The 121,896-nt window shown below is 34.4% G+C and overlaps 3 protein-coding genes across 3 annotated transcripts; 2 read left to right on the forward strand and 1 right to left on the reverse strand.

Annotated features, from left to right (window-relative positions):
* Nucleotides 1-14,495: 14,495 nt before the first annotated feature.
* LOC128680864 (uncharacterized) lies at nt 14,496-24,037 on the reverse strand. The gene is made up of 2 exons (XM_053764330.1): nt 23,962-24,037; nt 14,496-15,540 (listed from the first exon to the last, which is right to left on the reverse strand). The coding sequence occupies exons 1-2, from the start codon at nt 23,971-23,973 to the stop codon at nt 14,638-14,640; spliced, it is 915 nt and encodes a 304-aa protein (XP_053620305.1). The 5' UTR covers nt 23,974-24,037; the 3' UTR covers nt 14,496-14,637.
* Nucleotides 24,038-44,409: 20,372 nt separating this feature from the next.
* On the forward strand, nt 44,410-46,747 carry LOC128680871 (uncharacterized). Its single transcript, XM_053764338.2, has one exon. The coding sequence runs from the start codon at nt 44,490-44,492 to the stop codon at nt 45,780-45,782; it is 1,293 nt and encodes a 430-aa protein (XP_053620313.1). The 5' UTR covers nt 44,410-44,489; the 3' UTR covers nt 45,783-46,747.
* Nucleotides 46,748-64,967: 18,220 nt separating this feature from the next.
* LOC128680840 (cell adhesion molecule Dscam2-like) lies at nt 64,968-120,495 on the forward strand. The gene is made up of 32 exons (XM_053764282.1): nt 64,968-65,211; nt 74,371-74,422; nt 78,686-78,735; nt 80,527-80,615; nt 81,403-81,494; nt 86,034-86,185; nt 86,486-86,576; nt 87,177-87,594; nt 88,616-88,751; nt 91,594-91,713; nt 91,986-92,162; nt 92,501-92,645; nt 93,061-93,209; nt 93,693-93,858; nt 94,801-94,937; nt 96,068-96,220; nt 97,149-97,239; nt 98,067-98,149; nt 100,955-101,089; nt 103,961-104,113; nt 104,735-104,864; nt 105,903-106,087; nt 107,185-107,364; nt 108,071-108,268; nt 108,608-108,808; nt 109,342-109,502; nt 110,646-110,838; nt 112,258-112,375; nt 115,018-115,172; nt 115,543-115,656; nt 117,765-117,842; nt 119,825-120,495. Exons 1-32 carry the CDS (start codon nt 65,160-65,162, stop codon nt 119,851-119,853), a joined length of 4,383 nt encoding a protein of 1,460 aa, XP_053620257.1. The 5' UTR covers nt 64,968-65,159; the 3' UTR covers nt 119,854-120,495.
* The last annotated feature ends 1,401 nt before the right edge of the window (nt 120,496-121,896 follow it).

Consider the following 121,896-nt stretch of genomic DNA (forward strand, 5'->3'; position numbering starts at 1 on the left):
GTTTGTTTGTTACGTCTTCACGCATTATCTACTGGATCGACTGTTATGAAATTTGGTACACGGGTAAAAAATAACCTGGAATAATACATAGGGTACGTTTTATCCCAAAATTCCCCTAGAAGCGAAGCCGCGGGGCGCAGTTAGTTAATTTATAAAATGGTTAAAAGTGTAAATCTCAAATTAGATCAACAGGGTTCCACGCTTTACATGCTTTAAATTTCTTGAAAAACACGCTACTTTTTTTCAAAAATTAACCCCCAAATGACTATAATGGGGGTGAAATTGCGTATGAAAATAATGTCTGTTTCGCTTTTGCAGAGAAATACACGCGAGCGAAGCTGTGGGCAAAAGCTAGTTGTTAAGTGTATAGCAATATTCAAAATCACTTGTGAAACACTTCCATTTCCAATAACCATTTGAAAAAGTTAATTTTTTGTTCATAAAACCTTATAAAATTTAAACAAACAAGTAATGTAAAAGCTTTAGTGCTGCTGCGACCGGCCACTAAATCATAAAATGCAAATTATGCTTAGAACTGCGACCTTATAGAATTATCTTTAGAGTTCAGTTTTGCATTGTGTTAGGATTGTTTGCTTCAAAATGACCCCGTAGTCTCCGTTAGGATTGCGGGAGTAGGGTGGCCACGCAATTGTTTCTTTCATGGACTGAAATTGATTTAAAAAAATTAATAATAAAAATTAAAGGTATAATTTACGTTCTGTCTAATATTATCTCGGTTACGAAAATGAACTAACTATATCTAGAGTTTCTAACCACATAGTGACTTCTAACGCAATTTTACGTCGGCAAGATAACACGAGACACAGTCAAAATCAGATTTCCTATGAAAAATCTGTAACAATAAAATAAATAAATATATTGGGACAAATCACACAGATTGAGATAGCCCCAAAGTAAGTTCGAGACTTGTGTTATGGGATACTAACTCAACAATACTATATTTTATAACAAACACATAATATAGATAAACATCCAAGACCCGGGCCAATCATAAAAAGATCATTTTCCATCATGACCCGACCGGGGATCGAACCCGGGACCTCTCGGTTCAGTGGCAAGAACTTCACTGCTGCGCCACCGAGGTCGTCAACAATGCCAGAATGACAATCATTTGAATGCTCTAGACGAAATGGTAATGATGATAATTCAATATATCAATACCTGACGTAACAATCTCTAACAATACCGCCGGTACATATAGTTACATAGTACAGGTAGTTATGTTTTATTTGTTTCTTGATAAACATATTGTGTTTAATGGTAAATCTTTGATATTAATGGTTTATATCTTAGGTTAATATTATATCATAGATATGTTTTTTTTTTCTTTTTGAGATTCTATTATTTGTACTTATAGGATACTAATGTTCTTAGAACATCACTGTATTAAATTATTATTAGGATGTGATAATTTAGATCATATTTATTGTTAACACGCATGCATTTATAAATTACTACACCATATACATAATCGGCACTGTTTGGTCTATTATATGGTTCACTGTTTTTGTAATACTATTTGTATCTATGACTGTTTGTGTCATAATAAATGAAAAAAAAAAAAATATAGTCCTGGCAGAAATGGCAAACCCAAGAAATGTTGGCAAAATATCGTGAAGAATGATATATGCGTGCCAGTCTGGCAAAAAGGAAGGAAAATAAAGATCGACGGATCTTTAATCCCCGAAGTCCTATAGCTGAGAAAGTAGAATATAAACGCTCAGACGAGAGAGATGTAAAGAACATCAACTACAAAAGAAAAATACAATTAAAACTTTACAAAACGACTCTTAGAACCTTAATGATAATAAAGCGAACTGAAGATTGTGATTCGTCCAGCAGTATATTACTGATAAAAAATTATACATAAATTTATATTTAAAAAATGGTAAGCCCTTCTGGCATAATAGGGACCAACACTGTTTGGATAAGTTTCTTTCGGCATTTCTTCTCAGCAGTGGTCGTTCCGAAATGCTAGTAGTTTGTAGCTTTGGTAAACATCATTTAACTTAGAATATGACGTGAAAAAGTGCCTGTGAAGGCCTAATTTCTGAATAAATGATTTGATTTTTTGTATTAATTGTGACCTGATTTTCCATCATCATGGTCATCCCACTAAGAGATTACAGTTGTGCATTGTGTGAGAATTATGTTCGTGTGCTTAGTGTTATCCTATGGGCGATATTTTTGATGTCATCCTCAAGTTACGGTAAAGGGGAAATTAACAAATAACTTTTAAACTGATGATCATTTTTATTGCTATGTTTCAATCAATAGGGCGCCTGTCTCACGTCAGCCCTCCTTGGGAATAGTATCAGCCGCTAAGGCTGCGTTTGATCGCCTTGTACGACATCCACGAGAGGATACGGAGTGGCCTTATTTTAAGACGAAACCCAATGCCAGAATTGGGTACATTAAATGGCCGCTTTTTAATACCTTTTTAAAGAAGGAAAGTTATAAGTATCTGTGTGTCTGTTCGTGGCATTGTAAAAGTCAAACGGCTTAACCAATTTCGATATATATTTTTTTTTAGTTTTACGTACCTAAATATCATCTATCTAAAAGTCTTTGTTCTTATCTCATATTTTGGTCTTTTCACCAAACTGTACGTACATGCCGAAACTCAGTGTCCGCCATTCAATCTCCAGCACATTGCAAGCTCGGAACAAGCTGTTGCCAGCAAACTTTATCTTGTGTAACCTTAGCCAAGTGATAATTTTGAGCTACGATATTCGTGTACTTGCATATAAATGTGTCAGACACTACATTCATTTACTGGAAATATTGTATCATATCATTCAGTTTTATTTCAGCTTTAGAGGTCCCGGACTCCATATTCTTCCGTGGAGATTAAGTGAAACGTAGCTTTGGTACTTTGTAGGCAACATTAACATTCCCAAGGACGTCAGACAGGCAGCCCGTTGTAAAATTACAGGAGAATCTTACAAATTTCCTGGATTCAGAGCTTCGTGGTCGCGAATGAAGACAGGAGTACGCTACGCTCAGATGACAGAAAAAGCACAATTTTAATAGATAACAACACACTCAATCTTTGGAAGGAAGGAGCGGACACTGGGCTCCGTGGCTCAATGTTTTCAATCAGATGCTTTATACGACTTGAATAAAATGAATCTGACAACAAACTGACATAAGTGTGTGTTAGCAATAACACACACGATATGAATGAATGTAAGAAATACCAAGATATGTGACGCGACTTTAAAACCTTTATACCTCTATACACATATTACTATTGTACGTGTCTAATAAGGCCGCACACAGCCTGCGTTCCGTGTTACGGAATAATAATCAGATGCGTTCCGTTACTCATATTTTCCGAGTCTTAAACAGACTATTTGAAGCCTTATTTCAGACTAAACGAAGGAATGTGAAAAATAATAAGAAGAAATCTTCTCTAATCTAAGAAGATTAGAGAAGATTTCTAAGTTTATAATTTTGAGAGAGAGTGCCACTCCTTCTTATTTCTATCTCTTTCGTAATGTTATGTAGTGTTGATAGTGATATCAATGATATTGGACAAAGAATTTGAAACAGAAGATTAGACAGAGAACAGAGAGTTAGGCGATCAATCTGTCTCATTTACTTACGGTTACATTCACCTACCACCACCTATTTTTTTATTGTAAAAGTCAATCACAGGAAAAGCTGTTATAAGCTGAAGATTCTTCTCATAGGCGATAGGCTAACAAAACACTTTCTACCTATCAATAAGCCCGCCACACGGCTATACCTACGTTGCCTTTGAATTAAACAAATCACGGCCCTGCCTATCCCGTAAGGAATAAAAATGAGATACTGTAACCGTTCCTATGTTGTCATATGCCTTTATGTGACTCTGAAATCGATAAGAAAAAAAGACTAGTACTTATTATAGGGCTAAAATTGGACGTTTTACGTCTAGTTTACGCCCATGTGAGAACGTGTTAGCTCACCACATTTATGATGAATGCGCACATAATATTATAACACGGAACGCGTGTTTCGAATTTATAACGTCTTAATTACTATCTCATTTTAATTTAACAAGCGCTTTTGTATTTCATCTCAATTTAGTAGATATTAACCTAGTAATCTAAATCCACATTCCGAAATATATTAATATGCGAACTAAGTTTTAATCTATCAATTCCCGCGCGGCTCGTACTGACGCAATCTTATTGTTATTCAATTGTTTTTATTCTCACTAAGACCGAAGTGTAAAGTAATTAGGTACTTAGATTACCTACCTACTTTTAGAATGAAAAGTGTTCGGGGATTATTGGAGAAAACTGTCAAACTGACAATCACTGACGATGCAATCAGTCAGTTAGTTAGGTTTTGTCACTGACGTGCGTTGAAATACGTCGAAACATACAATGTTTGCGTTGTACCTACGACGAATGTAAACGTGACGAAGGATCACGGAACGCGACGTAAGGGCATGGCTCTTAAAATTATTATGCTTCAAGACTTAATTTTTTTTTAATTTTTTGTTAGTTGTAGTATTTTTATAATGTAATATTTATTGAATTGGTTTAACAATTTCAGTGTTAACTAATACCCACAAGCAATATTCATGAATGTAAATTGATTTTAATCTTGCCACTTGTTAAATTCAATTGATATTCCCACCTAAACCCAACTAAACCAGATCGTACTCTCAACCGCCTGCCGCTTTAGTCCGAGCAATGTTGCATAAGTAACACAGTTCCACTATTATAAGATTAGGACTTCCAGTGCAGCTTGATACAAACTTTAGTTCTTGTTAGCTTATTGTTGGGATTGTCCCAAGTTTATAAGTTTCTGGTTTAGTACTGAGTTCATAATGCTATTTTTGTATCGCTTTCAGCTATCAGAAGCCACGATCTACTACTGCGGTACCTACAGTACAGTATAGTTTAAACTTCAGAACAAATCATGGATATTATATATTTTTTATTTTTTCACCATTATTTCTTGAAACATGAGTAGTTAGTTACCCATCTCTATACAAATTAGTAAATCTTATCCTTGCTAATCTCCTAATGTTCTGAAAAAAAAAACAAAAACTCTCATCCTCGCGTATAGGTACCCGACGCTAGCCGTGACGCCCCGAAGTAAAAAAAAATCAACCATTAAATTTTTAAGATTTAGCTTTGGCTGCCTGCCTGACGTCAACTCTCTTGGGGTTGCTATTGTTGCATATAATCCGATATCCGAGGGAGGATTAGGAGGATCATTTTAAGGGGGGAACCACACGCCAACAAAAAACAAAAACAACCCTGAAAAACAAATAGTTTCTCCTAACTTCGCGTTTAAAAATCTACAGAACTTTCGAAAATATCGCCATTTCATAAAATTCAACGTTGGTTTCTTCCAATCCACGGATTGGACGAAATATTATAACCGGGCGAACTTAAAACGCGGTATAACGGAGTCAATTTGTACTGGATCGGGGTATATCCTGTATGATCGGGTTATGTTATAATACATTGCCAATTTCTTGGGGAAAAACCCGAGTCTGAAGTACACTACGTTTTGAAGAGGGTTGGCGATATCGTTAAAAATATTTCAAATTTGTTACAGATTATTTATATAATACAAATTTATTTATTTGTTTCATTTTAAAACCTAGCTTTTTATGTCCCAGTAGGTGGCAAAGACCTATGACACGTACAGACAACAGCACTACAAGTTACCCTGAATGAACATCTACATATAGCGCGATAATAGCGGCGAGTGAATTTGGGTAGGTTGATGTTTTGTTAACTGAACCTGGTGTTACTGATTTAGGTAGGTAATTGAAAACAAAGTTCAGATCTACACTACATCCTGAAACTTTTTTTCCTCAGAAATTATAAGGTATATTTATGTAAGGTTAAGGATAACAACATTTCTCCTACTACTACTATTTCTCCCTCTCTCTCTCTCTGTCTCATCTGAGCGTGTTCTCGCTTTCGCTTTGCTCAAGGTCTACTTTTCTACTTTTACTGAATTGACAATATTCAAATGCTTTACTTAGACAAATCATTCAACAACAACCGAATTCGGAAGCTTCCGCCTCACATTTACTTGAGTTATCAGCTCAATCAGCATTATTATTAATAAAATGTCACGCAATGCCAAGTTTAATGTCAAGTTACATGTCAAGAATCTGACAACTAATGATGCCAAAGAAAGTGCGAAGTAACAATGGTTGAAAAGACAACGAAACAATGGTTGAAAAGCAATCTGCCTGACGTCCTACGGCATCAGGAAAAAGCTAGTCAGAAATGGCTAGGTACAGAGAAAAAAAATGTTTTGAAAACAACTGTGACAACCCTGCCCAACTAGCAGGTTCTCGATTCACAATAAATCTTTCTCCAGATTTACTTTCAGGGACTGACAATATAAAATTATGTGCAGGGACATGCCTTAGAATAAATTTTACATGTTCTGTCAGAGGGCTAACAGCCCACGGCGAGCATGGCCGCGAACTTGTTGCTTGACTAATTGAAACACTATATCCCAATGTATAAAAAGTATATTTTGTAAGTACTTGCATTTTCCAAAACGACTCTAAAGATTTCGTTGAAGTTTGATTGAAATATAAGTTCGCACGGAGGCAAAAATTTTCATATACAGTATTTAGGATAGAGAAAATTCGTTTTATTATATTATGCATTACATGTATTGTTATCTACCCAAAATGTATTTTCAGAGGATGTAATTAAGCAGGTTGTTGCCTGCCCTCCACTGTTTTGTTTAGCGAAATATTCTTTAGTAAAATAGTCTTTATACAATTATAAAGACTATTTTATTATGAGTAAGTACATAAAATTTCAAAGATATATATGGATAAAATGAATTTTCTCTAGCCTGTAAAAATCCTTTTCCATCCATAAGGAAGGCCTATATCCCAACAGGGATGACGTTTAAATGGCTGAAGACGATGATGTCTCTTATAGGGTAGATACTAGATGTAGGTAGTAAAAATCATATCAGATACGTTTAGGCGTCTTGATTAAATCTAACACTAGTGTTAGCAATAACACAGTCGATAAAGAAAGAAAAACAAAGACAGAACCAAGAAATGCGAAATTTAGCAGTATTGCGAGCAGGATGATGGAAATTCGATACAATAGTGATAGGTCGCCCATGAGAAGAATCTGAAGTTTATAGCCTTTTACCTTGATTTACTTTTATAATCTGCACGGGAAGAGCAGCTGGTACATTCTATGTTTCCTCCTCAGCATGAAATACATTAAATAATAGTGAGACATATTCAAGATACTCAACTTGAACGCAAATGCCATCTAACTCATTGTTATGTTAACGACTAATGTAATACCGAGACAAATAAGGCTTCGACGCTAATCGCACTAGCTATCCACGCAAAACCGGGAGCATTAACTAGTCATGAATAATGATGAGACATTCCGGCTATTCACTATAACTGAAATTTCCCTTTAATGTAAATTTAAGGACATTTTGCTTTACATGGAGATGAGGTTAACATGGAACTGACAAATTGGGAGTTCGCACAAATGCAGCTTCGAAAAATATGTTCGAAAAACATACAATGATAATTTTAATAGACCACCACTTGCTTGAAAATGCAGTGAAGTGTGTGCTTGTGAAGTAAATCAAACTTGCTTTCTGTGAAGAAATACATCGATAGGTAATCCATGTTTGATTTTATTTTTGTCGTATCTTTGAAAGATCATTATCACAGTTTTTTTTTTCACTGATGTTTCTAATAATAATATAAATAAAAATATAAAGGCCAAACAGTTATCAAAATAAAAAATTGTTATGTACTCTATTAAGTAGATAAAGCGAGTCATTGCCAAACTTTATTAGTTCATGGAAACGTCCTGTAAGTAAGCACGAGCATTTTTCACCCAGAGGACGTTTTTCTATCTTAAACCCCCGACGCAAAAAGAGGGATGTTATAAGTTTGACCGCTAAGCGTCTGTCTGTCTGTGTGTAGGTTTTTTTATGTGGTAGCTAAGTTTTATGCGGTAGTTTTTAGATATGTTTGATCAAAACCGGTTCAGCCGTTCAAAAGTTGTAGCGAAATGAATGTTGAAAGTCGAGGGTTTTCTGTCTAACAATAATAAATTACATTATCTTCCATGACGACATGAAGCGAACATTTTGATAGAAACGTCAATACCTTTGATACAATTCCACGTTAAAAAAATGCTAATCAATGGATGTGTTCAGAACTATTCAGTCGAATTTGCATTTGATGTAAACTCCGTTGGCAACTTGTAAAAAGGCCGCACGCGTCCGCGTCCGGTACGGCTGGTAATATACCCAAATTTGAATAAAACCCACATTTAGATCGCGCGCGGAAAACTAGTGATGTCCCACGTCTTTTGCAAGATTATCGACTAGCTACTGGGAAATGTTATTTGTGTACTTTGATTAGGATCGAGACACAATGTAGCAGATAAAGAAGTGGACTTTTATAAAAACGATATAGTGGACTGTACTGCCTGAGCTCCCACCCTTAATGGCCAAGTTTATAAAGAAAATGGCGATTCTCAAGAATTATATTTCCATTTTTTTAACTATTCACATATAACGAGAGTATGTGTTATTAAACGTAATCAAATATATATGTATTACAAGCGGCCGGTCCCGGCTTCGCTTGGGTAAAACATAATAAATTAAATATCAAAATCTTTCCCAGGAATCACACTACATATTTGTGAAAAGAGCATGAAAATTTGTGTAGTGATTTTTGAACTTATCGCGTACAGACAGACAGATGACTTTGTTTTATAACATTTAAGGAATAAGGATTATCACTTTGTAAGGCATATTATAATAAAAATAATGTGTTAATAATATTTATATTCTGTAGGAATAATAATCTATTCAGTACAGCTGTTGATGGCGCCGAATATTCAATTCAAATCATTTATTGCAATTCAAATTGTAAAACAGTTATACTAGAGGCTCTTATATAAAATATTATACCTTAGATTGTCAGTAATAGTGGTAAAATAACGATATAGGTTAATGTTTTATGGCCTTAAATAATAGGCTTACATTGTCAATAGACAAGATTATATGCTGCTATGATGTTCTTTTTACTTGTTATTTATAATATCCAAAAAAAACGTTATCTCGATAAAATTGCTACATCTAACAGGTAATTGTTCAATTAATCTGTATCAGAAGAAATTACCGACTTTATGTAAGTTTAATTAAACACTTTCTACTATCGAAATTGCAATTTGTAACTGTAACACCAGAACTGGGTGTTATTTATTGAAAAAAACTAAGCAATAAAGATATACAATAGAACATGCGCAGTCTGTGAATAGATTTGCAAAGTCATCGGTCACACTGTCAGGACTTTTTTTCTTTTTGATGTTTGAACCTTTTATTGGTAAAGTCTATTCTTATATTCGTTTATTTGGTTTTGCGGTCGTTGCGATTTATTTTGTCTACTGACAATAAATAAAAAATAATAAAAAACTTAACAGATATCACGCTACATTAAGGAGAACGTTACAGCTACCAGCTGCAATACAATTAGTTGAAGAATCCACATCTCCGCGTCTTAGCTTGCAGAGAGAAAAATGGAAGTTAAAAGTATCAGGAATAGAAAAAAATCCAAGAACAGATGGCTGGATTGATAGATAGATTCTTTAGAAATTGACAATAATACAGATTGCATCAAATAAAGTATGAACAGTGTGGCCGAAGTCCCAACTTAAAACACCGTAACTCGCTTATTTGGCTTTCACAAAGTCTAATTCCAATGTTTATTAATTCCCAAGTATATTGTCATAGAATTTCGAGAAGCAGGCCCTCAGACCACACGCACATGAATAAGGAATGTTGAGATTATGTTGAATGATGAGATGTTAAGGAATGTGACAAATTTAAATGGTAGGAGACATACCCTACCTCTCTTTTTCTGATAGGCCCAGGTCTTGGATGTTTATCTATATATGTATTTGTTATAAAATATGATATCGTTGATTTAATGTGGGGCTAGCTTAATCTGTGTGATTTGTCCTAATATTTATTTTTAAAGCTGGGTGTGTTGAAGGTCCTATTTACAGAATTTCTAATAATACAAAACCTACCTTTCAGTTCACAGTAGATCTCATGACCATCGTAACCACTAGACCACCATCGTTTCGAATCACAATTTAGAAATATAAAATATTTCTTTTGTATATCGACATCGACATTATTCCAATATATCGTTCCCATCACTTGCGCGCCATCTGTCGTACACTACACCGGGATGTTTCTGAATATTTGACTCTTTATTATGGTGTTAAATCCACCGTCGGTATTTTATATCTCAACCCACGTGATTTATTTGGGTAGAATTACGTCAAAAGAAAAATCACGGATTTGCATTTGATCGTTTTGATTTTCGACTTCCAAGGAAATATTTTTCGATTTTTCCGCCAGATTTTTCCTGATCTGTGAGTGACAGTTGACACGTCATTTCTGACAAACGGCCTCTATCCATAATCCCGTGGTAAATTGAATTGATTTTAGACTTGTACAATAAAATAAAATTTTTCTGATGAAATTTTTTCTTCTCGTGATTCTATCGGATCTGAGTAAGATGACAAAAACGATTTTCTTGTTAACCATTGAACATTGCATTAAACGATATTCTAACACATTTTATTGTGAAGAAATTAACAAGGATTACAACTCTGACTGGATAGGGTTCTAATTCAAGTAATTCCTCAAGCACTGCTAGTAGTACCACACAGTTTTATCTGTTGTATGTAAGTCACAAAAGTATGGAATCATTACATACATTGGTATTACAGAACCTAAAAAAAATATTCAGCAAAAGTGTGAATTGAACAAATGGATGGAAAATCTATATCTTCGTTTTAGCCACAAAGGTTGTAATAAGTTAGAATAGGATTTTTTGTAGATATGAAATATTTTCGTGCCTACTCAGGACATTTTCTCACTTTGACGTTTAAAAAGGTGCTGAAATGAAGGTAGAATTACCGCTCGCTCGAACTCGCGATCGTAAGCGAAAATTACAAAGCCAAGGAAATAATTTCATAGCAAATATATCTCGGATATAAACTTGATGATTACGTTCCCCAAATGACTTTCTTGAGACAGTAAAATTCATTAAATAAAATTACTTGCGAGGCTTTCCTTTTGCACCTTTATTGGGTCGTGTATTTTTTTTAGCTAGGTGATGATAGTATTATATAGATATTGATAGGTAGATATCATAAAATAAATAAATATAAATATATTAGGACAAATCACACAGATCGAGTTAGCCCCAAAGTAAGTTCGAGACTTGTGTTATGGGATACTATATTTTATAACAAATGCATATATGAAATAAACATCCGAGACCCGGGCCGATCAGTAAAAGATCATTTTCCATTTAAACCCGACCGGGGATCGAACCCGGGACCTCTCGGTTCATAGGCAAGTACTTTACCACTGCGCCACCGAGGTCGTCATTAAAGTCGCAGGTAATCCACTCTTCTTTTATAACAATTTTTCTTTAATGATTAGCACTTTTAAGGATTTTTGAATTTAGAAGATTGTCGGTAAAACTTTTCTTAATCTAGGGCATAAAATAAGTAAGGACTATTCTCAGCAGTGAGCCGAAAAAGAATAAGATAAAAAATATAACTAATTTATACAACACGAAATTAACATCTTTAAAAAAAGGCAATATATAGTCTATGATTGGGTATATATTTGATTTAAATATTAATTTTAGCTCTCTCTCTCTCTGCAGATTCAGATGAACTTTAATCAAATTAATTTAAGAAATTTATTTTTCACTCACCGAAATTAGCGATGACCTATGAAAACTACTATACATGAGTCAGATTAGTGATTCAGAATAGTGGTAGGTTCAAACTTAGAACCTTTGATCACGAGAGAGCGTCTTAACAACTAGACAACGACCGTTTCAACTATTTATTTCAACTCTTTTGCAGAGCAAAGGAGAATCAACTTTAGAATTAAATGGCTTGGGAAGACGTTATTGTGAACCTCAATGAAGATGTTTATAATGACGTACCTACCTAATGGAAAAAGTTTGCGCAAAAATTAATTAATATAAATGTATTTGGAAAGACGTTTTTCACAAATATGTGAAGTCTTATATCTAGATTCTTCATAACTGATATAAAAAAGCATAGATCCAATGAGCACCTTTTCACCTGTATCGCTCGTCTGTCTTTCGTTCTATTCTGTCTGTAATCAAAAATCTTGCAAGATAATTTTTTTTCATCTTATTCTTCTAGTTAAATTAAAACATGCCGCCTAGTTTCAGTTTCCATTATTATTATGAGAATCATAACCCGATGTTGCTTAGAGGATCGGCTCCCAATGAGGGAACTCCTCAACTATTTACTGCACGTATATGTTTTTGTTTGCAACCTTTTAATGCAAAATTAAGACTAACTACATTGGAAGACTTGACGATTCAACACCTAAAATTAGGCTTGAATCGAAACATAATATTTGACAAATTGAAACTATACCAAATGGGCTTGATAAGTAAGAACTTTTTGTAGACTTGTCCAATCTTACTGGTATATATTTTACTGGATATTTTACCGGTGAAACAAAACTTTTTTGATATGTGACTTGAAATTGAAACAAACATTGGAAAAAATCGCTTGACGTATGAAAATAACTTTCAGACTTGACCAATCATATTCTGAATCAAGCGATAGTGGTGTAATGGTTAAGACGCCCGCCTATGGATCGAAGCGTCCCAGCTTCGAATCGTGCCACAAGACTCATGTATAGTAGTTCTCATAGGATCACCACCTGTCTCTGGTGAAGGAAAACGTCGTGAGGAAACCAGCACACAGGTTGATTATTAATTTGTGTGCGAAATGGAGAAGACAATGGCAAAACACTTCATTTGTGCCAAGAAAGTTGTGTGTTTCATTTCATGTTGTGACCACGACCCACAGCCATGAGGAAATACGACTATAAAGAATAATATCCTAAAGCGGTAAAAGGGGTGAATTTGGGTAGGTTGATGTGCTGACTGTTCGAAAATATGATGATAATAGTGTTCAAACTTCTCAATTCTTACTTGTACTTACTTGTAGGCTTACGTCTTTAAAGTAAGTCTTCTTTGAGAAAGTAAGTTAGCTGCGGATCTTTTTGTTTTCTTTGTTAACGTATCGTCTACCACCATGCTATATTACAGGGCTTATATAACTTTCTCTATGAAGGATATTATGTGGGTGAAACTTTCGTTTCGACAGCCGCGGCGGCCGCGCTTTCATAACATTTTTTCAGAATTTTACAATTTAGAATCAGTTCTATTAATCTGTACTGTGGTAATGTCAGTTTTTTTTAATGCCTACGCTCGGGGGCTTCGCTGTTATTCCAAGCTTTATTCTACCCGTGGACCAAATTTCATAACAATCCGTCTCGTAAATTTTGCGTGAAAGGAAGTAACAAACATACATATACACATATATCCTCACAAACTTTTATATTAGTAGGATTAATATATATATAACTACAACACATAACTACATTATATCAGTGTTAAATAAACTTACATATACATCGTATAGTTACAACAATTTCATATGATGATATTTCATGATTACAGAAGTCTTAACTGATTCCTACACAACCAAAAGCCACGATAAAATCTTACATTTAATTATAGCACATTTCTGCACGAAAATTAATTTATTTCGACTTCCATTTGTGAGACAAACAGCCAACAGTCAACTTTCAACATTAATTATTTCATTTCGAATCTGGTTGGATGCGGAATTGCGGGGTTCTAGCACCCATTTGTAAACGGAAACTCATAAATTGTTTTTAAAGCGACAACTCTTAACTCATTGGAGAACGACGAGTCGACTTCATAACCGTGGTTATGACATGATTTCAATTTTAAATGATTTTAATTTAATACCTGAAAAAAATAAGACCAAGGAAAATGTTCTGGTCAGAGGAATGATGATGAGAGAAAATACCAAAGAAAGAAATTGCGTGGAAGAAATTAGGGGAGGCAGTCCGTAATGGGACAAAAAAATCTAGAAAAATAATATTTTGAAAGGCATAATTAATGACAACTTGGTTAACATTACATACTTCGAGTATGTTTATTTACATTTCAGAGTATTTTGATGAAGGAGTATTTTAGTTTGACCTTTTCACTTTGTCAGTTATAAACAGAAACTTAGGCTAAAGTTATTGATTATGCGATTTAATTACCAAATGTGAGTGGGTGCGAATACTTGCGGAAACATCTTGAGTTAATCATGAGAAACCCTGTGTGTAGACATCCAACTTGACAATTAAATTTATCCCACAGACGAAGACTAAGTTCAGAATTTATTTTACACGGAAAACTGCGTAAAAGATATGATGAATTTTATTGTATATGCATGTGAAAATGATAATAAAGATATTTTAGATTAATCCACAAAAGAAATCTCTGAAAAAATTACACCAAGTCATGAAAATGACATGAAAAATAAAACATCAAATAACAAAACAACAACAATGTAATCATCAACAAAACATACAATAAATAAATCAACTACAACATGACAGTTGAAAATGACTTAACAACACAACTTAAAATTAATCAACAATATTTACAAGGCACAGTTGACACGCATCCAAGCCTCAGTGGCTTTTATGATGGTGGATGGTTTTGTATACGGGAATTTTTACTGGATAAGGCTGAGGCACATGTACTGTAACGGTCTTTTCTATCTTAATGGGCACATGTTTCTCTACAGGATATGGGACATGCTTTACAACGGGATAAGGAACAACTTTCTCGATCGGGATAGAAATTTCTGTCTCAACTGGAACAGCCACGGGCTTATGTACTGGGACTTTAACTGGATACGGTTGAGGTACACCCACCAAAATAGGTTTGGGTACGTTGACGTGGATTGGCTTGTGTACAGGCACCGTAACATGTTTGTACAGCGGTACGGTGACAGGGCTTTCGACATCAGTGTGTTCGCCTACTGGGATAGCATGAGCTTCATAACCGTGTCCTTGATCACCGAAATCATGTCCGCCATCTTGTAATGTGAAGCTTTGTCCTTGATCGTGGCCGAAACCTCCGTGACCGCCAAAATCATGGCTCAACTCCGCGCCTTGACTGCCAGAATCACCGTGGCCTTGGAAGCTGTTTCCTTCGAATCCATGGTTGCCTAGATCCTGAGCCGCTTGTAAGTAAGAATCATGACCACCAAATCCATGATCTCCTTGTTGTTCAAGACCTTGGAAGCTTTGGTGACCTCCAAACGACCCTTGATGACCTCCAAACGAACCTTGTCCCAATGATTCATGGTGTCCTCCGAATGATTGGACTCCTAAATCTTGTCCGCCACCATGAGTTAGCGCTTGAGTGTAATCATGTCCACCTTGTCCCCCAGATAGATCTTGTCCCCCGCTATGTCCGAAGTCATATCCTGAAGATCCCCCGTCATCATGGCCTGAAATTCCATTGGAGCCATACCCACCCGCTTCGAAACCGGCCTTGCAAGAGGCGACTACCAACAATAGACATACCTGAAAATAGGGAGAAGAAATATTTGTAAAAATTGTCTCAAATTTAAATTCTAATGCTCGTAATAGACTTAATAATGTGTGTTTATGTAAGAGTTTATGTAAGTGTGTTAGTTTTTATATCTCGTACTAGCAACAACCCGGTGCTTCGCTCCCGTGAAAATTTCTGGTTAAAAAAGTACCCTAAATGTTATTCCAGATTATATTCTACCCCTGTACCAAATTTCATAACAATCCGCCCAGTAGATTTTGCGTGATACAGTAATAAACATACACACATACATCCTCACAAACTTTTGCATTTATAATATTAGTAGGAAGTAGGATTTATATTAATGAGCAGACAGAGTTTGTATTGGTATACACTAAGCTCAAAAAAATGTTTTTACTAATCGTAGTATACGCAATTAAGTTTGTATACGAAATTCAAGCGTGAATTAAAAGAAAAATAAAGTGTTACGGAAAACTGAGGAATTTGCTAAAAATATATTGCGACTAACAATTTCGATACTTTGTTAAATTTTTGTCGGAAAATGACATTTTCTGAATATTTTTAATATTGAAGATTAAATTCCACCGGCGTTTGTACATTTTTCTTTTGTAATTTTGGGAAATAACATTTTGAAATAAATAAATAAAATTGAGAAAAATCCGTTTATTTATATTCTTACAAGTTTATCTTATTTGAAAAGACAAGGAATTTGCTTTTCACCGTTACTTGTTAACACTTAAATATTCATTACGAAAAGGACTCTTAAATTTAATTGTTATGTTTACAACCGTTTTAAAGGGCCTTAATTCAAATAGATGCCGATTAGAATAACAGAAAGAGCCTTTTGAAATTATCTAAATTATAAGTTATACCTATATTTCGTATGGATCTAAATGTACTTTACTTTTTGAAGAGGTTTATCCAACTAATATTATAAAGACGAAAGTTTGTGAATATCTTTCTTACTTCTTCACCCTCAAACGATTGTGACTTTTATGAACATCTGGTTCAAATGGCTCTGCCAAATTTTATGAAGATCTGTAATAAGTTAGCTGATTACTTCAATTAAGATATAGGGTATTTTTTATCCCGAATATACGCGATATACGTAGGATTTGGTAAAAATGTCTGAACGTCAAAGGCGCTTTATAAAGTAGATGGCGCTACTGTGCATACAATTAAAAACGTAAGTATATTTTTTAAAATAATTACCACGTTTAAATAATTACAAAAAATTGTGTATTTAGTGAATGATACAATTACTTTCTTGGCAATATTAATGGAAGAATGGCAAACCGCCTATATCTATCTACCTTTTCTATTTCACACACTATGATAAATTATCGAGTAGAGTGCAGGTTTCCTCACGATGTTTGCCTTCACCGGAAGCAGGTGGTGATCTATGAAAACTACTATACATGAGTCAGATTGGTATAAAAACTCATGTGGCACGAGTAGAATTAGAATCTGGGACCTTTCGGTTCCCAGACAGACGTCTTACTTCACCATTACCACACTGCTTCAAATCATACAAAGGCACAAAATTACGGCCCAATTGATAGTAATTCTTGTCGTAAGTCAGTTATTAAACCTGTGACATAATAGAAATAAAGTATTTCACGAACCGTTATAGTTAGTCTTATCACACTTTGTCACGCTCCGATTCCAATGACACAATGTGAAAAAAAACTCAAAATACAATATGACTCCCTACTCTTGCATTCATTATATCAATTGAATACCGGTTTTTCAAGATTGTAACATTATATTTAGTATTGGTTCCGTATTATTTAAATCATAAATAAATTGTTAATAAAAACTAATATTTTTTAGCGTGTGTTTAATTTTTGGCGTGTGATTCCGGCCTAGAAAAGGACCATTCCATATCCTCCCGTGGATGTCGTATGATGTGAATAAGGGACACAGTCCAGGCAGCTGATAGGCAATAATAGCATTCCCAAGGAGGGAAGACAACAGCCAGGCGGCCAGTTGTAGAATCACAGCCTAATCTACTAAATTTTAAGATAATTTTTACGCTGATTCCGGGCTTCGCAACCCCGAACTCCATGTAGAGATGAGACTTATAATTCCTCGGCTATCTATTGATGAAAACTGCATTGAATTTATCGTGAACAGACAGACGCGGCAAAGGTTTCTGTCAAGCTAAGAATTATTATAATTACAAAAAATTATAATAATTCTTGGTAATATCTAAGTCGCCAAAATACGTTGTCTAGACAACTCATCTCCATAAACAAATTAAAGCAGTCATGTCTTCGTTTACTTACCAAGCGAATAAGATTACATACAAAGAGATAAATAAATAAATATATAAGGACAAATCACACAGATTGACCTAGCCCCAAAGCAAGTTCGAGACTTGTTTTATGGGATACTAACTCAATGATACTATGTTTTATAACAAATACATAATATAGATAAACATCGCAAACCCGGGCCAATCAGAAAAATATCATTTTCCATCATGACCTGATCGGGGATCGAACCCGGGACCTCTCGGTTTAGAGACAAGCACTTTACCACTGCGCCACCGAGGGCGTCATAAAAATCACTCCAATTGGAATCTGGGTAGGTACCCAACTACCGGATATTGTATTTATTTTTAGAAGAGTAGAGAAAACTTGAAACGTATGATATACTTACATAAATTATTTATGGTTGGCACAGACAGTATAGACTGATAAATGGTAAAACCACAAACGTGAAATGGTATTAAAAAAGATGATTTTGTTGGTGATATTTTCAATTTGTGGTAAATTTATTTACGTAAATAAATAGGCGTGATTTATTTTTAGGGTTCCGTACGTTTAATCAATGAAACCATTTTTACTATAAGTTTATTATTATTTATTCGGTTGTTTTTTCTAGATTACCGGAGATTCTTTTCATATAAAATGCGACAAAATATTGTCGCATTTTAGTGGAAATGAAATAAAAATTGTGGAGGAAAAAATGTGTGGAAAAAAGGGGAGTGAAAATGATAATGAAAAAAAATGTTTTTGTGGAGATTTTGGTTATACAAATCCCAACTAATATTATAATGTGTAAGCACTTAATTTTGTTTGTTACCTCTTCACGCTTTATCTACTCAACCAATCTTCAATAGTTTGAAGTATAGGGAAAGACATAGAGCCAATGAAAGGTATTTCATCCCAGAAAAATAAATGCTCCCGTGGGAATAAACTATACAAATACAATACAAGCACGTAAAGAGATAAAACTGATTTTTTTCTACATGAGTTAATAATAATTACCAAATTACAAAACATTATACTCGTGCTTTCATAACTTTTTGCTTACATCACTTGTACTACAATTGGTAGATGAATATACCTATTTTTATATAAACTGATCGAGTTCCAATTGAAAATTACATCAGCAATGCCGTTATTTTGTCTAGACTCACAATTACATCACCTCGACTTGCTCTTGAAGTCGGTTAATAAAAAAAAAACATGGCGTCTTTCGCTCATTTTGTTTGACATTAGGTTTTAGACAAATGCTATGAAAAAATAGGTTTTATGTAATGCTATGGGACCATATCGAGCTGACCGTATGGTCAAATGTTTACACTGAAAAGAAAAAAAAAACTTTTTAATGTGGTCATTTTTTTTAATGTCGCGTAAACATGATGTGACTTTTCTCTCATACTCATAGATTAACCATTCGAGCCAGGAGGTAATAAAGACAAACCTAACTAATAATATATTACAAACAAACTTATTTTCACATTTATAAATGGGAAAGTAAGTTTGTTTTTTACTTCTTGACGTTATATCTACTCGACCAATCTTTATGAATTTTTTTACATGTAGTTTTGTGTTATTCATTTCAACCCAGATATTTACGTGGGCGAAGCCGCGGGAAAAGAATAGTGAACATTAAAAGGATCGCAGTCCGGACGACCCGTGCAAGAACGAGTTTTTTTATGGAACATTCGTTTCTATAGTTGGCCACTGTACTAATAAATAATGGTGTGGTCAAACAGTAAATGTAATTTTTTTTTCAAAGTTTGGACACATTCGCTTTTGCTTTCAAATGGTCTCAACTCAATAAACCGTTTATTCACGTATATAAAAAAAAAACAATTTATACTACCTATATCAATAAAATGTTCTTACGTGATAAAATATCAAAGTTTCACATATCCGTCTTCACAAACTTCATTTATGTATTTATTTATATTATTTTGAAAGTACAATTCAGCATTTAATGAAAGTATTATAGTACTCAAAGATTTACGATACCTGTCACCGATACATGAGTGGGGTTACCATAACTTCTAATCAATACGGGACAAATAAAATGCCAGTGTTTTTATATATATTTTACCTTTTTTTTAGACCACACAATATCGCCACACAACATCGAATCACACAAAATCGAATCTTGTTGTCTACAAGATCCTAACTAAGTCAGAGAGAAACTAAGTCAATCTAATTTTGCGAATTAGCTGTTTTTTTAAGTCGCTTACAAGAACAAATTTAACCAGACTCGTTCGTGTGTAGGCGTCGCTACTGTTGAATAAAATGATGACTTTTGTGATTGACTTTTAAAAGTTTCCTATTTTGATCATCTGGTCAAGTATAAACACGCAGATTGCTTACAAATGACAAACATAGTATACTAACCTATAACATGTATTATTGTTGTATTGCCAATACGGTACCTACTGGTCGGAATACGGGATGGAGTTGACATATTGACAGTCCCGTGCGTACGGGACGTAAGACAACCCTATTTTAGTAACGTCGAAAGTATTATTATGTAATACACAGACGATCCAAACTGAGTGAACGTCCCTTTTACTCTTCAACCGGTCTAATGGTAACAGGAAAACGGAAACTTATTACATATAATAACGATTTAACAGAACTATCACTATTCATTATACTTCCGTGAAGTATTTTTACAAGCTTGTAATGTATGTTCGGGTAAAATCTTGTAACTAAATTTTGAAGCAGATATGTTCAAGCGATTGAGCTGAAATTTTTACCCACGTTTAGTTTGGATGACATTAGCGAAGTAACCTTCTCCAGGAAACTCCTCAACGGTATACTGCGCGAACATGATTTGTTTGTCACGCGTTGAATGTAAACATTATTACGTTGAAAACTTATTTAAACAACGCATGATCAAATGAAACGGAAAACGAAATCGGAATTCTGTACTATTTTTATTCTATTCTGAGACATTTTTTTTTATTCTAGTGATAGTGTCGCGTGTCATGTCATGAGTGATATTTTCGTATTACCGGTTTAATTAATTCATATTGTGAATTTATTGGCTTTAGAATAAGAATTTTCAAAAACGAAACATTTATTTTTTGATAGATAATTTTAGACCAACGTAGCCACAGTAATTTTTTTAATTGTTTAATGTTAATTTATCTAATCCCTCTCTCTCTCTCATCTGAATGATTACCCCGTTAATTTATCAACCATAGTGCATTGGAGCCTAGGAGCCGCTAGTACAATGATTTTCTATGATATTTTCTTCAATTTTCAAACCTGGCTATAGCCAGGGTATACCCTAATAGAACAATAGCTAATTAATTTGCAAATTGATTGAATCAATTGACGGGTCTGCAAATTGTTAGTAATATGATTAGTTTCATGTAAATCCATCGTGTACAGGCTTATCAGTCTAGCCATTCATTTTGAATAATAATTAACTTGTAATTGTATATATCATACTGATTTGAGAGATATTGTATTTGCCTTTATTTAATTTTGGAAGCAGTGGCGGTTGTGTGATTATGATTCCCACATATGATAGATGAGTCATGCCATATGAGATTAATACGATGCTGAACATTATCGAGAAACACTTTGCCAGATTTGCTATACATTGCTGGATTTTCGTTGCGATAAATAAAAGCTCTTATAAAAACTACGCAATGGTCATGCACTCGTGTTGCTATCTGAATTTGGAGATCATGGGTTATGAGATTATTGCCTTACTAAACACGAAACAGTCGCCAGCGTTAATAATGCAGTCAGGGTTGGCTCAAAATATGAAAGACGATATTCTACATTCTATACGTAATTCAATTAACTTCAAAAGTTACAGTCCGCCAATTAGCTCCCTACACATCATATAGAACATTAGTAGAGATCCACTCTCCCCGCACCTCTCAGCCCGCCGCGATGCGTTGAGGCGTTAGAAATTCGACTGTAAAAACTAAATATAATAGCTTGGTCGGTTGTAATATTACCATGTAATATTTTGCGTAATATAATAGGCATTTGTGTTCTAGTAGCAAAGGCTTCTTCCACAAAGGTCGTCATCCGGGTCGTAAACGGATGCGCTGGAGTGACGAACTGAATAGGTATGTTCAACAAAGGTGGAGCGATAGTACTGGACTATTTTCATAAACGAAAAAAAAACCAAATACCGTGAAACTTCGAGCAAGTGTGTTGAAAGACTGATGGTTTTATAATTGACGAATATATAATACCGATCTAATTTCGAGGCTTATATAAAAGTGTCGTTAGTCATTAAATGAAACCTACATTACCTGTATTTTACATAACTTGAAGCCACTGTTACGTCTATTATTACTGTCTGTCGTCATTATGAGTGCGTAGAGCCTGATTGGTTTTGTACACGGAAACTTTAATTAGTGAGTTGCGCATGCGCATCACGTTGCCAATTTATTGAGGAGTCCTAAAATCTTTGTAATTATACAGTAAATAAGAGCTACAAGACCGCCTTTTAAGTTTTTTTATTTAAAAAAAAAATCTGTTTTTCTTATACAAAAATTACTTTTTTTATAACTTTCGTATGATAAAAATGTACAAAAATATATTTTTCTTTAGGGTAAAAATGGAACCCTAGTATCACTTCATTGTCCATCTGCTCATTTTAAAAGTTCTTGGTCACCCTAATCACGTCAAATATTTTATTTCGTTTGTAAAGTTTTTAAAAGTTTTAATTACTTTCTATAATCTTTTGCTCAATTAATGTCACTTTTAGCTATACTTTGTAAGTCATTACTTATAAGAATATAGTTGTATATAAAATAACTTAATAGTTTTTAAATATATTTTTTTTAACAAAATAAAATGTAATCCACACGAATCTCTGTACACTTATATATAAAGAGGAAGTGTTTGTAATTTTGTGTGTAGGGTAGAGGGTAAATTGAATTGACGTTTAGTCGCATTATATCTAATTCTCAAATTGGCACTGAAATCTCAAATGAACTAACTAATTTGACTAATTCACAAAATATGTAATACTCAAAAAGTCTAATTAGCTGAATTCTTTCTTTTTAAAACCCACGCCCGAGGAAGACACAAAAAAAAACACAAAAAAACAGAACAGGATTTAAGACTTATCGAAATAAAATACCCAGATATATTTTTTTTTTCAAACAGAAAAAAAAAAATTGTGTTTCATAGTAAGTAGGTATGTATATGAAATGATAACATAACCTCAAAACTCAAAACGAACTTTTCATTTATAAAGGCACAGTGGTTGGGTTGTTAGCTATTTTGCGGACTAAATTGGTCGAATAAAGGACCCTTTGAATTAGTTATTTCGCGAACTAGTCCTTTAGACACAATAAGCCATTTCGTGATTTAGTCTATATTTTGATTATGCCATTTCGCGAATTAATTCATTTTACGAATCAGTCCATTTGACACTCACGCTGGGTTAAACCTCTTATATATTTCTAAAAGACCAATTTACTTTTAGACAATTAAGATCGTTATCAAACGCAAGCTAAACTATCATTTAAGATAATAGTCTTCTTTGTCTGTAGAGTATCTAGCTCAATATCTTTTATTAATTATCTTTTATGGATCCTTTGCATAATTATATTGGCAATGGAAATAAACAGCTACAATACAACAAAGCGTTGTTAATTAAAATTGGAAATATTACCTATATTGCAATTAAAATTTCAAGCCTGTATACTTTTTGTATTATAACTGTTAATATATATATATATATATATATTAATAGTTATAATACAATATATATATATATATATATATATATATATATATATATATATATATTAAATTAGGTATAGTAAATTATTTTGCATTTTAGAATAAAATTAAAAGTCGGTCAAAACTTGGTATAAAGTTATAAACCATCCAACAAAACAACGACTGTTCAAAGTATTTATATACCTAGATGCTAAAATACTAGGTTATACGTATTAATACTAAGTGCAAAACTACTGCGTTTAAAACACCATCACAATTTTTAAAATAACACACTTTGAATTTCACACAAAACTTTAGATTTATTAATATTCCAATGAAATATTTTTGAAATCAAATTTTAAAACACGAATCACAAGCACTGTCCAGTGTCCACGTCACGTCACACATCCTGGCAGAGAAAAATGCATTTTTTGTTTTGAAAAAATAAAAATTCCAAATTCAACTTACAAAGATCCTCATGTTGTTACGTTTGGGTTGCGGGTGCGTCGTGCCCGCGGTGTGATTCGTTGCAATGTTGTCTTTGAAGAAATGCACAAACATTTTTATACCGACCGGAAGTGATTGTCCACGTGTACGGCCAAATGCAACTTGAACTGCACAAATTTGTTCCAAATTGTTCTCTATTACTGTCACTTAGAGGTCAATGACGTTTGTAGATGTGCGGTTGGATGTACGAGAAAGGTAGCTCGGGATTTTGTTGAGATCAGACGGCGAAAGGCTAGGGTAGGGTCCAATTTGTTTATTTTCGTTTTTGGTCCAGATATTTTTGCACGGATATGTAATTGTTCGTATGTTTAATTAATTGACAATTTGACATCATTAAAACTTTTCTATACAATCATATTTGACATTTTTTTGTAAAACTTAGCAATCAAATTATAACTAGCATATATACCTATAGTCTGCTGTATTTAATTTCGGAAACTAAGAAAAAATATTTAAATGTCACATGAAAAGCCTCTCCTAGTTACTTTCTAATTTAAATGTACTTTACAGTAATAATTAATATATTTTAATTTAAAATATGATTTAATATAATATTATTATTTGAAATCATATGGAGATTCGACTTACTTCAACGCATACCAGTGTCAAACGGAGCTCAAGGGAGCCACAACGTACTTACCTCTACGCCGTAAATTAATCGCCTTAGACGGCTACACATTATAATGAATTCATGATCATAGCTTAGTTTGTATGAGAGCTTTTATTTGCCCCAATGAAAACTCAACTTTGTATGCTGAATCCCCCAACTTCGTTCGGATAACTGTTAAGCAATAATATAGGTATTGCCGGCAAAAATAATAAATGGTATGAATTTGTGATGCAGATCAGTTTACTTCCTAAACTGGATCGCATTAAGCTTCCAGGCCCCGGGCATAACAACTCGTCCCTCTCTCTCTCTATCTCTCTCTTTCTCTCCCAGTTGCTTTACTACTTTTTCGTCTCCACTTTGCACGTTCGTCGGCATCCCTAGTTGTCAGACCATTGGCACGCGTATCCCCCTTGACGACATCATCGAGACAGAGCAACTCGTATTCAAATCTATAAACAAAATTTTCTTGAATTTCAAACCAAGGTCAAATATAATCAAAATGAGAATAACAAGAAAGATAATTTATTCATTTAAAATATACAATCCAGAGTTGCTGTTTGAGTAAGAAATAGGGACAATGGCGTGAAACCAATTTTCAATTTGGACTTTATTTAATTAGGAATTGACACAAGGGCGCAAGGGGCGGCCATTTTTGTGGCTTACTTATTTCCCGCGTTTCTTTTTTAACGAAAAAAAATAAAAACCACGCCCTCGAGAGCTCTCTGCTCCATAAAATTAACTTTTTATTTCTGTTAAGTCATTAAGTAATATTTACAATTATCAGATTTAATCCTTTGTGCAAAATTTGGGCACTGTAATTGCGCAATACTAGCTCCACTGTCGCCGAACTCAGACACATGCCGACGCGAATGCGTGCACATTGCGTTGTTAGTATGAGTGCTTTTATTTACTGCAATAAAAAACGGGCAATGTATACCGAATCCGCCAGTTTGGCGAACTGTTCAACGACAGCGTCGAGCCGGCATAAAAATCCTGTTAGTACTTCTACTATATTATGTATACATTCAAGGTGAATTTGAAAGTATATCATGTACAGTTAACAGCACATCAAGTTACCCTGCGTGAACCTCTATGGCGGGCGCGGTAATAGCGGCGAGTTTGCAAATGGATATGGGTAGGTTGACGTGCTGTTGACTGTACTATCTTAGCATGGTACGATCAAAAAAATAATGAATAAATCCGGAATATTCTACTATTACCTATTAAACCCATATAACTTCATGGAAATATGTCAAGTAGATTTTGCGTGGTTACGGAAAACAACGAAACTGTATCGCGCGTCGACGCAACGGAGCAAAGAGGTCGCGGCCAGCAGAGTAGATTTATATATTTTTAACTTTTAAATATGTAAGTGTTACACAATCTTAACCTGACTAAATGTTTAGTTAGTATATCTAAGTCATTGCTATATATGTAGCTAGCACATATATCTATGAGAGCGTATCGTCGGAGCCATTGGAAAATGTTTAATGAACAAGTTTATTAGTTATACAAATTATAAACTTTGAATATTCATTTCACTACAAGTTTTGAACCGATTTTGGTAGAACATATCTAAGAACCACCGCATGACAATTAGCTATCAAATAAAAAATCCGCATCCAAATCGGTTCACCCGTCGATTAGCTACGGTGCCAAGTATAGACAGACACTTAGCGGTCTAACTTATAACACCCCTCGTTTTGCGTCGGGGGTTAAAAATTAACTTCTGGTCTAACGCACGCAAAAGGAACTAAAATTCCCAAACAAATCTTAACAATGTCTTTACGAATATGTTCTAGCAAACATTCGTGCTAACCGCACTGACAACATATGTATCAATACGGTCAATCGAGTTAAGAATGAACGTGTAATAGACAAATCTATTCTTAACAATATGTTACGCCATACAAGTTATTTTTAGAAAGATTGATTCGACGAGGTGGGTAAATAACATGCAAGTAAGTAGCGGATGTTAACGGGTAGTACAACTTTGATGGCATTGATAAGTACCTATGAAACTTATATGGTAATTATAACCTCGCGAACACAAAAATTACAAAATTGTGAATTTGACTTTAGTAAAAACGATTTTGATGCCCCATGAACTTAAAAATTCTATTGACAGATCTTACATACCTTTTAAATTTCATCAAAATCAGACTAACTGCCAACATAGGTACAAACTTAGATACAAAAAATGTATTTTTGCCAAAAGTTGATTTGTAGGCCTCGATCTATTCGATCTTTCGGTCAATAATTGTATTTCATTACGTGAATGTGCATTAAATCAACAATAATAATAATAATAACATCTAAAAAAATAACAATAAATGCGGACTTAAATTGTATGCCGGCTGTAGTTACATTATCGGTGGCGCAGTGGTGGAGTGGTTGCCTCTGAACCGAGAGGTCCCGAGTTCGATCCCCGGTCGGGTCATGATGATGATTCCCGGCCAATCAGAAAAAGATCATTTTAAACCACTTAATCATTTTAAAGCAATTATTTTAAAATGATCTTTTCATTTTAAATAATTGCTTTTTCTGTTGCATTGGGTTTGAACCTGTAAAAATAGAATAAGTTTGGATAATAAATAATTTTTTTTTTCTGATTGGCCTGGAACTTGGATTTTTGTCTATATGTATTTGTTATAAAATATAGTATTGTTGAGTTAGTAACCCATAACACAATTCTCGAGCTTACTTTGGGGCTAGCTCTATCGAACGACGCATTATAATATAATTCTGGCATTAAGAACCTGGGTTTTTCACATTGCTGGTTTTTCATTGCGGTAAATAAAAACTATCACACAAAGTACGCTATGTTCATTCACATCGGTCTCTGTCTGAGTTAATATTGTGTCGCCGACATACACCAATGCTGGAATTGTAAGAGCGCGTTCCCATTGCTCAGTTTCGCTGAGACGTCCTCCGTCACGTTGACATCCGTCAACCGATCAACGCAGAAGAACGTAGAAACACGACGGACCAATGGGAACGTGCCCTTAGTGAAAATAAAATTTAATCGTGAGTGGATCTAGCGACATTTGTAAACTATTCTGATGCCGGCTCCACACTGTCATCGAACAGTTGGCCAAACGGTGGCGGATTCGGTATACATTGCTGGTTTTTCATTGCGGTAAACAAAAGCACTCATGCTAACTACGCATGTGTCTGGCAGGCATGAAAGAGAAGGGCATCGCTTAATTTATTCAATTTTACTCTAGATGGCAGCAATCTGAACTTACAAATTACAGTAATATTTTCCTTAATTGTCCAGTTATTTAATAAAATTAATTACTTAAATAAAATATTTTCATTTATCAAAAGCAATTCATTAAATTTATTCTACTCCTTTTGCGATAAAAAATAACGACATCTATCCATACCTATTGTCACTTTTGCGTTTCATTTACGCTCGCCAAAGTGCTCACCAAAATATACATGTCTTTAGTACTTAGTTTCATTATTCGTGTATAGATGGCGCTGTTCATAATAATGAATTCCGATGTGAAGAATATGTGCTGTTGACTGTACTTTTTTGTACTGCGAAAGAAAATTTATATAAAAAGCAACATCTGGCACGATAGGGGACCAACTTGATGAGAGCTTTTATTTACCGCAATTAAAAACCAGCAGTTAATGCCAAATCCGCCAAATTTCTAACAAAAAACTGTACCGCGATTATGTATGTACCGTCATAAGAAATATAAACAGTTTTGTATACATATCCTATCCTAAGGGAGAAAATATTATACATATACGCTGTTCTCAGAGCGTTTCGGCCGCGCTGTCATTACAATTTTTCAAATTTCAACAAAGACAAGTGTTGGTTTTACTATCTGACTTAAAAATAATTAATTTGTACTGTGGTAATGTCAATTTTATGAATGATTGATTTTGGAAACGATTCCTTCGTCAAGCAAATTGACGGATAGTAATGACAGCGCGGCTGCAGCGGCCGAAGCGCTCCGCGGAGAAGCCCGACTCACAAGGACTCCTTGATCGTTGTTCCCGAGGGTCCCGAATACCTTCCCTACCTTCTTGGCCCAAGTGACGTCACGGGTTTGACGAGCCTTCTTCGAAAATTTGTAGTAATTCGGATATCTGTTGAATAGAAATTAAAACAAAAATAAAGTACAGGATTCTTTGTAATGCAATACGATTGCCTTTATTATCGCATTGAGAAACCACCAATGTATACCGAATTCGCCAAACTGTACGGCGACAGTGTGGAGATCATCATATTATGTTTGCCAAATGATCTTTGAACTAAAGATGCAGAAGACGTGCGAAGTGAAGAAAAAAAGTTATCTCCCCTAGGTATAACCCTAAAACAAATATAACCCTAAAACGCTGATGCGAGTAGATTCTCTTCGGTAAACAAAATAAGACCATGTTCAACTTTTATAATTAGCTGTATCAACGTGACCGAGTTTTGGTAATTTTAATCACCATAGAAGAAATCAACAAAAATTAATTTTATAAAAAAGTATGACCATTACAAAAATGTTAATACTCACTTCTCTATGTAACCAGGTGGTAGCGACACTTGAGCGATCACACAAGATGCTAGTACGTAGTGCCACAGAAATTAACACCAAGATTTTAATTTTGATCTGAAAGAAAAGGGTAAAATCCTAACTAATATTATAAATGCGAAAATAAGTTTGTTTGTTACCAATCCTCTTGAAATTTAAGAAGGACCTATAGGGTTTCTTCTATAGGGTTTAATCCCAGAAAAACAACTATTCCCGTGGGAGATTTACGCAGGCGAAACCGCGCGAAAAAAGGTTCCTCTTGAATCACTCTATCTTTTAAAAAACCCACTACAAAATCCGTTGCATAGTTTTAAATATCTATACATAGGGACAGACGGACAGCGGGAAGCGACTTTGTTTTATTCTATTCAGTTCTTAAAACTGTTGACTGGTACAGTGATACTCACAAATTAAGGAAGACAGGAAATTAACACTATGTGCAAAGACATTCTAACCTCTGGTATTTATATTCAAGTTAACTCAATAGGTTATTCCCCATTTCGAGAAAGCATAATTAAATACTCGGTATTTTTGTGACTCATAGTTTATCTCAATACCTACAATAACTTAGGGGACATTTTGTACCGGAAAATGTTTGTCAAATTTTATACCTTTATCTTTATCTTTATGCAAAGACTGGCTCTCGTAGAGACTAACGATGCTTTTATCCAGCATCATTCTACACTGTCGCCGAACTCAGGCACATGTCAACGCGAATGTGTGAACCTAGAGTAGTTATACCTCGTATATATTCTGACAGCTATGAGATTTATTTACTGCAATGAAAAACTAGCAATGTGTTGAGACAGCAGTAGATTGAAGTGTGGCAATCAGCAGTGGTCGTTTCGAAATGCTAGTAGTGTGTAGCTTTTTGAGAAACTAACTAAGTATATAAAATAAAATATAATTTGATGATGTAAAAATGTCTGGCGACTGTGAAAGTATAATTTCTGGATAATTGATTTAGTTTGATTTGAAAAGCGGACCCTGGGTTCAGGCGTTCAACGGCTGTGAAAGAAACCGTGAATCAGTCCAATAATATCGTTAGATGTGCTTCCATATAGATGCCACCAAGATACGTTATGTTAAAGGAACTCGTCAAAGGAACGTATTATGCAATAATACGTTCCTTTTGACACACGCGGCCTAAAAAAGAAGTCCAATGAAAAAAAAAAACATGCAAAGAATGCAGTAGTCTAGCAAAATCGAGTCAGAATTTTATTATAAAACGGGCCAAGTTGAAAGTAAGCAGACAGACAGTGATAGTTAAGTGCTTAATGTATCCGTAGAGGGCGCTGCGGAGCTTGGAAATTGAAATTGCTTAAGGTACAGTTCTGTAAACAAGATCAATAGAAGTATCAGTTTATTTCGTCTAACGTATTTTTGTATTTGTATAAATATGTAGGTAATTATAGGTATTGTGTAGTATTCGAACCCTGCTGTATAGTGTGTACAGTCAACATCAGCACATCATCTACTAATTTGAACATTTAAAATCGCTAAACATTATTACTTAGGCAATTCGCATGGATTTATCACTAATCGTCGATTTATCAACAAGTAAATAACAGACACTAATCAAAATATGTAAGTACATACATTAATATTATGAAGAACTTACAAACACTCCCTGTGTTTGTAAGTTTACATAATAAATTTCTAACATTTTTTCGCAACATTAAAGTCCAATATTCCCAAGGGAGTGAAGCCCAAGACGCAGCATAATAAGTCTTTATATATGCAAAAACATGAAATTAAAAACAAAACCTCACTTGGCCTGATTCTGAATACCCTTTCGCTGTAGTAATCTTACGACATACTAAGGATTTGACTTCCATTTTCTTTCCTTTCTGATGCAGACAAAAATGACAATAGTGTATCAGAATTTAGTAACTTGACTAATTAATAGCCCAGCCACCATGTCGTATTCTTTCTACCCCTAATTATTATTTCACTGAAACATTATTACCATATCTTACCTAATGTGCTAGTAAAGCTATAAAAGAAAGAAATCGCAAGAAAATAATGAATTAATCGCTACAACAGAACTTCACCTTATACAAAGTCCACTTTATGAGAGTTATTCAGTTTTAATATTTTGCAGTGAAATAAGCTCTAATGGCTAGCGTTTATGACAAAACCTTTCGTTAGATTCGATCCAGCGGTTTAATCCTGTAAGCGGAACAAACAAACATACACACAGACAGACAGACTTCCGCATTCATAATATTATTACGAATACATCACTTATTGACGTCGAGAATTTTCTTTAAACTAACTTTACTGCCGACTTCAAAACGCAAGTAAAGAAGAAGCGGCGGAGAAAACTTCACCGCAGCCTTCTCTAAAGATATGTGGTTAAACAGATTTGGGTGTCACCCTGGTAATTCCTTATTTTTAGCCGAATCCGCCAATCCACTCATCCGTAATCCTAATACTCGAAACATTGTATGTATGTATGTATGTATATCCACAAGCCGTATGTAGGTTTTGGTGGCACACTGTATCTAGCAGTAAATTTGGGTGCCGGCCAAATGCAATGCTCATCCATTATGTTGACTCGGCAGTGCACGGGAAATGACGTGTATCCATTGTAACACACGACACGATTACCTATCTATGTGATCAAAAATTTCATCGAAAAGTTCAGTGGCAATCAGCACAGTAGTCATTCTAAAATGCCAGTAGGTTGTAGCTTGTGAGTAATTACTATGTTATATAAAATTTGCCTGTGAAGGTCTAATTTCTGAATAAATTATTTCATTTGATTTGGTTTGGATAATTTCGAAAAACATATCAGATCACTCAACTTTCGAAAGCAGACTAATCAAAAAATCCAAATCATTTATTCTCTCTAAATGATCTGAATCTCTATCATTTAGTCTTAAAATGGGGTTCAGTTTGATATACAAAGCTAGGTATGTACATTTTTGTTATATATGCCTCTATCTGTCTCATCTCTGCATGTTCAGGCTTGTGAAGCCGCGAATCCCGGGGTCACCGTAAAAATACTGGCCGCCTGCCTGACGTCAACCCTTCTTGGTACTGCTATTGTTTCCTATAGGCTCTTTTATTAGTAAATTTCATCATCCAAATTAGATGGGTAGTTGACCGAGCGAGCGAGGTCTAAAATTCTACTTGGGGCAAAAATATTTTTTTGTATGTAGGTATGTATGTTTGTAACGCGATAGCTTTCGAACCGTTGGTCTGATTTTGATGAAATTTAAAAGATCTGTCATTAGAATTTTTAAGTTCGCGGGGCAATCAAGTCGGTTAAGTCGTTTTTGAGATATTCACAATTTTGTATAAATTTATTGTGTTCGCGTGGTCTAAGTTCGCGGCGAACAACTAGATTAGATCAAGTATTACGTAATCTGCAGTTAAGACGCAGACAGAACCGTGGTATATTGGAAACACGCTCCTTTACACACCCTGTAAATACAGCTTCCCAGCGCGCTCTGTGATTGAAGCATGTTACACGTCCGGTCGGCCATCTCCCGAATACACGGATTTTGTGTGGCGATATAGCATTGACTCACGTTACAATAATAGTATTGCTACAAGAATATATAGATTGCCAAGATTCCAATGCAACTCAGTTCCTAAAATGAATCGCATTTATACAACAAATTGACTCGATGGTACGAATTTGCGATGCAGATCAGAGGACGAAGTGTGGGTTTGCATTTCACTTCTCACTATCGAATCGATTCGAAATGAGACGCAGCTAATCAATCACAGTGCACCATTGTGACGCAACGACAACCACACCGCGATGTGATTGGTTCGCCGCGTCTCACTTCGAATCGATTCGATGGTGAGAATTCAAATGCAAACCCGCACTAGCCCCTCAGTATAGGTCGCAAAATGGATCGCATTAAGAGATAGTGGTAAGCACCCAGGTCTGAGATTTTTGTTCCCCTATCGTACCTACCTGCAGTCCTGGGTTTATAGCATAGCAAGCTCCACATACTAACCTCTCTGTTCTACCCGCAATATAGTTGCAATGCAATTTGGCATTTTTACCTCAAAAAAAGGGAGACAATGATGGCGAAGTGCCGTCGACGCCTTACTCCCACGTGGGGTTAGGATACAAACCAAAAACTGGCAAACAGGCGCTTAAAAATGTTTGTGCCTTTAAATTTTGTATATTCGACAAGGATTTTCTGACAGCAGCTGCCTGCCGGCAAAACTCTTTGCGAATGCTGTTGTGGCCTATCAGCCAGTATTTTTATTACTTATTTTCTTATGTTACCAATGAGGCATGTGGAGAACCACATACATAAAATTGTAAATAAATAAAACAGTTAAAACTGAAGAAAAAAAATAAAATATGAAAGTTTGTAAAAAAATAACTTAAAATCAAGCAAAATGCAGAGAGAGCTTTCGAAAAATGTTGCCTCTAAAATCGGCACTGCGTCGCTCGCTATTTGCAGACTGAGCACACGGGAATCTAGGACATATTTGGATATGTTGCTAAACAAAACGCGATGGAAGGGAATGCGATGTAAGATGTGCTTTCATGGAAACTGGAACGTTTTGGTTGTAAATTCTCTTGATACATAGTTTTTATTTTAAAAATCTAGATCTTTCTGTTCTAGTGTGTTATTGCTAACACTGCGGTGTCAGATTTCGTTCAAGTTGCCTAAAGGCATCTGACATGACTTTTACGACTATCTACCGACATCTAGTGGCAATTAGCCGCATATGATAATGATAAAATTAATAATAAAAATAATGATAAAAAATCTACACAAAGAAAATATGACTCTCATACTATGTAATAGAGGCTAAACCAAAATGGATTGTAGCCAAATTCGCTAGCTCTTAGACTAAAAATTAATTGCATTATAATGTTCAGAACGCTATTACATAAGTGCAAAATTTATTAGCTTACTAAGTACATATTGCAACCGTTTCCATAAGATATTAGTTGTACCTATGCTTTAAAAATCTCTCTCTCTCTCTCTCTCATCGCGCTTTTCCGGTTGCTTCCTTAGCTAGCTTACTCCTGTCCGTTTTCCTAAACTTTTTTTTCCTTTTCTTCTCCACTTTGCACGATATTCAGTATCATTAGTAGTTAGACCATTGGCACCCATATCCTGATTGATTACAACAAGCCAGCATTTCTTGTTAACCCCTTCTGCCAGCATTGAAACTATAACACAGCATTGAATTCTCCCTCTCTCTCATCCAAGTGTTTCTCGGTTTATTCCGCAGCCAGCGTAGGAGCCCATGTTTCGCCAAAATATTGAGCTGATACGTTAGTACATATCGATGGTTGTATGTACAATGTACAAATAAGTATTCAAATCAGAATAATTTCCTCAAAGGCCGCCGTTTTCCATTCGGAGGAACCCAGCCTTTTTTTTTTTTTTTAACGTGTGGAAAGACCCTCGTCCCGTCCATCCGGCCACGGGAAGCCGGACAGGTGTGTGGGACTTGAACCCACTAAAACCACACGATGCCAACGCCGACCGCATTTGTGCCGGGACCATGTGCTACTCTCGCTCCACAGTCCCGGCGCGGCGGCCGCTACCACGGCGGCCTCGGCTCGGCCGCTCTCCTCGGAGCGGCCAGCGGGACGGCTCGTCAGCCTTCAGTTCTACCCGCTTGGGTAAAGGCGCGCTTGGCATGGGCGCGCCTTTCTACCCGGGGGCCGTTAAGCCGGGCGACGGGAAATCCCGTTTCCGCCACCCGACCGGCCCTATTGTGGGGGCAGCAGGTGCAGGGCGTATGCCCGCCTCCTGCGCCCTGTGCGCCGACGGCGTATGGGGAGGTCGGTTGTATCCTCCCTCTCCCTTTCCGCCGCCTCTTTGCGGAGCATTACGCTCTCCGCAAAGGCCTGCACCGCTGTCCACGACGTCTCGCTGTCGGCCATCTGTCTTACGACAGCCGGTCGTCCCCCACAACCGCGCGCAGCTGCGTGCGGTCTTCGTCCCAGACTGGGCAGTCCTCCAAGGTGTGCTGGGCGTCCTCGTCAGCACATCCGTCGCAATGGTGGCAAACGGCAGACGGTTCCCGACCCGCTATGCGACACAGATACCCTCCGAAGCATCCATGCCCGGAGAGTATCTGCGTCAAGCGGAAAGTCAGTTGGCCGTGCTGGGAGGAACCCAGCCTGTCACTTCCTTGGCCAACTGATTTGGAGAAATTTTCGCTCACAAATAAGTTAAGAATTTTTGGTTAAGAACCTTCCAAGATTATATAACCTTAATATACCCTTTCCTCGCTATAAAAAGCTATAAATTTAACATCAATTTTTACGTGTTGCGCGCGTTTTAACTTTTTATTTGTTGACGTAAACATTTATTGGCAAGATAAAAGCGATGAACGAAGCGTGTGGTTCCCGCACTCTAGTAGACATCTTACAAGGCGTATAAGCATAGATAAAAGAAATATCGTATTAAGGAACATAAAGATTTGACAGGTGATAGACAACAACCATTATTGTCTAAATAATTGACATCAGCATATGAGCAGAATTTTCTTTTAGGCTTCAAGCGACACAGCCGACACGAAGACAAGAGAGAAAGGTAGAGTATTGTATTATAATTAGTACGACACTGTGGCCAAAACTTTCATTGGGGAGTTGGGCCGTCGTATTGCTGCGTCGACTAAGGAAAACCGCGGCTCAGTGTGGTAGCGGCTCATAGTATTTCTATAGCAATCCAAAGGGGAAACTCTGCAAGCATAATTATAGATCAATATAGGGTACATGTTTTTTGATTTTGTTTATTTAAGTTTGTTGACCTTTTTTAACGAAGCTTGTTGTGGATTTATTGTTATCATAATTGCATAGTAAATAAATATTGATGGTTTAAGCAATATATGAGTTATATTATGAAGTGTAAAACAACTCCAAACATTAAATTATAACAATAGAATTGATTATTTATTATTGTTTGTTACCTCTTCACGCTTCATCTACTCACGACGAATTAAATATAGCGTACTTATAGCAATCTTCGATAATGTACCTTTCTAATGGTGAAAGAATTTTTGAAATCGGTTCGGTAGTTTTGGAGATTACCCGCCACAAATTTACAAACTCACAAACGCTTACCCCTTTATAATACTAGTATTATATTACTCACTTTTCAGTGTAACGCGAAGTGAGCGAAAGAGTGGGAAAATAATACAAAACGTAACGGTATCGGGTTGACGTGAAATCGTTTTGTTTCTCGTTGGAAATCTGCTAAGCAAGCAATTTTGAGATTAAATTCTCCGAGTCGGGCCGCGAGCTCGATATAAAAACTGCCGCGTCACTCGACGGAATACGAATACCTACTAAGGGTTTGTTTAATATAGCTGTATTTAATCGATGTAGGTGTCAAATCGGCGAATTTGAAATGGAGCTGGGCTGGACACGTGTGCAGAATAACGCCGGAGCCACGTTGTGGCAACCAGACGGTTGGCTGCAGAGAGGCAAATCTAGAAGGAGGTGGCGCGACTTCTTGGCAAAATGGCGGGAAACCACTTTGGATCGAGAGTTGTGGAAGCAGAAAAGACAGGTCTTTGCCAAAAGTAATGGACACAAAATAAGCTTAAAAAATTATACTATTTTTATTTTCGGGGGTCTTATAGGAAAATATAAGATGTTATTATATGTTTCAATAGTAGGAATTAAACTATGCTAATTGCAAGACTCCGAAAAAAGGGTTTGATACTAAGATAAAAAATAATTATAGACGACAAGCTATAGATATATCAGGGCATCCATGTCATATCATAATGTGAAATAAATATCTCGATACTGAATCGTGTAGACGTAACAAACATACTGACAAACTTTCGCCTTTATAATATTAATATAGTGGGATTGTTTGAACGTCGTCTTGCCGGGTAAAAGCGGTGTCACCTATTCACTCCATATCTCGTTTTGAGCTTTATCGAAATTTGTTTCGTTCAGAAATTCCGCTCGTCTCTAGTGCCTGAGACATATAGTAGGGGCCCAGCACTGTGACATGTAATGGATGTCCTGGCATAAATGCGAAAGAAATAACTCGATACTGAATCGAAAACACTTTACTGTTTAGTTTAATACTAGCTTTTGCGCTCTGCTTCGGCCACGTGAACTTCCCACGGGACCAAGGGGCCTACCATAAAACATAAAACACGTGGCACGTCATTGCGTCATTGTCTCAGAACCTTCTGGAATTTGTGATTTATTTTTCTAAAATCTGCACTTTTCATTAATGAATACATTTTTATCAAAAATATAAGTATCCAACTAATTTTACGACCAGAAATTCGTTTTTGAAATGCTCTCAGCTCGGAAAAACTCAGGCAAAAGTATAATCCCTTGATGCTCCCGTTAATTATCTAAATTGGTCTCTGTCTGGCTACGGTTATTATTAAATTACTGCCAAGAAGTTGAAATTAAAATGAAGTTCACGCGCGCGAAATTTCAATATAAATTTCTCAACTCAGCGAAAACGCGAAAATTTCGCTTTTTGATGTGACAATACACAAGACGCTTGTTTAAGTTTTCAATTCAGTGACTAGTTTTTAAATGAGAATTCGCCTGTTCTATGCAGCTGAATAAAGCCGGGTACATTATGGACGTATACCTATCGACGGATTATGGATCGGTAAAGTAAAATATATCTCTATAGCGACCAATTTCTTTTGCTCATGGACTATTGATTCCATGCTTTTGCTGTCTTCAGTACATATTCTTATCTATGACAAATATTGCGAACTGTCGGCAAAATAGCAGTCGCCATCTATTATTATTTAACAAAATTAGTCTTTAGACTCTTGCAAAAAATACTCCATTAATACGTTTCTAGCTCCTTGATTACCACCGTGGGCACATAATTTGTGGCAGTTTCAGGAATTATTACCGCTTTCTCCATCTGTGTAAGCTTTTTGAAATATTACGATGTCACGTCTTAATAGAATTTTGAACATTTGATGAATTTACATTTTTACAAACTTTTTTTTATCTTGCAATGTAACTACGTCTCTGGTGGAATCTTGCAACTTCATTTTGAATCAGATATCTTTAACCGATTTACTGCACGCTTGGTCATTGTTCATAATATTTTGGTGACACATTGAATGCAATTATATCTCTCAAGAATAAAAACTTTTGTCATATATGACGTTTTTGTTAAAAAAAATTAGGTATTTTCTTGGAAAAATGTTTTGAAAATATTTAAATCTTTAATAAGAAAAACATAAGTAATTAAAAAAATACCTAGTGAGAGACTTTTTGCCATGTATTCCTAATACACAAGGCTAAAAGTGTCTCACTAGATATTTTTTTGTTTTTTTTTTTAACTTAAGCATGAAAAATATCCTAATATTTTTTCATGCGCTACCTATCTTTCAAGACCGATTAGTGTTGTCATCAATCTATCAAGTAAAAAATGTATCGTCCATAAATGTCGCTGTGTTTCCACTGCACAAGAAAACTTAGTCCGAACTATCTACTGACTTGTGGTACTCAAATAAAACCAATCCCATTCATATCCTCCGGCGGATGTATTATGATGTTAATGAAGGAAAGTGAGTTTAAAATATTCCTTGCAGATTCTTTTGCAGTGCATCCAGAATTAGGAGAGGAGAATTAAGGATTTCTTCGCTATAATAAGAAAGAAGACAGGCATATTGCGCAGAATTCGTGTTAGCTCCAATATATTTCTGAGAGCTCTCGTGAAAGGTAAGAATCACCGTTTTACTTGTACACCAGAGGCCAAATATGTAGTTTCATTTCACTATGGTCTTTAACAGTTTAGCCATGAAAGCACAGCCGACATGAAAGCACAGCCGACGTGATAGACAGACAATCGCATTTTTTTATTGGTACGGATTAGTATGCATATTATGGACTAGATGTTGCGCGCGGCTTCGCTCCCGTGAGAATACATTTTGAGATAAAATATAGCCTATTGCAATCTTGTATAATGTATAAACATACAAACATACAACGCCTCAAACATACAAACTCACAAACGCTTACATACATCTTTATAATAATAGTAGTATAGATTTAAAGTGCGAACTAGGATTCTCGTGTCACGTCTAACATTGGAAACGTATCAATACATTAAACCGCTTGGCATTGACAGGTCATCAGTTACTATCAGGCGTTAACTGACACGGGACTTTTTAACCTTCTTTATCCTGTTATCATCGCTTTTGGTAAAATAGTAACTTCTCTTAAAAATATACATAGCTTTCACATTTCTTTTGCCATGTTATTAAAAAAAAGCATTCATTTTTTTTATCAAAGACACGAGTTGGTAAGCGCAAAAGACAGATACCTACCTAGGTGGCAATTCTAAATTCAAATCCACAGTGATAGATTTTTTAACGGGACATGAAAAAATAGAACCGGTAAAACGGGTACTTTTTTAAAGACTGTGCAAGTTTTTGAAGACTATACGTGTGGGTCACAATGGTCGACATCATTTTAAGTTTGTATTGTAAGCTAATTTACAACGTGAAAATCTAAAATTAATTAAGTTATTATTATATCAAAACTCCGCAGTTCAATTTTCTATATTTTTTTATCGTGGCTCTAAATACTTAATTTCCTTTGTCACATTAATCCGGCCAAGCTTCTTGGCTGTATACGTTCAAATTCGGTTGTCCAAATCCTCTTCAGTAAAAATTTTAAAACTTTTCACGGGTGTTCCGCGTCGGTTGTTTCAGAATGGTATGCTAATTTAAATTTCATTTCGATTTACAGTTATGCTGGATAAAATAAAAAGATTTCTTTAATTTCCATTTTATTCAACAGCACTTCAAGTTACCCTATATGAACCTCTATGGCGCGGTAATAGCGGCGATTTTGGGTAGGTTGATGAGCTTTTGACTGTACAGTCACACAACTCATAATGCACACAACAACCAACCCAAATTCATTGCAAAATCGCCGCTATTATTGCGCCATAGAGGTTCTTGTAGGGTAACATGATTTGCTGTTGACTGTACTATAAATGACACTGGCTATTTTAACACTCTCTAGAAGACTAGGCTTTGTCAGCCAGACATAAATGACATTTTTGACACAAGCTTATATTGTTGTCAGAGTGATCCATGGATTTAGTAAGTAGTAAGTACTTATATTACTAATTCAATGGAGTGATCTGCTTTCAATGTATGACAAGAAAATTATGCCTGTGCAGTAAAACGTTGAGGATTTACCTCGTTTCTGGGTATACCATCAGGTCATGCTTATAATAATGCATTATTATCAAAACTAAACGTGTGTACAGAATTTCAGCTCCATAGGTTACAGATATCTGCTTCAAAATTGACTTACACAGGATACTACCCGAACATAAATACTGAAGTAAGTAGGTACATACATACAATGCAAGTTATATAAAAGTTTGTAAAGGTTCGCTTTGTGTGTTGTTTCATCTTTATTTAATACAAAATCTAGGAATACCTTGCAATAATATAAAAGCTTGTCTCAAATAAGGTAAGAAACTGAAAACGCAATCTTTTTCTTTTTCGAGTTTTGTGGAGGTCGCTTTATACGTACAGATTTATTATTTCTAATGAAATTTGTATTATATTTATATGTTTTTTTTGTAAAATCGTGTAGGTATCTATAGTGCTTAACTAGTTATTAATAAGTTAGATACTAATCACCAATCGTCATTTCATAATTTTAAGTTACCTTGCGCTGGAGTTTCATTTTCGTAGGAATTTTGCGATAAAATTGTTATTGTATACTAGCTTATACCCGCGACATCGTTCGCGTGAACTCTATGTATATAAAAGTGAAGTTACTTATATGCCAAACCAGTTGGACGGATTTTATCAAAAATAAATTCGTCGTCATCAAAAATTAGGCCTATAACTGAATGAACAACTTTATTAAGACGTAATTTCTATAATATTACTAGATTTTACCTAGGGCTTCGCTCCCGCGGGAATTTTGAGATAAAATATAACCTATAGAAATCTTGGATAGGTAATGTATATTTTTAATGCTGAAATTTTTAAATCGGTTCGGTAGTTTCGGAGATTTCCCTCCTCAAACATACAAACATTTATAATAATAGTATAGATTGTGTAGCTGGTCTTTTTGTGTTCCATATCAGATGACCCAGATCTGAATTTTTTATACCTCAGTGTTTGAAATTATCGCGTTCATACAGACGGACAGACTTGACAGGGGTAGGTACTAACTTTTTATAATTTTAATAATATTTGAATGTTCTTAGTCAACGCTAGTAAGTATTATTTAAGTATGTTACTTAATTAATTTATTTAAGTATTTCATTTAATTTAAGTATTTTATTTAGTTTATTTAAGTATTTTATTTAGTTTATTTAAGTATTTTATTTAATTTATTTAAGTATTTTATTTAGTTTATTTAAGTATTTTATTTTATTTATTTAAGTATTTTACTTTACTTAGGTATATACCTACGTTCTTAGTTCATCGCAAATATAATTTATTTAATTTTACTTTCTATAGGAATATAAGTTCGTAACTTGTAAGGGACATAAAATGCGTGCTATTGTGTAAAGCGCTATACGAACATAATGGTTACGACATCTAGGGAAGTGTAATGTGAATTATTTTTCCAGGACAATAAGTAACATACGATTGTATTTTTATATACTTCTTATATTTTATTCAGGGTTCTTTCATATTTATTACTATGTATTTTTTGTTATTCGCTCATTCACGGCCACTTCTGTCTTTATATATAGCCGGCTTATGACGCGGAAGCATGAACATTGAGTAGTTTGTTAGAGTGCATTTGTTTTAAACTAATGGAAAACCAGCAATGTACGCCGAATTCGCCAAGTTCGGCGAACTGGAGGCCTAGCATCAACTTTTACAAAACTATTCCTATGCAACTCAGTTCAATTTAGGAATCTAACATTAATCGCATTAATTCCCAGTAAGCATTTTGTTTAAGCATTATCGAATCACTTCATTCCCGCCCCACAATCCTTCTATTGTCCATTATTATAGATTTTATCCGTTCAATTGAGACCCCAAGGGCAATAATAGAAGTATTGTACTGTATTGTTCTCTTTTAGTATTCTTCAACGCGTATTGAGAATGCAATTAAAATAATTATCGCCTAGGGGTGTTTATTTCTAGTGTGTTTTGAAGTATTCGATGTGGTGGTCTGAAAGTGTTGCGTATGGTTCCGTCCTAAAACAGGAGCACTCCATAACCACCCGTGGATTATGTACGAGCCGACCAAAGATCACATAGCCTCAGCCATAGTCAACAATGCCATTCCCATGGAGGGCTGACGTCAGGCAAGCTTTGAAATCAGAGCGCAATCTTTAAAATTGTAAATTATTTTTTTTACGCTGAACCTCGGATTTGCGTCATCAAAACTTCTCTCGTTTCTTCTCATATTCCTCATATTTACATCTCTTTCTTGTATGGATGAAATCGAAGATACGACGGGGTCTATAGACTTCTCTGTCTACGCATTACACAGATAACACGATTTTCTCAAATAACATTTAAAGCTGATACAATAACAATGTTTAATTAAACCGGTGTTATTATAGGTAGGGTTCTGATTTCATTGCGCGATAAGTTGGTACTGGTACGAGGTATGTGGGAAAGGTCGTAACTACCGACCTAATATGAATGTGATGTGAGGCAAGTACTTAATTCCATTGTAACTTCAAATAAGTATTGTGATTCTAAGATCTTTAAATTGTATTCAATTTATTATTTTCAGGTCAGTAGCTACAATGAAATACAACTTATTATCTTCAAAGGTTTACATTTTCAAAATATAATTTTGCTATTGCATTGTAAAGATTGGCTAATAAACGGATGAACGAATAATAACGGATGGAATATAACCTGGAATTAACCATAGACCTTTTTTATCCCGAAATTCTCACGGGACCGAAGTCTCGGGGCGCAGCTAGTATACTATAAATTCAATATAAAAAAAAGTTAAGGACATCCAACAATTGCCTTTCACGAGTCGAGTTTCAGAGATACGCCCCAAGGGTCGCACAGACAGATATATTTATTGTTATTAGATGTTACTTGGATGACTCGTCTTTTTAGTATATTAGACTTTTGCGACATTGTGGGTCTCCGAAGGACTAAGGCCGGATATTTTGTTGGAAAATATTGGTTAACCCCTCGATCGAGAAAGTGAAATGTCAAAACGACTTGTAATGCCATATTACCACCTTGCGAAAAAAATTACGTCAATCAATAGAGAAATTGCTTACATCGCAAAAAATATATAACGCTTTGCATTCTAACCAAATTTTATAATTATGTAAAGAAAATTGTACTAATAGTTTAATTTCCTAAATATCAGGTAACAAAGGAAAATTATTGTAAAAGCAGTTTAATTGTTCAACTACCTAGGTGCTTAGTTCGAAGTTTGCGGCAATTTCGGCTACGACTCAATTGGACCTTAACGCCATACAATTAAAGACCAATGGGGTCACCGGATTCGCGATGATCCAGCTGCATTGTAACCGTCTGTGAATGAAATTATCCATGAATTATTGATATCATTATGAAATGATCGTAAATACTCAAAAACTTCGTTTATTCCTTCATTTAATATTAAAGCAAAAATGTAAGTAATCAAAGAAAACAATAGGTAACAAATTCCAATTTTGAAAATATAATTTCACATTTTCACACTGTGGCTAACGGGAATCGATGTGTTTACTTTGACTAAGTTATTGTATCAACTAGTGGAGGCCTCCCCGTAGTTAGAACTAAAGCATAACAAAACTTTTGCATAGGTGATTCGAAATTTGAATGGCAGAACTAATATAAAACCAGCTAGTACACATATGTATATGCAGAATAAATAAAAAGACTTAAGTATTTTATAATGACTGTCTTATTTTTAACACCCATGTCAAATTCTATAAAAGTAGTCTAAAGGCATCTGACATGACATTTATTAGTTGCGCCACCTAGAGCACTAGCCGCACACCCACTTCATTTAGTGAACATAACAGATGAAGCAAGTGATGGTCTACTAAGTACATAATGTACCTATCTAGGTATTCTTAGTTTTCATACACTTCATGAGTTAGATTGGCAGCTACAGCTTCAAAAAAATTGTTTAATCAAAATAACTTACTATTTACCATAAAAATATTGTTTAATGTCCTAAACGGACAGATTACAATAATAAGAGGAAAAAAATAAAACTACAGCGACGGCTGTATGGGCTTAGATTCATTGCCTTTCCACATGGATAAACGAAACCAAGAAAAAATGACATTGTTAAATGCACGGACTGACAGTAATGCGAATGTTTGTTTGTTTACAAATTTACTATAAGCGTTCCGAAGGCGAAAAAACAAATCAAATTAATTATGTTATAAAGAATACTTTGCAATATGGCTTCGAACTCGCAAGAAGCAGTTTACAATAGTGATACCTCACAGAATGCTGAAAGTACAGTGCTATTCGACCACGACAACCTTAAAAAGAAATTTAATTTGTTTCTCAAAAGATTATGTCCAAAAACTGTAAATCTCGCCAATCCATCCTGGGCCTGTGTGATAACATACATCATAGGCGTTATATTAGAGGGTAAGGAGAAGCAGAAAAATAATGAAAAAGTGGATAATTTGTCAGAGTGTGCGATGGAAACTTATGATGTCATGAAGAGTGACAAGAAAGATGTTCTGGTAGTCAAAGGGAACAGCCCCAAACCTATCATTGTCGTACCCAATGAAGAATGTTTCGAATTGCTTGCAAAAATTCATTTGGACAATGATCATGCTGACTATGAAACAATGTTGAAATTTGTAAGCAGCAATTACTTAATAAGCGAAGAAAACTTATCATTATTCATGAAACTGTGTAATGTTTGCACCAAAAGCGAGCCATTTGTCAATCACTGTTACTACATTTTTGTTATGGATTTAACTGACTTTGAAGATAAACCGTACAGATATATACTAACACTTGTTGAGATATCTACACACTTTGTTCATTTACGACCTCTAATTTTTGATTCATCTTCAGAAATAGCAATAGAGTTATTAAAAATATTCAGTGACTTTGGCCCCCCAATAACATTAAAAACAACTACAATCAAGTTTGATTTTTTCATATCCGTAAATGCAAAACTTATACAAATGTGTCCAGAATTTAATGTGCTCATTGAAAAAACTGAGTGGACCAATACGGAAAACTTTTATAAATCAATTAAGCACGAATTATATGAATGGATGGTAATGACTGGATGTTCAAATTGGGCGACAGGATGTCGTATGGTGCAGTGGCGAATGAATAATATATCAAACAGTGAAAACAGAACCCCTTTCAGTCTAATCTTTGGTGTTCATGCTAATTATTCACTATACACCAATCCTATCTGGCTATGTGTCAACGAAACAACAAGTGATGTTAAAAAATTCAAAAGTAAATTTTGTATATTGGAAAGAAAGTCTATTCCCGAGGTGTCAAACTTTATTGTGAAACGTGAAGCCACAGATAATAAAGATGAACTCATGGCAGATCGTCAAAATTCGACGTGTCATATTTGTCATTATCCAATTACTATGACACCTTCATATTGTACGACTTGTCAATCTACAATACATTCATTTTGCGGGTATAGGTATAGTGGTAAAATGAGTATAGTGTTAATTATGTGTGCAAAGTGTAAGAAGAAAGTCTAAATATCACATAACTACTTTTAAACGTTCACTTTGCATAATTACATACTAAACAAAAGGTATTAAACGCGCACATACCTTTTCTATTTCCCATACATTTCCAACCTTTTTACAAAGGTCCGAGAACCAAAACCTATGGGAAATAAAAAAGGTATGTGCATGTTTAATACATGTTGTTTTGTATATCTATCAAGTAATGTTCACATTTTGGAGGACACATGAGTGCTATATAGCAGTTTTGTAATTTATATTTCATTGTAATGTAGGTAGGTAGGAAATAAATTAAATTTTGTAATTAGAATATGTTTGAATGCAAAGCTAGGTACTGTCTTACCCAAATAACAGATATATAATAGTTTATTGAAATATTCACACTTAGACTTCGCCCGCCTTTATTTCATGTTCCAATGAGTTTTAGGAAATGGGTTTATATTTTCTTTTTATGCATCTGTTTAGATACGTAAACATCAGTTTAAAGATAGTTATTATATACATTTGACATTATAATGTAATTTATGATTTATGGGTCATTTTCATCTGCAGTGTAAAATGATCAAGTCTTTCTTATAAATCTTTTTGTTTCGCCTCTAATTAATTAGTTTTTATTCTTACATATTACTAATTTAGATTTCAGAGCTTAAATAAACGAGGGTAAACCACCCCCTGAAAAAAATAAGCATCCACGTGCTTGACAACTTGCTCACGTTTTTGACTTTCAAGGGAAATAGACGCCCACGTACACCACATTTTTTACTATGGCTTTCAATTTCTACGAAATATGTTAGATTTGCAACTTCTGGAATACTATATAAAAGAAAACAATGAAATTAAGAAGCATGTATTTATTATTTAGAAAAATCATTAAACAAAACCTTGTTTGTTTCTACTATAATTGGTATGTTACCTAGAACAATAATTAGTTGTTGGCATTCTTATTACCTAATATAACTCTCATTTATTCTATATTCTAACTAACACTTTTTTATATTTACATGAAATATACTACTTAATTAATTGAACATAACAAACACTATCATAATAACAAAACAACTCAAGCAATCAAACATAACATGACATCAAAAAAACATAAAACTAAATATATTTTTTATATTTCTTGTACATAATTGAATATATTTTTTTGCAAATTTGAAATTAAAGTTAAATACAATTTCACCTCTTTGCGTGGGTGTTGATTCTGGCAGCAAGCTTAAAATATAATTTTCTGCGACAATTAAATGTCCTTAGCCTCCTGCCATGCAAATACTATAATAGCTAAAGTCTTAGTCTTATTGTCTTCTTTTTTTTCCTCGTCTTTCTTTTTGCTTTTTTCTGTTCTTCAGCCTTTTTTTTCTAGCCATCTAAAAAACAAAAAACAAAGGGACTATCAAATACTTAAACAAGTGAAAAGTAATTATAAAAATAATGCAAATTCGACCTAGTTTAGGACTAAAAGAATAAATTGCTAGATGGCAATGGCAGTACTAGCGCGTTACGTTACCAATCATCTTAAGCAAAATTAATAAAAAAAGAAGTCTATGACTAAAACAAATAAAAAAGTCAGAAACATGGTTACCTGTCAAAAACGTGTCCGTTTCACGACTCAAAATTCCACGTTTTGACAAATGTATATAACCACATCTTTGACATTATTGAAACGTGCCAGAAAAAAATAACTTCAAAAGTTCACGATGGACATGCAAATAGGTTTATGCCATTTTGACTACATTTCCCACCAAATACATGAAAATTCACAGTAAAAACATTAATTGAAAAGAAAAAGTTTCGATCACAATTTTGACATGGTATGCTTTACATTTTTAACATCAAAAACTTCAAAAAATCTTACTTTGTATTTTGTAGGTTTCTGTCCTCTTGTCAATCCACGATGTAAATGGCCGACTCGTTTTTTTTTCTACCAGTGTTGCTCGCGTATGTTTTTGAAATTCCGAACAAAAGTTATTGGCGACGTTTGGCGAAATTATGTGGCTCCACGTTCATGACAGTTTTTTTTTATCACAAGACAAAGTGAGTTATAAAATCATAATTAATTCTCGGATTTGCATGAAATTATATACCATGATTGATTAAATGGTAATGTACACTTGACATGTGTTCTTATTTCATTATACTTAGGGAGAAAACATCAACAGAGCCCAGACATTCAAAAAACGGGTTTTGCACACACCATGTCTCATGACATTTTGTAACGAATTTTTTTATTATAATTATTTTATAACTTATAGTTATATAAAAAATGCTTACCTGCTTAAAGACCATAGAGACACATCTGTTAATAAAATAATAAGAATTTTTTTTTTAACCAGAGCCAGGAAAACATAGTGTCACAAAAAAACTAATGAAAATGACCCTTATACATAATAATTAATTTGCAGTGTGCAGAGATTTTATGTCATAGAAATCAAATCCATATTAATATTATAAAGAGAAAAGAGTTCTATTTTTGTTTCTTTGTTTATAACGGATAAACTCGAAAACTACTCGACCGATTTTGATGAAATGTGGCACAGAGACAGACGAAAAATTCAGGAGTGACATGACGCGGGCGAAGCCGCGGTCAAAAGCTAGTATTTCAATAAAAATACTTTCAGTCAGACAAAACAACTTTAGGTAGTAAGTAGATTATATCCCAACGAGAAGCGTCCTATTTAATCTGTGCTGTCAGTAGTAAACCTGACGTAAAGGACGGTCACGGGCAATTAAAGTTCAGAACTGAGCTCGTTCAAATTCTCCATTCTATTGGTCACCTACGAAGCAAATAGAGTTCCGGCCCGGCTTTGCTTGGGTAAAACATAATAAAGTATACATTTAAATCTATATAAGGAATCATAATTGCATGAAAATCTGTGCAGTACTTTTTGAGTTTATCGTGAACATACAAACAGACGCGGCCTTTGTTTTGGTGAATACTTTGTTTTATAATAATGTAAGGATAGTAATAATTATTATCTTGTATTGAAATGAGAATTTATATCTCAATAAGCTACAAACTACTGGCATTTCGGAACTAGCACTGTTCAGAAATGCCGAAATAAACTCATTAAAACCAGTGTTTTTCCCTATCATTCCAAAAGGGGGTCTTTATGGGCCTATTAAATGTCTATCTGTGTGCTTGTTCGCGCATCACGAAAAAACTACCAATTGAATTTAATGCTGTTTTTAGTGTTGTATAGCAGAAGGTCTAACTTAAAATCTGGTATAAGTTTAATCGCAATACGTTTCTTAGATCCCGTTAACAGCCGAGATATCGATAATAAGAAGTTGTGAGTGGACGCACGAAATAAAAAAAAGCTAGTCAAAATACATATTACTATTATATGTATATATATATTATGTGTCTTACATAATATTCAATAATTGTACCTGTCTAACGTTGAACATAGTCATGTCAGATGCCTTTAGGCGAATTGAATAAAATCCGGCTCCAATATTAGAAAGTAACACATTCGAAAAGAAAGACAGATTGATCTGAATGTTCTATTTGGTTCGTAGCTCTGCGTAATTTACAGAGGACACCAGTTTGCCGTGCCGTCTCGTCTATAAAACGGAACCAGAGTTTAAGCGTAAATTGCAACATACAATTTTATTTCAAACACAATTTTAAATGGCTATGTCTGTGTAAGTATATTTATTATTTAGATTATCGTTTCCATTGTAAGTTCATGAAGTGAACTTAGTTTTATTTTATTTTTTAGTTATTGATATAAGGGCCTGTTTCACCACTTCTTATAAAATATCGTTTTGTAATCTGTCAGATATACTAACAGCTAGATAAATCTGCCTGATGTGATTAGCCAGTTAGTCCTATCCAATACGTTCCATATATTATCATATACGGTACGGTATAAAACACGCCCTGACTATTTTTGAAAGTAAAAGTTAAATTATGGCGATGTACTTGACGTTAATACCTATTGTTGTCAATTAGTTGTTAAGGATATGTATCCCTCACCCGCCTAATACGACACGCCAGGATAACTGAACGGAATGGAACTAGGTACTTAGGTACTCGCCATTTCGCCTTCGAAGCGGTGGTGGTGAAGCCCGCCTGTGGATCGAAAGGTCCCAGGTTCGAATCCTACTCGTGCCACATGAGTTTGTATACCAATCTGACTCGTGTATAGTATTTTCATCGACCACCACTTGCTTCCGGTGAAGGAAAAACATCGTGACAACCAGTGTGTGTCCCACACTGGTTGATTATTAACTTGTGTTTGAAATTGAGAAGGCAATGGCAAACCACCCCATTAATAATGCCAAGAAAATCGTTACGTGTGATTCATTCCATGTAATGACCACGACCCTCAGTCATGAGGAATACGACTATGAAGAAGAACTCGCCATTTCTAGAATCGTCTATCGATCGATTCGCAAATCGAGACAATCGCTCAACAGCAAAATCAATCCAACTCGGAACTTCGGGCGTTCGATTCGTAGTGTTTCTATGAATAAATCGAGACAGTTTGAAATTGGAATACCCTTTGTTATGAATATTTTGATAGATCTTGAGATTGAGAGAGAGAGAGGAAGTAGATGAAATAACTGTTGGCAAATAAGAAAAATATTTTTTTTACAAAAATGTAATTTTTGATATAAGCTTTTATTATTGTCAGAGAGGCTTATATCAATTAATGTGTAACAAAAAAAATCAGGTCCGTGCAGTAAACCGTCGAGGAGTTCCCACGTCTGGAGCCGTTGAATTTAACACTAAAATTGATATCGTTCGGGTTCACACACAACGCCGGATCAACAAAAAAGAAAAATTCCTTATTTTCATCTAAACGTCTCGTATAAAAATAAATGGTCCGAGCTTATGATGACGTAAATAAAAAAGTAAACAAATAAAACGAGTGGAGTCTATGGTGGAACAACGAGAATCTGTTCTTGACGTCTATTTCATAAAGGTACACTTCAGGCCCAAGGAAAAGATTTCATAATTATTAATAGTAAAATACCTACATGTAATTAGAATTTGCAAAAATATTCATTATTTTTTTTTTTGTGTTTCAGACAGGCAAGTAATTTATAATAAGTAATTATTATAATATTTGATCTCTAAGCTTTAAGTGAGCATGTAGACAAAATTTCCCCAGTGATCAAAAAGACACCCTGTATTTTTTAACTTTGTCAGTAAATCAATATTTTTTTTATATATTTTATAGTATATAATATGAAAAAATATAACAATCTTGATATATTTCTCTATCAAGAAAAATATACTTGAAGGCAATGATTATTTTATCTTTTCCTTCAGCTAAGCATAAATATAAACTGTTGACATTGCCCTCAAGTGTACCTACCAGTCAACAACTGGTCGCACAAAACGATATAAAACTTACATTTTCCCTGTGATTTAGAAAGAAAATAGAATTTAAATTGCATTACTCTTTATGCTTTCATTATTCTCTGTTCATGAAACAACATTTTTTTTTATTTGGGATAAGAAAAAAAACTTTGACTTTAGCCTAGTTAGTGCAGGATAGTTATATTATGTGTATGACATATAATGTATATGAATGCATTCGCATCATTATGAGTTTAACAACACACGATAATCAAATGTCACTTAAATTTATCAGTTTTGTATATACTTAGTTTAATTTAGTATCTATTAACACTAAAATTGACGTCATTCCGGTTCACACACAACACCGGAAGAAAAAAACCTTATTTTCATCTAAACGTCTCGTATTTAATTTAGTATCTATTATTTTGTTCTCAAAAAAGTATAAAATTAAGACGCTTTTTGACACCAACATTTGTTATGTCACTCATGCCCTCTATCATACAAGCCACAAACCCAATAAAATTTTTCATTTTTGACACTGGCAACTACAATATTGTTCTATATTCAAACATCTTTTGAATTATGCACAAAGTGATTTATACGTTAATAATAAATAAATGTATTTTTTTACTTCTACCGATCAAGCCACTTAGCTTATAAGATTTATTTAGGTCATTTGTTAGACATATCTTATATGAAGTAATACTCTGATTCGCGTCTCAATTTGCTATTTAAGTACGAAAATATGTATAGAAGTAATATTTACTGATAAAAATTAACTAGCGCTGATTGGTCTGTGGTTAAAATATTGTAATCAGTTACCTATTATAGGATAACTGTTTTTATCTTTCTAACAGCGACTTAATTGAAATAAGGCATGTACTTACCTACAAAATGAGCGAATAAGTAATTTAACAAAAGTGTGTGCCATTTCTATGTCATTTTTGCAATAAAACTATGTAATTAACGAAGTAATTAAACTTATAGTAAGAACAAAATAAATTAAGTCTTTAGTAATTTACAACTGGGGCAATAGGATACTATTTCCAAAAACCGACGTATTCATTAATTAAGATATAATAAAATTTCGAGTCTTCCACAATTTCCATTTCCATCTGAATAAATTATTGGCGATTATGCTAAATTACGCTGATTCGGTAGGTCTGTAGTGGTCGGTGATTCAGTTAGGGACAAAATTGAAGTATAATGAAGTGCCGATCTAAAGATAATCTATTGTCAATGAACAGGAATCGATAGTTAGGGGTCCGACATGGCGGAAGACAAATAAAGGTTACCTATAATCTATACTATTATTAAAAAGAACTAAGCGTTTATATGTTTGAGGCATTAAAAATTATTTCACCATTAGAAAGTACATTATCCAAAATAGTGATAAGCTATATTTTATATCAAAATTCCCGTGCGAGCGAAGCCCCGGGCAACATCTAGTAAACACTAGTGCGAATTTAGAAACACTAAAGAACGCCTGCCCTTTGTTTTTTGTTCTAGATAGTTCATAAAACCCAATGCCAGAACGTTAAAATTTCGATTTACAGTTCGATTTTCGAATGTTAGACAGAGCGAGACCAAAGAGTAGATGGTGGGATGACTTCTTCTTCGCGTGTCGATGGCAAATCATAGCTCTATTGTGTGCTACCTAAATGTATTCTTGCCAAGGAAAGGCAGGCAAGGGAAGCTGCCATCAAGTCAGCCCGAGTACAGGTGTTTGGACACTCGGAACAGGCGAGGAGATGAGCCATCGATTGTGGGGTTCTCCCCACAATCGCTTTATAGTATACAATAATGTCGTCTCTGTGATTATATCCATTTATTTATCGCTATTTCAGATACTATAACGCATACCTTACCCGTTCAGCGACCGGTAAAACAAGAGACCCTATTGTCAAGTCTTCTATCTAGAGATAGTAGACCACAACCTTATCTCTACACGCAGCACAAAGCAGTACCAACTTTATCCCTTTACCCGTAAGGTGCAGTGGAAGATATGGCTTAAAATTGCAAGCGGATTAGACTTTGCAAAGTTAGATTTGGTATCCGATAAAGTATTTTGAACTTTATAGTCTTTGTAGTATGGTATATGTAGAATGTACTTGTAAATTTGTACATACTCAGACATGATGGTTAAGCACTCAATGTACCCTTTATCTTAGATTAAAAAGAGGGGTGCTTCGACTATAGTTAATATAGACAGGTTTAAGGTTAATACCCCTAGTTTCCTATTTTTATAATTTTAGTATAGTTTCCTATTTAACTTAGGCTATTACGATTTGTATGCGGTGGTGTTTCAGTGGTAAGGACACCCACCTGTGTCCCAGGTTCGAATCCTATTTGTGCCACGTGAGTTTGTATACTCATGTGTAGCAGTTTTTGATCGACCACCACTTACTTCCTGTGACGAAAAACATCGTGAGGAAACAAAAAAACATCGTCCTGCACTCTAGTTGGTCATTTATCATCTCGTGTATCTCCAATGCACATTGGAGAAGGCAATGGCAAACCACTACATTAATATTGCTAAGAAAGTCGTTGTATACCTATGTTTCATTCCACTATGACCATGGCCCTCACCCATGTGGAATACAACTTTAAGTAGATTCTTCTTTCTTATAGTCGTATTTTTAGCAAAACTTATTAGTTCTAAAATAAAATTTTTTTCGTTAAATTAAAAAAAAATATGAATTAAAAAAAAAATGGAATACTCTAAAGTGGCGACTCGACTAATGCTGTGCTATGCTAAGTTTCGAACAGCTAAACATTATTCGTCAAAAATTACAAAATTCTATTGCTTTAGGTCGCGCAGTGTTGAACAACCAATAGAAATAAATGATGAAATTCTATTGCTTGCTTACTTAGCTCCGCACAGCAAAGCTTCGAACGAATCGCCCGCTAATGTATCTAAATTTATCCTCAATTTCTTACAATGAAGTAGAAATGTGGGAGTTGCTAAGAGGCTTCTAAAACAATAGAAATTTACATTGCGTAGTCTGTTCTTTGTTTTAAACCAAATAATTCACGTCGGCATTCGCTTTTCAATAAGGTATGATTTATTTTGCTCGATCCGGTATTTGGAAAGTACCTAATCATTTAAAATTAATATTATTATGCTTACCTAAAAGTGGCGATGAGAAAGCACTATTTAGTTTCATTTTAAAAATTTTAGAACGTATGGGAAAAAGGGACAGCGTTACGTTAGTAACTTGCTACGTTTGTATGTTTCGTGGTAGGCCTTCTGTATTGGTGAACATCCAATCAGCAGCGGGAACAGAATAATTCAGCCATATTAAACTTTAGTAGAGTTCCCGTTGCTTATAACTTGTTAGACACGGGAATATCTACCCAGTTCATACTTTTATGCTTTGTAAATTTCAAGTTGGCCATTTTTATACTTAATAATTTTTCCTACTTAGTTAGCTTTTTAATAATGCCAGCTAACTTTGATTGTAGACATTACGATACGCCATCATTTTTCTTTTTAAGAGTTTCCGTTGTGTTTATCATGTTATGGACCAAGTGATTAATTGGACGCTATCAAAAATGCGAAGCCGTGGTGGTGTAATGGTTAAGACGCCTGTGGTTCGAAAGGTCTTAGGTTCGAATCCTACCGTATACAAGAGGCAGATTGGTATACATACGAATTTGGTTTGAGTAGGATTCGAACCCTGACCCTTTCCATCCACAGGCGTCTTAACCATTGCACCACCACCGCTAAACTATTACGCTATTAGACTTATTACATGGAAATACCTAATATGATAAAAATTCAATAAAACAAAACAGAAAATACAACATTTTTGTAAACATTTTGTGAATATCATAGACTCGAAATTTTTATAAAGTTGAAAATAGTTTTTATTACTGGAAGTATTGTACCTACAGTCAACTGCATTTCAAGTTACTTTGCATAGAAGTGCTGTTGACAGTATAATCTGTGATATTTTTCATGTTGAAAATTTTGTATCAAATCTACTGTCCATACTTGTAGTCTCTCAGTATTCGAAATAAAAAAGGAAGCACAAAAAAACTCGGCAAAACAGAAGGAAACAAGGTAAACACCGATTCGTATTTTATATCGGATTTATTGGGAGCTAGCCGCGTTTGCTAGCTGGGGTTGCCAGTTAAAATGGCAACGATTTTTTATGGTAGGTATATTTTTTACATGCCTTTTTGTATTTTTTTATTACTATCGAGTGTTTTGATGATTATCTGTAATATGGATTGCATTACGCACAGCATGCATGACATTTGCCAGGGCGTTTAATTTAAACAATACCGCCTGTTATAATCTGCAAAGTTATAAACACCATCTCCATCCATTACCAGTGACAGATGCTACCCTACATGACTCTTAATTATGGCGGGTTTAGGGACGAATTTGCAATGAATTGAGGTAGGTTAATGTGCTTTTGAGTATACTACAAAAGGTCGACGATATTCTTAATTGTTCTTGTTTGGAAACCAGATATTATATTTGATATTCTTGTATAAAATTTATTTCATCGGAATCTTAAGTACTTTTAATCTTATGTACTTTTTTGCATAGGTATTTTTTGCACAAAACATGAACTAAAAAAAGACTATATCAAAATCGGATCATCCGTTCGCAAACTCGACGACAATCGCAATTGGTCCACATAGAAACAGATACACAGACACGTCAAATTTACAATTTACCTGTGTTAAATCTAACTCTTTGAAACTTCGCATTTCAAATATCGAACTAGCATCTATTTTTTACTTTCCCGGGAAACTATTTATTACTGGCATTAATTCCTACTGCAGCGGGCAACACTGAGGTAAATTGAAATGAATAAAAGATAAGATTGTGAGGATCGCCCTGGGACGCAAAGATACCACTCCAGGGAGCCGTGTTTGGTTGAAGGTCCTGTAACAAGCAGAGATATTTTATTTTTATACCATTCTTATTTGTTCTGTGTGGGTATCTATACATTTTAGATTTGATTTTAGTGAAAGACAAAAACAATCCGGCCTGTGGTTCCGCCCTAGAATAAGACCACTCCATATCCTCTCTTGGATGTTGTATGAGTGACACATATATGAGTTTTCCCGGTTACTTCACAGCCGTTGAGCGTCGGAGCCCAGAGTCGGCTTTCCTTCTTTGTTGTCTCCACTTCGCACGGCCGCCGGCTTTATTTGCATCTGGTAGGTAACAATACCATTCCTAAAGTGGGTTGACGTCAAGCAGCCGGCCGGTTGTAAAATCATAGCCGAAACTTCAAAATTTTAAGGTTATTTAACGCTGACACCGGACTTCACGGCGTCCCAGCCCCAAAGAAGCCAATCAACAGAACACTTTGAGATGAGATAGATATGAATAACAAATGAGATTTTTTTCAGCGATTCGTCGCATTTCTGGTTTTTCTTTGCATTGATACAAAGCTGTTGTTAACAGCTAGCATTGTACGTTGATTCACATGTGAATTATTGTAGCTGTTACCCATATAATTTAAAGTAACGGGGAATAACTTGGAAATCTCGAAAAACTTGAAAATATTTGGCGGTAAAACTTGGACAAATAAACTTTCATAACAAAAACTACGTATACAAGATGAAAATGTTTCAAAACAAATTGTCTCCTTCACTAAATACATTTTCCAAATTTCTCCAGTCTCCGTGTAATTTTTCAAGAAGTTTAACTGAGAATATAATTGAATAATCGCGAAGTTTGCCAGCATGCGAAGTGTCTTGTAGGGCCCAAGTATTAAGTGGTTCTTATTCTTATTAAATTTGATCGCTTCTTCTTCGACTCTCTTTGTCGATTCTGCGAATCATATTAAGTAACTGTCCTAAAGATCTTTCAGCGAAATATCTGAGCGCTTTATCAATTACTTCCTCAGCTGGAACAGTATTTCTTATTTATTCTTGTTTTTGGCGTCTTAAAAATTGCCATATAATTTACACGTATGTCGTGCTTGGTGACATTGTCAACATTTTTTAGGTCACTTCTTGTTTTACTACTGGCACTTCTCTGTCTCATCTGAGCGTATTCCCGGTTGCTTCCTCAGCCGTTTGAGCGTCGGAGCACAGGGTCCGTATTTACTGCTATTTACCGCTGCCGGAATTATTTGACGGTAGTGCCAGTAAGGCACTACCGTCGAGTACCTAATTCCGGCAGCGTGTGGTTACTGCTCTAAAATAAAAACACGATATATTACGAGGTGATTAAGCTGACTGACAGACAATAACAACATTCCCAAAGAGAGTATACGGCCTAAAATCGAATCTTAAAAAATCAGAGATATACTTTTTCCGTGGGCCCCGGGCTTTGGGCGTTACAACCAATAATGAAACCAGGAGCATACGAAGATAAGAGAGAGAGATAGCGAAAGCTTACATTCGTCACATGGACCATTGCACTAAGTTCTATTAAAAACAATCCTCAAGTCAGATTTATGCAGCTCTTACAATAGTCCGAAGTCCAGTGGAAGTAGGTATAAGTAGCAGGGCTAAGTCACATGGGAAAAGAGAAAATATATATATTATGAGAGAGACAAATTGGTGTCTTGCGGGAGCGGGAAAGTGTCAACCCTACTAAATATATTTTTTCATAAATTTTTGTAGGTACACAACATAATCGTGTAAATATAAAACTTACAAAAAATAGGAAACTAAGTACAAAGACTACATAAACTTTAATAAATATCATCCCAAACATGTTTTATTTTTAACATAAAAATGTTTATTGATTTGTCAACAGTACAATCGACGCCTTACTTTTCAAGAGTAATAACTTGAGCTGCACGCTGCGATAGTCACTTTGAAAATTTGCAACAGTTTTTATGACTTTCAAGTTTCAGACGAAATATTGTTGTCCGTGTAATATTTGTTACCATTTTTCGGTTTATGTTTTGTCAATTTTACGAGAAAATTGTAATGTTAAAAGTAAATATTGGATTTACACTATTTCAATATGAAACTAGGTAGAAAATTATAAGGTATATAATTAGATAAAAACCCAAGATCTTCAGGTCAATCTGAAACAAAATACATCTTAATCCAACCTGGGACATACAGAGTAGCCATACAGTACAGTACCTTCGAATCGTCAGATAAATTTGAAATACATATGTACAATTTACTTTTTTTAACAATATTTATTATTTATTTTAATTATTTTAAATAACTATGGCTGAGTCTGTTGCGCCGCTTCTTATTCTTCACCTGCCCTTTGGAAGTCGGCAATAGACTTAAGTAATATTTTTTTGACGTCAATAAGTGTGTATCATCCTGAATTAAAAAAAATAGTTTTGAAAGGAAAAAAAAACGTCCATTCGGATAGTATGACCAAATAATTTATGCCATTATAATCAAAATTCGATTTTTTAGTTTCCTATAGAGCAGTAAATAATACGAAACTGGCCTGAATTGTTTGAGAAAACGTACGGCCGTGCCGCTTTTTTGCTCGAATTCGCGGAGGCACTGCCGTGCTCCCAGATATTTTTTCGCGATTTTCGGGTTACTCTCGTACGAAACTGTTGAAATTTCATATGGTAACATTAACATCAAATAAATTGTATGTTGATATAGGTAACTGCCTATCTATTGACTTTGGCTTATATTGTGTCTCTGTGTAACGGTTTCCTGTAAAAAATGTCTTCTGAAATACACTGCAGAACTTAACGGAGCGTTGTTTAATTTATCAATAGGTTTATATGGTTGCTCAGTATCGTGGGCTGAGCGAGAATTGAAGACAGGGTGGAGCCGGCATTACACAATTTAGTTACCTATGTCATCCAGTCTGATTTTCAGTTATCATAGTATAACAATGCCTAAGGAACGTAAGTTAATGCCTTGTAGTAATCTCTCGGAGGAAATGACGGCAGGTGCGCTTCCGTCGCCGACTGCTAATAGCTTTTAGACAGCGTGGCTTAGTGCTGTGAACTATTTTATCGATAATATATTTCATAATCTGAAGTTTTTCATCGATAATATAATATCGATAAAAAAAATACCTGACAATGAACAACATTCTATTCTACGATACCACTTTCACTACATAGTATACTATGTATCGTAGAAAGAAAGTCGCATCCCGCTGTCTCTTTATTCTTTAAAACTACGCAACGGATTTTGATGCGCGTGTGATAGATAGTACGATTTCTGAGGAGGGTTCAGGTGTAGGTATAATTGTTAATTATTATAGGTTTACACGAGCAAAGTCGGGATGGGCCGCTGATTTTATGTATCATACTTAACAGTAATATTATAACATGTGAAACTGTTATGATCGTCTATTCACATATGTGTTTATTTATTCATTATTATTTGTTCATCTTTCACGTCAAAACGAAGCAGTAAAAGATCCTAGGCAATGAATCTGGGCTAACAAGACCCGATTAAACCGAGTTAGTCCTTCTTCACCTTCCAATTTCAAATATTAAAATTGCTTCATCCATTTAGGAAATATGATGAATTACCAATACACAAACGAGTGATTTAGTGTAAACAAAATTTAACACACAAGAGGCAATTCCATATCGATAAGTAAAAATATTTTATCGACACTTTCCCATCACTAGTCTAGTGAGATGACATACAGTAATGGTCTTCCAGATGCTACCATCGTAGCATCGCTGAATCGACAGAGTACTTTATATACCAAATAAGTATTTATAAAAGCATAACAAAGCATATGACTTCGCTCGCGTCGTAATTTCTACAAATTGACAACCTGGATATAGTCTAGTGCCTTGTGAACGAAAGGTCGCTGGTTCTCTACTCATGTCACATGAGTTTGTATACCAATCTTATCCAAGTATAGTTCCTTCTTCATAGTCGTATTCCTCATGACTGAGGGTCGTGGTCATTACATTGAGTGAAACACACGTAACAACTTTCTTGGCATTATTATTGGAGTGGTTTGCCATTGCCTTCTCCATTTCACACACAAGTTAATAATCAACATGTGTACCGATTTCCTCACGAACGTCTGTTTTTCCTTCACCGGAAGCAAGTGGTGATCTATGAAAACTATACTATACATGAGTCAGATTGGTATACAAACTCATGTGGCACGAGTAGGATTCGAACCTGGGACCTTTCGATCCTTAGGCGGGGGTCTTAACCATTACACCACCACCGCTTCCATTTTCCGATTCAAATATAGTTACTACTTGTTTCGAGTGATGGTGAATATCGTATTGAGAATACCTTCACACTGACTATTTAGATCACTAAAAAATAGCAAACTATTTGAGTAATTAATAAAATTGATCAAAAATAGCACTTATGTACCATATATGGACATTGGACTAATTACACAGATTAAATCAGTCCCGTAACAAGTTTCAGATTTGTGTCATGGGATACTAACTCAACGAGTTGCATTTGATTATGTTCACAGTGTTATGTAAATACTTTTATTGCTTTCTACTTGGGGCAAAAATACATTTTTTGTATGTGTGTATGTTTGTAACGCGATAACTTTCGAACCGTTGGTCTGATTTTGATGAAATTTAAAAGGTATGTAAGATCTGCCAATGGAATATTCAAGTTCGTGGGGCATCAAAATCGGTTAGGTCCTTTTTGAAATATTCACAATTTTGTAAAAACTCATCAAACATTTATTGTGTTCGCTAGGTCTAATTTCGCGGCGAACAACTAGTGTATTAGAGTTAAAACACATATGAGTAAATAAAATAAACAACAAAAGAAGTCACTTATTTTGTTGTTTGTTTCGTTTTCCGACCGGAAAGGGGCTACACCGCTTCCCCACTCGCCTGCCTCAGCCTCGCGTATATCTCACAATTTTTGTTACATATAAGTAATAAAACATGAAAACAATAAGAAATGAAACAATAAGGCGTCTATTTTTTCTTAATTTATTTAATCTACCTTTCTTCGTATTTTTGTCGATGTTTTCCCATCACTACGACAAGAGATGACATACAGTAATGGCGAGTCGCAGCAGATGGTACCAACACAGCAGAATTAGCCAACAGGCCGTCTTTGCACTAAAACTGTTATGTATGCTGTAGCTCCTAAAATCCTTTACACTTAACGACATTAATAAATTAGTGAACATGTTTATTTGTTAGACAATTTAAAAAAAAAACCCCGACTTTCAATATTCATTTCGCTACAACTTTTGAACGGTTGAACCGATTTTCATATCCAAGAACTACGGCATAAAAGCTAGCTATCAATAAAAAAAATCGCGTCTAAATCGGTTACACACACAGACAGACAAACACCCGGGGGTTAAAAGAACTTAAGGATGAGCCGTGCCAATAATGGTCTAGGGATGCTGAAGATTTACAGCTAAGCTTATAGTTATTCCGTTATTATTAAATTATTATGCACCCACACCACAGAGCATTCTCTGTATGACCCAATGGTTGACTGTTAGCTGATTTTAGCATTTAATCCACCTTTTGTACGTTTATTATTTGTTTTTTTTTGTGCAATACAGTTTAAACTAGTGGCACGTCCCGGTTTCGCTCGGGTTGACATAATAATTTATACATCTAAACTTTCCTCAGAAAACACTAACTATTGGCAAAAACCACATGAAAATCCGTGCAGTAGTTTTAGAGTTTATTGAGAACAGACAGACGCGGCTAAGGGCTTTATTTTATAATATAAGGATAAGGCTAAATAAAAAATCGTGGAGACGAAAAAGTAAGCGGCCCCTGCGATCCGACGCTCAGCGTCTGAGGAAGAAACCGAGAAAATGAGCTGAGAGAAATTAACCGCATCACGCATTCGATGTGCGGTGGCCATTGTGCATAGTTTTTAGAAGCAGAAACCTAACATCGGTAAATCTTGAGAATACAAAGAGTTAGTCTTCTAGTGTAAAGCGTCCTTTAAATTGGTACATATGAGCGTTAAGCGCGTTCAGCGGAGTAGCTTAATTAAATTCTCGATTTTGAACCTTACGACATGCGTTTAAGAGCTAAATTTAAAATTTATGTTATGCAGGAGCCATTTAGTGCTTCGGTTACCAGGTGCGTTTTACTCTGCGTAAGTAATTTTTTTTAAGTTCGCGAAGAAAAACATTCCTTTAAAAGAGAGCAATATTTTTGAAGGTTTTTAATAATAATAATAAATTTCTATCGTCAGACTAATAACTAATTTCTTTTTTACGTTTGGTTACGTATGGCCACGAACTCGCGTATCCAATAAAACTCCTCAAAATTAATTTTGCGTGAAATATATAATTCTCAATATAATAATAGGTAATATGTATTTATTGTTTCTCCGCACAAAAGGTTTGTGTGTGTAGTTATGTGAAATCTAATATGCCGTTCAGATTAATGCGCTAGTGTTGTAAATTTTTAAACTGAAACCAATTTTAATTTCTCATTCTTTCTATCTCACGTATTACTGGTTCCACTTGGGGCTACACTGTGCAGCGGGGTCAGCGTAAACAAGTTTATTTGTTAGACAAATCAAAATACCCCCGACTTTAAATATTAACGGCTGAATCGATTTTGATCAAACATATCTGAGAACCACCGCATAAAAATTAGCTAAAAAATACCGCGTCCATAATCGGTTCACCCGTTGATGAGTTACGGTACCACGTACACAGACAGACAGACACACTTAGCAGTCAAACTTCTAACATACCCCCCTTTTTGCGGGTTAAAAATGAATCAGATTCAGCTGTAATTTTACAACCGCCTGCTTGATGTCTACCCTCTTCGGGAATGCTATACTGCCTATCAGTCGCCTCATAAGACACGTCAGGGTATGGAGCGGTCCCATTTTAGGGAACCACACGCCGCAATTTTACCCTCTGCATAAAAATTAGTTCTCTAAACTCACTAATACTAACTAACTAATATATAAAAAAAGCAATAAAAATTCCAAATTAAAACCCATAATGTTTCAAAAATGCGAAGCACAAAAGAAAATTGCAAAACTTTTGATATTCTCGCGGAGATAAGTGAACAAGGAAAACAAATTCTACTATATTATTTTATAGGATGATCCCTTTACAATATACTGAAATATTATATTTTACTTGAAATCTGTTAAATATTTAACAATACTAGTAGTGGGATGTTTTAATTCAACAAATGTACATAACAATTGAAAAACAATGTCAATATGTACACATATTGACTTTGTTTTTAAATTCGAAATAATTACTTCTTCTAGTTCGACATGAGAGGATATGGAATGGGCGTATTCTAGGGCGGAACCACACGCTACAAGTTCTGAGTCTGCCGAAATTAAAATTTTTAGAGTAGGTACAAATTTCTTGATTGAGTTATACCTTCTAATATTGCATGAACACTTGCGAAAATTATGTTTCACTTCATCAAAGTTTCTAATACATTTTTAAACAAACTAAAAAACAACGGAACTCCATTATTATTTGCATAACAAATCTTCCATCTCACAATTTGAAACAGCAATAAAAATTCCAATATTTCAACAACGCGATACAGAAGAGAAAATCGCGGCACTTATAATATTCTCTGTGTAAGCGAACATTGAACAAAACGCTAGGTTTAACGATACAATGATACACTCGGGCTGGAAGTATTCTATCTGTGATTCGGATATACAGAATGGAGGGAATATTTCCGGGATTTTTTTGATTCTGCGCTGACATTCTTACATATTATAACACAAAATCCACCACCGCGTCTGTCTGTCTGTTCGCTGTATAAAGTCCAAAACTACTGCACGGATTTTCATGCGGTTTTCACCAATACATAGAATGATTCCTGAAGAAGGTTTATAATTCATTATGTTTTTACCCGAGGGAAGCCAGGACGGTTCGCTAGTTTATTATGAAACCATGGTCCTATAAATGAAACTAATAAACTGGTTTTGCAATGGGAACGTAATATACTCATGGTTCCACTTGAGCCTAGGATTAAAATTGAGCCTTAATTCTATCTATTAACTATCAAAATGTTGTCAAAATAAACAGCATTTTTTATTTGAATGAATTTCCCATTTTCTTGCAGTGATTTCAATAGTTTAATATTTCAATTTCAATTTATTTAATAATAACAATTTTACAATGTGTCTGAAATTCGGATAAATAATAATACAATGATAATTAAATTAACAAGAAATAATATCAACATACATTACAAGGACATGACATAGCATGCTCACAACGTGAACTTGTCGAAGGAAAAAAACTTGTTTTTAAACTTGTCACTTAGAGAAATCTTCTATCTCATATTCATTTCATTCCAATAGACAGTTCTTTATTTTTTTTTGTTAACACCGATAACTTTAGGTTTTGCCTGAGGTCCACCGGTAACTTATTAAAAGTTTTAATTGCTTGATATTGCGGGCTGTGTTGAAATACTTTTAAGTGAGGTAACATGTCAGTTGTCACATATTTCGTCCTTGTTTCTTCGCGTGCAATTCTTTCTCTATCTCCTTCCAACTGGGGGAGATTATTTTTGAAGTCGGTCCGGAGTACCAATAGATACCGGTACTGGAATGAAGCCGCGGATAAACGTTATATTCTACTGATGTTCTGTTACTATCTATCATGGCAAAGACTTTAACATACAGTTAAATGAATATCCACGCATCACTGTTTTATCCAGACACCACAGAAAAAATCTGTTATTTATTAATACGAAGGTAAACAAGGGTGATATTTTAAGGTCGAAATTTCGTAAATTTGCTTTCCCATTCACGCTCTTAATCTTTTTTACGGTCTATATTTTCTGCGAACGTACACAATTTTCCTGATTCCTGAATATTGCAATTTTTTAATGAGCTCTTACTCTAAAATGTTCCCAGCCGCATATTAACATCGTCAACGACATACCACTTTATACGTTCCATTTAACACTCGATTCTAACCTCCTTATAAATTATGTTCGTAACATTATGTACTTGCAAAAGGGGATGGGGGAAAACATCAGTTCTAGTCGAGCCGTAGATCGGAACGCACGCTTTTGCTTAGCGAAAAGGCGGGAAAATCGCGAAACTTTATTCGAAATTTGAAAATTATAGATTGTAAAAATGGATTTTCTATTTAAATATCTGACTGTGTGGTGTTTCTGGCCAGTGTGATTGTTCATTACCGTTTTCGAACGAAAAGTTTAAAAATGGATTTGACTCCTTGGAGATTTTGTTTGGTGTTTTTATTATTATTTTTTGGTAAGTTTACAGCATTTTTTAAAATTAATAATAAGATTTTTTCAAATCTCTCTTCAAAAGTTTAAAATTGATGATGAAAAAGATGAAAATGAATTGATGTGAAATAAAATGTAAAACTTACAAATTCATTAGTTTTTACCTTGGATTTAATTGTTCTAATATTGATCAAAATAAAAAAAAAATCAATGAATATTTTATACCGAAAATGGTCACACGAAATTTTATTTAATCACAAATTCTAACGTAGGTACAAATAAAGACGTACAATAATTAATCAAAATATTATTCCGATTAGAATAATATTATAGACGTTTACATGTTAAAACAAAAGAAAAACAAACATATTTTTATGTCTCACCCAGGAACCCGAAGCTGAGACAACGCTAGCGGGAATGTTCGAATGATATTCGACAAATTATCGTCACACTAATCGCATTATTGAGGCATTGCTGTACTAAAACCTCAATAAAATAAAAGAATTCACTAATAAATTAATTTCACTAATGTCATTCAAAAGGAAGTGCCGTAATGTTATACTAGATCAAATTCCCATTTTTGTATTATATTCCTGTTTTTCAATATATAAACATATAAGAAAAAAAGGGGATATTTGTGTTGTTTTCACTTTGTATTTTGATGTGAGCAAAATTTGACATTTATGTACACATATTGTTGGTTAGTTTGGTTAATTCGTAAAAACTATACACATATTTTTTATGTGCATGTACCTACCTAACTTACTGTTTTGTGTACTTATGAATTAATTAATTAATTAAAGAGTGTTACCTTTCTCTGTCATGATGAATTGTAGATATAAGTATATGTAAATTTATAAAGATCTTTATGTATATATTTAAGTATATATGTATGTAATTTTAAGTAGGTTTATTTTGTTTAGTTTATTACACGAGCACTTTACCCTTTCTCCCTCTTTCCTCCCTCGTGTCTGCTGGAAGAGATTTCTTTAGAAATAAGCAGTACCTATGTACTTTTTATTCCACTTTTTGTTTTTCTTATATAATCTGTTCGTGTACATAAATTGGTAAATAAATAAAAATACTCGTCTCTTTAAAAAAAAGACATCCCTTTTCTCACACTGCAGCACACTCACATAAAAACCTATTATTTTTCTCCACAAAATGTAAGGTCGAGTTCTAAAGGCCCAATACAAACAGACGTTATGAGAAAAAAATGGACTTAAAAAAAAAGTATTTGGTTATATCTGGATATATCTGGTTATTTCTGGCTACATCAAAAGGAAAGGGGCCGACTATAAAGTGTTATAGGCCTATTTTTTCGAGCGTTAGAAAAAGCTATTGTCATAACTGACTAGTGTAGTTAGGATGGGGTTCGTATATATGCGATAGCGTTTAGCAAAAACTGCGTAATCATTTTCACGATTCATGTGGAATTACATATAATTTACTGATTATGGTCTGTGTATATATTTTTATATGTATGAGCGATTTTTATTATTTATTTTTTATATTTGAGTAATAAAGTATAATGTTTCAAATATATATTTCACATATATATTTGAATTTGCTGATTATTAAACCTCCTCCTATGATTTCCATAGACTCAATTAAAAATGGAATATCAGAGAAAAATAATTTAGTTTATTAAATCTGTGTAAATGTTATGGACTCAACTGATTGCCCAACAGCGACACGACAATATTCACAATATCGAGGCAATGTAATAAATTAGGATGGTTCAATTTGTAATTTACTTCGCCCGAAGCGACTTGTCCTTATTCAAAGTGCGCGGGTATTATTCATAATGTTCTCATTAATCACTTTGTCCATAACATATTATGTTAAACCGCTTGTAAATTCCGCTGTCAACCGAACTGCAGCCCATTTCCCAAAGGCTCAATTCCAAACGGAATGACAGCAATCGTTGCTGACTCGCGTAAAACGCGGTCGTGTATGAAAATTGTTAGTATTCGGGACACTGATATTATATGGGATTTTATATGTGGCTTTTATGTACTCTATACTAAGGGCAGAGATTTTCGTAGTAATAAAAATAACTGTATTAAAAATTTTAAAGAGATCGTATTTTTACATGTAGTACTGATAGTCGGCGGCAATCTTATCTATCGATAATGTGAAAATAATATTTGAACATGGAACACATCGTGACGTGATTTATTCGTTTACCTATTAGTGGCCAGTGCACTGAACATAAAACTTGGACAACCTTTTTTTTAATAGCTACAACTAGGTCCCATTGCATGGGATTAGTAGGTACGTTGTACGAAGTACTTACTAAATCCATGACCCATTGTCCCATACCTTCCCACTCTCTTTTGTTTCTGTGTCTGGTCTATCCATCTTTTGTCGAAATCTCTAAGTTCTTCCGACTATCTAGACGTAGGGCTGCCTCGTCTTCCATGCCCGTCAGTGGGTATCCGGGTGATACGAATGTGAGCACATCTCTTGGATATCTTTGAATGGATATCTTAATCAACATGCATTTCATCAAAATCGTGGTGAGCCAACACTGTTCAAATGAATACCTTTTAGCATTTCTAAGCAGTAATTCCAGAATTCCGTTACTTCCGAGTTTGTAGATTTTTGAGAAATAATTATATTTACGTATAAAATTTCCTGTCAACGTCTACTTTCTGGATAATAATAATAATGTATGGTAATGGATACTCGAATTGATTTGACTCTCTTATCGATCAGAATTGTAGATACCATAGACAAAAGAAGTAGATACCTACTAAATTAACCATCATTAAATCTTTGTTTGACGTTGAAAAAACAAAAACAAAAACACTGAAACAGTACTAGTAAAATATTCAGAAAATTATAGTCTTCAACAACATTTAAACAGTATTTATCCTGATATCTAGATATGGCCACCTCGTAAACTAAATACGTATTAGCAACACAGCAAAGCTCTTAAGCCAATGAGAGCTTAACGACTATTAATTAAGCTAAATGGCTGGAACGGATGATTGTGGCACAAATTAATGAAAATACAGAATCGTGCGCTACACGTTCATGTACTAAATTTTGCCCAGGGTTTCGCTCCCGTCGGAATTTTGAGATAAAATGTAGCCTATGGATAATGTACCTTTCTAATGGTGAAATAATTTTTGAAAACGGTTCAGTAGTTTAAGAGATTACCCGCCTCAAACATACAAACTCACAAACGCTTCTTTATAATAATAGTATACATGGACGAAATCACACAGATTGAGTAAGCCCCAAACTAAGTTCGAGACTTGTGTTATGGGATATACTAACTCAACGATACTATATTTTGTGCCATGTACCTACATATATAGATAAACATCCAAGACCCAGGTTAATCTGAAAAAGTATTCTAATAATCCTACTTACTAATATCCGATCGAAAACAATTTACTGATTTCTTAAATAGAATTACTGATTTAATTTATTATATGTAAAAAGATATCAGAAAATAATATAAGATATATAGGAAAATACCTATAGTGTGTATTCAATTAACAGAAAATATATGTGTTAGTTACTCAGTGTGCTAACTACTCATAATTTATTATAATTACAAAATGTCAATACATTTCGCAACCATAATAAATTCAAGACAATACAAAAATATGTAGAAACAATATATATCTTCATTTCAACTAAAGTGAGAAACTCGTCTTGAAAAAAGAATCAGTCTTATAATCTTTTTGAAACTATTGTAAGTAGACGTTTTCCTATGTTCATTACCTTATAAGTACATTATGTGTTGAAAAAAACGAAGGACTAGACCTTAATCTAGACATAAATCTCAATCATAAATCTCGCCAGACCAGAACTAAATGAAAGAAGGACAACAAAATTATAGAATACTAGCTGCGCCCCGAGGCTTCGCTCCCATAGCAATTTCGGGATAAAACATACCCTCTATATGTGTTATTCCAGATCATATTATTAAGATATTCAGATTATATCCATGTACCAAATTTCATAACAATTGGTCCAGTCGATTTTGCCTGAAATAGTAACTAACACACACACACATACACGCACACATCCTCACAAACTTTCGCATTTATAATAGGCAGTAAGACAATATTTTCGTTCTGTAAAAAAAATATATCAAATCACATATAGCGAAAAAGGTAACAAAAAAAGGTTGACATAAGTTGGCCAGTCGTAAAAACACAGCCGAATCATCAACATTCGAAGCTTCTTTTGTACTCTGGGCTTCGAGGTGTAAGTAGAGAATACACAAGGACGATAGAAACAGAGCGCAGTAATGTATCATCAACACAGTATATTAATTCCTCTTTTTTTTCTGTCACTTCACAACAACCCAAAAGCAACAAAAAAAACTAAAAAAAGTTTCAAAGTCAAATTTGATTTTCGAATGTATTTCGATTACTGGCAATTTTGTTACCGGCCATTATGCAATATTGAATTCTGGAAAATGGTGTTGTATTGCAATATCGATATCAACCAAATTAATTTAAATTCAAATACGGAATATGTAAAATAAATCTATTTCATAGTTTGCATACAATTTCCAGTTGAAATTATGAACTGAGAGAAACGGAGAGTATTCATATCTATACTATTATTATAAAGAGGTAAATGTTTGTGAGTTTGTGACTTTGTAAGTCTGTATGTTTGAGGCAGGTAATCTTCGAAACTACTGAACCGATTTTAAAAATTCTTTCACCATTAGAAAGATACATTATCCAAAATTGCTATAGGCTATATTTTATCTCAAAATTCCCACGCGAGCGAAACCGCGGGCTACATGTAGTTTAAGTAAAATAATCTTAATTTATATATCTCAATTACTAAATATATCTCTATTAAAAATATTAATGATGCAAAATGTCTTCTTCAAAATATCGTCAGCTACCCTCAAAAGGTTAAAGAAAGTTATCTGGGTTACATCTCGAGCTGTACGGCCCGCCTCATCACTTGATTCAAAGGAGTCTTTGGCTCTTACTACTTACGGCACTACTCCGAGGTTTTTGTACTTTTGTTTCTTACCTCCCATGGAAAAGAAGGATGTAGTGTAATTTTATGGTATACTAGCTGCGCTCCGGGGCTTCGCACTCACCCTTCGCCCATGAGTTATTCCAGGTTATAATCTGCCCACGTATATACCAAATCTAATAACAGTCCGTTCAATAGATTTTGCGCGAAAGAGTAACAAGCATACACACATCCTCACAAACTTTCGCATTTATGCTAATAGTAGGATAAGACTTGTAATCTTGAAAATGCAGATAGCTTTAAATATATATTACTTAAGATTTATTTATTTTCACTTTCGACAAGGTTTAGATGTACAATTTATTCCGATTTTAACTGAGCAAAGCCGGGATAGAACGCTAGTAGCAGATAATATCAAAATCATCTAAGTATGCCAACAATATACCAAAATTTAAATGTTGCAATTCTCTGTAGGGTTATAACATAACCGAGTGGGGAATATCGTCCAAATGCATAATTTTGTGCGGAATATCAAGAATCATATTTGCTTTATCGAAATATTCTCTTAATTAACAGATGGAATTAATATCGATGTGTGTGTTTGAATTGAACTGCAATTGAAATGGAAACGAATAAATGTACGTATTGAGTGTTCAGAGCAAATGTTTATTATTTATATTTAAATTACCTTTGAGCAACTATCAAATAGTCACTGGCCACTGATAATTGCAGACACTAAAAAGTTTGTTCTATATTCGAATATTTGTATGACATTATTGATTTTTATTTTTGCACGTTGTGAATTCTTGATGTAAACAAATAAAATTGGATTTTGGGTTTAATTTTATTTATTTCTCCACTAGCGGCCCGCCTTGGAAACCTTCCTCAGGAACCACATTATATATTGGTGAAAACCGCATGAACTTTCATGCGGTTGATGACTTTGTTTTATAATATGTAAAGACAAAGAATTACATAATTCACTTGATATGAGAACTATAACTAAGTATCCTTCATGAACAATTGTATGTATATAACACACGCGCATACGGTAAATACTTAATTCGCAATTACGTTCATAAAAAAAAATTAAAATTTATAAAACTCTAGTTGATTGAGATGAGATTTTGCTTTATTATTCGAATAATTTTGTTCAGTTTTATAATTATCGCGCATTTTTTTTTATTAGACCAAAAGAGTTCTGAAATACGGAAATCAAAACGTACGACATCCACGGGAAGATATGGAGTGGCCCTATTTTACGGCGGAATCGCGCGCGAATGGATAAAACGGATATATCCCATTGTGTTAATGAAGTTTTCATACTCGCGGGATTATTATTGGCGTTGCAAAACTTTTGCAATTATTCAGCTAACTTCTGGTACATGTCATTCTATTCCGTTTTATATTTGTTTTGTCAGACTCGTAGGAGGCAATTAAAGTTATTTGCATATTATGCAAATGTCTCTAGCTTCAGAAATATTCTGTTCATATGCTTATATCTACTTGTGATAACGCTTAAGTGTGTTAAGTGTAGGAAGTATTTTTTACAGCTTGCTGATAGATTGCCGATAGAGTGTCTGATAGCCTGTATGTAACAAATCGGACATACAGCGTTAGAATGTTGTTCACAAGTGTTGGATAGATCTAACTTGCAAATAATATCAGGCAGATTCCTGCCTGATTTTATTTGCCAGTTAGAACTAAATAAATATTTAACAGTTAATATTAATAGCTATTGTCCGCGGCTCCAAGTTAAAAAGTAGCCTATGGATGTTATTTTTGAGCTCTCCAACTATATTCACACCAGCAATCGCCTTATCTATATATATATCCAATGCTTCATTTTGACGTAAAAGGCGAATAAGTAAGCGCACTGTCAAATTTCTGTCTGGTAAATACCAGACGAGGAAATTTGACAGTGCGCTTACAAATAGATAATAACATAAATATGTTATTATCTATTTTGCACGAAAAATGCCTAAACATTTGCCGTGCAAGATAATCTCTATATATGTTATAATAGAATGAACACAAGCTTAGGCATAAACAAATACAATACTCCCCAAAGAATTCCTCAAAGTATATGTAAATGAGTTTACTCCCAGTTAAATCCCACTAGAAACTCAAATATAAGATAAGGACGCACGAATGGGGTAATTTAAATTATTTACAAGCATATTTCTTCTTTTCGAAGCCAAAACAACAGACAAATCATATTAATTTAGACCAGTAAGTAAATATAAGTATATTAGGACAAATCACACAGATTGAGCTAGCCCCAAAGTAAGTTCGAGAGTTGTGTTAAGGGATACTAACTCAACGATACTATATTTTATCCAAGACCCGGGCCAATCAGAAAAAGATAAAAAGATAATTTTCCATCATGACCCCACCGGGGATCGAACCCGGGACCTCTCGGTTCAGAGACAAGGCACACCACTGCGCCACAGAGGTCGACAAAAAGTAGCTACGAAGCATGGAAAATAGGGGGGCGATTCTCTGTCGCACTAAGTGGAGCCATGTATTCATAGGCATTGTTCAACTAGTCAAATCAGATACGTTTATGTCAAAATCAAAAATATATACTTAAGCAGATTTTATCTTGTGACATCACAATTTAAGAGTCACAAGCATTCCTAATTACTATTCAATCGGAATAAAAAAAATGCAAATGACGTAATTAATAAAACTGATTAAATTAAAGTGACATTTAACTATCGTATTTAAAAAAGTATATATTTATGAATTTTATTTTTAAATCAAAATAGTAAATTGCTCCGCTTCGCTTTAATCGAAAAGCCTCACTCAGTTATTCAAACTTTACCATTGAAATCGGAATTTCAAAAATAGAACGACCGACGCCATCCAATGGCAGCCCTGCGCGAAATGACATGTGCTCAAGTTGCTATAATTGCGCAAGTTTTAACGACACCACTCGAGGAGTTTCAAAGTAATACTTAGTCGCTTCAATATTGACTCGGGGCGAACTAGGAGCGTAATATGTTATCTTATATAGCTTTTACGTATTCAAAATATACATCATGTGCAAACAGACAAATCATCTCATTAAGTATTATGGGGGGAAATTAAATTGTTTAAATGTCATTAATATTTGAATTTCGAATATATTTTCGGCCAGGTTTGTTATGATGGATTAAATGCATCCCGATATTATTTTGTTTTTTATTTTTAATTATTTATCTATAGTCGTACATTTTTCTCCTTTCTTTATTTCCTGACGTTATACATATGTTGATATATCTTATATAAATATGTCAATAAAATCTACGTTAATGATCTTTGAAGGAAATCCTTCAAAAATCATTCACGTAGATTTTTAATTATCGTTAAATCAATTGTCTTCCAAAACATATTACACTGAGAAGTGAATACATATTGACATGCGCACAAACTTGAAGCCAATATCAGTAAATTACTGAAGTTTTAAGACGAGATGTGAGGAAATCTGTTTTACTTTAGTATTTAGGCTTTCGAGGGGTGAAAATGGTAATTTTCTAAGAGAGAAACGTATGAGATGTAAAGTAATTTTTAATATACTTAAATTTAAAAATATATTAATTTTATTTTAATGTCTATAATGATCGAAGAGCCACGCCGCATTTGCTGAGTCGTGCTATGTTGCGACGCCGCAGAACGACGTGGCTCTGTAGTTGTACTCCATTATATTTTATAGGTTATGACATTGACGTGAGTTGACGTACGTCAAATATCCATACAATTTCTACATTGTCCGTTGAGGTGACGCATAGCCCTTCGTCTTTCGCAAGGCTGTTATGTGGTATCTCAGGGTAATCTCAGGTAATCTCAGGGTAGGTTGGAGTAGAAATAGGCAAAGGCAGACAGTTGTATAATAGTATAATTGATAAGTAAAATACAGACCCTTCGAGGGTCAATAAATAATTTAAGATATTTTATTATATTTTATTATTATTACAGCGTACGTGCGATACGTACCGATATCGTTATGGTAATGCATGAGTCAAAATGTGATTTCAAAATATCAAGTGGAACAATAATTTAAAATTTGGAATTTAGAATGAAAGAAATAAAAATCATGCCAGCGCGCACGCGATATGACTAAAGAGGTCATAATGCGTGGCGTTACAAGGCCTTCCAGTTTCACAACTCATGGCTCTGTTTACCCCGTAATACATATAGACGTAATATTGTATCTGTAGTATATACTTTGTTACAGGTACTGCGCTTTCGCTTGGAGATTATGATAGTAAAACAAATTTACATGAAAGGTAAGTCCAGATTAGTTTGGAATATTGTGGTGTTACCTTATTGGTGAAGCGGTGATAGTCTAGTGGTTAAGACGCCTGTGATCGAAAGGTCCCAGGTTTGAATTCAACTTATGCCATATAAGTTGTATGTAAAGCTAATTTGTTTAGGTATAGTAGTTACGGCTTGCATTTGTGTTCAAAAATCATCGATGATCAAATAAAATTGTTACGTGAATAGCATTATTCCCCATTTTAAGTAATTTTATTTATAATTATGCAAATGTCTTGTTAGCTATGGATCTAAAGTTTAGTTATAGTCGTATTTCCTCATGGCGACGGTCGTGGTCATTACGTGGAAAGAAACACACAGCACTTTCTTGGCACTATTGGTGGTGGCTTCTCCATTTCACACACAAGTTAATAATCAACGAGTGTGCAGGTTTCCTCACGATGTTTTCCTTCACTGGAAGCAAGTGGTGGTCGATGAAAACTACTACACACGAGTCAGATTGATATACAAGCTCACATGAGCTTCCACATGGAAAGAGTAGGATTGACCGGGCGTCTTAACTATTATATACCACCTCCGTTTCAATCTATCCGGATCTAAAGCTAATGTAAAATTATCAAAAAATATTTATTATTATAACAAGGCCATATTATTTTATGAAAAAGCTTTACCATCGCCTTTGCTAGCTATTTATCTAAACGCTAGCCAAATATAGACACAGAGCAATGTACATTGCACTTCAAGCTACGAATTTTAGGATGTCGATCAACCTTGCAGTTTCTGCGAACTGCCGAACTATTTCCTTTGTGAAATAGTTTAGTGAGCAGAGCACCAATTCGTATTACATGACATAAATTTAATCATAAACTGTAAAAACTATGTTCTACCCAAAATTGTATGAAATTATAATTTGTTGTAAGTATCTTACATTTTGTTGTCATCTTCGTCGTAGTGGCGTCTGGTTCCGACCTAGAATAAGACCTGACTATGCTCCCGCGGTCGTCGTAAGAGGCGGCTAAGGGATTTCTAGGCTATGCTAAAGAACATTTTAGTATTTTTAAGTTCTAATGAACTTTAATTAGAATTTACTAATCTTGATCCCATCGAGTCATGATGGATTTTTTTTTTTTTATTGGCCCGGGTCTTGGATGTTTATCTATATGTGTGTTATAAAATATAGTATCGTTGAGTTAGTATCCCATAACACAAGTCTTGAACTTATTTTGGGGCTAGCACAATCTGTGTGATTAAAAACTCATAAAAGCCCTTAATATTTTTTACGTGCATGTTTGACACATGGAAAAAAGTATTCGATTTGACTTGATTGCAACTGATCTAATACCCTATGTCTATCTAATATTCAATTCTTGTAAATGAACTTGTAAATATGGAAACTTTCTAAAACAAAAACATTATTATCCAGCAAGACAGACAAGTGCTCCAGACAAGAAATACAAATAAAACATTCAAAATGAAAGACGTTGCGTAATAAGGAGCAGTTGTAAAGTTGAAGCATTCTAAACAGGGCTCTCGGAGGGAACGCGGAGCCCTAGCGAAAAATAAGTTACTTTGTGAATAACATTCTAGTCCAAGAATTTATTAAATTTGTTATGACGGTTGTTATTATTAGAATGACCTACGAGTTTTGTTCTTGAAGTGAAAATGGTAAAAAATGTCAAATTGACGTCATGACACTAGTGCAACTTTGCTATTTACACCTCACCATCGAATCGATTCGCAGTGAGACGCAGCTAACCAATCACAGTGCGCCATTGTGACCACACCGCAATGTGATTGGTTCGCCTGCTATGTGAGTTCGAAAATTCGTAAGATGTCAAATATGCACAACGTCAATATTCAAGTTGTACGAAGTACTTACTAAATCCATGTATTCAAGTAAGCAGCATAGATAAAAAAAAAATTATCTATGGTAGGCAGAGACGAGGGGGGATTTCTTTTGAAAAATAAATGAAGCGTCTCAAATTTACTTTTTCTTCTGAGACATTCTATATGCCATCTATCGTGACACTTTGTAGCCATTTTATAGGCAAGATAAAACTACAAGTTTACGTCTTACGATGTCATATAAATATTAAACTTACAGAGTTATTTATAGCACTTTTGGGCGCGTTTCCATTGCTCATTTGCGTCGACGCACCACCTTGTAGCTCCGTCGCCGCGTCGTGTTCCACTGTTTTCTATAGGTTTGACACTGACAGTGTCACACAAAGTTGACGTACGTCGAAACTATAAGCAATGGGAATGCGCTCTAAGAGCGCGTTGTAAGTTTGTTTTCCTTAAAATTTTGTTAGCTCTTCACGCTTTCCCTGCCTAGCCTATCCAATCTTCTTGCATACATGTAGTTTAGAGTATGAAGAAGAACATAGGGTACCTTTTATGCAGGAAAAATAAATGTTCCCGTGGGAAATTCACGCGAGCGAAGCCGCGGGCAAAATCTAGTTACTCATAAATTAAGTCCCAATTTGCATACTACAGCATAAGTACTTATTTTAATATAAAAGGCCCATCTATTTCTGGATCTCTTAGACATTTCCCTGAACATTGCATGTTCAATGGGCCGAATATTATTCCTCTGATTACACAGGCCTTTGAGGACGCGACACAGATCTATAACTAGCTTGTTTTCTGTGACTTTGTTCAACACAAGTTTATTTGTTAGACAAATAAAAAAATAAACAATTTTAATATTCATTTCGCTACGACTTTTGAACGAAACATCTCAGAACCTACGCATAAAAATTTGCTATCAAATAAAATAACCGCAGACCGGGACGCAACTATAGTATATATATATAAATATATTCTAGTAAACTCATTCTTCTTCAGTAAACTGTGAATCCTCAAAGGCCGGGTTCAGGAAAAACATTTTGAAGATTCTGCTGTGATGTCACGACCGGCCGCCTGCCTAACACCAACCCTCTTTGGGAAAGCTATCGTTGCCTATTGGCTGTCAAAGCTTTTTCTACCTTAGTCTGCTCATACTATATCTACGGAAAAATAATAAATATAACTAAATTTCGATAAACATGTTGCCTGACCCAATAGCCTTTCAACCGATGATATGAAGTGAACGCAACATTTTCTGTAGAGGTATCAAAATCGAAGATCTGGAACACCTGATGTTGACCTATGATGGTACAACTACAGTTATAGGAAAAATAGAAATGACGCTCTAATAAAAGTTATTAAGTATAAAAATCGAAGATCTGGAACACCTGAAGAAGAGTCATATTAGTTCAGATAAACTATAGAAAGTATAATTTTTCAGTCTGATTAGCATCTTCTGTATGTATAGGTATCGTTACATTTGTCTGTATAATTAAATTTCTTTAATAGTTTTGACTCCTTACCAAAAATTGATCGGCCACGTGAACGAAGTCGCAAGCATCAGCTAGTAAGAAAATATACACATTAAAAATATTACGTGTCATAATGTCACCTTTTCAATGTGGGTCAAATATATTTAGCTTTCCAAGATGCGGAACCTTCGTTGTGATCACAAAACACCATACGAGTCAATGAATATGCGAAGATAAAGTTTTTGGGATGGCCTGAACCAATGGTCACGATAAAATCGTAAAGGGACTTTCCATAAGAATGAAACCCAATATTATTTACTATCGATTGCATTATTGCTAACACTGGTATTAGATTTTTATTCAGGCAGGTTCCTGAAGGCATCGGGATTAACTATTGTTTTAGCACAGGAATGGAATTTCTTCAGTGAAACTCAAAATTCTTCAAAAACAAATATACTAATTTCAACGTAGATATGTTCACAATACAAGATATTTATGTAGAAAAAGTGATTTTTATAACACTACCGACAAAATATTGGTCTCATGCTTATTACGGAGCAATTTTGAGATGCGCAATCAGGTTGCTCTTTAGTTTATTCAGGCGCTTGAACAACTTTACCAATAAACTTTACATCCTACTAATATTATAATATGCGAAAGTTTATGAATGATGTGATGTTTTTTACTCTTTCACAAAAAATCTACTGGACCGATTGTTATGAAATTTGCTAGGTATAACTGGAATAATACATAGGGTACTACGTTATCCCGTAATTCCCGCGGAAGCGAAGCCCTGGAGCGCAGCTAAGGGTACATAAAGCCCAGATTTAATGTTTCTTGAAAAATATTTTTTCGTTTCCAACTCAAAACAAGCGTTGATTAAAATATATTCCACGTATATCAGTTATTCCTATATCAGTTTACAACTCATTATTTATAATTGGTTTGTTGCAGGTTTTTGTGGGGTAATACGTCCAGGCATCGATGGAGCATTTTATATAATGGTAAGCATTTTTTTAAAGTACTCTCTCTCTTTCATCTTCGCGTGTTCCCGGTTACATTCGGAGCTGTGACACACCAAAGCCCAGGGTTTGGTTTTGGTAAAAACAATTGCCAATGATAGATAGGTATATATATACCTTTATTCGTAGCCACAAACACGGGTGTCCTTTGATTCGTTTAAAATTATTGTTTCTACTTTCACTTCGTCAAACCTTATTGGCCTAAACTCACAACGCACAATTATCATCTAGACTAATAGATTTTTCTGCACAATTTTAGAATCTCTACTGACATCCTAAAATCGTTTGGAATTTATTTCTTTAGACTTAAATCTATAGTGTAAAAATCTATAGTTTACTTCTTTTCAGTTTTTTTATTAGCTCCCGTTCCGACTCATATTTTAGCTGTAGCATCATTAACACTATTTTCATAATTTGTTGTCATTCAGAATCAGTCAACATGCCAACAACATTACATCGACTCATTACGTCGTAAATGCACATATCAAGTTTTTTTCTAACAGATAAGAGGATGCCAGCAAATTCAGAGCTGGGATAAATTCATTCATCAGATCCATGAATTTTAAATTATTTTTTTATATCTTTACCATGGTATTTTCAACCTTGAAGTTGTCAAAATAGTTTTCACGAATGTTAGAGAGCTAATAACACAAGAAAATAATAAGTTCGTTTAAAACTCCTCTGTCAAATAATGAACACTTTCTGACAAACTAATAAGATACGTGGGTCCGTGAACGGTGTTTGCTTACCATCAGGCAACCAAATCGGTTTGTCTCTTTTACCTAGTATACTATAAAAAAAGTAATTTTATTTCTTTCGGATTGGTGCGCTAAACGCCATATTATCACTTCCCAGTTTAGAATAAATACTTATTTATTCAAATCAAAGTCGTGGAAAGAGTTTTCTGAATAAATCTCACATTTATTTTTATATCTATTTATTAGATAGCGAGGGTGGAATTCAATAATATCTAAATGTAAATTTTGTTTGCGTAATGGGTTTTAGTATGATTTGATTTGTAACTGAGAGGCTTAAGGAAAACAGACACCTGTCGTAAAATCCAATTATAGGATAAAATTTATTCGCTATTGACGACCTCCATGGCTTAATGGTCATTATGCCGGCCTTGAGGTCCTGGGCTCGATCCAGGGTCAGGTCAAGATGGAAAATGATGTTTTTCAGATTGACCTAGGTCTTGAATGTTTATCGATTTCGTATCGATGTCGTTTATTTGTGTATTTTGTTGCTAACTCAATCTGTGTGATTTGTCCTACTATATTAATTACATGCTAATTTATGAGATACTCGAAGTGACGAGTGACTTAACCGCCACTTCGTAGGCCGAGTGCTATAACGCACAATTTAGCACCTCATATTATACAGGGTTACTGGTATCTAACGCATAATCTTTCAAAGGCGCATAAGGTACGTAGAGACTAATATCCTTTGTTCTACGACTTTTGTCTAAAGTTAATAAATACAAAAAAAATCTTTTTTTTTTTAGTTTTAATGCCGTTTCTATAAAACGTTAACTCTATATTCGATTCTGCTACATAACGCTACTGTACTATCTCGTGTTGATTGGCTATTACATAGAGTTAAGATGTGTAGAATCGAAAATTAGATTGTTTAATCACGAAAAGTCGTAGAATAAAGTTGCTTGTTTTGATATAGGTACCCAAGTAGTCTTTAGAAGGTTTTGCGTTTGATACCAGTAACCCTGTATAATTATTATATATTAATACCTTATTAAATTCTATGTTTTTGTTACAGAACCATATTCAGGGTTGCGGTATAAAAGGTATATACAAATGGCTTTATCACAGCATTTTTCTGAGATCAATGTCATGCCAGGAGCTGATGTGAGTATTATTCAAAATATTATACCGGCTTTATACCTACGGTTCGTCGAACTTTGCCAATTTCGGCATACATTGCTGGTTTTTCATTGTGATAAATAAAAGCACTCATACTAAGCAATGTACACGCATTCGCATCGGCATGTCTGAGTTCGACGACACAGTGTGTATCTTCATTTGTCAGATCATACTGATCTGACAAATGAAGATAATGATGACCGTACGAAGTGAAGAAGAAAAAGTAGGGAAGCGGACCTTAGGCTTCGAGTCTTTGTGACTGAGAAAGAAACCGAGAATGTGCTCATTGTGCTCCTTGTGCAAATATACATATACTATACCAATACAGGGTGACTTTTAATATATATTGGCAATATTTTGTCTACATGCTCATTCCGTGATGAACAACTGTTAGTATGGGGGTAACTCTTAAATCGTCGTCGATTTCAAAGTTGCTTCCTTGCAAAAACTTGTTCAGTGCCATGGACTGAGCATGTAGATAAAATAATACCAATGTATAAGAAATCATCCTGTAACATACAAACAGACACGACAAATCACCGGGATTCCGTTTGCTGTTCAGAACCCTAAAAATGAAACGAAATGAATACAGAATTTTACTCCATAATGATCGAGTTTCATAGTCAATTTCAAATTCGCCAAAATTGACTTTTATCACTTTTATAATACGATATCTTTTGCGAATCGCAAATGTAATTACTTTCGAAAGGTATATCCAGTCCTGCAAACGATTATTAACCTTGTATTAGAAGTGATACAGCTGAAATTTCAGGTCACTCTTCAGTGTACGGTGACAGGGCCGCATCCAGTGAGATTTATTTGGGAAAGGGACGGACTCGTTATATCTTCTAACACGGATTTGAGGTACTTTCAATAACTGTATTTTCAGTGGTTCAGTAGTAAGGAGCGATATTGTTTTTTATGTCTCTGTTAGCTCCGTTTCGAAATAAACTGGGTTTTTCGAATGTGACTGTATAAAAATCTGTTAATATTTGATTGAATTCGACAGTGTGAACAGAGAATGCTAAAATAAAACCAAACAGGACACAAATACGTCTCAGTGTTTATATAGTCATCATGTAATATAACAGCGAGGCTCTTGTCGGTGGAGTTCCTTCCATTGTTGTCACTCCAAAGCCAACTCCTTTACTTCTTGATACGACACGACACCCACTTTTTCTTTAATTTGTGTGATATAACTATCTCTTGATCTTCCTGGGCCTCTACTTCCTTCCACCTTTCCTTCTATAATAATTCTGAAGAATGCATCGTGTCATATCAAGTGTCTTAACATTTTCTCTCTTCTTATACAGGGTGTTAATTTGCATTCTTGCCATATTCACACAGCTAATAGTACTAACCAATACCAATCAGTTTAGTTTAATTTGAGACATCCTAGAATAACGCAGGCTGAGTAATCAATAAACTTAAATTTACAGGACACTGAGGAATAAACCAATTTTTTCGAGTGCATTCATAAGTCGCAATAGGAATAAATCTAGTGGGCGTGGCCGTCTGGCACGGCCGAAATCACCCGAAACAGCGCATGTAAATGAATAATTTCAGATTTCCCTTCCTACTTTACGGGCTTAGGACCGACAGAAATACCTATTTTTAATTAATTAGTTTTATTTTTTTATTACATTATCCCTCATTTCTTCAGAGATCAAAAAGTTAAAACTTATTTTTGTTTTTATAAATTAGGTATTTTTGGCGTAGTTAAAAAGCTGAAATCATCCTATTTACAATTGATTCGTCTATTTACAACACTAAATTAATCTAAGTAAAAAAATCTAAGTCTTTCTAAGTAATTGTTCGAAGTGCTCACCATTTTCACGAATGCACAGTCTTGCACGGCGTAAAGAATTTCGTTTTAGTTTTCGTAAAACGTACAAATCCTGTTTCAGTTTATCGAATGCTGAAACGATTCGTTCGCGTAACACTTCAACACTGTTGATTTCTTCAGTGTACACCAAACGTTTAACATCACCCCACAAATAATAATCGAATGGAGTTAGGTCCGGGGACCGTGCTGGCCAGTTTACTGGACCTTCACGCCCGATCCAGTTATTACCGAACTTGCGGGTCAGGTATTCACGCACTTGGATTGCAAAATGTGGAGGAGCACCATCCTGTTGGTAATAAAAGTTTTGCAGGGAAGCGAGAGGAACGTCATCTAGCATCTCGTTTATAACGTGATCCAGCAACTCCAGGTACGTTGAGCCGGTAAGACGGCCCTCAATAAAATAAGGTCCGAGTAAATGTCCGTCTATTATGCCAGCCCAGACATTTAAACCAAATCGGTGTTGAAAAGAGTGTCTTTTTATTTTTCTGGGGTTTTCATCCCGATAACTCCACCAGTGCTCATTATGGATATTGAATACACCAACTCTTGTGAACAAACTTTCGTCTGTCCACAAAATGTTGGCGTTTCGGTTGTCTAGCAGCCAGCGACAAAATGTGATTCGTGCATTATTATCCTGTGGGAGCAGATCTTGTACTTTTCTAAAGTGAAACGGGTGTTTCTGTTCACTTTTCAATAGTCTCCACACTGTCACGTGGCTCACATGGAAGTGTCGTCCTGCCTCACGGGTACTGGCACGGGGCTCTACTTCGAAGTAGTCTAGAATTAATTCCTGCAACTCTACAGTAAGCCCTACACTGCCTCGAGCTTGCGCGTGTCTTGGGACGTCAAACTGACGAAAGTCTCTCAATCGCTGTGTGGCCGCAAGCATAACCTGGCGGGTCGGCCTCCTTTGATGTGGAAACATATTCACGGCTTGCCGCAAACTGTCACCACATATGGCATACAAGCGCACCATTTCCACCAACTCGTGGTTGGTATACGCTTCAGTCATTTTCTTGATTTGATTGTGATACGCAACTTAAACAACACGGACCGGGCAGAGCGAGCGGAGCGAGCGAAATCTTGACATCCGCCGTGCGTCGGCGTCGCGAATAGACTGGGGCGGGGTGGTGGTGCGTTGCGGGGTTGCGGGGATGGCTGGCCGTCGTCGGTCGGCGTTTACGCCGCACAAAGAAAAGGGGCGGAGCTTTTTTTGCCGACTTATGTACTTAAGTTTGCCGACGGACTAGTGATGTGCATATGTTTCGATAATAAGTGTTGTTCATAACATAATGTCGATTAAATAAAATATTCTTAAAAAAATTACCTAACTTTTGATCATGTTTTTTTAATTGATTTGTGTTCAGAATCAGTAATATAACAACCTCTGTGAATATGGCAAGAATGCAAAGTAACACCCTGTATAGTATTGTAATAAAAGTATTAATAACTGATGTACATTACGTACACGTAAGGTTTTGATACATTTATATTAAGATCCTTAATCAGTTACATTTAATTGTTAAAAAGGATATTACATCAAATAATTTTAATATCGTGTTAGTTATCGAAAATATTTGTTTACTAAATCCGTGGTTATGAATATTATTTATTTTTTAGAATCGATTTTTGTTATGATACAAAATTCACACGCACTTTACACACTGACGTTAAAAATACACAGAGAATAAATACGATATATTGTGTCACTCTGGATTTTGGTTTTTATACTTTTATGAGCATTCTTCTTTTGATATTATACGTTGTTTAATGAAACAACTATTCATCTTGATGCTCTAATTTATTTACATTAGTAGATATTTAAAGATATTTAAGTAAGATAAATTAAATTTTCATGAAGCTAAGTATAAATATGGTTGTAGTATGTAGTCATTCTTATTTTCTATTTTCATAAAACAAATACAGAAGCATAATTAAAATTATAGTCGCACAAATGTCTAAATATAAAGTTAATTCAAAATAACTTACGTTCATTAATTCCAACGGTCCTTAATAAAACATCGCTAGCAATAAACTTAGAGGTAAATTCTCCAGGGTGATTCCCGGCAAGACTGAAATTAAAATACGAACGAGAAACAAAATCCATTGAGAAAGTTACTTAGAAGTGGAGATCATTATAATAATGAGAATTTATGTTTTAAACTGACGTTTCTACGTCAGTTGTGATTAGAGGGTGAGGCTTATAATTAAAATAAAACAATGTGAAAATTATTTATTCAGTTAACTACTTAGATACTTTTTAAGTGTGCCAATAAAATTAATATGAAAAAGGTAAATAAGAAGCAATCTACAAAAAATTTTGAATATTAGGTTATATTGTTCGATTCCCGGTCAGGTCAAGATGAAAAATTATCTTTTCGAGATTGACTTAGGTCTTGGATGTTTGTAGGATATATGTATTTGTTATAAAATATAGTATCGTTGAGTTAGCATCACATACCACAAGTCTTGTAGACTTTAGGGCTAACTCCATCTGGTTTGTCTCGTGAGGTAACGGGCGATCCAAGGGCGGGCAGTTTCTTGGCACAGAGGATTACCATAGCAGTTCAGAGGGGTAATGCTGCCAGTCTTCTTGGAACCCTTCCAAGCGGCGACGAACTGGAATATCTTTATTTATGATTATAAATTTTGTAAAAAATTATAATTTTTTTAATGTATTTGTTGAAATCATTAAACAAATTAAACAATGTATATGCATATATAATCTGGTACATATCAAACATATTTATTTATTCATTATATATTTCGTGTCGTATAGTAAAAATAGATGACCAATATTCGGTTTGAACGATTTGAGCCTTCAATCTAATTAAGGTCTTTTGCTTATTATGTTTAAGATCTTTATTTGTACATAACTCGTTGTGTACCTTTATATGGTATAATCAGGAAATGTCCGTAACAACGTAGTCTCAGGTTATATTATTATCTAGTTAATATTTAATATCGTGAAGCATTAGAGTTTTCTTTGGAGAATATCACAATTTAATTTTAAAATAACAAACTATGTTAGTAGATAGGAGATCTCGTCCGAGATTGAAAGATTACAGTGAAAATGTTGGGAAAGAAAACACGGCTTAAATTACTTTGTTGAATGGAATACATCTTTCGTTATTATCGGTTAAATGATTATTTTTTTATGCTATTTATATGTTTATATTTGAACAGATCATTTGTTTTATATAACTTCATTGAATAAAATCGAAAAGACCATCCAAGAATGGACACTTACCTCTCCGCGCTGGTAGTCGTACGAAAGAAAGTTATAGAACTTTATTTCATAGTCACTACGTGGAATGAAACACACACAACAACTTTTATGGAATTATTAATGGAGTGGTCTGTTTTTGCCTTCTCCATTTCACACAAGTTAATAATCAACCAGTGTGCTGGTTTCCTCACGATGTTTCCCTGGTGGTTGATGAAAACTACTCTGTTCATGAGTCGGATTGGTATACAAACTCATGTGGCACGAGTAGGATTCGAACCTGTGACCTTACGATCCACAGGCGTTTACTCTATAGCATTTGCTCCTTTAGGTACACTATTGGACAAACCATGAGTCCTGATGGTGGGGCGGTGACTCACCTGAACATGTCACATGTGAGGGTGGACGACGGCGGATTATTCTCCTGTGTCGCTCATAACGGAGACAGTATTATTGCACACTACGACAGGATTAATGTTTTTGGTCAGTATATTGCATTTCTTATATACAGATATCAGGTCCCGATAATGAGCACAAGTCTCATCTTATAAGGCGCTATGATACACACACTAGAAATTTTTTTTATTGATTTCTTTAAATTTCTCAGCGAAAAATTAAATATGATCTTGACAAATTATGCCGAACTTGATAAAGATTTTTATTAGAATGTATTATAGTTTTCCATTCAGTACACGTTAATAAGAAATCAATTCAGTAATAATCATCAACACGGGAGTTTGCACTTGTAAAATGTCAAATTAATTAAATTTAATTATTTTGTAGGTCCACCATACATTAGAACGTTGCCACCTTTTAAAGTGCAAAGTGGTCAAAGTGTCACACTTCGATGCCCTTATTACGGTTATCCTGTAAGGTAAGTACTAGATTTATCGATAAATCAACAACAACAAGACAGAGACAATTATCACAACTTCAGAAAGATATAACCTGTGTGTGGTTCCCGCATTAGAATAGGATCACTCCATAACCTCCAGTGGATATCGTGCTCGAGGTGACTAGATCGACAGATGAGAGGCAGCAATGCCATTCCCGAAGAATGTTGATGTTACACAGGTTGTAAATTCACAGTTGCATCCACAAATTCGTCGTTTATTTTTCAAGGTGTCATTTCTGTACATGAAACTAAGAATATGTGATAGGAGAGATAAAGATACCATACTTAATCTCCGATAATTCATTTCTTTTTGACCAGTCCATATTATGATACCTACATTTACCATATTGCTTTATTTTTGTTACTTATGTGTTAATAGGCTTGTGTGCTTTGAATTGTTCAAATAAATCATTCATTGATTCATTCTATTTACCTACTACATTTTAAAGAATTTCCGTGTAATCAAATCGGCATCTTTCTAAAATAATAAAAAAGTAACTAAATATTTTTAATAGTGAACACAAATATGCTTATTTGTAAAACAACAGAATGAGACTACAAAAGCTATTACGTTTTCAGAGAAATAACATGGGAGTACAAAGGCAAAGAGATAATTTCCGACGTATCCACCCAGACTAATAGATTTAGAAGATTCGTCAACAGCACTTCCCTGAACATAGAGATTTTCGGACGTAAGCCCAAATTAAGAGCTAAAAGAGAAGCGACCGTTAATGATGGAGTTCTAAGTATTGCAAAGGTCACTAAGAATGATAATGGAGCATTATACGCTTGTGTGGTTAGGAGCCCTTCAGGAGAAATGGCGAAAAGGCCTCTAGAACTACATGTAGTTGAACCTCCGCAGTTAGAGGAGATTCTTCTAGCTTCAGACCTGCAAGAAGGACAAATAGTTCAAATACATTGTAATCTAAAGAGCGGGGATTCACCCGTTTATTATTCTTGGCTGAAAGATGGGAAGAAAATTGATCCACATTTAAAGGTAATTTCAAATTAAGAAATTCAAAAATTCTCTATTTCCGATAACAAATTTTTGAAATTTTTGAATTTGATTTTTGAAATTTCGTATTTTTATATTATATTTTTTTTGTTTAATTTATCAAAACTAAAAGACAAAAAAAAAATAAAAGAAAAAAGTAATTTAATTTATTCCTTACATATTTTAAAACAAAGCCCAAACTTAAAAACTACCTGGCGGATTTTTGTACGGATTTCAGAAATACATAGTGTGAAACCTTAGGAAAGTTTACGAGTAGGTATAATTTATTAACACCCAAACGAAGCCGAGACGCGCCTCTAGTTTCCAACTCAAGATTTGCTTAAAGTCTGGTTTAATAACTTCTGCACTGCAAATAAATACTTTGACGAATTAACGTCAAAGTATTTATTTGTTTGTCTAAGTTATCATATAGTTACAGTGAAAGCAATAAAACAGATGCGTAAAAAGGCACGACATATCCTATAGAGTCCAGTTCAACCAAATATTTGACGAGTTTTATATATTGATTTTTTTACACAAAGAAATTCAGATTGTAAACTTATCCGTTTTTTTTCGTACCTATATTTAAATTCACAATTTAAAACTTTGTCATAAATAATATTACATAATTACGTTAGAAAAACAAATTAAAACCAGACATAATATTATTATTTTTTAAATATGTTGTTTAAAAAATATATCATAATATTTCCTTTCAATACATTGTGTAACATAATTTAAATACCTATGAGATGGAAAAAGCCTTTCGTCATTTAAATTTAGTTCAAACTAGAGGATGTGTGGGTGTGCACCAATTACAAACAGTGTATAATTAAGCCATGTACTCCATAACAGGATTTTCTGTTTTTAAATTGCTTTAAAACTAATTATCAATTGACCCTTCAATTCCCGCGAGACCCGATAGGACTGCTATTCTATTGTTCTTCAATTGTCTTTATTTTCTCCAAGGTCCAAGGGTAAATATAATTTTCAATATTTTTGACTTTTTGTGTTTCACTTGCAGATTGTAGAGAGGAGTTTAGAAGTGTTCAGTGTGCTGATAATCAAGAACGTATCTTTAGAACACTGTGGGACATACACGTGTGTCGCAGCAAATCATGTTGCTAAGGTCAATCGTACTGTCAACTTGTATATTAAGGGTAAGTCTTTATCTGTGTTAGGCTGGCTTGACTGATGCTGTGCTCTGCTAATTAAAGCTATGTTTCGAACAACAGATAGAACTTCATTTGTTAAAATTTAAGAAATTCTATTGGTTTGAGTAAGTGACTAAATTATATTGATTACTGAACAACCATTGGAAACATATCACGATATTATATTATATTACTTGATTGAAACTTAGCTCCGCACAGCACGGTTCGGTCGAATCCGGCTCTTAGCTTAACAAATTAAGAAATTTATAGGAAGAGATGTTTATCTAGACATTTTCCTTCTTTTTTGGCAAATATGATAACTTGTATGAAATGAAAGGGAATTTGAAATTGGATTATTATATTGTATATTGCTATCATTTCAAATATTTTTTTTAGTAATCCAATTTTCAATGATTAGGTCATAGTTATTAAATATCCTCAAAGGAGACAATATTGCGATTATAATCTTTAAAACAATATGCAAAAACAAATCAAATTGATTAGCAAAATAAATAAACAGTTTTTGTAATAATGGCCGCATTGTTACACTGTCAATTACAAATATAGTAGATAAAGATTTTCGCTAAAGAAAAGATTATATCTCTATTTCCCTAGTAACGTGAATTTATTATAAGCAGACGTTTAGAAAGATTAACGACCGGATATTGTTAGCTCAGAGTACAGCCAGCAACATAAATTATCACTTTCTTTACCCTCAGGATTAGTCTAAAAACTCTCTCGTCCGAATTAATAGAAGTAACTGGCGAGTTAAAAATTTATTAATTGGAAAACAAGACACAGAAATGCAGAAAGAAAAAAAAACATTGTGAACTGATTTTAAAAAATGTCCGTCAAAGACACGATTCTCAAGAACGTTATCTGCATCAATATATAATATAAAACAATGTTGCTTTCCGCTGTCTTATCTGTCTATGTATGCTTAGATCTTTAAAACTACGCAACGGATTTTGATGCGGGTTATTATAGATAAAGTGAGATCTGCGGTTGAAGTGCATAATAATTTAGTATGGTTTTACCCGAGCGAGGCCGGATGAATTTTCATTTAGACGATTTATTTCTTTGTAAAGATTTGATTAAGCGTATTTCGGATGAATTTCTGTAATAACTAAGCATGTTGCTGTTAAGACTAAGTAATAAATTCGTATTTAAAAGTGACAAGTCACTGAACCGTACCCAAGAAGAAACTCCGTTTCAGTTGAAATATTTATCTTTTCTAAAAAATTCCCCGCACGTACTAACCCTATTAATTCAGAACGGGGTAGCTAATGAAAATTGTAGGGGTATTGCGACTGGACTCCTTTTTAGTTCTAATCAGTTTAAGGGAATTTTATTAAAATATATATTTGGGAAAGTAACTGTGGTGATTTTTTAAATGCAAATCTATACTAAAATTATGTTGAGAGACTGTTTGTAAGTTTGTGTGTAGAGGGAGTACTCATCTTCAGAACTACACAACCGATTTTGTTTGTTGCAACTGAAATTCTTTCACCAGTAGGAAGCTAAATTGTTTCTGAATGACATACCTAGGGTACTTCAATGCCGATATTCCGACGGGAGTTAAGCTCCGGGAAGCATGAAGTTTTGTAATATTTTCGATGGAAGGCAACGACCAGAGAAACGTATTACTACCTAGTTCCTTTGGCCCATATTGATTTGCGATTTATGCAAAAAAAATTACTTCATCATCTTCCTTCCTTCATAGTTGTATTCTTCATGGCTGAGGGTCGTGGTCATTATGTGGAGTGAAACACACACAACCACTTTCTTGGCATTATTAATGGAGTGGTTTGCCATTGCCTTCTACATTTCACACACAAGTTAATAATAATAATCAACCAGTCTGCAGGTTTCCTCACGATGAATTCCCTCGCCGGAAGCAAGTGGTGGTCGATAAAAACTGCTATATATGAGTCAGATTTGTATACAAACCCATGTGGCACGAATAAGATTCGAACCTTGGGCCTTTCGATCCACAGGCGGGCATCTTAATCATTACACCCACACCGCTTCCATCCACTTCATCATAGAATATACTATTTGTTGATATATTGTTTTATTAAATGCCAATTTGTTAAATGAATGAATATTCAAAAGAAGAATATAAAATGTTACATAACATTATCATAATAATACAGAGGCCACTTTCATTAGCTTTCTTTTGTAATGAAGCAAATAACATTATTCAGTCTTATTTTAGAATTCATGACATTTATCTAAGTGATTCTTCTAATATAAAAGGTGACTTGAAAATCAACAGCCCCGCAGACTATAAAACTGAAATCACATGTTGGCTAATTTTAACTTATATATACGTGTTTCTTGTATCTTTCACATTGTATATTATACTAATATTATATACCCCGGATGAAGCTGTGGTATTAAAATTTTATGTAAATGCCTGTGATGGACTAATTTCTGAATTAATGCTATGGCTTTGGAACGGACAATTTAAATGAATATTAATTTTTGTATCGAAAGAAAATCCAGAACATTATCTCAACTAAAACAATATCCATCTGTTGAAATGGATTTGTTATACATGTCACACATGCTTTTTAACTTATTTTTGAAAATAAGAATGAGATGAAAACATTCTGGAATCGAGCGGGAATTGAACTCGCGTGCGCATGACATGAGGGCTGAATTAATTCATATCTTCACGTCTTACGCCGACGTAATTCAACTTGGTATGGTCTCGATAGCTCAGTGGTCAAGAGCACTGTTCCGGATATCCATCTATTTCTGTGAAGTTGGTGGTGTGCACTAATTTAAGGTGCAAGAACAAATCCGCAAATTTAAATATACATATCTATGTCATTCTTTTTAGTGGCCCCAAAATGGAGCGAAGAACCACAAAACACATCACTGTTATTGGGACGAAGCGGTCACATATCTTGTAGTGCCAATGGTTATCCACAGCCGCAAACACATTGGTTGAAAAGAGACGGTACGATACCTTAACTTTATTCCTTTTAATCATCTATTTATAATAAAAAATAAAGTGTAAAAATGGTATTGAAAGAAGGCTGGACAGTGAGGCAGCTAATCAGTTTCCTTAGGTTGAAAGGACCGAGACTAATGATATTTCTAAATAAAAACAAATAGAAAATGCAAGAACAAAACATACCAATTGTGTCTACTTTGTAGAAGATGTATGTTTTCTTTTTCATTCATAATCTTCTACATTATTACAATACGTATAAACTCTTTATTTTATAGTGGTATCAGAAACCTGGCATCCAGTTTTAGAAGTGGCAGGAGGGGGAGTATTGAGTTTATCGAATGGTTCCCTAATATTCGATTCGGTAGCTCTCTCTGATGCTGGTCTGTATACTTGTCATGTTGAAAACGGAGTTGGCGAAGCCCTTAGTAAAACTATTTGGATCTCTGTTAACAGTAAGTATATCTTGGAGGTTATTGACACTAGATTTTTTAAAAACTAAATATATAAATGGACTCTTTCTTGCACTTTACATAAGAAACTTATGTTATAAATAGATATTCTAACATATGATCGCAAAAGCTGACGTATCGCAAAAACAATTTCTATGTTTAACTAGCTATTTGATTTATTGACCCTTAACACAAAATTATTGAATTCATTATTCCACATATAAGTATAATAAATTTTATATTTTTGTGTGTATTTAAAAAACGAAAAGACAAAAAAAGTAGCCATAGAAAATAAATTTTATAATTGCTATGTAGGAGTAATATAAATATTTATATTACAGAACCAGTTACATTTGATGTACTGTCCAGGAATCTCACAGCTAAGCTGGGTCAACATGTGACGATAGAATGTCAAGCAAAAGGTGATGACCCTATTAGAATGATGTGGACGAGGAATGGGAAACCAGTCAACCCTTTGACACAGAGGTGAGAACATCTTTGTAAATTCGACCTAGTTTTAAATTATTGTTTTGTATATATTGTTTTATAAAATTAAAATCCCACTACTCTTTGGAAGTAATCACAATATCATCCAAATATGCAATATGGACGGATCAATTAATGAAATAAGTGGAATAACCATATACATACATAAAACAAAATGGAAATTACACGAGGTTTATTAATATATCATTACAACAAATAGGTAATATAATTCTGAATACCATTTGATTGTATTCTACTATTGTATAAAAGAAGAGGGAAATTCGAAATTCTGAAAAGATTAATTAATTATGCTTTTGGCACAATCTATATAAATTGTGTTTGTTTTATGTAAATAAGATCAGTACATCGAAGACCTATAAAAATAAAATCTCTTTAATACTCATAAATTTTACAGAGTTAAGATATCAGAAGCCAAAACAGATGATGGTATGACAAACACCTTAGAACTTCTACAGACAGAGACAAGCGACGGTGCCTTATATCAGTGCAGAGCTGGCAACCCGTTCGGGGCTGATGTGTTTAGTGTTCATCTCACCATTTTAGGTAAATTTCTAGTTTCTTCTTCATTTAGATTCGATGTCGAATAATTATAAACACTGAGGGTAGGCCTCAGAATCATATTTTTTAAATTATTTATAGGATAGATAGTGATGGAGCACAGGGTAGTGCAAAATAATCTTTTTCTTTGAAATAACGCCATTCTATAATATTGTGATGCGATAAAATACATTTATTTATCCTGAATATACCATTAAAAAAAAAATTAATCAAACACAAATTGCCAGACATACATTAAAAAAAAAACATAAATTATCACAGCAGAATCCTTACATACTATAAAAAGAACTCACGTCTTCCTGTATGAACGCTATAAATTCAAAAACAGCCAACGCGGTAAATTCTAAAACAAGCGAACGGATTTTTGTACAGCTTGCACCAATGTGATGAGAAAGGTTTAAGTGTATTATTTATTATGGTTTCACCCGAGCGAAGTCGAGACGGTACTTATATAAATTTATGTTGTAGAACCTCCGATCCCACCTTCAGATCTATCAGTGGACTCGGTGAAGAGCAGATCAGTAAAGCTGTCATGGAGAGACATGACCAACTCTTTGGCTCAGTACTACAGCGTGCAGATCACGAGCAGCCAGCGATTGTCGTGGAGTACTGCTAGGACTATTAATATCACTAGGTTTGTTTATATTATGTCCATTCATATTTAAACTAAGGGCTTGTTTTACACTTTCTGATATAATGTCATATTGTAATCTGATAAATTTACTGTTAAACAAATCTCCCTGATGTATAATTTAGACAAAAACTTAGGAGACTATATATATATATACATCAGGGAGATTTGTTTAACAGTAAATTTATCACGATACCAAATTTATGACGATACCAGGATAGCCAGGAGACGTGGTGGACCACGAGCATCATTTTGAAAAATTAAGAAGGAGAACATTTTTAAATGTTACAGTTCATGTTACAGTTCATCTGTAATGATATCTCATTAAATATGTTTCTACATGAAATGTTGTGACGGAAAACGACGGGGAATTTTTTTTTGCATTATGTACCACAAACAATTTAGGCAATTGATTTGCTCAAATTAACATCTAATCAATCGTATTATTATAAGTAGGTAAATTATTGTTCCTATTTTAAAAGGATCAAGCATAATATAAATATATATATATATAATATCCCCTTATTAAATTTATCTATGAGATCATCAAGCCTACAGTGAAATACTTCCACATTATTTTAAGCAAATAAATAAGGACAAACAACGGGAATACACTCAGATGAGAAAAAGAGTGAGAGAGATTGACAAACCCTTATCTCTCTCTATCTTGACAATTAAAATAACTGAAGTTAATTCAAGACGTGTATTATGTGATATTAACTCAACGATTCCATATTAAATTTCTACAAAGGGTACCCAGCGGGAGAGCCAGCATTGAATCCCTATTGTGAGTTATATCGGTAAAATCCATTTTTTACACACAGCCTAACCTATCTCCACGCCTACGCTCCAACAGCGTCCATTCGACGTGGAATAACACACAGTGTTGTGCGTGTCCATTTTTCTGCCGCGTATACACATAGTCTAATATAGATAAAATTCTAGGCTAGACGACATCAGACACACGTTAGATATAGAAGATCTACAACCGTCTACAGCGTATACCGCTAGGGTGGCTGGTGGAAACCAGGCTGATATCAGCCATTTCTCGGCTCCTGTGAGATTTACTACAACTGAAGAAGGTAACTGTATTCATTATCGTAAAACGCCCATATTTATTTCTATTGATGATCTGCAGATATTTACATATTCGACTTTGGTTGAGATCACTCAATGCCTGTAAGCTTAACTATAATTATAAGATACACGTTCTATATAATATATTGAAGAATTGTATATCTGGTATAAAGGGCAAATCCAAGAAGTGCCGTTTTGATCTCGTCAAGGATGATGCGCGCCAATGGTCTGACAGCTAGGGATGCCGACGACCTTGCTAAGTGGAGATAAAAAAATGGATAACCATTACTACCAAGTATATGGTAACTTTTAAGATATTAGATACTGATTGAAACAAGAAAAAAAAAGGTTTACAGATAAATAATGACTGATCAGGTCTTAATAGGTATATGTCTAATCTTAATTTTAAAGTACCTATAAGCTTAAAATGTGTCGTTTAAACAAAAAGTTTGAAAAGGTCCAATACGTCAAGATACGTGAAAATGTCAAGGTTTGGAAAAGAATGACATCATTCATCAGTCGTTGAATCTACCTGATATCTAAACATTTTTTTTGCTTTTTCTCTTGACGGAATAAAATCCTTTTATCAAGACTTCTGAAGTATAAATAGGGTTTATAACGTGGGTTAAATAAATCCAATGCTTTATAAACTCATAAATCAAAATACAACACGCGCTGCGTAGGTAGGATAATCCTGCTTCTATTTAGCCGGTAACAGTGGATTATATACCTTTATCCTTATTCAGGGTAAATGGTTTTAGACGGGAACTAAAATGTTAGTAAACTTTTTATAGGTTCTATACGAGAAATGAAAAAGTTTTGTGGATAAAGTTCAAAATTGGATGTTTTTGTCAGTTCTTAAAAATAAAACATTATGTGAAAGACGTATTTTACTTACAGTTCTATTATTATATGTCTGGATATTGACGCATAGATAACAGCGGTCGCTCTAAGGCGTTGTTATAAGTACAGCCACATGACTATTGATAAATATACCTATTATCGTGTATAGTAGTATTTATCTAACAATCAATCCTTGGGCATACAGAAAATACTATATGATTGAGTGAGTGATTTTATTTTGCGTCGGATTTTCTGTATACATTAATAACTAGAATTCTATTTTTTCTTTTAGCACCATCTTCGCCACCTTTAGGCGTACAAATAGAACAGACGGATAGCCCAGGGGAGCTGAAAGTAAAGTGGTTACCGCCACCATCGGACGCTCATAACGGTCTCATCATGGGATACAGATTGAGAGCTATGCCGCAATTGAATGGTATAAAAGGTTAGTTTTTCTATTCATATATATATATATATATATATATATTATTTGAACAGTTTTCCCACCAATCTGCATTGGGCCCCCGTGATGGGTCATAGGTGGCCCATTCTCTTCATCCATCCATAAGGAAGGACAGTGCGCCAAAGTGCACCAATAGTGTCATAAAAAATATCTGATGATGACAAAACAGTTTTTTCTCCACTATTGACGTATCCATAGCGTGGTAGTCACCACGCCCGTTCTTCATCTAGAGGTCCTATGGCTTTATTTGTACTTGTGATCACAGATTGTCTAAAGTTCTGGGTGCCTTGTGCCCAAGGAGTAAGGAATATAGTCTGTTTTGCCCTTTTCTTATATAAATTGTGTTTATTGGAACCTCGATACTTAGTGTTTAGTCTTCAAGAAGATGAAGAAAAGAAGTGTGGACCGTTTAGTGTTGCCCATTTATAGACAGATAAAGAGGTTAAAAAAATATTATTAATGAGATATAAAAGCCAACTTTGTTTTTTAATTAGTTTTATGAGATATATTACACTAAATAAATAATAAATAAATATATTAGGACAAATTACACAGATTGAGCTAGCCCCAAAGTAAGTTCGAGACCTCTGTTATGGGATACTAACTCAACGATACCATATTTTATAACATATACATATATAGGTAAACATAGATAGATAAACATCCAAGACCCGGGCCAATCAGAAAAAGATAATTTTCCATCATGACCCGACCGGGGATCGAACCCGGGACCTCTTGGTTCAGTGGCAAGAACTTTACCACTGCGCCACCGAGGTCGTCAATTAAATAGTGCTCCTATTTTGGAAATTAATACTTTTGATAATAATAATTATGTTTATTATTTTTCTTTGAAGAACGAAAAAGAAAAAGAGAAAATTGCTTGTTTTGTAAGTAATAATACGTTTTCTAGATGCCGAGGAGTCGAGTGACAAAATAATAAAAACTTCGTCGTTATATTCGAAACAGGAGACAGTTATAACAGGATTGCTCAAAGGCGTACGGTAAGTGTTTTTCACGGAACGACATTAGGTGCTGTAATTTTAGATTATATTGTATTGTATTTGTATTTATTTATTTATTAAAACTTTACAGTAAACACAAATTAAATATGTCCTGCAAAACTGCTTACGCGGTTTGACTGCAGGTAATAGTCTCTTTTAAACATTTATAAGCTTAATTATATGTACTTAATTAATAAATATTAATGTTATGTATGAGATCATTAAAATTACATTAATTAATCATTATATATGACAAATATATTTAACATAATAATATATTTAATATAAAAATATATATAACAAATATAACAAATATATTATAACATATTTATTTTATTATAAAACAGAGTCCTCTGCCGCATCTGTCTGTTGGTTCGCGATAAATTCAAAGTGTACTGCACGGATTACCATGTGGTTTCCAACAATAGATAGTGTAATTCCTGAGAAAGTTTATGTGTGTTTACCTTTTAAATTTCATAAATTTGTAGGATCTGTCAATAGAATTTTTAAGTTCGTGGAGCAACAAAATTGTTTAAGTCGTTTATGAAATATTCACAATTTTGTAAACACTCATCAAAAATTTATTGTGTTCGCGAGGTCCAAGTTCATGGCGAACAACTAAGTAGGTAATAATATATAAAATTAAGTAGAAATACTGTTAAGAGGTAGATCAGTTTTAGGCCCTAAACAGGAATCTCATTATGAGATATAAGAAACCTGCTATTCTCCGATAAATAAATAACCGATTGTATGAAGCACCCATAATAGTTATTCTAATAAACAAACTAGTGATAAAAATATTATTAATATTATATGTTTTAAAACAGGTACGCAGTTTCGGTATCAGCATTTAATAGCGCGGGTATCGGTCCATTTTCAATCCCATTGTTCCAAGATACAAGAGAAGGAGGTAAGATATTTTGGGGAGATAAATATATAAATATCTATGTGATTTGTATACAACTTTTAAAATTTGTGATCTTTGTGCAAAACGTGTGCGTGTAAAATTTTTGTGGTGGAAAATTTTAGTCGATATGTTAGCCTACCTTCCGACGACACTTTATTCATACCAGATACCTGTTATGTTATACTCATATTTTTGTACGACCCATTCCGTCACCGATCATGGTCATAATTGCTTAACCGGCAGTTACGTAACTTATCGACAAATGACAAATGATATTCAATTTATTGACGGAGATATATGTATATAAAACTATTATTAAATAGATTTAAAAGCCGCCTATAGATATAAAAATGGCCTAATAAACGCCTAGAATGGTCGTCCTATTTATAATTTTAGTGTTGTAACATCAAAACTCGCGTCAGAACTTTCCAAGATTTTACGCCACGTCGAATCCTAACTTAGAGAAGGAATTTCCTCACACGAAAGTTTTCCGCGCGAAAGCTATTTAGAGCTTTGTCGTTTATCTAAAACTTTAGGTGAGATGTAAGGTAAACAAACATATTTTTCTGTCTTGTATTATATGTTACAATGGTTTTATATGTCTTTTGATGTTTGATCGCTTTTTTTTTCCATTACTGTTATAATAATTCAGAAATAGATATATTGTTTGTAAACCAACTAAAATGCCGCCCAAATAAATAGAAACAATCATTATTGATTTGTTTTATTCGACTACTACGAACTTTACTATAGAGCGGATAAGCGGAGCCAGATATTGGTCGAAGATCATATAGTAGAAGCAATTCCAACTCGACAAGAAGAAAAATATCGACGATTAATGATATCACGAGACAAATATCTCGATCTTTGATCGATCATTCTCTCTCACTCAGAACCGCTGTCTCATGCAAATTCTAGAAGCAAATAAACATACACAATATTATATTTACCATTCAAATGTTTTAAAGATTCACATTTACGTAACACAATTTAGAATCCTCATTCAATGTTAATACAATCTTTCTTCAAAAGAAATGCCTCTCGTTGCAAAAAAAATCCCCTATTTTCTTATTCAGCTCATGCAAAATTACAAGGCAGCGCGTTATTATGGCCCGCAATTCTATCACACTCACTGAAGGAAAAAATGTTGTCCAAGAAAAAAAGTAGACGGAGTTCTACATAATAGTGCAGTCAGACTAAAGCGAGTTTGGAGAAATTATTATTGTCAAAATGAGGCACCCAAAGATTCTTGAGTTTTATCTCACACGTTTTATCACAGGTCTGATTTCTTCCTCAGACTTTATAAGCTATGGAATCATGAATCTGGATTTACGAATTATTATTTTCCACTACGCATGATATTCGGTATCCCTTCTTCACACAACAACAGTTCCAGTACTTTTTGGAGATCTGATCTCCCTTCTCCTACTATTATTAGAATTTCAACAGGTTACGAAAAGAAGACAGAAAGATCAACAAGTCCGAGGAAAAATAAAACAAATCAAATTCTTCTTCTAACAACTACACTACAATTCTATGCAAAAGATTTATTGTATTCCGAAGAGCAATTTCGGAATTTGAATTAGTTTTAGAAAAGATTGAGCAGATATAGTTTGTTTTAAAAGCGATATTATATGCCATCATTTTGAAATTCTGGAACAATAAATGAGGAATTTACTTAATCTACTTTTTGCACTAATGTTCTATCCGTTTGGCCTTAAGGTTGATTGGGAGAGAATGCCATATGGCGTTACTCCACCATTTGTAAATGATTTTTTTTTTGTAATCTTGTACAATAAAGTTTTAAATAAATAGACGTTCCACTTTGAAGCAAGGCTAAGCGTCTTAATTTTTTAAGCAATGTGAGTTAAGAATTTGAGATTTCGTCAACAAGTGTAACACGTAAATTAGCAAAATTTTCACTTCTGCCAGAAAGTTACGTCATAAAGCTTTATCGCGTTCATTACGTTCAAACTTCCTTATTGTTGTTATAATTACTTTTTCACCTTTTGCGATGGTCGTTTTTTTTGTTTTCCTCCCTAGACGCGAAAAGTTGAATCATATTTTTTAGGCCAGCTCCGTCTGCTTTTTTATTTTGTCTTTCATCTCGAATTATGTTTTAACTTTATGATCAGAGTTTTAATTATTATTTTCTTTTTATGTGTTTCGATGTTACGTGAATTTATTCTGACACATAATGAATTTACTCTTGGGACACATAATTAATTTTTACCGACGAAATGGAATAATTTTCATATTGAAAAAAAAATGTTCTACCTACATAAAAATGTATGAACCTTGAAATTTTTCAAATAATGAAGACAAAATTTAATTTTATTACCAGACTTTATGAAATAATTGACCGATTTATATTTGGGTGTTTAATGTTAATTATAATAATATTTGATTTTATAAGTTCCGAAAATTGACGACGTCGAATAAAACGCTCGTAGGAATGACTTGGTTGATATTCGACTATTTGTAAACAAATTTATTTTATTAGACAAATTAAAAAACCCCGACTTTCAATATTAATTTCGCTACAACTTTTGAACGGCTGAACCGATTTTGATCAAGCATGTCTAAGAACCACCGCATAAAAATTAGCTATCAAATAAAATAAAAATCGCATCCAAATCGGTTCACCCGTTGATGAGCTACGATGCCACGTACACAGAGAGACACACACTCTCATTTTGAGTCGGAGGGGTTAAAAACTGGGTTTACCATCTCTGAGTTACGAGATCATAAATGCTACAAAATTACGTATTTAATCTGGATGACTAATAACTTTCTTATCTCCAACAGCTCCAGAAGAAGGACCATCATCAGTGGAGTGTGGAGGGGTGACGTCAACTGCTCTAAGGATCAGCTGGCAACCCATCCCGCCGCACAAGCAAGCTGGCGCGCTTGTTGGCTACATCGTTCTGTATGCTGCACAATGTATGTCTTTTTTTTAACTTCTACTGCTGTCTTGTTGTTCCCGCGTTTCTTCAAGCGTTCGCCCATAAGTTATTATTGTCAATATATCGAGTTCTAAGTAACATATCGCGATGTTACCATAATCTAACATAAAATCTGGTATGTTAGATTATCCGCTGTACAATTGTAAAAACCACATCCAATTCCATCCAGTAGATTTTTCGTGATGCAGACAGTAAGGCCAACAAGTTTTGTCTGTCTTTTTGTGGTAGGCCTTTAGGTCCACTCTAGGACAGAAAATAACCGCCACTAATTACGGTAAAATCTGTTAGTGTCGTATTCATCATCAATAGCCATTTAAACGACCCCACTGCTGGGTCACCGGCCTTCCTTATGGATCGATAAGGACTATGGGCCAGCACGGGTTCCATTGCTCATTGGCGGGTTTCAACGACGGGTTTCACGTGCCTTCCGAAACACGAAGCTCAAGATAATTTTGGTCACCCATCCAATGAAAGATCATTATGAGGGTGTCTTAACTGCCACTATCATACATTGGCCACCGCTAACCATTGCACAATTGAGCTCCTTGTATTATTGCTCGCTATTTCTGGAATCCCCACGAGTGTTTCCAGTATCATGCTTAATTTCTCGTTAATTATATCAGCCCGATCATTAATTGGAAAATTGGGCGCTTGACATAGGCGGCCATTGGCGCGTGATTGATCGGCTAATTCCAAATTAACGACAGTTTGTCAATTCACTTGTGTATTTAGCCGACTGAACTATTAATCAGCTTTTTAGGTGAATGCAGACTGATACGTTCTAAAATTAGAAGGGACGGTTTAATAAAAAAACAAAAACCTGTCAAGTGAGAGTTGAACTTGCGTGAAGAGGGTACTGTACAATTTATAGAATTGTTATATGTTTTTCTGTAATCTTCAAGCAATGATTTTGTATTTTTTTTTCAAAATTTTAGGTTCAGTAGTTTCGGAGATCAAGCCTCCCACCCCTCATCTCATCAATGATGGATTTTCTTATCTTTTTTTAAGGATAACATTAAACTGTTTATTTTAAAATCATGATAAAAACTATATTTGAGATCCTCTTAACGAACCATTTCATTTGATTGACACAATAAAAAAAAAGTTTGCATTTTTTTTTTTATTTCCTAATTTATCTCTCGCAATTATTTACCTTACTTGAAAAAAAAGTGTTACACTAATTTTGATTGGAGTTAGGTTTATCTAGCTTTATCAATACAATTTTATAGTTTTAGGCGAAGTTAAAATATTATTTAAAAATGCATGTTTTCTCAGACGTGATAAAAGGAATATGTTAAATAAAGTTAAGCAAACTTCATAAAGCTTTGATCGTTGAGGCGAGCTCTAATAGCGATGTTTTCCACTGAAATTCTACTACACTGCCTACCTGGAGATAAAGTAAAAAAAAAACAACAAACTGAAAATCAAACTCGCTAATATTTGTTAAACCATTCAGCCTCGACCATTATGGTTATATTATAGAAATAAACCAGTTTTTAAACCATACAGTTTCCCTAGCCGGCATTTTTCTATATCACCGCAAACCATGTAGCCCCAACATACTGAAGCACGCTAAGATGAGAGAAAGAGAGAGAGTGGGAGAGATACAAAACTACAACTTCAAACAATCCAACGTACTGAAGCACGCTAAGATGAGAGAAAGAGAGAGAGTGGGAGAGATACAAAACTACAACTTCAAACAATCCAACGTACTGAAGCACGCTAAGATGAGAGAAAGAGAGAGAGTGGGAGAGATACAAAACTACAACTTCAAACAATCCAACGTACTGAAGCACGCTAAGATGAGAGAAAGAGAGAGAGTGGGAGAGATACAAAACTACAACTTCAAACAATCCAACGTACTGAAGCACGCTAAGATGAGAGAAAGAGAGAGAGAGTGGGAGAGATACAAAACTACAACTTCAAACAATCCAACGTACTGAAGCACGCTAAGATGAGAGAAAGAGAGAGAGAGAGTGGGAGAGATACAAAACTACAACTTCAACCAACCAATCTGAAACTGTTTCAAAATGATCACGTCATGTGTTGAGATTATAGCTGAAACACAAATTCAACTCAAATGTATATTACTGGAAGGTGCATTTTCGTTTCATTCTCTTTGAACAAATTGGCATTAAAATTCACACAATAATCCCCACAGTTCACAGTTAAATATTAATTAACTTTCAGTTAGCGGCCAGGGATATGGAAAAGTTTTAAAATGCCATTCGTAATAGTCGTTGGGTCCAGGGACCCGAACTTTTCGTTTCATTTCGTTGCGTTTCATACATAGACAAATTTGAATATTATATCTGTGTAAGTTAAACTGCAAATCAGTTTAATTCGGAAAATTATAGTGTGCGACACGCGAAATGTGTGCTTATTAACAAAATGGAGATTTAAAATCAAGAACTTGGTATTTTCATTAAACGTTTTTATAAATTTATTTACGACGATAACGTAGTAAAGATGACTTTGAGTTTAACTAAAATATTAAAGAAGTGATAAACAGATTCATTATCGAGTTTCTAAATCTCTAGATAATTGCGTCCCAAGAAAACAAATGTGTTATTATATATATATTTCATTGATTGTATTGTTGTTATATTTATACGTAATAGTATAATCGTGATAAACCTGCTTAATTTAACTACATTTTCGGAATACTTCAGTACTACAAAAGCATTCTCTTGCAGCTTGTGATCTCCGCTCTAAAATTAGTATACTCCTTACCCTCCCGAGAATATCGAACGAGGCGATTAAAGGATACATAGCATCACCAAGATGGTGCTCGCACAGGCATCACCAAGATTAAATAATAATAAAATAATAACAATGCTCCCAATAGCTCGACAATGGTTGAACGCGACGTCGCTCGTCACAGAGCTGCGTCTACAAGGCTTGCTCAAGTTCACCAATTACACCGTCAAAGTGGCAGGCTTCTCCAATTATGGACTGGGGCCGTTCAGCTTTCCTATTGTCTGCGCTACGTTGCAGGATGGTAAGTTATTTACCAATTCCTTACTTCCAAAGATAGATACAATCAAGCGCACATGGCATACCTTTTATGTAACTCTGTTCGGAGGTAATTCGCAATAATTTCGTTACAAAAAATGATGTCTAAAAATTAGGCTAGATTTTCGCTTCCAACATAACACTGACACTGAGAAGTCACCAAATTGTGATTTTCTCTTTTTTATTGGAGTATTTTTTGTGATTTCATTATAATGTTCTTATTCTTATATGTATATATGGGTATGTATACTACAAATAAAGATTTCTTACACACTCAGGGTTGATGTGTTGTCGATTATATCTTGGTTTTCAGTCTTTTATTTTCCAGTCGTACTTATGCTAAAAATTCACTTTCGGCTTCAGTTTCAAAGCTTTTTCCTTGCTCCTTGGTAACCTAAAAGAAGAAGAATCTATTGATTTACATAGGAAATATAAGCGACGCGAAGAAATTCAATGTTATTTTACCAACGCCATCTAAACTTAGCCTATAATTTCAAAAACAAATTTAACTCTACTCATATAACAGCATAAAAAATAAAATAGTCTTAAGCCAACCAAACAAGTCTGAACTAGTTCGAGCTGGTTCAAGTTTTAATATGATTCGCAGTGCCAGATGCGCCTTCGGAAATAAAACTACTGGTGCAGTCCTCCAACTCTCTATTGGTGAGCTGGAAGAAACCCAATCAACCGAATGGAAGACTGTTGCATTATACAATTTACTGCAAGCCTACGGCGAGGTGAGAAAGGTTTTTTTTTTTTTTAATTTTAATTAGGTTTCCAGCACTGGCTTTCGCAAACGTTTATCAATATATATGTATTTGTTATAAAATATAGTATCGTTGAGTTAGTATCCCATAACACAAGTCTAGAACTTACTTTGGGGCTAGTTCAATCTGTGTGATTTGTCCTAATATATTTCTTTATTTTTGCAGCGATAGTTTTTAGATTTGATTTGTGAAGTAAGTGTTTTATGTTTCCCAGTGGGCTTTATTTATGTTCTCTGTTTTAGCAGGAAACAGAGAACATAAATAAAGCTTGGAAAACTATTATATAATTTGGGGTTTTAGCAAGAATTTTAAGTATCATTTATTATATTTAAGTATTTGCATTACAGTTGCTACGTACGTTATCACTGTAGCCGATAATCTTCCAAACATAACAATAACATATATCCATAACAATAATTTCATGTTCAATTTAGCACACTATAGAAAAACTCGTAGAGTAATTGGACCATATTTTTCATTCCTAAAACATGTGTCAAATTTTTAAAATCCATTGAAGTTTTCATTGAAACCAAAAAGTTTCAGCGTCAAATTCAAATTATTTTTTTGATTTATACTTTTTTTATATATAAATATTAGATACACAGATTGAGCTAGCCCCAAGGTAAGTTCGAGACTTGTGTTATGGGATACTAACTCAACGTCACTATATTTAATGACAAATACATATATAGATAAACATCCAAGACCCGGGCAAATCAGAAAAAGATCATTTTCCATCATGACCCGTCCGAGGATCGAACCCGAGACCTCTCGGTTCAGAGGCAAGCACTTTACTACTGCGTCATCGAGATCGTTAAAGTTAGGTAAGTATACAAAAAAGAACCGAAAATAAAAGTGTATTTGAAAGTAACGATCGAGTTATGTTTGCCTATGCCGGCATTGGAGACACTAAAACTGGATGAGAGTATACAAGTCTCTTTTTAATAGCAAATGATAAGGATTTGCTATTAATATAATATATATTTACAATACTTATTTTAACAACAGCAACGACGGACCCCAAACTATCAGAACTGATGCTCAGCAAACCCACGACGCGTACGAGCGAACCCAGGCGGTGGAACTGAAGGCTTTGTCTGATGGCAGACAGTATGATGTGTGGGTCACAGCCAGCACTGTCGTCGGCGAAGGACCTGATAGCAAACATGTTACCAATACACCATCACAGAAAGGTATTACTAGCTATAAGAAAGGTCTCTATCTATAAGCATAAAAATTTAATCCATAATATAACAGAATAATAATTCATAATGATTTTTAAGCATAACGTTGTTACACATAATGTTCTTACGCATAACAATTTGAACCATAACTAACCTAACCTAACCCAACCTAAAAGTTAATTATGCCACATTTACCCGTATGCCAAAAATCAATTATGCCTTAGACCTATTATGCCAAAATACTGTTTGCTAAAATCGTTATGCCAAAGAACAATAGGACTAAATAGTTTATGCGATAAAAAGTATAAGAAACCATAAGAATTCCACTGCTAAAAGTATATATACACATATCTAGAGACTATAAAATGGAGTTCTTAAAAAAGGGAGTGAAACGATTTTTTGGATCATCCAAATAAAGAGACTGCAGCGACCACGTGGGCAGCATACCTGTTTACTTTCTCAGTAGCATAAAAAAGCTTGAGTCCAGCATGCAATAAAAAAAAAAATATCTGAAAAGTATTGATGCCCTGCACTGCTGCTCCAACGGTCATTGGATTTGAATTCGTGTGTTTTGTCTACAATGTGTTCTCATCACGAAATTTTGCAACTAATAAACAGCTATTTTGTATCAAAGATCATCATCGTCATTACTAAATGTAAAGAGGCACAAATTATTAAACTCAATGATGCAGTTTTCTATTTCTTACTCAGTGTTCTAGAAATCTATTTATTATACAAACCGGTTCGAATTAGGGGCATAGGTTAGAAGATCACACCAGTATTAAGATTACTTTAGAAATAAACATCGAAAACAAATATTATGTACTTTTCAATGAGCAAATAGCTTTACGACATTGCAATATGACTATACATCAGGTATCATTTGTATTTAGTAAAATAAGCGATATCTAGTAACACCTGCTTAAGACAGTCTTAGTCGTAATAAATAAATTTTATAGGGACATATCAGACAGATTGATTTAGCCCCAAAGTTACTTCGAAACTTGTGATATGGAATAATAATTCAACGATAATATATTTATAACATATACGTATATAGATGAAAAACCAAAGCTTCTAACCATATACAATTTCTTTCCACACAGTGGTAGCGGGAGTCGCTTCATTAAGTGGAGAAGTCACAGTGGCAGTAAGGAACTCCCTACTTCTAGAATGTAGGAGTGTTGGCTCTCCTCCGCCCAGGACTGTGTGGTACCACAACCAAAACATCATCACTCACCATCCCAGGTTCACGAGGAATAATGATGACAGCCTTTTGATCAAAAGTAAGTTTTGTATCTGTATTTTGGGGCCACTACTTCTAATATTTTAAAAAGGGGTTGTGTCTGTCTGTCCGTCTGTATGAACGATGAAGATGATTTTCCATTTCCTTTAAACAGCTATCTCACTGCAATTTTAATAAACAATTCGCATCAAAAAAATAACTTGTCTTAATGAAATTGGAACATTGGTAGAATCATCGTTTTACTTTTGCTTTGTTTTTATCGATATCTAACGATTCTTAAGATAGAAATAGTGATTCTATTTAATTTTGTAAACTAAAATATTTTTGCATGCATAGGTTAAGGTTAGGTTAATTTATAATTTTGATACTGTGTATCGATTCTGTAAGAGACGTCAAAAAACTCACGTCGGATTCCGCGCGGATATGGCTAATTTGCATTCTGAAATTTCAATTCTTCTAAAACTCACTCGAACACTAGCGCTACACTTGCGGGTACGTCGGCTAGTTGAACTAAACTCACTCCGGAATTCTGACAAATATGTATGAGATGACGTGCAAATTTGCATTCTGTAAGAAAAACGTCAAAAAACTCACGTTGGATTCCGCGCGGAATCTGATGTGAGTTTTTTGAAAGATCCACTAGCGCTAGGCAAGTGATTGCGGGGCGAGGTAGAACTCCCTTGACAATGTCGAAATTCCGCTGTTGAACTAATGCAAATAAATTATCATTAATTATTTTCTCCTAGGCATCGACCAGTCTCTAAGCGGAAACTACACCTGCCTAGCTAAGAATCTCTATGGCTCTGACTCAGTAGTGTATACCGTTAAGGTGCTACCACTACCTGACCCACCAGCTGTCAAGGCAACTCCATACAAAGATTACATTGTGGTCGAATGGGACGATGTTCGCAGCTATGCTAATGACTCTTTGGTGTATGGAATTAGTGAGTTGTTTTTCGTTTGTTATTAATATCAAAATCATTTATTCCCAAATTAGACCTTCACAAGCACTTTTTCAAATATATTATATGGTAATTTCTCATAAATCTACAAATATACAGCTATCGAGACCATGTCAGTTCGGTCGAATTAATTCATCTCTAATATTCATTCACCTGAATATAGTACGTTTCACATTAAATCTTTAATTTTTCAAAAAAATTTGTGATGATATATATATATATATATATATATATATATATATATCATCACAAATTTTCATCAATGGATATTCAAATTAAATTCATATTTCGCCGCGTCTAAGTCAGTATTTCTTGCAAAAGGTTACAATCTGACGTGGCGCGAAGTAGATGGGCCTTGGCAAGAGGCTTGGCCTGTAGCTCGAGAGACCAGGTTACCTGGTCTTCAACAGCACACTCTGGCGGGATTGAAGTGTGGCACTAAGTATTCCATCAGAGTAACGGCTACTGACAATATTGGTACTTCGGCGCCGGCGCATGTTGATGTTACTACGTTGGGAGGCGGTAAGTCTAATGATCTCTGTCGTATTTTAGTGTTGATAATATTCGTTATTAAAGGCATATCTTGTATTGTAACGAATTTCTTGTTGCATTTAATTAATTTATACAATTTATAGGAAAGTTCGTGAAAATAAATTTATAGGAAAGTTCGTAAAAAGAAATTTCAAAATTTTCGATTTCTTTTCAGCTCCAATCCTTGTGCATCCTGTTTCAAACTATTAGTAGCCACACATTTTTGCTTATTTTATTATGGCTATACTTTTTTTTTTACTGCCAGTTTAAAAACTTTTTCAAATCGTCTGGCATCCAAAACCAGGTACCCCATTTATCATTTATACTGTTATATTATAAAAAGGTAAGCGTTTGTGAGTTTGTATTTTGAGGCGGGTAATCTCCGAAACTACCGAATCGATTTCTAAAATTCTTTCACTATTCGAAAGGTATATTATCCAAGATTATTATAGGCTATATTTTATCCCAAAATTCCCACGGGAGCGAAGCCCCGGGCAACATCTAATCATCAATATTTTGTATAGCACCAATTTCGCCGCCATCGACGGACTGGTTGTGGAGCAACGCGACGCACATCTACATCCAGCTGAGCGGGTGGGATGATGGCGGGTGTGACGTCACCAAGTGGGAGGTGGACTACAGAATCCTCGGCTCGCATTCTTGGCACAGAGCTGAGAATAAAGCGGTAAATAATAAAGTATATTTTATTGTTTACTTACTACAAGGTGCCTGCGCCTAATAAGTTTCCTTTTGTGTTAGGGTAGTTTAAAAAAAATAGGTAAATTGCATTGTTTTGATCATTTTTATGATTTCGTTCTTTTTTTTGTTTATACATTTACTGGGGTGGAGGGTTGATAACCTGAGATACAGGAATCTTCCTAGTTTAGGGATCAACCCTCCATAATCCTTCTTCCTTCATTAAGGAAGTTATTATTCATATTAAGATAATTTAAGTAATTCTTAAGTTGTTTTGTAAACTTTTTAGCAGTTATGGTGAGACAATAAAGATTTATTTTTATTTATTTATTAATATATTATAGAGGTATATTAACGTTAATAAAAATTTACTCATACAGGCTTCAAAGCAAAATAAATTTGAAAGAAGTCTTTCAAAAATTTTATTTGCTTCCAATAAGTTTATTACTTCACATACTTCATTCATACTTCTTGATGCAAATGAAAACGTTATTAATATGATTAGAAACGGAGATGGTGTATTAAAATGAAACCCTCAAAATTGTGTCTGTGCGCTAAATTAATTTGGGTGATGGATTCCATTAAGGAGCGGCAAAAAGAAGTGAAATCTTTTTAGGAATTGTGGTTAACCAACTTTTCTTTTATAAATTAGATTTATTTTTTACTTCTGAGTTATGGATTTCATACTTAAGGTTTTGTGAAATTGAATTCAGTTGTTAGTTATGTAATTACATAGTAAAAATGCAAATATATTGGTTATGGTAATAACTTTGAGCCTAGGTCGATGGGGTCTATCAGATCATCAGATTTTTAATTATATTTCAAAAATACTGGTCGATGTAAAATCATTGTTTTGGCTTCTATTAGTGCCATAAAGACCCCTCATAATAAGTTTTTATTTAATATCTCCTATGTACAGACATACAGAATGTTATATAAGTACTAAATATTGTTAAAAAATTGTAAACAAAAAATTACATAGTTGCTTTCAATTCTTGAGTCTGTCTACCTCATTACTGATAGAGACTTGAAAATGTACTGTGTAAATTTGCTACAAGTCTTAGAGGTTTTATACGTAGATCCCGAACGTCACACCCACGAAATATTATCCTTATTCATAATTTTTTCTTAGCCAATGGATTTAAACCTCGGCTGGAGCTATATGGAAACTCACTACCAGGCTCCCCCATTGCGCTCCATACCAACATCCTACGCGGTCGGAACTCTCGCTCCCGCAAACTGGTACCAGCTGCGAGTGACTGCGACAAATGATGCTGGCGTAGCTTCTACTGTTTATACGTATGCTACAAAGAATGTTGATGGAGGTGAGTGGTTAGATGCAGTGCACCGGGATGTACAGTCAACAGCACATCGAGTTACCCTGCATGAACTTCTATGGCGTGGTAATAGCAGCGAGTTTACAATGAATTGGGGTTGATGTGCCGTTGACTGTACATTGACGAGACAAATTGTTGGGTAACATACTCGTAGGTTATAAATATCTTGGACAGCTGAGAGGCAACAGTAGTAACCCCAAAGAAGGTTGACATCAGGCAGGCGGTAGTAAAATCACGGCCAAATTAAAAATAGAGGTTTTATACGTAGATCCCGAACTTTGCGGCATCACACCCACGAATGACTAAAAACAGGCGAAGAGAGAGACAGAATAGATGAACAGACAGAAAGGACATCCGGCCCCGTGACGGATTCTTTACTGTTATTGAACAATATCTATGGTCGTAATAAATGAAACTCTTGTGTAGTGGCAATTAAAATTTAAATATATATTGGAAACCAAGAATACAACTCAACTATCGGCGGCAATTTTCTTGACAGTGAAAAATATTTGAAATTAGAATAACGTTGTCAACTTATTTCTCTAATACAATTTTGGTGGCCAGTGCAGTTATTTTATTGTTATTTAAATCCTGGACAGTTATGTTCGTATAACAAAAAAATATTTCTAAATTTCTTTCTGTTAGAAACAACATACAAACAACGTCTACCACGTTAAATAAAAAGTTAAAAAATGCTTGTTTTTCATATTCTAAACTCATTCTTCAATTTGGGACTATGTGGAATGTTTTTCACATAGTCCTAAGTTTGACTTTACATAACAACAAGTGGTGATATACATCACTTGTTGACGTCAAAAATATTCCAATCAGAGTAACGCAAACATGGACTTGTTTAGTAAACTTTTTGATAGTTTTCGATTTTGATCACCGGCCCATATAACCTAGTCAATTTGTACTAAGATTTGAATCAAAACTAATCAAGTGAACGAGCAGATTTGATCATTCGCTCAAACCTTAGACCTTGTTAAACTGCTGTCAAAACTTTAGCTATTAAACCAGCGATTGTCGACAAAGTGACGTCATCAATTTAAGTTCAGACGTCAGGATAATGTCAAATTCGAGAAGCATCAATCTCTACGATATTAGTTTGAAATTTGTCAATTAGACGTGTAACGGTTGTTATCATTATAAATCCTAACTAATATTATAAATGTGAAAGTAAGTTTGTTTCTTTCTTACCTCTTCACGCTCTATCTACTCAATCAATCTTCATGAAAATCTGTCTTGCGAAAAAAAAAAATTCTACAAAAAAGACGTTTTACATGTTTTACGTGATCAATTTTTTCACGATAACTGAATAGAACTTGGCGTCAATATCATTTTATATCATAACTGTTACGATTTAAAAACGGTCTATAAGAACTAATAGATAGTCATTTGTTTTAGGGGAAATTGGGCCGCCGTCGGAATTCCTTGACATCAACACGCTGGTCATCGTATGCAGCTCCGTGCTCCTAGTGGTTTGTCTCATTGCCTTCTTCTGCATCCTGTTTAGGAGACACAGGTAAGTTTGTTTGTTTGTAAACTCTTTATAAAACAAAACTTTACTCACAAAAAACACATACAATAAGTGCAATTTTATATTTGCTGTGTGGTTATATCACGTTTAATACAATAACTTCGATTATAGACATTAATATGAAATCTTTGAATTATTATTATATAATAATAAAGGTTTATTTTCCTCTTTAACCAAAAGTTTTAAAAGTTAGTTTTATTTTGTGATTAAGACATGTTCACCCTTGTAAGGCGACTAGTACCTGAAAGAGAGTCCTATGGAAACGACCTACAAGTAGTTAATCACATTGGATCACATATTTTTAATGTTTTGTTTCAATTTACTGGAACAATAAATTAGAAAACGTGCAATTTAAATGTCATCAAGGATGATATGAGTGGCAATGGTCTAACAACTAAAGATGCCAAATGGCTGTGCATGTGGTGAAGAAAAAGAAGAAAAACTCTGACCCGCCAATGCAAAGGAAATACCGCAAATGCATCCAGATAAGAGAGAAAAAGAAAAAAACCGGTTGCACTCAGGTAGTGCCGGTAGTAGTGGAAACTTTTAACTATAAACTTAACTAAAATATTCACGTTGTGCATTTTTGATGTCTTGCGAATATTCGATTCACATGTCCTGACGCGAGTTTAACATTTTTTAACTATCGTAAAAAGTGCACAACGCCTCTAAAGAAGTTTTCACTTCAAAAATAGTGTACGAACATAACTGTTAACTATGAAAATTGTTATTTGATAGCGAGACTACAAAACCACTATTCGTTTCTACCACAAGAGAGGTAATAGAAATAACATCCCCGTTTCCTTTGCATTCGAAATGCTTCTATATTACTTTGTAACATTCTGCTGTAACCACATTATCATAAAATAACTAAAGTGCAGAAGGTAGAATTTTTCAGCGACTTAATATGTCACTTAATTTTTCCACGTCGATTGGATTTATTACCCATTGTAAATTGCAATTTAAAGAGTTTCGTCAGAAAAATTATATTTATTATTTATAATTATTTTTCGTGATCACAAGCAGGTACAGTAGGCATTTAATGTTAAATAATAGCACACTACAGAGTGGGAACAGCTACTAAACATGTTGAACTGCTGAGTGTCAAAACCGGCTGGTTATATTTTTTGTAGTTTTTTTGTTATACTTAGATTTGAAGACTTGATGAATCAATACTTAAACTAGGCTTGACGAATAGTCACTTACTACTAGAAAGTAAATTACCTTCAGAGGACGAAGTACGGGTTTTCATTTCACTTCTCACGATTCGAAGTGAGACACAGCGAACCAATCACATTGCGGTGTGGTTGTCGTTGCGTCACAAATGGCTCACTGTGATTTGTTACCTGCGTCTCACGGCGAATCGATACACACACTCGATGATGACACATTGACACACACAGATTCCCGTTATAAAATTTATTGTCGTAAAAATATTTTAAAATTCAATAAAAAATAATCTAAAATTATAAGGTTGGCTCTTTTCTGTGTGTTATTTATTTTATACAATTAGACTAAAACACATTAATTTATCTTACATTACTTTGTAAGTTTGCAGCGACCAATCCGAATGTAAATAGACGTTTTAATTTAAATGGGTTTCATTAACTAGTTTCGAGTGCCTTAGTGACATGTTGAGTGAAGAATACAAAGTTACTGTTATAATTATTTATTCAAGTTGACTTTTCATACATTTTCATTATTATGTCTACATGCTCAATGCATGATATTGAATAACTTTTCCTATAGGAGCAACGTAATCGAGAAAAACATATCGACTGTTTCGTACAAAAGCCTAGGTAACTTGAAAAATTTATGAATCAGCAGATGTTTTTCGGGGTTGCTTTCATACGAAATGTTGATTAAAATCACGGAAATGGACATTAATGGCATAAAGACAAAATAATGCTATTGTTTGCAAAGTCATCCTGTAATATGAATATTTTCTTCTGTGAATGCTAAAGTATATTCTAGATTAACAGAAAAGTAATCTCAAAAACAAAAGACACAATTTTTTTAAATAATTATTGTTATTTTGCTCAGAAATACAACCAGAAAACAAGTCCCAAAAATATCTCATGTCTATTGAAATTGGGTCTTAAAATTACAATTATCATGTACGCAACTATAGTCGCAAGTATAGTCGCCTTTTCCAGGCAGAACAAATGTTCGATGACTTTTTATTTTAAAAATCTACAATTAAACTTTCTGCTTGATCCCAAGTTTTGACTGGCAATCTGGCTTCATTTATTTAGCACATTATGAAGTGTGAGAAATAACGTTTCAATAAACAAACCTAAGCCATCAAGAGTCTGCCTAATTTAATTTCATAGATTGTTCCTAAACGACCTCGATGGCGCAGTGGTATAAAGTTCTTGCCTCTGAACCGAGAGCCTCTCTGCCTCTGATTCGATCTCCGGTCGGGTCATGGTGGAAAATGATCTTTTTCTAATTGGCTCGGGTCTTGAATATTTATCCATATATGTTTTTGTTATAAAAATATAGTAGGTACCGTTCAGTTAGTATCCCATAACACAAGTCTCGAACTTACTTTGGGGCTAGCTCAATCTGTGTGATTTGTCCTAATATGTTTATTTATTATTTATTTATATAACATTTTTTAATAGACAAAACTACACGTCGCAATACCGCCACTCGATAGCCGAAGAGGTCAAGTCAAGAAATGAGAGTGTGGCTTCCCATTCGGAGCATAAGGAGAGGTATGCTCACGCGCCGAGGATATACACGTCGCCAATACATCCGCGGAAAAGCAGTAAAAACGGTAATAATTCCACTTAAGTCGAAGTCACACTCATTTATTCACATATCACACCTTCACAGGCCCTTATTCCATTTTTTTCCATTTATTCCATTTTTTTTCATTTTTTTTATTCCGTTTTTTTTTTTATTTTTTCCTTTTTTTTAATTTTTTTTTCCATTTAGTAAATTTACAAATTTAAATGGTGCTGTAATTGAATTAGATCAAGTAAACTCTTTGTTTATTTGATCTAATTCCTATATTCTATTTAATTAGTTACCTATATTCTATTTTGAAAAACCCAACTGTATATTTTATCTTTTTTGAAGTGTCGAAAATGACACTTGTCCAAATTCATACTAAATTCATAGAATTTATTTTCTCATTCCTCTAGAAATGTTCGAGATCAGTCCCTACGCAGAGTTTGCGTTAGGGTTCCGTTCGTTCGACCACGTGGAGAACCAAGATCTGCCGAGTCGTCTGCCAAGTAGACCACGATTTGATACTGGTAAGTATCTCTTTCTCATTCTCACATATATTGCATTCAGGTTGGTAACGCAGCGAGGCCCAAGATCTGTTTAAAAAAAGCATCTCAATATTTCGGAAATTCGGCTGTGATTTTACAAGTTGCCGTCTGGTATCAACCCTTCTTGGAAATGCTATTGCTACCAATCAGCTGACAAGGCACTTGGTCGCCTACAACTTTTTTTTCTCACTCACACCTTCGCTTTAGTCTTATTCGTGCCAATTCATTAATTTAATTTTGCAACAGAAAAAACAGAAACAAAGGTGAATTGGACCCATGAAATTAGTAGGTACTCCGGGTGCCCACTAATTCCATGCACCGTCAACTTTGACGTGGGCAGAAAGGCGCAAAGTACGCCATTTTGTCTAACGTCTGCGGTGCACCGGTTAAAGCCGTAGTCAAATTTGACGGTACAACTCCCTAAGTACATTCAATTCGATCTAATAATGCCTTTATTATTCCTGTCGTATTTATGTAATTCTATAAACATTTAATTGCTCGCAATAATCTTCTGTCTTCCGGAGAACGATCGTAAAATAGGCGTAAAGATGAATTTATGATACAATAGCATTTAGCTAATGAAAGGATATATTTTTCTAATTTACGTCGAGATCGGGGAATAATTAACTGCGCTTTCCAACTTTCCTATATAAATACATCACTTTAAAAGACTTACATACAAAAATAAATTATGTAAAATCAGTCGGAAACCAGTATCTTTACGACCTTTGTGTACACGTAGATTTATAAATTTACTAGCCGTTTACACGCGGCTACGCCCGCTTAAATGCCGAGGGCATTTAAGGTACAGTTTTTTTTTCGTATTAAAATGTGATTGGGAAAGTTGAAATAATGAATATCCCCGTCGCATTTAAAATACACACAGCGCCATCTAGTGTTTTTATTGCAAAGTTTATTTTATTAGCCACCTATAAAATACAATACAATTTTTTCCAAAATCCCACTGGAACAATCGTTTTTTTCCCGGATGAAAGGCACCTATATCCTTCTCCATACTCTTAATAATATTATGCGAAATTTCAAGAAGCTTGCTTGTAGTAGATTGATTGAGACTCGTGAAGAGGTAACAAACAAACTTACTTTCGCATTAGCCGAAATTTCAAGAAGCTTGCTTGTAGTAGATTGATTGAGACTCGTGAAGAGGTAACAAACAAACTTACTTTCGCATTAGCCCACCTCTTGAATGTCTATGAAAATATGCTTAGGATTTAGTGAACATTCCAAAAGAATTGCGAAAATTGGAATTAGATTTTATGAAAGCCAAATAAGCGAGTTACTAGATAATTTATATTAGTTGAGATAATTTGATTGAAGAATTTCTTAAACGTACTAAATATGATTAAAGTTGATTCTAATGTGATTAATGATTTCTTCTACAAAACAATACGAGCGAGAGTTTTACTCGTCGCACATTAGCGACGTCATAATTCATGCTAATGCAATTTTAGCTGCAGTACGAAATGCAATTACCCAAGCCTGTCTGGATGTGCAATGCACCATCCTTGTTTTGTACTAGATAACTTTTAACACCATACATTTTTTTATAATATCTAAACTCGAATTCTGTATTTTAAATATTAAATGTTTGAACCATTACTTCTTGTTGTGATAAAGTTACTTATTTATTTATAGATGAAATAACTTGTTGTCAAGGAGATCTTATTGCATTCAAATTGTGACAAAAAATCATGTTCGTGCAGTAGACCATTGAGGAGTTCCCACGTCTCGAGCCGTTCCTGGGTGCACCATCTGGTCATGCTTATCATAATAATAAATAAATAAATATATCAGGACAAATCACACAGATTGAGCTAGCCCCAAAGTAAGTTCGAGACTTGTGTTGTGAGATACTAACTCAACGATACTATATTTTAACCCAAGACCCGGGCCAATCAGAAAAAGATCATTTTCCATAATGACCCGACCGGAGAACGAACCCGGGACCTCTCGGTTCAGAGGCAAGCACTTTACCACTGCGCCGCCGAGGTCGTCAATACATTGCAAATTAAATAAAAGCTTAAAAGATGTTTGTGTCATCTCAATCAATAATATATTGTGGTTTGTTACAGAGACAAGTTTCCAAAATCGTTCGGAGTCTGATGACAGTGACAGTACTTCAAAAGCCACCGTAACAGCGATGCCAAGACGTAAGTGAACATTACCCTCCTTTTAATGACGTTGGTTAGGAAAGGGAAGTAAAAACAATTAAAAGATCTCTTATTACCATTTTTTTTGCAAAGTTGTGACATGATACGCGGGGCTGAGGCACATGGGTGGGATAAGCGGTTCCCCAATAGCCACATGATATGTTAATTATTTATGACTGTCAGGGAATTCTATTTGCATTGATTAAAAAATATATTTTTACGCAAGATTTCATTACATGCAGATGGGAGAACACATAAACATACATCCCATCGAAGCTTGTAAAAACTTATTTTTTTAATTCTTCTATTTTTATATTTGATATTTTTTGTGTTAAATTTAATGATAATCATATTTTTTTATCATTAAGTAGTAATACAGTCAACAGCACATCAACCTACCCAAATTCATTCATTCGTCGCTATTACCGCGCCATAAAGGTACATGCAGGGTTACATGATGTGCTGTTGACTGTACCCCACTGTGGATGTGTAATGAAAAGTGTCTACCGAAATTTTCACACATTTTTGTCTACCGCGTATTTTTAAATAGAATACTATTATTTCGCCAAAAATGCTGCTATTGCACTATTTTCGCCGGACTTCGCTCCCAATCAATAAACAAACAAGAATTCCTCCCATTCAAATAGAAAAACAGGACACATAGACAAACAACAGTATTTATACAGACCGGAGATAGTTTTGGGCCCGTATGGGCTGTTTATTTAACTCGACCGGTACATCTGTGTTTTGAAAAATGTTCTGTGTAAAAACATTATGAGTACTTATATAAAGTAATTCTCTCTCTCTCTCTGTCTCCTCTATTCGCCTGTTCCTGATTTAATTCTGGACTGTGAAACCGCAAAGCCAGCGCAAAACTAAATTGACCAGACTCGCGGCAGTGGTTTTACGACTGACATCGACCATCCTTGGAAATGCTATTGTAGCCACTAGCTGCAAAGTCTGTGCATCCCTTAGTCTCTTTATTTAACATCCACGAGAGGATATATGGTTGTTAGTGGTCCTATGGAACCACACTCCAAAGACGTTACTGAAATTAAAAACAGGAACAAACCAACCGTTTTTTGCGTTTTAAAATCAACACTTAATCAATAGGTATATTATATTTTATCCACATTCCGAATTAAATTTAGTTGGCAACACTGCCAACCCAGATATGGCCGCATTTGACACATTATTGTATAATCTACGATCTGATATAATGCCAGGCGATATTATGGATTCAGCATGAATTTAATTTGGTGTGCCAACATCTTAATTGCTAAAATAATCCCAAAATAGTATATCTTCTTCTGGAGTCCTTAATGGCTATCTACGATTATAAAGACTGGGAACCAACCAAACTAAAACGAAGTTTCTAACAACCAATAGAATTAGTAATTTGTTTTTATTAAATATTCGAGACAGAGAAAACTATTAGACACTGTCATATTTTCCATTTGTCATTGCCATGCATGTTAAATTGCATTGCATGTTAAAATATGTTGTAACGTATGGTTCCGCCCTAAAATAGGACTACTCAATATCCTCCCGTGGATATCGTACAAGTTATACATAGTCTTAGTTGCTGATAGGCAACAATAACATTTCCAAGGAGGGTCCAGCCAAATGTATCGAGAGATATTTTTATCGTTTATTCGGTCGTTATCGGTCAAATACCTAGTAGATATTATTGAGTCTCTAGGTTTCACGACATTACAGCCTCGAATGAATCCAGAAACACACGAAGCTGAGGAGATTGACAATTTAAAAATACGCTATCCATCAATCACATCTTATATATTCACGCTGCTCTGACGTCATAAAATCTCAGTGACATTACTAACACCCGTATATTGACATTGAACAGATTTTGCGAACCCTGGGCCCTGAAGCTCAACGACGGAAGTAACCAAGAAACTCTCAGATTATAGAGAGATATTGAAAAGATTTTCATTTAATAGTGCTTTTTTATATTGTTACAGGACATTGCAGAACACCACACCACAGATAACGACAAAATTAAAAAAAAATGTATACATTTTTTACATTTAAATCGTTAATTTCAACTGTTAAAGCATATCAATAAACAGTATATTAAATATTTAAACAATACTATATTTAGGAGGAATTTAATCTTATAAATTTTATTTTATTTATTTAAACTTATTATAAGACTGATGTTTTAAAAATAGTATAAGATTTTTCCCAATCCTTGAACTGTTTTAACTGCCAAATTTTATATAAATTAGTGTTGACTGCTCATTATTAAATTCGAAATATTGATTTAAATTATTTACTATATATTTCTGAAATAAAGCTTTTGTTTGTTAATTTGCCAACTAAAATCTACATTATAAAATTAATTTAGACTCGTAACTCCTTTTTTTTTTTGGATTCGTAAAAAATATATTCAAAGTATGTAGTTGATTTTAATTTGAGGAAGAAATTATCTAGTCTACTTCCAAATAAACAATAAGTAATAGGTACAGGAAACCGCGTGTCAAGTTACCCTGCATGGATCTTTATACCGCGGTAATAGGGACGAGTTTGCAATGATTTTGGATAGCTTGATGTGTTGTTAACTGTACATAGGTTTTGTTTTAGATATTATAGAATTAATGTGAAAATAGTAATAAATGTTTGAGGTACACTGGTTCGATTTTTATTATTTTTAACCCCCAAGTACACAAGTTAGAGTTATAAGGTTTAACGTGGGTGTGGAACTTTGTCTGTCCGTGACATCATAGAAAACTCTTGCATTGATTTTGGTTTGAAAGATAATTTAATTGAGAGTGTTTTTGCACATTTGAATTTTGAATGTGTGTTCAGTCGTTTTGAAGCCAACAGCTCTTTTTCTAGAGGATGATGACAACAACAAGTCCTGGGATTTTTGAATTTTTAATTTATCTTTTGTTTCCATTATACCGTATGTACTATATACCTGTGATATGAAAGGTGCGAGGGAGACATGAGATTCATGCATTATTTTAAGAATAAAAACTAATTTATTTGTGGACTCACCTACAAGTTTTGCTCGTGCTACATGATATAAGCCATTTTGTACAAAATGAAAAGACAACCGATATAATTCTCTTTGTATATATTATTTGCTTGATTTTAACTTTTCTATTTCAGCTATGGTACAATTACTCTTTCTCATCTGAGCGTTTTCCTGGCTGCTTACTGAGCCATTGAAAGTCCGCTTCTTAATTATAGATATAATATCATTAATGTAGTACCTATAATTTGTTAGTAACTTTGGGGCTGTCTCAATATATGTAATATCGCTTTTCCGCTCCATATAAGTAATATTTTTTATGGGAAATAAGAATCCTTCTTTTTACAATTAAACTTAATTCTTGAATAAGAAACAACTTCCCAGTAACCCGTGTAATAAGTCTAAATATAATAACATAATATATATTATGATGTCATTCCTTTGTAACCATAAATTTATGTCTTTCTACAGGGGATAGTTTATCAAACATCCGAGACATAATTCAAGCCAATATGTGCCATTCGAAACTACCCTCATATTTCTTACCCTGCCATTAAATCATCCATATAATTAAAGTCTATTTGCCTTGAGCACTGACGTGTATTCCTTAAGTAACTACTGGACAGACTTCTAATAGTCGTTAAAATTATGGAACTTGAATGAGGGTTGTGTCTGTAATGTGGAATCACACAGAACGCTTTCTAAGCATAACAAAGGAGTGGTTAAGCATTACCTTCTCTATTTCATATACTAGCTGAGAAAACATCAACTGGAGTGCAGTTTTCCGTCACTGGATGCAGGGACTGACTCGCAAAGAAAGTAGGTATACTCTTTTCATCTTACATTATAAAACCGTCAAAAGTTTTTACATAGGGAGAACAAATCTGTAAAAATTGTAACAATTTGACTTTATTCCTTTATTACAAAGACACCTCACTGCACTAATAGATGCCAAAGGCGTTCTTAAGTTTGTTAACTTTAATGGCCACTATCGCCGAACACAGACAGATGACAACGCGAATAATGAATTTTTATTTACCAAAATCGAGCAACGTA

This window comes from Plodia interpunctella, chromosome 25 (assembly GCF_027563975.2).
Source record: "Plodia interpunctella isolate USDA-ARS_2022_Savannah chromosome 25, ilPloInte3.2, whole genome shotgun sequence".
NCBI classification, from domain to species: domain Eukaryota; kingdom Metazoa; phylum Arthropoda; class Insecta; order Lepidoptera; family Pyralidae; genus Plodia; species Plodia interpunctella.

Excerpts from the sequence above, each read along its gene's own strand:
- LOC128680871 (XM_053764338.2), top strand. The coding sequence starts at position 44,490 with ATGGCTTCGAACTCGCAAGAAGCAGTTTACAATAGTGATACCTCACAG.
- LOC128680840 (XM_053764282.1), top strand. The coding sequence starts at position 65,160 with ATGGATTTGACTCCTTGGAGATTTTGTTTGGTGTTTTTATTATTATTT. Across the intron at positions 86,577-87,176 it reads TATTACGGTTATCCTGTAAG|AGAAATAACATGGGAGTACA; the intron begins GTAAGTACTAGA and ends TTACGTTTTCAG. Across the intron at positions 93,859-94,800 it reads AGGACTATTAATATCACTAG|GCTAGACGACATCAGACACA; the intron begins GTTTGTTTATAT and ends ATAAAATTCTAG.